At 50.5% G+C, this 136,956-nt stretch overlaps 11 protein-coding genes and 1 non-coding gene across 25 annotated transcripts; 8 read left to right on the forward strand and 4 right to left on the reverse strand.

The window, feature by feature from the left end:
• Positions 1-2,731: 2,731 nt before the first annotated feature.
• myrf (myelin regulatory factor) lies at positions 2,732-18,681 on the forward strand. Of its 6 annotated transcripts, none has more exons than XM_086163768.1 (26): positions 2,732-2,823; positions 8,509-8,599; positions 8,688-8,981; positions 9,259-9,320; positions 9,695-9,917; positions 9,990-10,090; positions 10,261-10,375; positions 11,588-11,783; positions 11,860-11,936; positions 13,121-13,231; positions 13,328-13,418; positions 13,681-13,881; positions 14,036-14,144; positions 14,598-14,868; positions 14,950-15,022; positions 15,091-15,173; positions 15,255-15,323; positions 15,413-15,496; positions 15,644-15,711; positions 15,801-15,875; positions 15,944-16,180; positions 16,258-16,351; positions 16,440-16,502; positions 16,576-16,681; positions 16,762-16,836; positions 16,928-18,681. In XM_086163768.1, the coding sequence occupies exons 1-26, from the start codon at positions 2,778-2,780 to the stop codon at positions 17,006-17,008; spliced, it is 3,096 nt and encodes a 1,031-aa protein (XP_086019894.1). In that variant the 5' UTR covers positions 2,732-2,777; the 3' UTR covers positions 17,009-18,681. The 6 variants fall into 6 exon arrangements, with proteins under 6 accessions (XP_086019894.1, XP_086019893.1, XP_086019895.1 ...); XM_086163767.1 differs by having other exon boundaries at positions 2,734-2,823; positions 13,328-13,433; XM_086163769.1 differs by having other exon boundaries at positions 2,734-2,823; positions 9,990-10,069; positions 13,328-13,433.
• A 751-nt stretch (positions 18,682-19,432) lies between these two features.
• tmem258 (transmembrane protein 258) lies at positions 19,433-21,179 on the forward strand. Of its 2 annotated transcripts, XM_086163532.1 has the most exons (4): positions 19,433-19,536; positions 19,790-19,899; positions 20,794-20,922; positions 21,025-21,179. In XM_086163532.1, the coding sequence occupies exons 1-3, from the start codon at positions 19,534-19,536 to the stop codon at positions 20,918-20,920; spliced, it is 240 nt and encodes a 79-aa protein (XP_086019658.1). In that variant the 5' UTR covers positions 19,433-19,533; the 3' UTR covers positions 20,921-20,922; positions 21,025-21,179. The 2 variants fall into 2 exon arrangements, with proteins under 2 accessions (XP_086019658.1, XP_086019657.1); XM_086163531.1 differs by having other exon boundaries at positions 20,794-21,179.
• Positions 21,180-21,445: 266 nt separating this feature from the next.
• On the reverse strand, positions 21,446-23,271 carry tmem138 (transmembrane protein 138). The gene is made up of 5 exons (XM_086163268.1): positions 23,243-23,271; positions 22,280-22,628; positions 22,031-22,202; positions 21,883-21,958; positions 21,446-21,803 (listed from the first exon to the last, which is right to left on the reverse strand). Exons 2-5 carry the CDS (start codon positions 22,405-22,407, stop codon positions 21,691-21,693), a joined length of 489 nt encoding a protein of 162 aa, XP_086019394.1. The 5' UTR covers positions 22,408-22,628; positions 23,243-23,271; the 3' UTR covers positions 21,446-21,690.
• A 254-nt stretch (positions 23,272-23,525) lies between these two features.
• cracr2b (calcium release activated channel regulator 2B) lies at positions 23,526-31,135 on the forward strand. 2 transcript variants are annotated; one of them, XM_086163266.1, is made up of 11 exons: positions 23,526-23,625; positions 24,487-24,567; positions 27,521-27,777; positions 27,839-27,950; positions 28,025-28,148; positions 29,133-29,279; positions 29,360-29,450; positions 29,527-29,622; positions 30,230-30,417; positions 30,493-30,564; positions 30,637-31,135. In XM_086163266.1, exons 3-11 carry the CDS (start codon positions 27,523-27,525, stop codon positions 30,797-30,799), a joined length of 1,248 nt encoding a protein of 415 aa, XP_086019392.1. In that variant the 5' UTR covers positions 23,526-23,625; positions 24,487-24,567; positions 27,521-27,522; the 3' UTR covers positions 30,800-31,135. The 2 variants fall into 2 exon arrangements, with proteins under 2 accessions (XP_086019392.1, XP_086019393.1); XM_086163267.1 differs by lacking the exons at positions 23,526-23,625; positions 24,487-24,567 and adding an exon at positions 25,481-25,691.
• Positions 31,136-31,583: 448 nt separating this feature from the next.
• Positions 31,584-36,926, forward strand: cd151 (CD151 molecule). Of its 5 annotated transcripts, none has more exons than XM_086163779.1 (9): positions 31,584-31,716; positions 32,256-32,351; positions 32,474-32,665; positions 34,140-34,214; positions 34,360-34,380; positions 34,479-34,583; positions 34,886-35,041; positions 35,106-35,192; positions 36,078-36,926. In XM_086163779.1, exons 2-9 carry the CDS (start codon positions 32,274-32,276, stop codon positions 36,135-36,137), a joined length of 774 nt encoding a protein of 257 aa, XP_086019905.1. In that variant the 5' UTR covers positions 31,584-31,716; positions 32,256-32,273; the 3' UTR covers positions 36,138-36,926. The 5 variants fall into 5 exon arrangements, with proteins under 5 accessions (XP_086019905.1, XP_086019904.1, XP_086019901.1 ...); XM_086163778.1 differs by having other exon boundaries at positions 31,585-31,716; positions 32,273-32,351; XM_086163775.1 differs by having other exon boundaries at positions 31,600-31,716; positions 32,170-32,351; positions 34,886-35,035.
• On the forward strand, positions 36,175-39,570 carry gatd1 (glutamine amidotransferase class 1 domain containing 1). Of its 2 annotated transcripts, none has more exons than XM_086163781.1 (7): positions 36,175-37,133; positions 37,251-37,327; positions 38,167-38,272; positions 38,371-38,478; positions 39,006-39,097; positions 39,181-39,274; positions 39,356-39,570. In XM_086163781.1, exons 1-7 carry the CDS (start codon positions 37,085-37,087, stop codon positions 39,379-39,381), a joined length of 552 nt encoding a protein of 183 aa, XP_086019907.1. In that variant the 5' UTR covers positions 36,175-37,084; the 3' UTR covers positions 39,382-39,570. The 2 variants fall into 2 exon arrangements, with proteins under 2 accessions (XP_086019907.1, XP_086019906.1); XM_086163780.1 differs by having other exon boundaries at positions 36,179-37,133; positions 39,352-39,570.
• On the reverse strand, positions 39,493-45,835 carry chid1 (chitinase domain containing 1). The gene is made up of 11 exons (XM_086163773.1): positions 45,580-45,835; positions 44,612-44,755; positions 44,162-44,294; positions 43,555-43,599; positions 43,370-43,476; positions 43,232-43,293; positions 43,049-43,138; positions 41,503-41,604; positions 41,180-41,410; positions 41,056-41,098; positions 39,493-39,868 (listed from the first exon to the last, which is right to left on the reverse strand). Exons 1-11 carry the CDS (start codon positions 45,682-45,684, stop codon positions 39,770-39,772), a joined length of 1,161 nt encoding a protein of 386 aa, XP_086019899.1. The 5' UTR covers positions 45,685-45,835; the 3' UTR covers positions 39,493-39,769.
• A 1,505-nt stretch (positions 45,836-47,340) lies between these two features.
• On the forward strand, positions 47,341-48,104 carry LOC147224753 (protein FAM180A). Its single transcript, XM_086163640.1, has 3 exons — positions 47,341-47,488; positions 47,572-47,642; positions 47,720-48,104. Exons 1-3 carry the CDS (start codon positions 47,419-47,421, stop codon positions 48,059-48,061), a joined length of 483 nt encoding a protein of 160 aa, XP_086019766.1. The 5' UTR covers positions 47,341-47,418; the 3' UTR covers positions 48,062-48,104.
• A 45-nt stretch (positions 48,105-48,149) lies between these two features.
• Positions 48,150-51,285, reverse strand: ddb2 (damage-specific DNA binding protein 2). Its single transcript, XM_086163512.1, has 11 exons — positions 51,205-51,285; positions 50,977-51,110; positions 50,774-50,883; positions 50,491-50,682; positions 50,235-50,401; positions 50,060-50,159; positions 49,806-49,983; positions 49,358-49,503; positions 48,804-48,959; positions 48,534-48,579; positions 48,150-48,457 (listed from the first exon to the last, which is right to left on the reverse strand). The coding sequence occupies exons 2-11, from the start codon at positions 51,098-51,100 to the stop codon at positions 48,228-48,230; spliced, it is 1,449 nt and encodes a 482-aa protein (XP_086019638.1). The 5' UTR covers positions 51,101-51,110; positions 51,205-51,285; the 3' UTR covers positions 48,150-48,227.
• A 1,058-nt stretch (positions 51,286-52,343) lies between these two features.
• kif23 (kinesin family member 23) lies at positions 52,344-61,452 on the forward strand. Of its 2 annotated transcripts, XM_086163129.1 has the most exons (23): positions 52,344-52,374; positions 52,589-52,652; positions 54,034-54,162; positions 54,545-54,650; positions 54,834-54,970; positions 55,050-55,159; positions 55,226-55,396; positions 55,551-55,595; positions 55,813-55,925; positions 56,136-56,257; positions 56,358-56,460; positions 56,550-56,629; positions 56,708-56,827; positions 56,918-57,074; positions 57,894-58,055; positions 58,286-58,452; positions 58,539-58,712; positions 58,797-59,009; positions 59,539-59,772; positions 59,863-59,951; positions 60,030-60,108; positions 60,536-60,606; positions 60,677-61,452. In XM_086163129.1, the coding sequence occupies exons 1-23, from the start codon at positions 52,361-52,363 to the stop codon at positions 60,690-60,692; spliced, it is 2,676 nt and encodes an 891-aa protein (XP_086019255.1). In that variant the 5' UTR covers positions 52,344-52,360; the 3' UTR covers positions 60,693-61,452. The 2 variants fall into 2 exon arrangements, with proteins under 2 accessions (XP_086019255.1, XP_086019256.1); XM_086163130.1 differs by lacking the exon at positions 55,551-55,595.
• Positions 55,968-56,065, forward strand: LOC147224756 (Z30 small nucleolar RNA). The gene has a single exon (XR_015107425.1). It is a non-coding gene; the product is annotated as a Z30 small nucleolar RNA (small nucleolar RNA).
• A 52,269-nt stretch (positions 61,453-113,721) lies between the features above and the next one.
• Positions 113,722-127,294, reverse strand: tle3a (TLE family member 3, transcriptional corepressor a). Its single transcript, XM_086163032.1, has 21 exons — positions 127,139-127,294; positions 126,707-126,801; positions 126,167-126,267; positions 126,006-126,069; positions 125,127-125,171; positions 121,708-121,770; positions 121,507-121,611; positions 119,199-119,400; positions 119,075-119,082; positions 117,968-118,090; positions 117,834-117,884; positions 117,594-117,746; positions 117,135-117,267; positions 116,881-117,056; positions 116,102-116,175; positions 115,757-116,006; positions 115,395-115,642; positions 115,169-115,316; positions 114,941-115,091; positions 114,769-114,845; positions 113,722-114,682 (listed from the first exon to the last, which is right to left on the reverse strand). Exons 2-21 carry the CDS (start codon positions 126,728-126,730, stop codon positions 114,575-114,577), a joined length of 2,304 nt encoding a protein of 767 aa, XP_086019158.1. The 5' UTR covers positions 126,731-126,801; positions 127,139-127,294; the 3' UTR covers positions 113,722-114,574.
• Between the last annotated feature and the right edge of the window lie 9,662 nt (positions 127,295-136,956).

The following is a 136,956-nucleotide window of genomic DNA, read 5'->3' on the forward strand; positions in this document are numbered from 1 at the left end:
ACACACACACACACACACACACACAAGCACACCTTCCTTCTGTTTGTCTGTCTGTCTATCTATATAATTACCATAGTTTCAGGACTATTGAGCGTACTTGATTATAAGCTGAACCACCTAAATGTAAAAAAATAAATATATGTATACGTACATATATTTTTACTGATTTTTTTTTTTTCATATTTATTTTTGTATTCTAAAGATATATTATTATAATATAATAATATCGCAAAGTAAAGTTTAATTTGTCATACTTCATAATTTATTATACTTTATTAATCTATTTTATATTAAAAATATTATATTATAATAATGATATAGTAAAGTTAAGTGTAATATAATATTATACTTCACTAAACCTAAAATTAAGATGTTTATATTTATTTTTTACTAAATATTTTCTTTTATTATATAGTATAGTATAGTATAGTATAGTATAGTGTAGTGTAGTATAGTATAGTAAAGTGTCACATACTTCTCTAAATTTAAATTTTTAAATTCTATATCTGTTTTATACTAAATATATATGTGTAAACCTCAGATTTCCACGTTGTAACATGAGATGTATACACAGACACATTTTTTTTTTTACCTTATCCTTACACAGAGTGCAATGAAATTTAGAGAAAACAGCTCTCAGGTTCAGTGGAATCAAAAACAGAAAAAAATGAAACTTAAAAAGCAGCAATATAACAATAACAGCATCTCTTGGTGAGAGATAGAAGACAGAAGAAATATAAAAAATATAATATGACAACTAGAAGAATAAATAGATGTGTAGAAAGATAAAAGTAAAAAGTAAAGAAGTAAAAAGCGAAGGGGTTTATTACTTTCCACAGTGAGCATACTTGCTGTAATTGTGTGTGCGTGTGTGTTTGTGTACATGCGCATTGTTGTGTATTATTGTGTGTGTGTCATGCATGACTTTGTGTGTATTTGTATGAGTTTGTGCAGGTTTGTTAATGTGTTTGTGTGTGTTTGTTTATATGAGTTTGTGTGTAAATCATATATTATGTATTATTGTGTGAGCGTGTATGTTTTATCTTGTATTATTGTGTGTGTGTTAATGTGTATGCATATTTGTGTTATTGTGTGTTAATGTGTGTGTGTGTGTCTGTGTGTGTGTGTGTGTCTGTGTATTTATGAGTTTGTGCCTGTTTGTTAATGCAAGGTTATATCTTTTAATGTCTATGTGTGTGTAGATCATGTATCATGTATTATTGTTTTTGTGTGTGTGTGTGTTATCTTGTATTATTTTGTTTGCGTTAATGTGTGTGTATTTGTGTGTTAATGTGTGTGTGTGTATTTGTGTGTGTTTGTTACTGTGTGTGTATCATGTATGACTGTGGCTATTGTGTGTATTATCATGTGTGTGATTTATCGTGTGTGTGTGTGTGTGTGTGTGTGTGTGTGTTTTGATTTTATACCACACTTCCCTCACCACCATCAGCTCCTCTCCTCTCTTATTCCCTCCTTCTCCTCCTCCTCCCTTCTCTTTTTTCCACCTGTCATCTCTTCTTCTCCCCTTCCTGTCCTCCCCTCCTCTTTTCTTATCCTCTCCTCCTCTTCCTCCTCCTTTGTCATCCCGTCTTCCCTCCTTCACTTCCCCGTCTCCTCTTCCTCCTCCTTTCTCATCCCCTCCTTTTCTCATCCCTTCTCCCGCCATTCACTTCCTCACCTTCTACCCCTACCTCTCTTCCCTTCCTCTCTCTGTCTTTCTTCCCTCCTGTCTCTCCTCTTCATCCTCCTTTCTTATCCTCTCCCCCCACCTTCTTTCTCATCCCTTCTTCCCTCCTTCACTCCCTCCTCTCCTCCTCCCCTGTACGCTTCTCTCTCTCCTCCTCCTTCTCCTCCTTTCTTATCCCTTCCCTCTCTTCTTCCCTTCCTCTCCTCCTCCTCCCCTGCACCCTCTCTCTGTCTTCCTTCCCTCCTTTCTTTCCTCTTCCTCCCCCTTTCTTCTTCCCCTCCTCCTCCTCCTCCTCCTCTACACTCCTCTTTTCTTATCCTCTCCTCCTCACCTCTATGCGTCTCTTCCCTTCATCCTCTTTCTCCTCTTCTCCTTTTGCATCCCTTCTTCCCTCCCCTCCTCCCCTGTAACTCTCCTCTTTTCTCTCTCTTCTTCCCCTCCTCCTCTCCACTCCTCTTTTCTTGTCCTCTCCTCCTCACTTCTATGCATCTCTTCCCTTCCTCCTCTTTTTCATCCTTTCTTATCCCTTCCCTCTCTCCTCCCTCTCTTCCTCCTCTTATCATTTTGCATCCCTTCTTCCCTCCTTCACTTCCTCCTCTCCTCCCCTGTAACTCTCCTCTTTTCTCTCCTCCTCCTCCTTTCTTCTCCCCTCCCTCTCTTCTTCCCCTCCTCCTCCTCTTCTCACGCACACTCCCTCCCGGACGGAATCGCAGCGCACGCGAGTCGCGCGTATTTTTTTTTCCCTATTCTTGCGTGACGTTTCGCGCGCGCGTGTGTGTGTGTGTGTGTGTGTGTGTGTGGGGAACCCACGCAAGACTAGATCCGGAGAGAAGCCCCCCCACCCCACCCCCACCCTTCCCCCAAACTCACTCCCCCTCCCCTCCACGCGCACACACACCTCCCACCCACCCACCCCCCCACGCCGGGATTTGATGCGCAGTGAGACGCGGAGCTCCGTGGGCCCCAGGAGCGCCGGGATGCCCGCCTGAGACGCTTCCACGACCCGCAGTGATCCGGTTCGGACGCGGGTGGGTGGGTGGGGGGGCGGGGGGGGAGACGTGGATGGAGTTTCCACGCGGGACCCGCTAGGATGGACGTAGTAGATGAAACGGAAGCTTTACAAAGATTTTTCGAGGGTAAGACGTCCCACTCTGTACTTTTTTTTTTTTTTTAAATATATTTTTTTAATTAAGTTACGTTACTGCGTTACTTCTTATCCCCGGGGGGTTAAAGTACAAGTACTTCATCATTGCGTTTTACTTCTTAAACCATGAAAATGTACTTTAACTGCAGAAGTTTTGTCAGAAATACCATCAGAGAGCGGATATTTGTGATGTGATTGAGTGGCGGGGTCCGTGAACGCACCACTGTGTGTGTGTATGTGTGTGTGTGGATGTGTGGATGTGTGTGTGTTTGTGAGTGTGTGTGTGAGGGGGGGATGTAGAGAGCCAAAGTGCCGGTGATGGGTAACAGATCGAGTTAAACTGTGTGTGTGTGTGTGTGTGTGTGTGTGTGTGTGTGTGTGTGTGTGTGTGTGTTGGGGGGGGAGAAGAATGAAGAGGAGGAGGGGGAGAAAAGTGCAGTAGAAGAAGAAAACGATGCGGAGGAGTGTGGGGATGGAAGGGTGGAGATGGAGGGCTGGAAGGGTGGAGGAATTTCAGTGGAGATAAATGGTGTGTTTTGTAAAAGGTGCTTGGAGGCTAGGAGGATGGGGGGGGGGCTTCAGGTGGTTCCACAAAAGTGTAGATGTGAAATTGGAGTCAGGTTCTCCTGGGTTCTCCAGAGTTCTCCTGGGTTCTGCTGGGTTCTCCTGAGTTTTGATGCTTGGAGCTCCTCAAAACCCCCTAATCCAGGGATTACCCCACCAGTAATCTCGGCCCGCGAACGCTCTGTGAACGTCCGGGCGGTTTTCTGGAGGAGAAGCTCAATGTCAAGTGTTCTCCAGGAGTCAAGTGCACACACACACACACACACACACATACACATAGGTGTAATGAATTATCTGCAGGCAGACCGGTAAACACACACACGTATGAGTGTTAATTCACGTACTCAGACGTCGGCGAAGCGTCGGCGGCCATTTTGACGGGAATTTAGGGTGTTTACATTCTTTCTCCGGGAGGAGGGGAGCAGAAGATGTGCTCATTTCTGCTCCCGACGTTGGGGTCAAAGGTCGCGAGGGGGGGTGTGTGGAGGATCTCCTGCGCTGTTTTGGTTCTGATGTCGTCCCGGGTGTGAGGGTCCCGGGTTCTGCTGTGTGAAACAAATGGCGTAATAGCTTGGATGCAAAAACACACACACACATACACACACGTACATACATACATGCTGGAATGGCGTGCACACACGTGCACACACAGGTCACCGTGATGGATTCCGGCGGCGGGCGCCCGTGTGTGCGAACGGGATTACTGAGATGTGTAAACATCTGCCCTAATGCACAGCCGCTTCGAGCCGGCAACGTGGTTCTTGTGTGTGTGCGTGTGTGTGTATGTGTGTGTGTGTGCGTGTGTGAACCCCTAACACGGAGCAGATGGGGGGGTGAGGTAAAGCAGGCCCCCTCACTGAGAGACCCACCTAAGCCTTTGCCGACCCTGAAAACTTGACCTTCTGGAACGACGATAAACAGCCGCCGTGCCCCCCCAAAACCACCACCGCCACGGTTGCCGTGGTAACGGTGGCGGCGATGACCTATCCCAGGTCAGGCAGGTAGAGCGCAGAACACACGCAAATGGTTAATCTGTCAGATTAAAACCCGTTCATTGCTCTGGACACCAAAGTTCACGTGAACCTCCGAGGTCCAGGGATCTGCGGTTCCCCATGTTCTCCATCGTTCTCCCACGTTCCCTCGACACAGCTGTCCATCACAGGGACTCACAGAGACGTCCACCTCCAGTCTTCAGCAGAGAACCTGCTTCTGGATGGAGGCTGGAGAGAACCCAGGCAGGAGAACCTAGATAGACCACCACCCCTAGCATGACGCTGTGGTCCACCATCTTCTCCCTGTACCTTCTCCCTCTGGTTCTCTCCCCGTCTCCCTGCTCGGCCTCTCCCGTTTTTTTTCTCTCCACGTTCTCCGTCCTCCTCCAGAAACCGGTCAGCGGGTTCGTCGAAGAATGACTTCTGATTGGTTGTGCCCATATGTGACCCCTGTGATTGACAGCCGTGCCTGTCCGGGTTAAGCCCCGCCTCCAGCCTGTGGGCAGAACAAGCTATATATGATTATATTTAATGTATATGTAATATATTTCTATTTATGAAGATTGTTGAACAATGAGGTCAGCGATGACCTCATCCTCACGTTAACCCTTCAAAGAGGCTGCTTTATCACATTCCTCCTCACAACGCTGCCGTAGATTAAGACCCATGACTCACGCCTCCCCACAATCAAATTCCCGGGGACCCCCCCCACACCTGATGAGGCCTTGACTCACGTGTGTGTGTGTGTGTGTGTGTGCAAGTAGAGACCCCCCCCTCCCCCCGAAAAGACGCTGAAGCGTTTGTTGGGCGGCGGTGATTTACGGCGCCCAGACGGAGGTTTGTTTCTGGGCAGTCGGGCGTGAGGGAACCTCCCGCCTCCTCTTTTACCCTTTTTTAAAATATTTGTGCCGTGCACGGATTCGAGCACGGCTGTGAATCCCCAGGCTCGCATTGGCCTTTATTTTGCATTCGAGCGCTCGCTCGTACCTGACCTGACCCCTCCACAAATTGGGGTGTCCTTCGCACCTTGGTCGTCACCTGATATCGAATCGAGCACGTGGCGCGGCATCACGTGCACCCCCATTCCCATATTTGGTCCCAATCACCTCCAGCGACGTTAGTGCTAACCGCTAACACGCCATTAGCGTTCGCCGCTAGCCATCTTCCGCCGTATATTGGTGTTTGTTTCTTTTGTGCCACTCCAGCGCGGCTCTGTGGACCGGCCCCTGGCCTCGGCCCCCGGCCCCCTGGACCCTGTCGCTCAGCTAATCCCCTGAGCCCGGGCCACCGGTGCGACCAGTGAGCGGCAGGGATGTGTGTGTGGTGGCCTGGTACAGCCCTTTCCCATGACCAGGAGGGGGGGAATAATCCTCATTATAACACTCTCCCAGCCGTTCTCACACACACACACACACACGAAGAATATGGTTTTGCACGGCGGCGTGCGGACACACTTACACACACACACACACACATGCACGCACGCTATGCCCTGATCTGCGTCTCCCAGGTCCGCAGAAGAAAGTCCTCCGGTCCGGCGGGGGGAACATGTGAGGGAACCGAGAGGAACCCGTCTTCTCTTTCAGGTGCTCTCGTCTCAAGGACATCAACATGCTTTGGCTCCGCGCAGGTACTTGGAAGACGTGTGTGTGTGTGTGTGTGTGTGTGTGTGTGTGTGTGTGTGTGTGTGTGTGTGTGTGTGTGTTCGCACCGAAGGCACCTGGAAAGTCCTGGGAAACACTGCGAAATTTACTGCTGTGTTACGCAATAAGTTGAAGGAATTGGACGTTTTTTGCTGTAGTGATACTCTGATAGAGTGTGTGTGTTTGTGTGTGTGTGTGTGTGTGTGTGTAACCGTCTCAGCCGTAAAGTGTGTTTGGGTGTGAAGCCAAGTTTTCACCTGAGATGTTTGATGTTCTGAACGGACTTTGTTCCTCCTTAGCGCGGTGCGTCGAAACCCTTCAATCATTAACACACATGTGTGTGCAAGCGTGTGTGTGTGTGTGTGTGAGTGTGTGGGAACGTAGAGATGCTCAACGTTTCGAGAACGCCATCTTTTTTTTTTTTCACGCCGGCCAGCGATCGTCTAAAACTCGAACGCCTCACACACTGGGTTTGTGTTTCGCTTTAGATTATGACTCCGCTGACAGCCCAGGCATTGAAATGGTGACATAGCACACACACACACACACACACACACACGCATGCAAGCAAACAAACACGCACACACACTCCTTATCTCTCAAAAGGCCAGTCTGTATCGAAGTTGCTCTGACAATCATTTCACTGTTCCCTGTCGGACACAGCTGGACGCAGGGGGGCCGTGGAGCCCAAGGGGGGGGGGGGGGGGGGCGTGTTCGGCGGCCATTTAAACTTTTAAACCCGTCGGCTGATTTAACGATAAATAAATAAAAGTCGCCTTCCCGGTGAATCCCGTCCCTCGGCGGGTCATCTGGGTTTGACCTCAGGGGGTAAGGGGGGTGTTGATCCGTCAGCCCCCCCCCCCATCACCCAGGGGCCTCTGATTCTTAGGACTCGGGGGCCTTTTATTATTATCAGTTTTTTAAATTTTATCTTAAACGCTTTTTTTTTTTTTTGACTTGTCCGACGCTGTGTTTGTGACTGGAAATAGCTAGCTTAGCTAGCTTGTTGCATGCTAGATACACCCGGTAATGTGCTCTCCTGGAGTGTGCCATCTACTTCCTGTCTTATTTCCCGCCAGCGCCTCCGCTCTTCGCTCTGATTGGCCGGCCGGAGCTCAGGGTCACCCATATTTGCGGCGGCGAAGATGCGCGGTTTTTCCACGGCGGCCGATTTCGAGCTGTCCGAAAGTCACGGACGGGCTGCCCGTCGCCGTAGGCAACCAGGATAGCTCCGCCCCCTGGATCTCGGGAAAAACAAAGGCGGGCTTGAGTTTCTTGTCCTCTCCTCTGTGTTTCTTAACGCTATCGTTCTGCGCTCGGGCAATAACCCCCTTCCGTTATCAGGACCTGCCACTTTAGATTTACTGCTCATGTGGGTGGGGCGCACATCTGGACTTGATTTGAGGTGGAACCCCCCCCCCCCCCCCCTCCACACCTTGCTGGCATTCAGAGACGTGGAACATCTGGTTCTGTCCGGAGAACCCGCTCGGGGTCCAGGCCGATGAGTCGGAGACGACGATTTGGATGATTTCGTCGCCTGCGTTCGTCGATGATGGTGAAGTCAGGAAGGGTTGATGTTCGCTGAGAGAGACGTTCCAGTCGGCTTTCTGATGAAGAGGCCGAATCCCAAAAAAAAAAAAAAAAAGGCCTTTTTCTCCTGTGTTAACACAGAAATTCCTCACATTCCCTCCTGAGCAGCTCCTTAATCTATCAGAGTGTGAGTCGGGGGGCGGTCGTGTGTGAGTGTGTGTGTGTGTGTTTTTGTGAAAAAAAAAAAAAAAAAAAAAAAAAAAAAGGTTTGGACTGCCTGCCCACCCAATCCACGCTGATTTCCTTATAATCGCTCCCCGTCTTCTCCAGGAATAATAACCCCCCCCTCAACCTGGCGTCGTCAGGGGCGACCGCTCCCCCCCCCCCCCCCCCCCCCACCGCCCCCTAGATTACTTTATATAAACGGCGTTGTAAGCGAGTATTTGTCGTCGGCGTTGGTGTCGGAGATTTAGCCGGGGGGTCATGTGTTTGGGATTTGTGGGGGATTTTGGTCGGGAGAGGGACGGCAGAGTCGAGGGTGGGGGCTTTTAAAAGTTCCCCAAATCATGTTTACAGGTCACACACACACCAACTCTCAAACTGTGTATGTGTGTGTGTGTGTGTCATCGGCGCGATATCGAGTAATCACAGTACTTTTGTTGGATCAGCTCAATCATGTTGGAACTATGACGCATGCTGTGTTGAAAACACATCCACCCTGTGTGTGTGTGTGTGTGTGATCGGCCGCTCCCTTGACCTCCGTTGCTCAGCAAGCGGACCGGCCTGAGTCCGGGATCCTGTCCACGCTGGTTATGCGGCGGGCGTTGAAGAGGACACCGCGTTCTGTGACGTCTCCGCGCGGTTACGAAATGGTTGCCGGTCTCGAGACGATTTCTCCTTCCTAATTCCGAGACGCCGCCCCCTCCCTTCCCTCTATCTTTATCGCAGGTCATGATATTACCAGCTCCCTGGAGCCGGCCAATATCGACACCAGTATCCTGGAAGAGTACATCAGCAAGGAGGACGACAGTGCCGACATGTCAGTAGGGATTCTCGCAACGTCAAAACTATAAGCGTCGCAAAGATTTGTTGTTTTCCAATGAGGCCAACCTCGTTTTCCCTCCCAGCTGTTTCTCGGAGGTCCATAGCGCCCCCGGGCCGAGCTACCCCTCCCCCCAGGCGGGGGTGTCCTCCTCCGGGGGTTTGGTGTGCGGCGTGAGCCCCCCGATCCCGCTCCGCCAAGGCGCCCCGCCGCCCGGGCCCCCCAGCTGTCAGAACGCCTTCCCGCCGGGTCCGCCCTTGGGGCTCCGGCACAGCTACCCCTGCCTGGGCCCGCCGCCGCCGCCGCCGCCACTGCCGCCGCCATCACAGCAACAGCAGGCACACGTCAAACCCGAGCACCGAGGGCACTACAACCCCGGGTGAGAGGCGGGGAGAACCCGTGTGTGTGTGTGTGTGTGTGTGTGTGTGTGTGTGCATGTGTGGCGAAACCAGACCAACACCCTGCTACCGGCCCATTATGCAACCTCAATTACGCTTCATTATACAAATAATGCTCGATAACAGAGCCTGGAGACATTTAAATGTATATATTTCATACCCCGGCCTCCTGGTTGGAAATAAACCACACCTGTGCGTCGTCAAAGCACTTTCGCCTTCCAAAAGACGGATTTTTCACATTTTCCCCACTTTCTGCAGAACCTTGCCCGAGTCCCCGCCGGACTCCAGCTCCGAGCCGTACTCCCCCCAGCAAGTGAATGGTAGGTGCCACATACCGCTTTTCAAAAACACACACACACACACACACACCATGGGGTCGATATCCGCGCGCCTTTTCCGGTACTTTGAATGCATCGTGTGTTTTTTATTTCACCAGCGGTCCAGGAAATAGACGCGTCTGATTCATTCGAATTCCAGTATTGTGAGAGTATTTCAGGGAAAGGACAAGAAGAACGACGGCTGTGCTCAAAGTCAGTGTGTACCTACACCTGAGCTGCACAAAGGTGCGGAGCAGAAGGCTTATCTGATGGGCAGCCGCTTCAGCGTGGAACAATGGAAAATACCTGCTAGGCGGAGGAGGAGGTGGAGGAGCTGCAGTCTTCCCATCTAACTCTGATAAACTTTTCCTTCATAGATCCGCACATGATCAGGACCATGACGCCGGAGAATATGTGTCACATGACCCCGACGCCGCCCCTGCCGCCGCACGGCCACTACCCCGGCATGCACCGGGACATGTACCTGAAGCCGGAGCCCATCATAACGCAGTACCCCATGGGCCCGGCGGGTAGCGGCGGCGGCGACATGCAGCAGACGCAGATGCTCCACCAGCTGCTGCAGCATCCTCAGGGGCAGGAGTGAGTACAGGGGCGGGGGAGACGGGGTCCGAGCGGAGCAATCGGAGGCAGTAATCCTCTTTCCCCTCGCAGCGGGATCCCCGTCCACCAGGCCAAAAAGAGGAAACACTCAGACTCGCCCAACAGCACCCTCAATTCCCAAATCCTCACAGGTATCATCAAACAGGAACCAGGTAGGCAGGCATCTTTCTCCTCCTCCTCCTCATCCTCCTCCTCCTCCCCCTCCCCCCTTTTTACTCTCACACAGATAGACATTTACAAAGGACACTCTAATTTGCACCCCGCTCCCCCACCCGCCCCTTTGCAACCCCCCTCCCCTGATGTTTGCGCCTGTGCACCGCAGGTTTGATGCAGGACGCGGAGAACAGCTACCTGGACCCCAACTACCAGTGCATCAAGTGGCAGCCGCATCAGCAGAGCAAGTGGACGCCGCTGTACGACGCCAACTGCAAGGAACTGTGGGTGGACTTCCTTGGATTGGGAGGGGTGGAGGCGGGGGGGTGGTAGTCGTTGGCAGCCGAGAGAAAAGTTCCAGAGGTTTGAAAATTCCTCTGAGGTGAGACGTGCGGAGGAGTGATGAGGAGCGGGTTTCGGCAAGGAGGGGGCGGAGGTGGGTGTGTGTGTGTGTGGGGGGGGGGGGCGTATTAGCATGCACCTACGTGGGCGGGGGGGAAGCTAGGTGGACAGATAGACGGATAAATCGATAGATGGATCGATTTATCCGTATTGCTTCCCCCTGTTGTGCGCAGGAAACCACACACAACTTGTCGTGCAGCAGTCTCCATAGCAACCACACTAGGAGTACATTATATTACGGTCATTTGCCAGACGCTTTTATCCATAATGTTATGTTTTAATAATTTACACACTCATATATATGTACAGTGGACCCTCACTACTTTCGGGCTTTTGTGCCCTCGCTACTTCGAAAAAATGTTTTGTTATTCAATTCTGCGATTTATAGTGTTTTAGCGTTTTATCTGCAGCATTTGATTTTTTTGTGATGAAATATCCATATTGTAGACTAAGAAGAGAAAAATATGGAGTCAAATTAAACTAAAATTCATCTTATAAAATATGTAAAATACAAGATCTCCTTTGTGAAACAAAGATACCCAGGAACTCTCACTCCTACCGTTGTACCCACGTGAAACCTCATATAAATAACATTGGCTAAGTAGATCCGTGCTTGGCATGATATTGGTTGATCGAGCGTGTCATTCCGTTCCTCGTGTTGGTTGGTTCATGGACAGAAGCCACTGATCTCCTTGCAGGTGGTGCCCAGGATAGAATGTACTGGTCCACTTCGCCGCCGTTCGCATAAGCGTGAATAGTGTAATACAGCGGATGGTGGGTTGATAACAGTTTGCAGGGAGTCGGTAAAGGGTTGAATGAGGTTCGTTGAGGGTTCGTAAATCCATAAATACCATAAAAATGATCACATCTCTACTTTGCGGAAATTCTCTTTTCCCGGGGGGTCTTGGAATGAAACTCCCGCACAAAGTGAGGATCCACTCTCTATATATATTTATGAATAGTGAAGAAGAAGGCCGGTTTCTTCTGTCTCCTAATGTTGCACAATGTCTCACCCTGCTGGTGAAAAGGGGTAAAGCGTATCTTCTCCCCACCTGGAACCCCCCCCTCCCTTTGGTGTCGTTTCTGGCCCGTAGGCCGATGCCGACCTACCGCGTGGACGCCGACAAGGGCTTCAACTTCTCCCTGGCCGACGACGCCTTCGTGTGCCAGAAGAAGAACCACTTCCAGGTCACCGTCTACATCGGCATGCTGGGAGACGCCAAGTACGTGAAGACGGGCGACGGCCTGCAACCCATCGACTGCTTCTATCTCAAGCTCAACGGGGTCAAAGTGAGTGAGGAAGGCGATGGAGGAGGTGGAGGAGGTGAAGCTTCTGTCCTGATGGCGTCTGCCTTCCGGTTGACAGGTGGAAGCAATGAACCAGTCCATCAGCGTGGAGCAGTCGCAGTCCGACCGCAGCAAGAGGCCCTTCAAGCCTGTGCTGTGAGTCCACATCCTCAGCACGCCCACATTCACTAACAGTCACCATCGTTCACCAGCATTCACGGTCACTAACATTCAAAGTCACTGTCGTTCACTTACATTCACAAACATTCACTAACATTCACAAACATTCACACTAACATTCACTAATTTTCACAATCACTAACATTCATAGTCACTATCGTTCACATACATTCACAAACATTCACTAACAGTCACAAACATTCACTATCGTTCACTTACATTCACTAACATTCATCAATATTGGCTAACATTCGTTAATATTCACAAACAGTCTCAAACATTCTCTTCACTATTGTTCACTTAAATTCACAAACATTCACGAGCAGTCGCAGTCACTATCATTCACTTACATTAACTTCACTAGCATTCACAATCATTCACTTACATCCACAAACATTCATTAGCATTCACAGTCACAAACATTCACTAACGGTCACTAATGGTTACTAACATTTACATACATTCACTAACATTCACTAATTTTCACAATCACTAACATTCACAGTCACTATCGTTCACTTACATTCACAAACATCCACTAACATTCACTATCATTCACTTACATCCACTAACATACATTAACATTCACAAATAGCCACAAACATTCACTTCACCAACGTTCACTATCGTTCACTTACATTCACAAGCATTCATTGACATTCACAAACAGTCAAACATTCACTAACAGTCATGAATAGTCACCAACATTTACATACATTAACTAATATTCGGTAACATTCACAGTCACCATCATTCACTTACATTCACTTCACTAACATTCATAATCATTCACTTACATTCACAAACAGTCACAAACATTCACTAACAGTCATTTATAGTCACCAGCATTTACATACATTTACTAGCATTCACTAATATTCACTAACATTCACAGTCACTATCATTCATTTACATTCACAATATTCACTATTGTTCACTAACCTTAACTAACATTCACTTATATTCACAAACATTTGGGCGCATGAATGGATGGATGGGTGGAAGAAGGGAAGGATGGAGAGATGTGCAGTTGGATAGATAGATAGATAGATAGATAGATAGATAGATAGATAGATAGATAGATAGATAGATAGATAGATAGATGTGCAGGCGGATGAATTGATGGATACATGGACAGACGGCCTCCCCTCCCCCCCCAGGGTCACGCTGCCCCCGGAGCAGGTCACCAAGGTAACGGTGGGTCGTCTCCACTTCAGCGAAACCACCGCCAACAACATGAGGAAGAAGGGGAAGCCCAACCCCGACCAGAGGTGAACCCCGCCTCACCCCCGCCCCTTCGCCGGCATCTCCCCGTCCCCCCCCGCCCCGCTGTCTGACGGTCACCATGGCGATCTGCCTTCCTGCAGGTACTTCATGCTGGTGGTGGCGCTCCACGCCCAGTCCCACAGTCAGAGCTACACTGTGGCTGCGCACGTGTCTGAGAGGATCATCGTCAGGGTAACGACGGGCCATGTCTGTCCGCCTCCTACACCGATCATATCCCCCCCCCCCAGAACGTGACCCCCTTTTTTGCCCCTCACCTGTAACCCCCACGTGGGCCCCCCAAATAACCTCCCCCTACCCCTGAGAGCGATTTTCACCGCCGCATGTAATTCCCCCATGCCGTTTCCCATCAAGCTCTGAACGACAGTCGTCCTGCACCCCCCCTCGTGTGTGTGTGTGTGTGTGTGTGTGTGTGTGTGTATGTGTGTGTGTGCAGGCGTCCAACCCAGGGCAGTTTGAGAGTGACAACGAGGTGCTGTGGCAGCGGGGGCAGCTGCCCGACTCGGTCTACCACCACGGGAGGGTCGGCGTTAATACGGACCGGCCGGATGAGGCCCTCGTCGTCCATGGCAACGTGAAGGTGATGGGGTCCTTGGTGCACCCGTCAGACATCAGGGCCAAGGAGAACGTCCAGGAGGTCAGTGTGTGTGCGTGTGTGTGTGTGTGTGTGAGGGTGGGTGACTTGGTCCGTCTTTAAATCTCCTACATTTGCATTTGTGTGTTTGTCTGTCTGTCTTTGAATCTTCTCTATTTGCATGTGTGTGTGTATGTGTGTGTGTGTGTTTTTGCAGGTGGACACTACGGACAATTTGAAGCGGATCTCCCAGATGAGGCTGGTCCACTACCAGTACAAGCCGGAGTTCGCTGCTACCGTGGGCATCGAGAACACCGCCGAGACAGGTAACCACACACAAAAACACACACTCAAACACACACATGCACACGCACACACACACACACACACATACTGTGACGAGATTTCTATATCGGCCAAAAAAAAACTAATTAGCATTGTCTTTCCTATGGTCTTTAATTGAGCAGATCACACATATCACACGCTTAACACATTAAAAACAAATACAAAAATATATAAGAAATAAAAATGATGTTGATTTATTGCATAGACTTGTTTGGTATTATTAATTATTATAATATGAATCTGTCATTGCTCAACACTTGAGCTTTTCAATTTCAATAGTTAATAATAAGAGTACTCTTAATATAATAAGATTGAAGGTATTTTTTGGGGGTTTTTCATTATCATTCGCCCGAATCGCCCCAATGGGCCACCCCTCTTCTTCACACGGAATGGTTTGGTCCAAAACCCTCTCGCGTCTCGTCCCCCCTCTGCAGGAGTCATTGCCCAGGAGGTGCAGCAGATCCTTCCAGAGGCGGTGAAGGAGGGCGGAGACGTGGTGTGCGCCAACGGAGAAACCATCCCCAACCTGCTGGTCGTCAACAAGGAGCGCATCTTCATGGAGAACGTCGGGGCGGTGAAGGAGCTCTGCAAGCTGACCGACAACCTGGAGACGCGCATCGACGAGCTGGAGCGCTGGAGCCGCAAGCTGGCCAAGCTGCGGCGCCTGGACAGCATGAAGAGCACCGTTAGCGGCGGCACCATCAGGTGAGGAGAAGCCGGAGCTCCGGCCCGGAGGTGGACTTCCACGACCCCTGCGGAGAAAACACCTGCTTCTTCTCTCCGCAGCCAGTCGGGGAGCTACTTTAGCAGGACGGGCAGTGGACCGCTGAAGAAGAAGGCGGTCAAGCCGGGTGGCAAGGTGGTGCAAACACACACATGCACACACACGCACACACTGGTGCACGCTGACACTCGTATCTGCCGCAGAGCCCGAGCCCGGATCAAGGGTGCATCAGCCAGAGGTTCATGCAGGGGACCATCCTGGCGCTCGTCATCGTCATGGCCTTCAGGTGAGGAAGAGGTGGAGGAGAAGAAGGGAGGAGGAGGAGGAGGAGGAGGTGTGGGTGTGATCGGGTGTTTTTTTCTCGCAGCGTTATCTCCATGTCCGTCCTCTACGTGCTGACTCTTCATCACCGAGGCGACGTTGTGGAGAAAGACGGGTAAACCTCCTCCTCTCCTCCTCTCCTCCACTCCTTTTCTCCTCCTTTGCTCCTCTCCTCTTCCTAACCTGTCCTCCGTCTGTCCGTAGCGACTCTTCCCCCTGCGTTCTCTCCGTCTCTTGGACGCCGGTCTTCATCGCCACTGTCACTTTCTGTCCTCCCGTCTGCCCATGGTACGCCTTCTTCTGCCGACCTCCACTTTGCTCTCCCTCTCCCATCCTCTCCTCCTTTCCTTTCCCCTTCTCTCCTCTTCTCCCTGCTCACCGTTGTGAGCGCCCCCTGCTGTCAGATCTTATAAGATGGCGTCCGTCCCTGCTCAGGTCCCGTGCGGCTCTGGGTTCGTCCCGTAGGAGTCCATACGCCCCGACGTCCACGCTGCCGACGCCAGGTGACCCCGCTCGTCTCCGTCCCGCCGTCAGATTCCCGCCTCGGCCGCTCGCCGACCTCTGACCTCACTCTCTCCCCGCTCCCCTCCAGCTTGCTGTTCCACCACCGCCGCCGGCAACCAGTCCGCCGTGCCTCCGACGCTGAGCGGCAACCAATCCGCGGCGGGTAAGAGAGTGGCGTGGGGGCTGGGCGCGTGGGTTTGGCTCCGTCTCTCACCAAAACCTCCTCCGTAGACCTGGACAGCCTGGCCCTCACGCCGGGGACCATCAACAAGAAGGCCAAGTCCAGGGTGGTGGAGAAGGATGGCCGTGGCAGACACCGCCCGGGCCATACCTCCGCCCCGCTCTACTTCGCCAAATCCAAGCGCCCCCCGTCCGCCGACCTGGACGAGACGGGCGCCACCAACCGCCTCCCCGAGGGAGGGGGCCAGCCGGCGCCGCGCAGACAGCGCAGCCTCCATACCTCAACAGGTAAACACACACACACACAAACGCCATGGCTGTGGGTGGGGTCAGTAACCCAAGCTCCGCCCCCTTCACCATTGCAGGACAGAAGCCGGCACCGGCTCTCAGCCGCCTGCACATTGTGGAGACCAACCAGGACATCACGGCGCGGCGTTGCGAGACGCCGCACAGCTGCAGGTACGTGCTCGCACCCGATTGGCTGATTGGCGTTCACCGCGGCCTGCTCAGGCTCCGTCTCTCCCTCCCCCTCCCTGTCGCTCTGCAGTTACACCATCTCCCTCCAGGGGGCGCTGAACTCCTCGGCGTCTCAGATCACTCTGCTCATGACGTAAGTATCCGTCGCCCATGTCCAGGAGGAACAGGAAAAAGATTTTCACGATTATTCCCTTGCACGCTTTCAGGTCCAGGAGCAGCGTGTGGGTGCGACAGTGCGAGGCCACAAGGGGGCGCCTTTGTCCCGACCACCACGACACTGAGCTCTACGCCTGGCAAAGATCTCCCACAAAGGCAGGTCACCTTCCTTCCTTCCTTCCTTCCTTCCCTTCTCTCCTCCCCGTCTGACCTTTCCTCCGATCGTCACGCCCCAGGGGACCCACCACCTGCTCTCGGTGCCCTTGCTGACCTTCCAGGACGTCACCTATCACTTCCGCGTCTCCTTGTCTGTGAGTTGAAACGCTGTGGCTCTCTGCATCCACCCCGACGCCCCCACGGGCCAAAATAACTTTCATTTTCTTCTCCTCTCCACATTGACAGGACAAAGTCAGCTGTGCCGCCAAGGGAGAGACGTCGCCGTACTCGGATTACCATTTTCTCATTCAAAGCAGGTGTGTGTGAGGTGTGTGTATGTGTGTAACAAACACACCTCACCCTTCCTCGCTGTTGCAACTGGATAGGATGTTGTGTCTCATCACTGTACATTATTTTTTCAAGAGAATCGGTATGGAGGTGTGTACATGCGCAGGTGTGTGTGTGTGTGTGTGTGTGTGTGTGTGTGAGTGCATGCCGCGTGGCCTTTGCGCTATCTGGCGCCCCCTAGTGGCAGTTTGGTGAATGAGGTTTTAAGAAAACTTCTTTTGCCAGTGGAAAATGTTCATCTCTGAATAATCGATAACAGTTGTGTTACTATTAACCAACCTCCCTACGTGCCTTTACTGACGCCCCCCCTCCCCCCCCCTGCCCCGGGCCTCCTCGGACCTGGCTAGCTCTCTAATGTAACTACTGCCGACTAAAAAACAAAGATAGTGGGACTCTCCTGCAGGCGTCTGCAAGTGGTCGCAGCTCGCATCAAGAATATACCTCAGTAGTTGCTGGGTGGGGGTCGGGCCGGGGGTTGGAGCTCACTGGACCGGGACCGGACTGGACACCCCCAAACGAATCCACTGGAAATGACAATAAAAGTAGAAACACTGGTACAGGTGACGTGTCCGACACTGGCAGCACTACCCAGACACTGGAATAGCTTACAAAGGTGTGTGTGTGTGGGGGGGGGGGGCAGCTTGACCTCGGAGCCCCCCCACAAACCCTCCGTCCCTGTCCTCCCGTGATGGAGGACGAGCGTGCATCCGAGCCCGGGGGGCGGACGCTCCCATCGGTGATCCGTTCAGACGGGGTGAGATGCACTGGTGTTTTTCTGTGCCTTATTTCTGATCAGGAGTCGCTAACAGCTTTATTTTATCCAAAGTATCACCTTCCTCTCCTCTGCTCTCCAGTTAAAAAGCACCCGCCCTTCCCTTACTTTCCCCTAATCAATATTAAAATAGGGAAACAGCCATCAGACGACAACGTATGTATCGTATTATGAGGACACCGTGCAAAGGCTTCGTCACGGTTACGACTCCAGCGTAGTATGTTAGCGTATTTATAATACACCGGTTAGCATAATGACACCACTGTAGCACTTTTTTTTGTTTTCTTTTGTTTTGCACTGTATATACGAACTGCTTCTGCACCACCCGCCGCCACCGCCGCCGCCGACCGGCTTCTGATATCCCCGTTGGAGCCGAGCCTCTTATAACTGTATAGCTAAAAAGTTTGTGCAACACTGATTTTTATCCGATGTGTTTTACTGTGTTGTTTTTAAAGTTGTCTTTTGTCGGGGGAGAGGGGGATTGGCATATCATTAATTCATTAACTTTTAGCTTCCGGAGCTGAGAAATGATTGGTTGGAGTGCCGGCGCCTGAAGTTGTTTTCTAATTCCGCCACAGTTTTGTGACGTAAATATGCCGTAACTCAGCTTTTTTCAATTCTCGCTACTTTTACTTTGTGTGCTGAGCCGGTCGCCACTCCGCCGAAACGATGCTGTAATTCTATAGGAGCACAAATAAACATGTGATTGAGGTTTTCGTAGTGGGGGGGGCTCCGCCGGGATCAGAACCGGAGTTCCACCTGGGTGCCGTACTGGGGCCCCTGCAAGATTTACAAATTAATAAGGAAAATGACTAGAAACGCAATATTTTATCCATTGTTGTCACGAAGATTAAATAATAAAACATGCTTTTAAAAGTGACAGGGAATTGTTCTTTTAATTGTAGTGGAGTGTTTTTCTGGAGAGACTGCAGCTCTCCGTGAGCCCTGGCTACAGGAGAAGCGGTATGATAAATGGATGAATGAATGTTTGGATGGATGAGTGTGTGTTTGTGAAAGCTGAACCCAGCAAGTGAAGAAAGATAATGTGTCCTCAAAACCCCCACAAAGTGGCAGCAGAGGACATGAAGAAACGATACAGAAGGACTTTGTCCTCCAAGCAAAGCTCCGTTACCTGGTCATGTCAAACATGGAGCGACCCGTGTTTGCACCCAGGAAAAAGGTTGTTTTCAGGATACTGGGAAATGATTAACAGCTTTACCAAGAACACTAATTATTTCTAATTTTGTTAAATGCCAATCAGTTGAGAATATTAGTGATTTTTTAAAGCAGCAGGCTTCACCAATTATTTTGATATTATTATTGGATTACACACAAACAATGAAAAGATGTAGATTTAAGTAAACTAATATATAGTGAAAGTAAGCATTAAAATCGTGTATTATATGAAGTGTTAGAGTAGGGGTGTTAAGGAGAGCCATTTTTCTATTTATGTAACCTCTTTTTAATTATGGCATTGCTTTGTTGAGCAGCTAGAAATTACCTTTGCCGCACAGGAATTACAATACGGACATATAGAAACGTTTAATACCGAGCTCAACGATGTCAAAATGAGAGCGAGAGAGAGAAGTCTGCAAGACTAGCAGAGGGCGCCATTGCTCCATTTGCCAACGTCGGCGCGACGTAATGACGTCAGAAGAAAACCCGGAAGCGCTAGTCAGTACGTGGCCTTAGCGACTTGGAGCGCAGAGGAAGGAGCCGCTCTTCAGTAAAAATGGTAATAACTTCTCGTGGGGGTAATATCGAGCACGATAAGCAGCAGAGGTCCTAAACGGACATGGTTTACGGACCTTTTCCGCATTTTGCGGTTGAGTGTCGGTCTTTTTCGGAGGAAGGTGCCGGTCAGAATTAAGCTAGCTGCACATCCCAGGCTAGTCGTTCTGTCTCCCTGTGTTTATGAATTTGGCATCTCTGTCTGTCTGTCTGTCTGTCTATCTTTCTGTCTATCTGTCTATCTGCCTGTTCCGCAGGAACTCGAGGCGATGACCAGATACACCAGCCCGGTGAACCCGGCTGTGTTCCCGCACCTGACGGTGGTCCTGCTGGCCATCGGCATGTTCTTCACCGCCTGGTTCTTCGTGTATCCTCAACCCCCGGCCGGGGAGCGTTAGATCACTGGATGGGGGTATTTCAGGGTGGATCAGAGGTCATAGTGCAACAGGACTAACTGTGCTATCATACAGGGCATTTCAGTAGTTTAGGTTCACATTCAGGATCATGCTCAGGTCCATAATCGGCTGCAGGGTTCTTACATAAAACAGTCCATCCTGCAAGCCTCACTGATCAATCATTCATTCATTCTCTGCACGATTGATCCAGCAGGGGTCAGGCCATTCCAGCAGACCTTTGGCTGAGAAGCTCTGGTAAGCTGGCAATTAGGTGTGTCGGGGGGCTCCCAGCATCCCATCCTCGAGACTTGATTGTAGGGTGGACATATATAGCGGCGTCATTTGTGATGTGTGAATGAGAGGGTGAATGCTTGTCTGTGTTTTTTTAGGAAGTTTAAATGAGGGTGAATGGGTGTATGCGACTGGCAGTCCATGGTGAACCCCGACTCTTGCCCAGAAACAGCTGGGATAGGCTACAGAATCTGCAACCCCGAGGGCAGGATAATCGGTTCAGAGAGTGAATGAATGAATGACTGAATGAATTGACCCCTGCTTTTTGTCAAGGAGGTGTTGGGGTTAGTTCGTCAAAGTTTTACCCCCCAGGGTTATCAGTTACCCTGTGCCATAATGGAACGGGCTTCGGGTGTGGGATCTAAGCGGGTTTCCTGTTTGCGTTTGCCACATCCTGTTTTGTTTCTTAGATCTCTCTCCTCTGTGACCTGGAGTCGGAATCTCTCCTTCACTTCTCCTCCAGAAGAGTCCGCATATTTTCACATGGAGTATTCAGATTTGGGCCTTTATCATACTACCGTACTGTTTGTCGCCTCAAAATTAATCCCCTCAACATGCCCTTAACTTCTCTCCAGCTACGAGGTGACGTCGACCAAGTACACCAGAGACGTCTACAAAGAGCTGCTCATCTCCCTAGTGGCATCACTTTTCATGGGCTTCGGCGTTCTCTTCCTGCTGCTGTGGGTGGGAATCTACGTGTGAAGGTCTGTCCGAAGCCCCGGGTCACCCAGAAGATTCTCGTTAAAGTTAACTGGCCTGGGAACGGGTTTCACAGCTTCACCCGCGCACTCGTGTTGTTGTTCCAGGTGACTCCATTGAGCTCAACTCATTCCAGGGGAACGGCCCGCATCTCTCACAAACACACATACACACACAGGAACCGGGATTTTGATGGGACTGCACTGGGTTCATGTGGATTTTTTTTGTTTTGTTTCTTTTCACAAGTAAAGGGGGCTTTGTAAAAAAAAAAAATCTGGTGTAGTTGAATGTCTACAATGATTATTTAACTGTTACGAATGGGCAGACAATCCTAGCCTTTTCACCTGCCCCCACGCTGGAAGGTTATTTCCGACTCAGACAGCTATTTATGGCGTGTTTCAAAAGCACCACCTTAACCCCCCCACCACAATCCCTGATTAATCTTTGTTAAATATAGAGCAGTCTGTTTCACCTTGGATAATACAGACTCACCCAGAGATGAGGGCTTACGCCGGGATTAGAGAGGGATTATTTAATAAAAAAAAACAAAACAGCACCAACGCCATTCAGATAGCTGTAAACATACTAACCTCAAAGAGAAGGCAGGAAATAAAACCGCGCGAGATTAAGCAGATTTAAGACACTGGAAAGCGAGACAGAAACGCGGAGGGATGAATTCCTGCATCCGAGGGTCACACAGTCCTCACAGATGAACGGATCTGTCGCCATGATGACGATCCCATCGGCGTCCAGGATCTCCCCGATAGAAACCATCACTGTCGGGCTCGGGCGAAGGCGTCACGCAGCCAGGTGGAGTCCTCGTAGAGACGCGGGTCACCCATGTACTCCGCCGTGCGCTTGTAGAGGTAGTAGTACAGCACGGCCACTATCGTAGAGATTGAGAGTGGAGGCGAGGTTACGGGAGAGCGGGGCGGCGTGTTCCCCGCTCGGCGCCGCACACTTACCCGTTCTCTGGAAAACAAAAAGGGTCTGGAGGCCATCCGTCCAGATGAAGCTGTTGGAGGCGAGCCAGCGGAGGTTCTGGAGGAGAAACAATTGGTTTAGACGACATCCAGGAAGGCAAACCACCTCCACGCCTTTTGGAGGACCTACCAGCACCCAGCAGTGGAAGCAGATACTGAGCGTCAAGTAGAGCGCGGAGAACAACAACAGCGTCCGGAATCGCTCCAGCAGCAGGGACACCAGGCCCACCTGGAAGACGTAGGTGTTGAACATCATCAGGAGGATGATGATGACGTTGAACAGGATGGCGATGTCCTGGATTCTTGGGAGAGCAAAACAGAAAAACACAAATAAAAAGGAGGATCGTCTTACATCTCAGGGTTTAAAGTTGAGACCTACATGAAGAGGACGAGCTGGATGACTGGCGCGCCCCTCAGCAGCTCGCTGAAGGAGTTGACGAACAAGTCGTAGGAGAGGAGGAGCAGCTGGATCAGCAGCACCAGCGAGAAGTTGCCTGTTTGTAACATTTTCAGCAGGGGCGGATAGACAGAAAGGTCCCCGCTGCTTCTTCACAGGTGTGTGAAGCAGGTTCTCCCCTCCAGGTGAGGACGCCCTTAGGTGTCCTTCATCCAGGTCGGTGTCTTCCTCGCCTGGGTCATGGTGAAGACTGTGGCCAGACTGAGGTGCAGATCTTTCTCATGTTGACATCCTTCATGGGAGGTTGAGGGGGGGGAGGCTCCTCACCTGCCTGATCAAACCAACAGCAGAAGGGTGGGGGTCAGAGGTCAGCTGGGAAAAGGGTGTTGCATCTCGGAACTTCTAAGTCTGGGACCCTCCATGTAACCGGGGTTTCTGGGGCTGGACCTCGTTAAGAGAGGACACCATCCTCCACTTCCGGGATCACACACAAGATTCGGAGTGGTTTGACCCGACCCCCCCCCCCCGATTCGCTCCTTTTGGTTCGGTCGGAACCGCCACGCTTCCGTTTACGACACGATTAAACTCACACATAGTCGGTCAGTGCCGCGTCCGAAGATAACTCGGCGACGAATAACGAGTGTGTGTGTGTGTGTGTGTGTGTGTGTGTGTGTGTGTGTGTGTGTGTGTGTGTGTGTGTGTGTGTGTGTGTGTGTGTGTGTGTGTGTGTGTGTGTGTGTGTGTATTCTCGTTTCTGCTTCCCTCCAATTTAACGCCGGGACGCCACGACGACCCGCGGTCGTGTTTTCCCTCGAAAATAAACGCGAAACAGGTCGGGGGTGAGAATGGGGGATGTGGGAGCCGGAAACGAGTCACTCGGAACCGGATAAAACCGGTGAACTCGCCAGAATCCGACTTCCCGGGTAACGGATCGATGTTCTTTACCTGCGTGCAGCCGCCTCTCTGCCTTAGCGGCGTAACGCATTTCCGTAAATCCCATGGTAACGGCGCTTCCTACCGTAAGTGCAAACCTAAACGCTCACCAAAATTCTGCAATAACACTAAAACAAGTTTAACCACATATAAAGAGTAAAATCACTAACATTTCTGGGTGAATATATTTAATAATTGGGAAAAAAAAGAGAAATATCACCGGGGGAGCACCGCCAGCATGGGAAAATATTTTTAAAATGCGCGTATATACTAAAGATTGCGGTAATCCTCGTTTGCTCCATCGGTCCTCGCTTCCACCTAGCGGCAGACCGCGGTACTGCATCCCAGCCACAGGTGCGCCGCGGCGGTCAGTCGCGTCTCCGCTCCGCGGACAGGTGAGCGTCTCAACCCTCCGCAACACACCCGCAGACCTTCCTCCAACTTCTTCACGCACATATTTAACCCCACGAGATATATTTGATGCAACGAAAGGACATTTTGAATGTATTTGAGTTACTTTCTAGTTGAGAGATGTGTGTGTATTTGTCTTTGTCCGAATATATTTGCACACACACGTGTATTGTTTGGTTTCGGCAAAATTGCGTGTTTCTGTGCACTTGTTCAAAAAGTCGGACTTTCTGTCCTCTGCTCAAGAAGTTTTTTCCCTCCCGATAAGAAAATGTCCAGTGTTTGTATTTAACCTGCTTTCCAGTCTGATATGAGTCACTCTCCGGGTATGATTGACAGTTACAGCATGTAACCGCGGTAAAACTCGTGATAACGTCAGTCACCCCCCCGCCAGAACACACACACTCCAGAAACGTGGGAAAAACTCCACCCTGTGCCCGCTGTGGGTCCTTCTCGCTGCCCACTCTTGGAGTTTTTAGCCGTGGAATGCAGAGGTCATGAATGAACACACACACACATGACTGGAGGTCAGCTGATTCAAGGGGGGGGTTATCTTTATGCTGGCGTGGATTTTATGTATAAAATGGAGGTCATTCTAGCACACAGGCGGGTACATTTTGTGTGTGTGTGTGTGTGTGTGTGATTCAAACCTTGAATCGAAGGAAGGGATGATACGGAGGTGGAGCCGATCTGGAAAATTCCTCCGCCTTCCCCATAAACAAATGTCTTGGTTCTGTGGATGCAAACTCCTGTGCATGGCGTGTGTGTGCACCTCCACCTCACATGACACCCTGCTGTTTGTTTTCTCCGTTGAATTGAATGCATCCTGTTTTCCCGTCTCCGCCCAGGTTGTGTGTGTGAGGGTCCTGTGACGCACTGAACCGGACCTCCAACCGTCCCCTCCCTCCAGGTCCACCTGGTCACTACAGGTAACCAGGGCTTGTTCTTCATCTGGTGTTTGACAAGGGAGGGCCTGCACACCTGCCCTGGGAGGGGGAGTGAGAGAGAGACTGCCTCTTCTCAAAATATTAGGATATGTAAAGTAGTGACAGAGGGAAATACTTTAGTTGAAGTAGCAACACCTCAATATTTACAGATAGCAGGGGTTGGCAACCCGCAGCTTTTTGACCCCTCTGATGAGTCTTCATGCAGCTTTTGAAAATGCTTATTTAATTACATTTTTTAAATTACTTTTTTTTTTTTAAATTAAAATATTTTAAGATAAGCTAATATATACTTTATTGATCCTCCATAGGGGAAATCTTTTGTCACAGGAGCGCAACATTGACAATATCAATAAATATGAGACAATTAAAAGATAGCAAAAGTCATCCACTTATAAATCGACAGCAGAGTGAACAACCACAAGGATAAGAATAGACAACAGAATGGAGAAAAAAGAAAAAAGAAAAAACAGAACAGCAAGGTTAAGAATAGACAACCAAAACGACAATAGCGAGGATAAGAACAGAAACAGAATGACAAAAATAAACATGATGTGAATGGAGTTACACCAACAAGGAGAAAAAAAAATAGTACAGAGGAGTTAGGACATGACACAGGTGAATGACTGAGTTTTTTTATTTTAGTTTGTTCATTCTTAAAAGGTAATTTTAGATTTGAAGATTATGGCAATCATGTAACATCTAAATCTTCTTCTCCTCCTTTCGGCTTTTTGCTTCAGGTGTCGCCACAGCGAATCGACCCTCTCCATTTAACCCTATTCTCTGTATCCTCCTCTCTCACACCAACTACCTTCATATCCTCTCTCACTACGTCCATAAATCTTCTCCATGGTCTTCCTCGAGACCTCTTGCCTCCAATTCCAGCATCCATCTACCAATATATTCTCTATCCCTCCTCTGTACATGACCCAACCATCTCAGTCTGGCTTCTCTGACCTTCTCTCCAAAACATCTAACATGTGCTGTTCCTCTGATAGACTCATTCCTGATCCTATCCATCCTGGTCACTCCCAAAGAGAAGCTCAACATCTTCATCTCTGCGACCTCTAGTTCAGCCTGCTGTCTTTTCGTCATTGTGACAGTTTCTAGTACGTACAGCATCGCTGGTCTCACCACTGTCTTGTACACCTTTCCTTTCATTCTGGCTGATAGTCTTCTATCACATAGTACCCCTGACGCTTTTCTCCACCCATTCCAACCTGCTTGGACCCGTCTCTTCAGCTCTTTTCCACACTCTCCGTTGCTCTTGACCATTGACCCCAAGTACCTGATACACCAAGTACTCTCCTACCTGTCTCCCTGATAACATTAGCTGTAGTTGTCCAATCATCTAGAAGCTCTCCCTGACCACCCGTTTCTCTTCCTGTCAGTACCATGATAGTACAACTTAAAACCCGCTCCTAAGCTTCTAGCCTGACTACCTTTCCACCTGGTCTCCTGGACGCAGTTTATCCACTTCTCTGCATCATGTTGACCAACTCTCTACCTTTTCCTGTCATTGTCCCGATATTCAAAGTCTTGCAAATTCTTGCCTTTCCTCTTCTCTCTCTGCTTCCGAACACGCCTTCAACCTCTCCTTCTTCGACCTACCATAGCCCAGTTTCCATTGGTTCCCTCTCGGTCATCGGTACCGATGGCAGTCGTTGTTAACCTGGGCCTCGACCGATCCGGTTTGATCCGGTTATTAGGTTTGATTCGCATGTTTGGTTATTGCAAAAGTGTTTGCCGGATGTCCCTCCTGACGCAACCCTTTGCATTTATCTGGACTTGGGACCAGCTCAGGGAGACACCGGCCCATGCCGCCCTGGGCCTGCATTGTTATATTCTGTGTTAATTCATTTTACATTTCGAAAGGGTTGTGTGGCTCCCGGCATTTACTTTACTGTGGGGAAATGGCCAAAATGGCTCTTTGAGTGCTAAAGGTTGCCGACCCCCGTCTTAAAGTCTATGGACTGCGTGCAGGTACACAGTCTCATATAAATACAGGGATACCTTGACTTATAATTTATTATGATTATAATTTGTCCCATGACTGAGCTCGTCATTTGCTCGTGTATGTATTTATTCAATTTCTCCATTGCAATGAACTGAAACGCTGTTAATCTGTTCCAGATCCCTGTTTTTTTAACATGTTTTTAAATTCAGAAATATCCTTTTTAGAGAACAATTAATGCATAAAAAATATAATACATAATAAAAGAGAATGTCAAGATATTAAGTGTATCCCTTTGATGGAGGGGGTCGGGGGAGTTTCTCATCTGGTGCTGTATCCTCACCTGACAGGCAACACACTTAATGCTACAATGCTAAGCTAAATGTTACTTGTGTTTTTCCATGATTTTCTCTGGGCTAGCTCGCAGCAGCCGTGCGTCCCGCTGTCTTTAAACACCACTTCACAAAGAGCGGGGCCATGTTGGTGTCAAACGCTCTAACTTCTCACTCCCAACTCAGCTCCGAGCTCCGGGCACATTTCCCACAAATCATGACGATTATATTACCCATGAAGTTACCCGCCATTAGATCGCAAGTGTACACACATCAATGGCATTTTCGACAAGTGGAATTGAGAAATACAAATGATCCATTACATTACATTTCATTCGGCAGACGCTTTTATCCAAAGCGACTTACAATAGAGGACATAGGGACTGCAAATACACTTGCAAATACACGATGCACAGGAGATATACAGAACAGATCCCTAAATGTCCAGGAAGAGAAAAGTCGATGCAGATGGAAGGCTGTTTCAAGAAAGATTGGAATGCATTAGTAACATTTTGGATTAGTTGTTTTTTACGTTATATTAATACTGTTTCCGTTACATGTGGCCCTTTGAGGGCAACCGTGATGCTGATGTGGCCCTCGGTGAAAAACTAGTTTGTTTGTTTTTTCCATATGATTGTCCCCTCCTGCACAGCGATGTCTGGCTGGCTGGGAGACGGCGAGGTGCTGGTGGGCCGAGGCAGCGGCGAGGCGGTCCCGGTGAGCCCCGGGCCGCGGGGGGTGCGGGGAGGGAGCCCCAGGTCGGCCTGCGGCCGCTCACCACTGGCCTCGCCCACCGCCAAGGAGGCGACCCCCGGGGGCCCCCAGGCGGAGACCATGGGCAAAGCCAGGGAGCTGTTTGTGCTGTGCGACAAAGAGGGGAAGGGGTTCATCACCAAGCGGGACATGCAGGTGAGCAGGTGGTGGAGGTCGGATGGGTGGATGTGCGCTGAACGCTGCCCCCTCTGGCCAGAGGCTGCAGGAGGAGCTGCCCCTTTCGCCCGAGCAGCTGGACACCGTGTTCGAGAGTCTGGACCAGGAGAGCAACGGGTTCCTCACCCCGGTGGAGTTCAACAAAGTGCTGGGTGAGCGGACCACACTGCCGATCTGTGCGTGCGCAGCCCGCCCCCGCCCCCCTTGTAACCACGCCTCCTCCCAGGTGACCTGATGGTGCTGGACAGCCCCGGTGAGGACCAGGGTCAGGAGACCTGGTGCCAGGATCCCGCCGCGCTCCGGTTCCTGAACATCCTGATTGACCTGGAGGCCGATAAGTTCTTCAGCAAGTGAGACCCTATACACACTCACTCCAGGAAGGGCCGAGACATCAGTTGCAATGATTTGCTTAGCATTTTGTTTATCTGAAAGGGATCCCCGTTTACCATGACGTTATTGTCCTATTTGATCAAAATTTGTAGTAGCTAAATAAAAGCAGGCATGAAATCTCTCAACAAATCTTGGTTGGTATAAAAAAACGTTTCCCTCGTAGCTCGCCACTGGTGTTTACGTCGCTATTTTGTCCGGGTGGCCAGACAACCAGGTTTGCCTTTGGCTCGGTGCCGTTCGTTTTACCGTATGGTGCAGAAACACTTCATCTGTGCAACCCTTCCCATTCGGACGCGAGGAGGAGGACGCTGAAGAAAGAAGTCGGAACGAGCTTCAAAATGATAAAGATATGAAGAATCAGAAAGTCATTGGCGTGCACGGGGCAACTGTGCTGCTATGCGAGCAGAGTGTCTGCTCGCAGGAGCTCCAGTTTTCGTCATCTTATGGACCACTGTGCCGCCCGACTGTCAGCGTCCTCCCCGATCCTGCTTGTGCCTGGTCATTCTCATCAGATGCTGTTTCTGCAATCGGTGGTTGTTGATGTCCAGCATCTCCTGCCTGTGGTGTTTCCTCTGGCGGGCTTCGCTTGTTTCCCAAGGACCTCTTGTCTGCTTGTGGTAAAAGAAACCAACTGCTGGCATGGCGTTTGCCTTGCTTAGCTTGAGTAAATGCATCCCAAGAGAAGCGGCGAGAACCCGGATCCTCAGGAAGTTGTGTTCGTCCACAAGCAGTTTCCCACTCTTTCCTTCTCTTATTGCCGCGTAGCCTAGCATCAGTCTCTTGCTGCCCTCACACTGGAAACTACACCCAACGCAGCACAATGTAGCATTATTAGCATATATACTGCACCGAGCCAAAGCTAATGCTAGCGGAAAGACAACGTTTACCTCGAATGAACTACCGTGCCAATATTTTAGTACCTGGTGTTGTGCGCTCTGTCGCAGCCAGCAAGAGCTCTCCTACCTGTGGTGCGAGCTCCAGAGGGACCGTCCAGAGCTGCTGGCGCTCCTGGAGGGCCTCCTGCTCCACGCCGTCTCCTGCCTGCACGACTCCCTCCGAGAGAGGGACAGTCTGGAGCGGGCGCTCTGCAGGTCTCTGAGCGCACGCGGGCGGATCTCCACCCCGCCGGGCCGTCAGGGTGGGCTTTCACCGCTTCTTCTCTCCGTCTCAGGAGGGAAAGCGAGCATGAGCGGGCGGTCCGCTCCATCTACGAAGACGTGGAGAACCAGCTCCGGGAAGAGCGGGAGCGCTATCTTGCCCAGGTAGGGAGGTCTAGCTCTTCGCCCTCTCCGGGGGGGGGCCGCACCTCATCCACATCTGCCGTGTCTCCAACCGAAGGACAGCGTGAAGCAGAGGCTGCGAGGAGAGCAGCTGGAGAAGGAGCTGACCATGCGTGAGCAGGAGCTGGAGAACATCCTGACCACGCAGAAAGAGGTGGGCGAGGCCGGTGTTTCCCAACCTTTTATTTAAACCGTGGCACATATTTTACATAAGATAAATCAAATGGCACACTACTAAATTAATATGTCAAAAACATTTTTAATGAAATAGAATCAAACTGGGATATTCTTGGGATATTTCTTTAACGCCGCCTGGGCCAAGCTTTTCTTCGACGATGATTTTGCAGGCAGGTCGTATAGTCTCTGCCACGGCGTGTGGGTGTTTGGATTTAGCCATGGGTTCAGCAACTTTGTAGCTAGTTTTCAGAGTTTCTCACTCACCTTGATGGTTTTCTTCAACAACGCTGCCTGCTTTGTTGTCTCTTTACGCGGATGAACAAAATAGTCGGTGTTCTTATCTTGGAGTAAAGGGTGTTTAGTTTGGAGGTGGTGTTTAAGTTTGCTTGGAACCACGGCACCGTTAAAAAGCTTTTCCCCGACTCAGCTCGGTTGGTTGCCCAGTAAATGTGAATCCAAATGTTATCTGCAAAGTGGGCATTTTTCCACGGCACGATAATGTGGATTGGAAACACTGGGCTAGACAGCAGTGGCTTTGGAAGCGGCGGCGGCATCTGACCCCTCCGTCTGTTCTCATCCCCAAGCTGGAGGTGAGGATCCGGCAGCTGAGCTGCGAGCGCACCAACGTGAAGGAGCAGAACCAGCAACTGAGGAGCTTCAACGCACAGCTGCAGGAGCAGCTGGAGGCCAGCAGGGACCAGCTGCAGGAGGCCCTGGCCCAGCTGAGCCTGCTGCAGCTCAACGCCGCCCGGGAGCAGGTGGCCAGGCAACGGTGGGTCCCGGCCGGCTCTGAATCGACTCCAAACCGGAGCTCCCGTTCCACCTCCTCCGCTCTGCTCCTCCGCAGGAATGTGATGAAGGTGTCCACGGACATGCAGAAGGAGAAGGCCAGCCTCCTGAGGCAGCTGGAGCTGCTGAGGTAGGTTCTCCTGTGCTAGCCGTCCGGACCTCGGCCCGTGCAAACCCCTTCTCCCGCCCTTCGCTCCTCCAGGGACATGAACCAACGGCTGCGGGACGAGAAGGACGCGCAGACGCCCCCGAGGAGACCCCACCGTGATCGGCGTGCCCCCCCGCCGCCGCCATTGACCTTCTTCCTAAGTGAGGACCTCTGCTCCCCGTGGACACAGCAGATCCACCCCCCCGAGGCCAGCTAACCCCCCCCCACACACACACACACCTCGACTGGTTACTGTTTGAACTCAACCATCTTGAATGTGTGTGTGTGTGCGTGTGTGTGTGTGTGTGTGCGGGCAAAAGTAGCGTTAGCATCTGTTGTTACACTATAATACCTTGATTATCATGCAGGTTCTCATAGCGTTCCACCTTTCTGCTCCTCAAAATGTTCAGAAACCCTTTGTGGCGTTAGCACCCATGTGCTAGCCGGGGCATGTTAGCTGCCGTGTTAGCAACCGCCACACTACGTCCTCTGAGATGTGAACCAAAGATGTTTTTTTTTAAATGCATGTGAGAAAATAAACTTGTCAACAGCTGGCTCTTCACTTTCTGTTAACACTCTCAGAGGTCAGAGGTCAGAGGTCGCCAGGGCCGTCAGCTGCAGGAGGGTTTGGGTCGGGGTCACTTAAACGCCCTTTCGTTCTTCAAGTCCTCGTCCAAATGGTCGACGACCGGCTATTTCATTTTTGCATTCACTGTCTTCTCGCACTGACCAATCCCAGCAGACGTGGCGGGCAAGAGGCGGGGTCTAAACCTGTCAATCACAGGGTCACACATAGCGGGAAAGAGGAGTTGAGCGTGTCTCGGTTCGTACCCTGAACACATCTCTGTAAGCCGAGGGCAGGGCGGAAATGTTTTCGGGGATATTTGGGTGGACATCCTTGTGGGAAACCAGCCGGGGGCGGACGTGCACTTCCTTAAAGCTCCCAGAGTGGGGGCAGGGGGGGGGGGGGGGGGGGGGGGCAGAGGGGGGGCGGAGGTGGGGCCGGAGACTCCGCTCTGCCAAGAAGAGATATGATCGGAGGCTCAGTCGGGTGCGTTAACAAGAACTCCAGAGAGCCGCCGCCGAAGCCACGTCGGATTCACCGGACACACTCCACGAACACGACCGCATCAGGTGGGACTATTTTCACTCCCGGACCCCAGAATGGGAGGGGGGTTTTCCATGACACCATTTTTTAAAAGAACAACCCCCGAGCGGCAGAGGAGACTCTCCTCTGGTTTGAAGGTGAAACGGCCTCGTTCTGAGCGCCATACTGATATTTTCTCGGTGATGCTCCTGGGGTAGAGCTTTTCGGAAAGTTTGTGTTTAAAAACAGGCGACTGTCGGAGATAGGAGCGCTGTTGTCATTTGAAGCAAATTTACATGCCCACACTGGCAGATTTAATTCCAGTAATCCACTGTTTTTGTTTTGTTATGAGGAATTCTTCATAAATACACAACTCTGTCAGATTTGGGTAACGCGAGGAACCGGTTTTAGCTTGTTCCTGAGACCACCGGGGCTTCGTCAGATCATTTATTTCTCACAACTTAAATCTTTTCACCTATATTACCGTTCTGCCCTTGAAGAGATCAGCGATAAAGTGAGACGCTCAGCTCGCTGGCGAGAAGATGTGTCTAGAGCGAGCCTAGCTTACCTGCGTGGTACATTTCAGCAATCCTCATCTTCCAGGATGGAAACTCACAATGAGAACACCTGCAGGATCATCTGCCTGAAGTACCTCCTCTTCCTTTTCAATGTTCTCTTCTGGGTAAGCGCTGAATTACCGCAGATTACTCTCCACTTTGGATTAGGCCTTTCACCGGGTCCAGATCGACCTGTTCGTTCATTCGTTCATGCAAAAGATGAGCTGACGAAGGTCCTCCCTTCCAGCTGGCGGGCGGCGCCGTGCTGGCGGTCGGGGTTTGGACGCTGGTGGAGAAGAGCGACTACATCAGCCTGCTGAGCTCCAACCTCTATGCCGCCGCCGCCTACGTCCTGATTGCTGCAGGGGCGGTGGTGGTGGTGACCGGGGTCGTCGGCTGCTGCGCGACCCTGAGGGAGATGAGGAGCCTCCTGATCGCGGTGAGGAGCATTCTCGCTACGTTCTCCGTCGAAAACCAGCAGGTTCGCCGAGCGCTGACAATAAGAGGGTGACTCTTCCCATGTCTGTGATTGACACCTGACCCCATGATTGACAGGTGGCATGTCCACATGCCCCCTTAGCCCCTGAGATAAAGGCTAGAAAATCAGGGATGTCAAACTCATTTTGGTCTGGGAGCCACATACGGCCTAATTTGATGTCAAGGGGGCCAGATTAGTAAAATCATAGTGTAATTACCTAGAAGTAACACTAAGTCCTGATTTTTCCTTTGTTGTAGTGTAAAGGAAAACAGTTAATCTTTCTATGTAATCAAAATGTTCCTTTAAAAAAAATATATAAAAAGCAATCTGAGATTCGTGGAGAAAAGTAAGTGCAATTTCAACAACACTATGCCTCAGTTCTGTCTTCTCAGTTCTCTGTGCATTTTGTTGTATATCTCGCCATGGTGAGTCTCATAGTGGCACCGAAACTTGCTGCATCCACACCAATCATACAGGTTTCTTATTAACCTCAACGAACAAATAAGAAGTGGTCAAATTTTCTCGGAAAAGCCTTCACTCCATGTCCACTTTTCTCTTTTTTGATAACGACATCTTGCTGATGAGGGTGTCGGGGCCGACGGAGAAGAAGGGAAATTTCTAACAATAAAGTAAAAATGCTATTTAAAGACCTCGAGGGCCACATTGCTGTCATCTGCTTTAAGTTCTGAATCACATGTGCCATGTCAACACCGACTGAAACAGTGCGCCCCTAGCAGACGATATAGGAACTGCATTTTTATTTAAGAAAAGTAGTTCATGGTTTTTATGTATTTTTTCAAATTGTAGATTTATTCCACAGGTCAGATTGGACCCCCTGGTAGGCCGATACCACTCCCATCATGGGCTGTATGTTTGACACCCCTGCTATAAATAAGGAATTCGGAATCATCGTCGCACATTTTCAGCCTTGCATGTTGATTGACATGTAACTCCACCCACCACAACCGGAGGTCGAATGTCAGCCATCCATCAGGCCAGGCGGGGATCAGGTGGAGGCACCGTGTCGTCCGGCTCCGTGGCCGGGGAGCCGTCACCGTGCGACGGCGGTAGTTAAATGCTTTTTTAGAGTGGAGTGTAGAGTTTCACCCGTGACTTCCCCTCCCTTCTTCGCCCCCAACCTCTACCTCCATGTCATGATAAAACTGTGTTTACATACACACACACACCAGCAAAGGGATTTAATCTCCGCTAAACCCCCGCCGTCACCCTACAGTGTCAGGATGGGTCATGACCTAAGGACATGAGTCACGTGCTCCTGCTGAGGGTTTAGATTTAGAAAAGGCGCCCGGGGAATGACGGGCATGGAGACGACCCGGCGGCAGGGAAACGACACCGACGTCACCCCCCCCCCGCACTTTATTTAGCTAGCGTTCTGTTTACCCTCGCCGACTCTGACTTCCTGTCCCGCCTGCAGTATCTGGTCCTGCTGCTGTGCGTGTTCGTGCTCGAGGTGGTCGCCGGCGTCCTGGCCTACGTCAACTACCAAGAGGTAAATACCTACTTTCAAACTCAGGTGGTCATCTTCAGAATATCTCCTTTTTTTTTTTTCCCCTGGTCTCATATCATGCACCTCCTGCATGTTCTTCACCTCTCTTCTTGTTCTCTCCTCCCTGCTTTTCCTTCCTGCACCGCAGTGTTTTCCTTTCTGCAACCAGGTAAAAATCCATCCTGCCATTTTTCTTCTTTTCCCACTTTGCCCACGTTTTGTTGGGAGGGGATCTTCACGGGTCGCTTCTGTTTTTCCCCGTTCCAGCTGGATGAGGAGCTGCGGCAGAACCTGGTGCTGACCATGCAGCAGAAGTATGGACAGCCGGGGGAGGAGGGGGTGACGCTGGCGGTGGACAAGCTCCATCAGGAGGTGCGCCCCGGACGTGCTTTGTAAATCATCCGGCGATTTCTTTGCGACTGTGAGAAACAACAAGATGGATGCATGGATTTTAGATTCCAGATTAGTGTCTTCCATCATTTTTGTCATTCCCTTTCCAGGTTTAAGCTCATTTCTTGCTAATGTCTCCCTTTCCCCCAAATGTTTAGCTAACCCATAGTCTGATTACGACGACAACAAAGAGGAAACGCTGCCAAAAAGCAATTAGCATGCGGCTAGCTTACTGGAAGCTGTCATATTTATAGATGTCCTGTTGTTTTGTTCTTTCCTCGTAGTTTCAGTGTTGTGGCAGCAACGGCTCTTCCGACTGGAGGGAAAGCGTCTGGATCCGGGAGCCCTTCAACCGGCAGCTGGTTCCCAGCAGCTGCTGCAAGACTCCCAGCGAGCTGTGCGGCCTGCGGGACCACCCGTCCAATATCTACAAGGTGGAGGTGGGTCACAGGTGGTTCCGGGGACTCCAGCCGGTGGTGATATTGACCCTCTTTGTGTCCTCAGGGGGGCTGCATCGGCAAACTGGAGGACTTCATCCTCAGTCAGTTGTATATTCTGGGTGCTCTGGGTATCGGGATTGCCTTTTTACAGGTAACGTACCCACCATTTCCACTGCAGATTAAAATACGGTGTACCCTCACTTTTCCCGGGAGTTACGTTCCAAGACTCCTCACGAAAAGTGAATTTCCGCAAAGTTGAGACATGATAATGGTATTTACAGATATATTAACCCTCAACAAACCCGACTCAACCCTTTATGAACCTCCCTGTGCAGGCGTACGCTTTAACTGCCATTTTTTTCTTCAGAAACATCATTATAGGCAGTTGCTGCCTCTGCTTTTTTCTGGTTGAAAATGGTCTTATGGTCCCCTTGATCAAGTTACAAAAGTGGACTGACCGAACTCTATCGGCGTCCCAATCTCGAGACATATTTTGCAGGGCTTTTGCGGCGTGTGTCTTAGCTGCAAGTCGTTAGAGCATGAGACCAGTCTCTTTGATTTCTTCCTCTTTTTGTTGCTTCTCTTCCTCTTCTTCGCTGGCAGACTTTATCATCATGTTGAGGTCCTCGTCGGTCATCGTATCTGAATGGTGGTCTATTAAGCCGTTGATGTCATCAGGAGTCATGTTGGAGATGTCATCTCCTCCAAGAATGCAAAGGAGATCTCGTACTTTATTTATTTCATAAAATTAATTTTACTTTAATTTTACCATACTTTTTGCAGTGTTTTTCTTCTTCGGCTAGAAATAGACTATTTCGGCCCCCCCCTCCAAAAAAAAAAAAAAAAAAAAAAAAAACAATAAAGAACAATATGTCGCGAGAAACAAATGATAAAAAAATCTGCAAAGTAGCGAGGGCACGAAAGCCGAACCCCAAAGTCACGAGGGTCTGCTGTATTTCAATCTTCATTAAGGGTGATGTTGAGGCCCAAAGAGTGGAACTAACGTTCTTTTCTTTCGCTCTATTTCTCTTTCCAGCTTGTCGGGATGATGCTTACCTGGTGCCTTTATCAAAATTTGAAAGAGGAACCCTACTGAATTGGGACTTTATCACACGCCTTGTCGTGCGTGCATGAGTGTGTTATTGGAAAACCCGCTGCCCGGATGTAACACACTGCAGAAATACTGTTGCGCTGCTGGACAGCGCTTTTTCTGCAAAGTCTGCGGAGGTTCTCAGCCATCCAGGTCATGTTGAATTCTTGTCACAATCTTCTTGTCTTGGCAACCGGACTTGAATTTCTTCACTTGAAGACGGTTCACCCTTAATCGGAGAGGCTTCAAGTGAAGAAATTCAAGTACAGTTGCCACAACAAGAAGATTTCGACAAGATTTTTCTGCAAAGCTCTTTCATTATGATATGCTAATGTGCGAGATAATGAAAAAGATGGGTGAATGAAAGTGCACAAAAATCTGACATGTGTTTGCAATCAGTAGTGATCTTAACCCTCGTGCGATCTTAACATTGTGTTTACTCCCCTTGTCCTACGGGTCAAAAATGACCCATAAGACAAACTTTGTACCCTAGTGGTGTATAGCCCACATGAAAACATAAACAAAAAAGAAGAATCACTTTTTCTAATTATGGGGTCTCTTCAGGAAAAGTCATAAAATTTCAAGTCGGAAATTAATAGATTAAGGTGTATTTTCTACAGCTAAACATGATAGTGGGTCACTTTTGACCCGCAAGACAACACAAGGGTTAAGCAATTTCAGTTTTATATTCTTAAAAAAAATCGTAGTTTTTCAAAATTAATCATGAATTATGTTATTAATAATAAACTACCGAGTGTTTTCGTGCCAATAAAAACACACACTTATTAAAAACCACGCGTTTCGCAGGAACTTGCCTGCCGTGCTTTTATTGTGAAATCCCGCGCAGCGGATGTTGTTGTCAGGTGACCCTACTTCCGGTCCGCCACGGTTTCCGCCCTCGCGCTAGCCTTCACGTGCAGCTGCCGTCCTATCCGACGCCGGATATCGGAGAGATGTCCGCGAGGCCCACGTGTCTGGTCGTCGCGAGCGCCTTTCCTCACGGTGAGTTTAAGGACGGCTCGGAGTTCCGACGGTCGCCGGGCGGAAACGCGCTTTAGCCGCTTCCTCACGTCCACCGCGTCCGTTTGTTCACCTGTTCCGCTTCTCTCCCCGCCCCAGGGGTGTCGGCGAAGCCTTTCCGCGATTCCTTCGGCCTCTGCGGCTCCGTGTTCAGCCTCCAGACCGCCACACCGGGGGTAAGGTCAAAAAAAAAAAAAACACAGTGTGACGTAGCGTTGCCAGGGGCAACCGGTGGGCGGTTATCCCGCCTCCCCTTTCGAGCTAATTTAGCTAATTTATTGTTTTAAGAATGAGAATAAGAACAACTTTATTTATCTCGAAGGAAATTGTCGTGCCAGAGTTTCAAGTAAAACATAGCAATAATAAATAATAGTATAAACAGTATAAAAAAGGGGGGAGAATAAGAAATACAAATAAAACTATAAAGTGTCAAGGTAACGTCAAGGCTACAAAGTGTTTTAAGGTCTTCAGTACAAAGATTTCGAGATTCCCTGTGGGTGAAGGGAGAGGAATTAAAAAGTCTGATAGCCTCGGGTGGGAAAGACCTCCTGTGGCGTTTAGTGAAAGTTTATAAAGTTTAAGATATTACAGTCTGTTTCCCTCTCCTTAAAATAAGGGTATCCTATCAGTCTTATTGTGTCCAATACTAAAATGTACCAGCATAAGTAGTGTTTTCCTTCAATGAACTGTTATTTTTTCACAAATATATCAAATAATCAATCAGCAATTACAGCAATTGCTTCTTGGTTATGCACATTTTAAGCTCATGTGATCGTTTCTGGAAATTTAACAAAAAAAAGGAGACTAATGAATTGTAATGCAGAGGGTCAATATTGAGCACACAGCATGTCATGCTGACCCCAGAGCGAAAACACACAGCCCCAAACACACACACATGGGAGTCAAGCTTCCAAACACTCCCCAACTGCAGAAACACAGGTGTGTGAGCCAGGCCCCCGTGTTGTCCCGCCCCCTCGGGCTGCACCTTAGTCAAGATCCATCTGCACATCTCTAGGGGAAGCCCATCGACTTTGCTGGCGTGGACGAGAGCACGGCCCGCTGGGTGCAGGACTTCAGCCAGAAGCCCCAAACCACCCCCGCCAAACTGGAATCCATAGATGGTATGCAAAAGCACACCTGGTTTATTTACTCATTTCCTGTGTGTGTGTGTGTGTGTGTTTGACATCTGACCCGCTGTGTCACCGTGACATCTCCGCAGGTGCCCGATACCAGGCGCTGCTGATCCCTGACTGTCCCGGCGCCGCCAGCGACCTGGTGCACAGCGGCTCGCTGCACCGCATCCTCACACACTTCATCTCCAAGCAGAGTCAGTGAGCCTTCTAGACATACTGTATCTATACTATCTACACATGTAGAAATAATATACACAGAACGGTAATATTCTGTAAATCTCGTGCTTTTTACTGCTTATTACCTCCCTGGAAATGATCAAAGCCACGGTGGGTGGTTTCATCTCCTGGAGATGAAAGGCTTGGGGCAGATCTAACGGTTGAACATCAAAGGAAAAGTACCGTTAAAGAGTAGCAGATGAAGGGGATGCCATACCTTTTGATAAGGTGGGGGGTTATTTATGATGTTTATGACCCCCCTAAGTTTATAAAAGCCCCTACAATGTTCACTCGCCTTTGTACTTTTCAACATCTTTTATCTGTTCAAGCCTTTGAATCTCACTTCTATTGATTGTATTGAATTGTTCTTGATTATGTTGTTGAGATTTCAATTTATTCCAATTAGTTTCGCTTTGAAGAGTAGCGCGCGCACACACACACACACACACACACACCTTCATGTAAGGTGTCAAACAATTAAGGCCGCCCCCCCTTTTCTCCTTAGAACCCGTTTGTGCCATTGGCGAGGGTGTGTCGGCGCTCTGCGGCGCCACCGAAGGGCAGAGCTGGATATTCGGCGGCTACAGCTTGACAGGGGTGAGTGTCACTGTTCTGAGCGTGACCGTGGAGGAATCAGGCGCCGGCACCCGCTCAGTAACGGCCTCCCGCCGCTTTCGCAGCCGTCGGTGCTGGAGCTGGTCCGCAGGCCGGACTTCGCCAACCTGCCCCTGATCGTGGAGGACTTTGTAAAGGACAGCGGCGGCTCGTACACAGGTGAGCTCACGGCACGAAAACCTGGCTAGCATCACACCGACGCTAAGGCCATCTCGTGTCTTGTCTCCGGTCCGCAGCCAGCCAGGAGGACGCCGTGCATGTGGTGATCGACAGGCACCTGATAACTGGACAGAACACGCAGTCCACGGCGCTCGCCGTGAACAATCTGATCTGGCTCAGCGGCGCCAAGTGAAAGCGGAGAAACAGGACACTGGTCACATTTATAATCATGTAATTACACAAATATGACAGATGGTCGACGCCGCGCATCCAATAAACGCCGTTTACAATCCAAATTGTCTCGATTCGGAGCTTGAAAGAAGAAAGAAAAAGTCGCGATCCGAAGGTTTCTGAAGGCCCCTGATTTCAAACGAAGAAAAAAACGTGCATCAAAACCACGTCAGATACGGATGAGATAATCCGGCGCTTCGGATTAGGAGTCAGAATTTGAACCATTTGTCGTCCCCTGGAAACAAACGGGGGGGCGCTCGGCCCTCACAGGAGGTCGTAAAAGTAGTCGAGGCCCTGGCCCAGCTCCCACAGCGACAGGCCGGTCCCCAGTTCCTTGGCCAGGGAGATCCTCAGCTGCAGCGACTGCAAAGCGGACGGGAGAAATTAAAATCAACTTTGTAGATGTCGTACGTTCACATAGAGAGCTTTAAAATAGCGTTACTTTGCGGCACAAAAGTAGAAATTATAATTTGTCACAGAAAACGACGATGAGTCGTGCTGAGCTAGTTGTGGTTAAAGTGCAATTTTCTTTTATAATAATAATTCATACTTTATTAATCCCTCGTGGGGAAATTCGTTCTCTGCATTTAACCAATCAGGAGCGGTTGGCTGCCGTCCATTTTGATTTGCTTTTAACGCCAGAGACACTGTTTAGGCAGATCATTAAAAAAAAAATCTGGATCACATTCTCTTTTTGATAAAACTATAGATTTATATGCTATTTGTTTTCCCCTTTTTGAAAAGCTCAAAATCAGCTTTATTGTCAATTCTTCACCAGGAACTGGACATAAAGAGGAATCCGAATCAAAAAAAACTTTATTTAAGGCAATGAGATGGTTGGGTCATGTACAGAGGAGGGATAGTGAATATATTGGTAGACGGATGCTAAAATTTGAGGTCTAGAGGAAGACCAAAGAAGATTTATGGACGTAGTCCAGTGTGCGTGTGTACGTTTGTGTATGTCTTTGTCAAAAAAACCCTCACTAACCCAAGCTTACTGTTCTGTATATTTCCTGTACATCGCGTATTTGCAAGTGTATTTGCAGTCCCTATGTCCTCAATTGTAAGTCGCTTTGGATAAAAGCGTCTGCCAAATGCAATGTAATGTAATGTAGTGAGAGTATGAAGGTAGTTGGTGTGAGAGAGGATCTAGAGAATAGGGTTAAATGGAGAAGTTTGATTCACTGTGGCGGCCCCTGAAGGGAAAAGCCAAAATAAGAAGAAGTGAAAATTACTCTTATTGAGTAAGACACCGAACCCCTAACTGCTCCGCTGGCGCCTAATGCTCATGGTTCATCCATGATGGGTTAATAATTAATACAGTAGATATTATCATACTTCTTATAGAGTGCACGCAGATACAGGGTGATATTTGACGGAATGAAAGAGTAGCGGCAGACGACTTGAGAAGCAATAATACGACAAAACCCGTTACTACGTTATCAACCGATGCACCAGTGGATCGCTAAAAAAGATGTTCCCGTCCGTGACCTCGTTCAGGTTGTGACCCTGTGAAGCAAAAACCAGCGCTAACCGGATCTTAGCCTTACCTTCAGCGAAGGGTAGTACACCATGTGTTTGGCCGCGCTGCTCCTGGAACGAGAGAGGATTCGGACGTTAAACCGCCGGCGTTTGGTCGGTTCGCGGGCGGCGCCACTGCTCTCCCCCGGTCACCTCTTGTAGTTGAAGTAGTGCTCTCCGGAGTACTCATCCCAGAGGAGCTTGGGCCGGTGCTCTCGCAGCATCTCCACGTAGCGGCCCCCCAGCACCGGCTCCGTCTCCTGGTTGGCGAAGTCCAGGCCGTACAGGTTGAGCCCCAGCAGGATCTTCTGCCGCCACTCCTTGGCGGGGGCCAGCGACAGGACGCAGTCTCTCACCCAGGGGAGGGGCGAGCTCGGCCCGGGTCTGGAGGGAAAAGCGGCAGTTACCCAGAATCCTCCATTGCTTCGCCATCGACCCCCCCCCTCCGGCCCCTAGATGATCCCCTCCGCCGTCACCTGGCCCCGCTGGAGTAGTCGTACGTCATGAGGCTGAAACCGTCGACAGTGGGGGCCAACTGCTCAAACTCCTCCCGGCCGAACATCCCCGGCTGGCCGGAGCTGAGGAAGAAGGCGGGTGAGAGTCGACAATAATCTCTTTTTAAGGCGCTATATCGCTTCTGGTACCCCCTAGTGGTCGGAGGTATTTACTCACACAAGTCTTTGGGCAGGGGTCGGCAACCTTTCGCACTCGAACAGACATTTGGAGCCGTTTCCCCACAGAAAAAGTCAACACCGAGAGCCACACAACCCTTCTCAAATTTAAAATGAATTAACATGGCATATAACTTTTTTTTTTTTTTTTGCCTGTATGCTATGTATAAACAAATATGCGTTGCATTTTTTTTTTTTTTAACCCTCTCAGGCTCAAATTAAGTTGTAGTTGCAGGAAAAATCTGATATTTGGCTGTCGCAAATCTGCAACATCTGCCTGGAGAAGGTTAAATCAATGAACTGCAGAGAAAACAAAATGACATTTCGGCATGCAATAAAACATTTTGAACTCCGAAAAAAAAAAAAAAAAAAGACAACCCAACTCTATGTCTATTTGAGTATTTCTTGTATTTATGAAAATTATTCAAAAATGTCGTGCCCTCCTCTGTGTGCCTTTTACCGGCGCAAAAATATTTTACCACATTTCCTCTAGATATTACAAGATTGTCATGATCTTCAAATTTAAAATGACATTTTATGTATGAACGCACTAAAACAAAATACATTTTATTTAAAAATCCACAAAGAGCCACGGGTTGCCGAGCCCTTGACCAGGGGAATCATCCGTCCATTCACTCATTCTTTATCTGCTTCTCCCAACTCGGTGTCGAGAATCTATCCGGGCTGCCATTGGGCGAGATTCATTAATGCTGAATTCTTTCACAACTGCTCTATTTTCATCATCTACTGCCTGACTAATAGCCTTGAGTTTGAATTCCACTTTGTGAGCATGTCTCTTAACAGGTACCGTTTGTGGGGGTCCTCGGTAATATTATGTTGAAGCACAGTACGGTAAGCGTACTTCATTCTGTTCTCTGTTTGGTTAATCATTGCCGGCGATAGCGAGCGTGAGGTTGGAACAACGTTATATTCCAGCACTATATAATTATTAATCTAACGCCTCACCTCGCAACCCGTATTCAATCAAGGACCAACTCCGACAATCAATCGAGTGGAGCGGCTTCGACACACTAAAACATTTGGACAGATTTTGGAGCGCATAAAATTGGTTGGAGGTCTGTGAACGCAACAAGAATACATACATAAGATTGATTTTTGAGAAAATGTAAGGATTTTAAGTGGCGCCTTATAGTGCGGTGTGACAGCTTAGGAATCCCTGACCTGTTTTCTTGTCGTAACCCAAAGATTTTCAGCCCTCATCTGAAGCCTCCGGGGTGAAACAAGTGAAAAACTTGACGAGTCCGGTTGCCGCGACAAGAAGATTTCGACAAGAATTCACCAGGACCTGGAGGACCTCCGCAGACAACACCGAACCACAGACGGCGCTCACCTGGTGACGGCGGGGGGGATGACCAGGATGCAGTCCAAGCGTTTGGCCTTCAGGGTCTCACACACGTGCTTGACCAGGTGGACCAGCTCCCTGCGGGAAACACCAGCGTTGCTTTACCTGGAAAACCCCCGACGGTGGTGGCGAGTTTAAAGAAACGCGGTTGCGACGGTCGGACGGACTGACTTCCTCTTATTTCCGCCGAGCTGACTCCACATCTCCAGGGTGAAGCCGTCGAAACCCTCCGTCTGCAGGAGGTGGGGTTCAGATTAGAGGACGGGTGGAGGCGTCTCCCTGGGAGACGCCACGGTCGGGCGGCGTTACCTTGGCGACGTCCAGTAGCTCACCCCCCAGCTCCTCGATCTCGTCCTCGCTGCCCAGCACGCTCATGTAGTCCTGGTAGGACCAGCCGTCGAACAGCAGCCGTGGCACTGAGTGTGTGTGAGACACAAAACCGTGGTCAGTCCGGTCCGAAACGTCTTCCTGCCGATCCATCCACGTCCACTCACCGAGTTTGACTTTTCTGTTGGCCTTGCGAACGGCCTTGACCCAACCTGGAAACGGAGACTGGTTAAAACAGGGGTGACAAAGTCATTTTCTATTGTAAGTCGCTTTGGATAAAAGCGTCTTCCAAATGCAATGTAATGTAATGTAATGTAATTTTCACCAAGGGCAACAGCAAGTTTTTTTATTCTTGGACAATTCCTTGTTTTTCTGGCATTCTTAGCTCGTGTTTGGTGTCAATATACCGACGCTGCCTTATAACGGAAAACACATACTGCTTTTTCTGCTTGGAGCACAAACATGTATTGGCCTTCTCATCTGTCTTGAAATAGCCTTCCATCAACATCAACATTTCTCTTCCCAATTCCATTTATTGGAATCCACATAAATGTGGATACACTGGTGGATGCCGTCACTTCGCAGGTGACCGCCATGAATTGTGGGAAATGTAGTTTATTGCCAACGCAGGTGTTTGACTTATTTATTATAAGACAATTGGACCTTTTAAGACGCTCTTGTGGGCCACATTTGGCCCGCGGGCCTCGAGTTCGACAGGTGGGTTAGAACCTGGGGTGGGGATGCCTAATGACAGTGGCGGGGGAGGTCGTTTACCCGGGTCGTGGTCATGGAGTCCTGTCACGTCGAAGATCTCCGGCCCTCGCCGGCGGAGCTGGAGCCACACGGGGGACACCAAAGTCATTTTGGAGCCGAACAGCTTGGCGACGTCGTAGCCGTGAGAATTCCACTGGCGGCGGGGGCGGGGTAGATTAAATAATTTTAAAATATATACGGAAAGACTCATCACATGGATTCATAGAATTAAAAAATACCACTATGTGATTTCAATAAATTAACCAGATAAGATATGGCTAAAATAGCTATGTAGTTCCAGATGTGAACACTAGGGGTGCAGCGAGCCGCCGCAACCCAAACACCAGGAATCCCCGGCTGTCAATCAAAACCTGTCAAACTGATTGATGTTTGTTTTTGTTGTTTTTTTTGGTAAATGTCCCATCATGTCCCTAGAGGCTGGGTGTGAAGGTCAGGAGGTCAGAAACTCACCGGTGTGACGTACCCCAGCACCTGCCCCGGGAAGGTCTTCCTGACCTGGGTACAGTGTCGCCGCTCCTCCCGGACCACATCCTTCCAGTGGGGGTCCGTCACCACCAGGCCTCGGTCCAGGACCGAGGACTCAGCCGGGGCCGGCTGGCGGAGAACAGGGGCCATTATTAGGGACGGACTACTTCCTGAACAAATTGGTTTTACAGACAAACGTTTGTTGCTAATGACTAGCATCCGTGCTAGTGCTCGTTGGTTCTTGGCCTTCACCTTGGGTTTCTAAAACAGTGATTCACCTCAGGGGTGGAGGAGGAGGTCCATGTCTGGGATCTGGCTCTGCAGGACGACTTCTAACACGGTAAGGACGTGTTTTTTTTTTTTCTATTTCCCCTATGGAGATCAATAAAGCAGTATCTAATCTTTCATTTTAGGACCCCAGTGACGCATTTAACATTGGCTCTTTTGGAAACGTTCATCCTGGTTTGGGTCCCAGAACATCCGGGAAGGATCTAAACCAGGAAGATGACTCTTCTGCACTGGTTTTCATTTACTGTCCAACTGATAAAGTTTATTTTATTATGTTACATTTCCTCTGAAGTTTCTCTGGATATCATTTTTTAACCAAATTCAAAGGAAATGTGTAAGTTAAGTTTGCTCGTCTGCTGCTAATTCTGCTTTCACTGACACTTTTAATTCGCCTCGTTTGTTTTTTTTTTTGTTTTTTTTTAATGAATTAATGAAAGTGTGCTGACAGCTGCTCGGGGGGAGGACCGAGAGATTGGCAAAAAAAAAACTACAAAAAAAAAAAAAAACATGGAGGACGACGAAATCACCACTGAACGATCGATATCGCTCCTGAAATCCGCTGATATGGAGATGTAACGGGCTGAAAGCGTGGGTGCACCGGAGGGCCCCCCGGGGCTCCGGTCGGGGGCCCCCGGGGGTCCAGGGGGGGGTCCGGCCCGGCTCACCTCCGCCTCGGTTCGCGTCGACTTCCTGGCGTCGGTCTTGGAGAGCGTCCCCGCGGCCAGCCAGCAGCACGCAGCGGCGTGCACGACGAGCAGCGTCGCCCTCATGTCCCCGGTTCCGGTTCGGACGGACGCCGGTCACCGGTGCATCGCGCCGGAAGTGATCGGGGTCCGGGTTGCGGGTTGACCGAGCAGGAGGCCGGGCGGCTCGGATCGGATCGGCGTGTCTCCAACGAGCGGCGGCGGACCTCCGGTGACTTCCGCACGGTGGGATTTTCAAAATAAAATCTTCACATTAACCGGCACATCCGGTTATACCCTTCACGTCCGTTTTTTTTTTTTTTTGTCTTCCTCGAAATTCGATTCGGAATCGATTAAATTCCCAAATTTAAATACATTAATAAAATGAAGTCGCTGTAAAAGGCGGTCGTCGAGGGAGTGCAGTGTCCCGGTGTGGCCACTAGGGGGCGCCAGAGACGCGACAATGGATCAGCACAAGAAGAAAAGGTTTGTTAGAAGAAATAGGAATTAGTGGAAACGTTCAAATGCAATGTAATCGATTACTTGTTCTTCTACTTCAGTAGAATGTAGTGTAGCTCTTGTCTGGATTTTAAAAGCAGCGGGACTTTGTGAACACCGAAGAGCAGCACGGTGGTTCCTCCTCACAGCCAGAAGATCCCTGGTTGAATTCACACAGGTGGACTTTCTGTGGCGAGTCTTCATGTCTGCTTGGGGTTCCTCCCAGTGGAGATGTTAATAACCCAGATCTGTGAATGTCCCTATATGACCTCCAGGGAGGAGGTGTCCATAAAACAACCCTCGATCCCTTTGGAGTGGGCTGATGGACACCGGATGGACTCCGTGTCCACGCAAATGGAGCGGCCGTGGCCCCAGAAGATCCCCCAGATCTCGGACATCTGCGGGTTGGCTTGAAGCTCAGCGTGACAACACAGAAGACACCTGAGGTCAGTTTCGTGCACGAGAACCCCGAGCGCACGCTTCCCTTGCACGCCCAACGGATCTCCTCTGAGTTGGGAGGAGGTCGACGACCTCAGCTGTGTTACCCAGAAGTCCTCAGATTGAAGCATGGAATGGAGTCCTTCTGGCAAAACACTGCACGTGTGTGTGTGTGCGCGTGTGTGTGTGTGTGTGTGTGTGTGTGTGTGTGTGTGTGTGTGTCTCAGTTCTCAGGTTTCTCAGAAGGATGTCAGCAGCAGATATGCTGAGGTCAGAGGTCAGCACGGAGTGTGAGGGGAAGTCAAGGGGGGAGCCAATCAGCCAATCACAGGGGATGTAGGGGTTAGAGGCAGGGTTTAACTTGGTCGGGTCACCTGTCAATCATACAGAGACATCAAACCATTCGCCCCGTCTTTCACTCCTGTGGACAATTGAGTCTTCAGTGGACATGGACGGAGGAGTATGAAGGAGAACAGGGAGATAAAACATGGAAAGACTAACACAGGAGAAAATTGACAGAACACAGAGAGAGAACGAAGGTAGGAGAATCCAGACTGGAACAGGGAGAACATGAAGACTCCACATAGAGAACCAACACATGAAGAGGGGAGAGCCCACACTGAAGGAACCAAGAAGGACCCTCTGGTGTTGAGGGTCCCAGCAGATCCTGGTGCAGAAGTGACATATCAGTCCTGAAACCTCCCGCTGGCCCGCAAAATTCTGAACCCAAAGACGGCCGTAACTCAGGAATCGAACGTCCCTGCCGCCAGCTGGCCACGGGGCGCTTTTTCCGAGCGGTGAGGAATCCGAGGCATTCGGGTGGCGTGTGTTTTTGGGATTCTCAGGGAGGAGCGAGGGGCGGGAGGACACCGAGGCTGCGGGAGAATGAAGGCGCTGGACGTCAGGACGTGGCTGCGGCTGATCTTCTGGCTGTGGGTGCAGCAGGTGCTGCGAGGTGAGTCCGGACGGACGGCGGGTCAGAACGCGCATGGGAAGTTTTCCACCGCAGGCTCCTCAGTAGACTTTATATTCTTCCAGATGCAGCTGCGAGCGAGGACCAGCCCGAGAAAACCAACTCGGCCGTCCATGATGCAAACCTGATGTTCGAGGTATTCCGCCCGTTTGGTCTCCCGCCTAACTGGAGAGAAGGAAAAAAAAAACAAAACAACGCTTCTTGTCTGTGCAGTTCCTCCTGGCAGGTGTGGAGATGGACCAGGACAACAACATGGTGCTGCTGGATCTGGAGATGGCCTCTATGAGAGCGGGGAGGTCCTTCCTGGCCCGGGTCAACGACGACATCCCCCGGAGCCCCGGCTCGGTGGCACAGATGGTGGATGAGCTGGACGTCTGGCAGCGCCGGCCGCTGGGCCGGGAGCAGTTCGAGGTCCTGGTCCTGAGCATGGTGTACGCGGCGCAGCGGGCCGGGCGACCCGGGCGGGAACGCGAGGCCTGGGGCGGAGCGCTCCTCCAGCTGGCCAACGTCACCGTCCGCCAACTGCGCGGGAACTATCTCTACAGCTACGCCTGAGACCGATCGGCATCTTGTACCCGATTAAAGAGCGAGCAGCAAATCAGGGAGAAACGTGTCCTTCTTGGGATCCATGTCTTGTTTCTAAAACTTTTTATTATGATACAGTAGAAAAAAAAAAAAGGAAGATAGGAAGCAATTTTTAACCAGCCCGCAAGTCCAGAAGCTACTCTCGCTTCCTTCTCTTTTTCTCACAGTGCGCCTTGGTTTTGGTCGCGGGTTCTTCCAAAGACGCCAGCTTCTTCTTGAGCTTCAAGTCGGAGAGCCGGCCTCGCCGCTCCCTGCCGGGCCTCGACCGCCCCGCCAATGGGGAGGCTCCAGTGGGGGTCGTCTCCGGCGCCCCCTGGCGATCCACGACCCATGACTTGTTCCTGCCCCACACCAGCGCCGTCACACCTGAAACGCGAAGTCATACAGGTCAGAGCAGCAGGTGGACAGCGGACGCGCCCACCCTGGAGGTTCCGGTACTCACCCATCCCGGTGCCGATCATGTCGCCCGCCGGGTTGAATTTATTGACCTGCAAGAAAAGGCGGTCCGCGGTTAGCCGCGACACTCGGGAGGCAAAAACAGAGCAAGATGCAAAACAGTCGGAAAAACATCTGGTGAAAATCAGGACGGAATTTCCCCCTCAGAGACTGAATCATTTGACGGGTGGAAATAAAAACCAAGTCGGGACAAACAGCTCTGCCGTTATGCGTCATGTAAACAACACAAATCGGTGCGCTGCTTTCCTGCACGCACCGATTTGATCCCCGACGCAGTGGCGTCCTGCAGCTGGAACAGCAGCTCCGCCGTGCCGGAGTCGTAGACGTCGACGGTCCGCCGGTCACCGGGGCAAACCCTGTCGTCCGGGTAGCGGCCCGCCACGACCAGGTCGTAGACGGGGTGCCAGGTGGCCTGCAGGGATGGGAGTCAGTCAGGCAGGAAATGAGAAAACCGATAGCTATTAGCCGAGCGCTAACAGTTTCTTCGCTGCAGTGTGACTATCCAAAATCTTCACCTGCAAGAGAGGAGGTCCCAACACCTGGGAAGTCGATCTGAAATTGCACTACGGAAGGGGGTTTACCGCTGAGCGCATAGCCTTTGGCTAATTACAATTAGCATATATGAATATTGCAATGAGGGCTAATATCAGGATACGACAGTGGCGTTAACGATGCACTTAGTGCCGTTTTGTGACAAAAAGGACTCTTGCACTTTTAGCAACGCCCCCGAGGTGAATCTGTAAACCTAAAAGACTTAAATTTTTAGCTGAAAGGAGGTTTGCAGTCCCCATCCCAGCCCCTGGTGCACACCTTGATGGGAGTGAGGTGCTGAAACTGCCGGTGCGGGTGCCGGATGACGTGCCGGGGTTTGGACCAATCGGACGAGGCGTAGACCCGGATCTGGTCGTACTGATCGGTGGTGAGCAGCTTGGAGGAATCGGAGGGGTTGAAGTAGGCTGAGGAGAGCGAGAGGCATCCGGTGGTCAGACAGGAAACACAACCATCCCCTGCACATTCAGTGATCCGATTTCACGTCTGTTGCAATGCTCGTGAGGACGCATGTGTGTCAGTAAGGTGGATGTCTTACAAGGACGGTCGAATCAGATATTTAATGAATCTTAGCTTCGCTGATGTAATTAACTGCAACTTTCTGCAAAGGTTTGGGCTGCAGTGACAGCTGGAGGCCGCTAAAGAGCGCCCGACACTCACACACACACTCACACACACACTGGGGCAGGATGCTTTTCAGGGAGCTCACCTGAGTTGACGGCTTTCTCGTGGGGCAGGAAGTGCAGGAAGCTGCTCTTGTCCTTCACCTGTCTGAGGTCCCACAGCTTCACCGTGTGGTCGACGGAGGCTGTCGCCAGCAGCCAATCGCAGCGCGTGTTGAACTCGGCGTGGGTCACTTTGGCTTTGTGCAGCTTGCCGTTAAAAACCTGGAGGAGGAAGACGAAAAATGACTTCACTGCAGCCGGTGTGTCTGTGTGTGTGTGTGATTTTATTTGCACGGACCTTCTTCCCATCCAAGCCCAGGAGCAGAAGGTGGCCCAGGTTGTCCCCCGTCACCAGCATCCGCCTGCTCACCGAAACGTCCAGGCAGCAGAACCAGGAGCTAAGAGAAGACCGGGAGAAGCCGCAGTCAGTACCACGCCTGTCCTTCCGTCGGTCTCCTCCACTTTTTTCTCACCAGACATTGTGGTGATCGTGACCGCAGTCAAAAGTTCTGGACAGGATCTGGCGTGTGCCGCCCTCCAGGTCATACATCCCCAGCGTGCCTTCGCCGGACGCCACGTACACTCTGGAGAAGTTGTGGGGGCAGAACTTCATCCCGCCGATGAAGTCTCCAGGGCCGTTCTGCACGCGCAAACACACACACACACGCAGGCGGGATGGCTTAAGGATCTCCCTTCCGGCGTGCCCGCGAAGGTGAACACGCGGCTCACCCCTCGGCTGAAGGTGCTCTTCGCCGACGACTCCACGTCCCACAGATATATGTCCCCGCCCTTGGAGCCCACGGCCAGCGTGGAGGAATGCGTGGGATGCCACTCCAGGCAGGTGATCCTGCGGTCGAAGGGGCTGGCCGAGCCGTGGATGTGGTAGGAGGACAGCGAGCGGACGAAGGGCTGCTGGAGGCACTGGAGAAGGGAGAGGCACCAAAATGAAAACATACCAAGGTTCAGATCTATTTTCCGATATGTCAACGAAAAGCGTCCGACAAGCCTCTACCTGTCTCATCTGAGAGAGCAGCCTTTGGCCAAGGGTATTCCTGTAGAGATAGTGCAGGATGCTGCAGTGTCCATGCTTCTGGACCCCCGCAGGATCGGGTGAAGAACCCCCTGCAACAACACACACACACACACACACACACACACACACACCATGTAGGATTGCTGAACCAAGCAGTGCGGTGTCGCTGCATCGCTGCTCACCTGTTGCAGACGTCTGTCGGTCTTTCTTATCTCGTAGTTTCCTGGAGAGAGTTGTCCCTGGAGGTTTCCTCTTCGCCCTGCCGCTCGGCTCCGGTACGGCGGGCTTGGTTGCTTTCCGTTTCATGCTTCCGCCCCTGAGGAAAAGCAAGCTAGTTTTTGCATGCAAGTGAATGGGATGCGGGTTCAATGAACTCGGCTGCAGCAGTGGAGTGAAGTTTCCCCGCTCACCGGTGATGCCGGAAGTCGCGATCCGATGGCAGGAAGTGGGATCTTTACACAACAACGCGCCACACGTGACTTTTTTTCTCCTGTTTTGTAACTCAGATGTATTACCCTCATTGGACAGCAGGCGTCGCTGTTGCTCTGTCTAACAGTAATGGGGGCTACTACACTGCCCGAAAAAATAAAGGGAACATTAAAATAACACATCCTAGATCTGAATGAATGAAATAATCTTATCAAATACTTTGTTCTTTACATATTTGAATGTGGTGACAATAAAATCACACAAACATTGTCAGTGGAAATTTAATTTAGTAACCCTTCGAGGTCTGGATTGGGAGTCACACTAAATATACAAGTGGAAAAAACACACCACAGGCTGATCCAACTTTGATGGATTGTCCTTTAAACAAGTAAAAAATGAATCAGTGTTGCTTCCCAAGTGGACAGTTTGATTTCACAGAAGTGTGATTAACTCGGAGTTAACATTGTGTTGTTCAAGTGTTCTCTTTATTTTTTGAGCAGTATATATCAGTTAACTAATAAAAGTAACACATTTCCGGTTTACAGAAAGTGGAAGTCGCTGATCTACGAGTACCTGCAAGATCTTGATTAAGTGTATTTAATGCATTGACTTTGATTACGCATATCTTGCATTATCTTTAAAAAATGCAATTGAGGAGGGAATACTTCAGTCTGCGGATTGTCGTGTGATGTCTTCATATTTTATTTAAAAAAATCCTTTAATTGCTCGTATAACTGGGAGACACTCACTCATTAGTTTATTGTTTACATTAACGGAAAATTATGTTTTCATTGGACTACTAAGGAGATCGTTTGTTCAATCAGATTGAAGTAATTTATTAGAGACGTCCCTACAAGTTGGGAAAACAAATTTAACATAAGATACTCTTGTAGGGACGTCTTTTTATTTTAAAAACTTTTAAAAACAAACAGGACTGAAGACAGCGGAACCTGGCACCGGCGGAAATGGCCGCCGCCGGCTGCCGTAAAGCTAACGCGAATGACGAAAGCAATATCACGTGATCTGCCGTCCCGATGTCTGATTGGCTGCGAGTGGCTCGTTTTGAAAAACGGCCCCGGGAGGGAAAGTTCAAATAGCGTAGTAACCGGTGTTAGAGGCGGAGAGGTAAACGCCACGATGATCCGACAGGGGTAAGTTGAAATAACTCACGGATTGTTAAAATTGAAATCCCTTCTCATCTCTTTCTCCACGGCGCTGTGAGATCACGGTTTGCGTGTTTAGACCGACAACAACGGGTCGGGCGTTAGCTTGTCGGGGTCGCCCGTTTCATTAGTCACCAGGGTCCACCGACCGGAGAAGCTAATGGTTAGCCGTGTTTGTGATGTTTTTACCGGTGTCTTTCAGGAAGGGCAAAACCCCCCGCAGGCCTCCGAAAAAGCCCTCCAGCAACCAGAAGGACCCGGTTGCAGTAAGTCTTTACCGAGTGTCTCTAAGCCTTTTGACCTTTTTTTTTCTTAAAAAACAAAAAAAAAAAAAAAAGAATCTATACCGTACCCGGAACTTGACATAAGCTAATTTTTAGCTAGCTTTGTGTCTAGTTAAATCCGTTGACCGTGACTGTCCACCTAACTGGCCTAAACACAATTCAGGAGTATTTAATTCAACCCACAGCTAAAAAAAGAACAGCAGACTAAAGGAGACAAAGGCTTCACTAATTCCTGAAACCAATGTCCCACTATTTATCCTGTGACAGCCCGCATACTTTACATTTGCATGACTGAGGCGGCTGCTGTTTACCTTCCTGTCTGGAGGCTCCAGACAGAAATCCTTCTTTAAATTCCTTTGTCTGTCTGGGATTGTTCATGTAGTGAGACTGGACAAATCATCACATTTATTGGTGAAACCAAGGTTTAGTGTGCAAGTTAACATAAGTCACTGTCTATTATTGTACTCCCTGACTTACTCACCACTTGTAAGTTAACCTTTGGTGTTTCACTGGATGTTAATAGTCAGACAACCAAAATGCACATTTTTGCCTCTATTTATGTAAATGCTCTTTGGGGACAATCTGAGGGCAGCGATTCTTAGCAGTGGTGAGTGACTGGCAAACAATGCAGACAAGTGAAGTGACGTCTTAATCCCTGCCCCCTTGGAGTATTTCACACACTGGTTCACATTCCTTAGAGGTGAAGTAGTCCAAGAAAAATAGTGCAGCTATATTTTCATACCAAGCCCACCCAGAGGTATCACAATAAAACTCTTGATAGCTTTCCATTGTCACAGGAGACTCGGCATATAGATATCGGTGATAGACCAATATCTATTTTCAACTTTTATTTATTTATTTATTTTTAGTTAGCAAAAATGTTCAAATCAAAACAAGCTCGGTACCTTGAAAGTATCAAACAAGTTTAACGTCTCTCCTAAAAGGATCAAACCTTATTTCCCCGCTGAATTGTTTATGATGTAATGTCGGGCCTGACAAAGATGTCGTGAATTAGCGGGTTGTCTTGCTTTAAGTCATCTAAAGGCTGACTCGAGGCCGAGTGTTAAAGAATGGATCGGCAGTAAGTTGGTTTGAACTGAATCAAAAGGTGTCCAACACATAACACACAAAGAACGAATGTGCTTTTGCAATGTACTTGTTTTCGGGATTTACTCTGTGAAATTTCGTTGTTGGGTATTTTTGCTTAGTTTCAAGTGTCCGTTTAAAATGTTTACACCTGCGTCTTACATGGACCAAACACCCGCGATTACCTGTCTGTTTGGCATTGCATCAGGTGTCCTACAACTCGTTCTGAATGTGACATCTACCCATAAGCCAAAGTGAATTTTGGATCTCGCTTCAGGTTTTCTGCCGTGTACGACCACTCGGCACTGAGGATGAGGAGTGCTGCATCGAGGTGATCAGCAGCTCCACCATTCAGCTGCACGCCCCCGAAGGCTTCAAAACAAACCGCAATGGAGAATACAAAGAGGTAACCGGCAGGATCTCTTTAAACCACTGCTGTCCGATGTGTCTTACGGACTTTTGGAAGGCTTAGATTGCCGATACAGCAAAGAAAGGATTTTAACCTTTTAAAATCCATTATCTGTCGTGATAATTCAGGAATGGAATTAGTTTATTGGTCTGAGCTTCCAGGGATCAGGCCAGTGGAAAGTGCTGCAGCGCAGCTGCCTTGTTGTGTTGCAGGACAAGTGATAGCCCGATGTCTCTGATGGAAAACACATTGACCTAAATAGTTGAGGCTTGTTTACAATCCCAGGATAAACCTGTCATGAGGAAGCGAACCGCCGGACTGAGTGACTGCAAGACAAACGTTTGGTTAAAGATATCCCACCATCCCTGTTCCCTCCCAGACCCAGTATTCTTTCAAGAAAGTCTTTGGAGTCTCCGTGTCCCAGACGGACCTGTTTGAGAACGTTGCCCGGCCTCTCGTTGACGACCTCATCCACGGGAAAAACGGTGAGACCACTCGACATCAGATGGAGTCACATTAAAGTTCTCCTCCTGACGCCCTTGTCATGGACTCTTCATCGATAATAATCACTAGAAGCGCCATTTCCTGTTTTCTCAGGGGTGAAGATCGATCATTTGGTACAAAATGAACTCTAAATTGGACTGGGTTCAATGTTCTGTTTGTTGCAGGCTTGCTGTTCACATACGGAGTCACGGGAAGTGGAAAGACCTTCACCATGACGGGCTCCCCAGGACAGGGCGGACTCCTTCCTCGCTCCCTCGACATGATATTTAACAGCATCAGCCCCTACCAGGCCAAAAGATATGTGAGTAAAACCAAATCCCGCCTTTGCCCATCACCTCTGCCTTTGCCGTTCTCTGCCAACACGTGTTTTACTTGTCCAGGTTTTCAAGACGGATGACAAAAACGGCATTGAGATCCAGAGCGAGGTCGACGCATTGCTGGAGCGACAAAGGCGTGAAAACATCCCCACTCCTAAACCGGCGCTGTCCAGGTAAAACCTGCTCCCGGTGGTTGAGAATCCTGCTGCCAGAAATCTAATCCGCCGCACCGGTTTCAGACAAAAGCTGGACCCAGAAATCGCAGACATGATCAAGACCGGGGACGTCTACAGAGCAGACGAGGTGGATGAGGACAGCAGCTACAGCATCTTCGTCTCCTATGTGGAAATCTACAACAACTACATCTATGACCTCCTCGAGGAAATCCAGGAGGATACGATCAAGCCAAAGTGAGCAGAAGATTTTTCGCCTTGTGACCGCGCTATGATTCCAGATGGATGGATTTGTAGCCTACCCTCACTGAGGGGTCCGGGCTGATTCTTTGGTGTGTTTTCTGCTGGCCAAGTAGCCGGAAGACAAATTATTCTGTCCTCTCTCCACTAGGTGGAATGGCGGAGGCACACCTGTGCGCTCGAACACTGAGTTCATGTATGTGACCAGTGGATCCTCCAACCTCAGATTAGTCCCCAATCTCGCCCCCTCCCTCCTTCCGCTTGTAGTTTTGTGTCATGGCCGAGCTCCCCCAGTGTCTCCCCCTGCTCTCCGGTGCTTCATGATCGTAACCGTCCTGTCTTGAATCGCTCTGTCCCCTCCCTGTCGGCCCCCCGGGTCCTCAGTGGCTGACCCCGCTCTCCTCTCACCCCAGACAGCCCCAGTCCAAGACCCTCAGAGAGGATCAGAATCACAACATGTACGTGGCCGGCTGCATGGAGGTGGAGGTGAAGTCCCCCGAGGAGGCCTTTCAGGTGTTTTGGAAAGGTGAGCTGTTGGGGGGGAGGGTAAAACCGTACAAATGGGGCATTGCAGTGATGATTGTAGATGCCGCTGATCTGGTAGTGTTGCCCTCCGGGGCCGACTCTGACCAGGGAATGACTTCAGTTAATCTTCTCTCTGAGCGGGAAGTGGCTGAGAGGGTGTCTTAAAATGCTTGAAAGGTTGCCTCCGTATTGATTTTACTTTTTAATGTAGGTCAGAAGAAGAGGAAGGTCGCCAACACCCGGCTGAACCGGGAGTCCAGCCGCTCCCACAGTGTGTTCATCATAAAACTGGCCCAGGCTCCCCTGGATGCGGACGGAGACACCATTCTCCAGGTGGGATGGGACGTCAGGTTGGCTTCTGCAGACGCAGCTGGTCTTCGTGTCTTGATTTGAGTTCTTTTTTTTTTTTTTTTTTTTTAATCTTTTAAAAAAGGACAAGAACCAGGTGACCGTTAGCCAGCTTTGTCTGGTGGACCTGGCAGGAAGCGAGCGGACGGGCCGCACCCAGGCCGAGGGCAGCCGTATCCGCGAAGCGGGTTTGTATCCCAGCGTGGGGGTCGCTTTTGACATTTTTTTTTTTAAATGCCGAGTGTGTCTGGAAGCTAACCGCTAGCTGACCCGGCAGGTAACATCAACCAGTCTCTGCTGACTCTGAGGACATGTATCGAGATACTCCGCGAGAACCAAGTGTGCGGCACAAACAAGGTGGGCGTGGATCGGCCGCGGCCCAACACTCTGGCGGGGTGCGCCCGACTCGGGTAATTCATACTTGTCTGGTTTCAGATGGTCCCGTACCGAGACTCCAAAATTACTCATCTGTTCAAGAACTACTTTGACGGGGAGGGGAAGGTCAAAATGATCGTCTGCGTCAACCCCAAGGCGGACGACTACGAGGAGACTCTGGTCAGCTCATCCCAACATCCAACCTCTCCAGTCTCACTCCATGTACGGGTTTGACTTCCATCTGACCCGGTGTTTCTCTTCCTCTCCCAGCTTGTGATGCGTTTTGCGGAGATGACCCAGGAGGTGGAAGTGGCCCGGCCCGCAGACCGACCCATCTGTGGCTTCACGCCGGGACGCCGCCACAGAAACCAGGCCTTCAAAGAGGAGCTGTCTCGGAAGTTGGAGGAGCGCGGAGGTCCCAATGGAGGTGGGAACGGGCTTTTTAATATCCCTGTTTAAACGCCGCACATTAATGAGGCTGCGGTTCATATCCTGCCCTGGTCTTGATGGATGGGAGGAAGTGATTCTGGTATCTAATGACTGCCCGTCTGGGCTAAAACTAGGGCGTCACATTTCCAAAGACTATAAAACCATCATCATCACAGGATCAAATCGTGAGAAGATCCGGTGCCTGCCTCTTGCACAACTGACGGCAACCCAAATAATCTGTAAAACTCCCGCTTTGCAATTCGAAAGCACATATTCCATCCCTTATCGGCACCGCACTGCAGAGCAGACTATGTGTCTAGACGCTTTTGATCAAGAGCGCTTTTATAAAAGTCTGGTGACTTAAGTCTGCCGCAGGATGAACAGTTTGGTTTGAATTAAAGTAACCTAACAGTAATAGCCACACACACACACACACCCCCCGAGGGCTCTGTGTGCTGGACGGAGGCCGGTTGTTTCACACAAATCCCCCATTTGAAAATCATTCCGATTATGGATAGAGTCACAGACACACAAAGGAAACCCTACCTCTCCTTCCGTGGAGAGCACGACCGACTATCTCCGAGCGGGCCATTTCTGGCTCTCAGATGTTTCGGTTGAACTTTCCTCCCTTCGTTTTCAAAAGAATCAACATGCAGCTGCAGCCTTTCCTCTGGCCCGTTGCTCCATTCAGTTTTTTTTTTTTTTTTTTTTTAATATCAGCCATGTAGATTTAGTATTTCAAATGTCAGTGAATTCACTGCAAGGGACATTTGGCCTCCAAACCAACCCCAGATGGGCTTTGACCTTGTTTTCTCAGACTTGCCCTCGGCTGTCAACCACCTGCTGCAGAGCCTCCCCCCTCTGCCCTCCTGCGAGCTGACCGACGCCCACGATGACCTCACCCTGCCCCGGCTGATCGAGGCTCTGCAGGAAAGGCACCGGTCCAGGCTGGTCATGATGGAGGAGTACAACAAAACAGGTGACACAGAGGATCATGCTGCTGCTGAAGGCATGAGGTGTGGCAGGTCTCCAATGTGGTAGTAAAAATTAAAGAGCTCCATCTCCTGTAGCTGTTGTCATCCACATCTACAGAACGGTGTTATGTGACGATTAACTAGTTTAAGTGAGCTCCGCCCTCTGCAGTGACCACTGATGAACTGTCCCTCTACTCAACTAACCGATGCCTTTCCTCCTCCTGGGTTTTTACAGCAAACCTGATGAAGTCCATGCTTCAGGAGCTGGACAACAATTTTAATTCTAAAGACGTTTTCATCCACGAGCTGAATGGCAAGTCCATGGAGAAGGACAAAATCATCCAAAGCAACAAGGCAGAGATTGAGCGCCTGGAGAAGAAAGTGAGAACGCAGGAACACAAGGTGAGGAGCCGTGAGATCTTGAACCGTGACCGTGTGCGCCGGAGCATTTGGAAATGACGCGGCCCTCTCAACCCAATCCGTGCCAGATCGACATCCTCCAGAAGACCACCAAGATCTACGAGGATGACAAACGCTGCCTGAAGCAGGAGCTGGACACCAGGGACCAGAGGCTGCAGAGAGAAGTCACCGACAAGAAGCGCATGGAGGAGCGAATGCACGGCGTGGTCTCAGACACGCAGCACAAGTGGGAAAAGGAGTGTGTGAGTGTGTGCGGCCGCTGAGCACGACAGGGCCTCAGCCCAACGGGAGGCCCTCCATCTCTGTCGTCCATCTCTGTCTCGCAGGCGAGACGCGTGAACGCGATGCAGCTGGAGATGCAGAACAAGCTGTGGGTGAAGGACGAGAAGCTGAAGCAGCTCAAAGCCATCGTGGCCGAGAACAAGACCCCCGGCCGCCCCGAGCCGCCGCCGCGCCAGACGCAAGGTGCGCAGCCTCAGCGCTCCTCCAGGGAGGACCGGTACCCCGCCAAGAGATCCGCCTCGCCCTCGCCGATGCCCGTACGTAACCGTTTGAATATTCATCCCTGGATGAAAGCTTTGTTCTAAAAGGCAACTGTGTCATCATCTACGTTCTTCCTCAGGCAGCCCTTTTAAACAAGAGCATTTATTATTTTCACACCACCATTGGGGACACTTACCCAACTAAACACAACAGGGCAGCTAGTGAGGTCGCATACTTCACTTAGAAAACACAACAGAAGCACAAACTCCATGTTTGATTCCACAACAACTGGCTGCCGCCTCCCCCTGCAGACCTCGGCCTCCAGGCTCAGGTCTGTCCTGTCAGGCCCCCGTGAAAACAAGAGCCGTGCAGCGGAGGGAAATGCTTAAAAAAAAAAAAAAAGCCACCTTTTTGAACTTAAAGCGGAAATCCTTGCGCTATACAAGGGGTGTTTCCATGTCAGGGTTGCAGCGCCGCTCCCGTGTGAGCCGGTGCTCCGGGGAGGAGGATCGGCTTCATGTAACCGTAGATAGAAGGTTCGGATTCTTCTCTGTCCTCCCTCACGTCTCCTCTGACGCCATGCAGACATCCACGCCGGTCCGGGCGCGGCACCGCCGCTCCCGCTCCGCCGGCGCGGAGAAGTGGGTGGACCACAAGCCGCCCAGCAACCTGGAACTGGGCACGGTGCTGCAACCCATCATCCCCAACGCCATCCAGGTCTCCGCCCCCAGCGAGAAGGCCCTGTCCAAGTGTGACAGGTACGTGTTGACGCACCAGGAAGTGGCGTCCGACGGCGAGATAAAGACTCAGCTGATCAAGGTGAGACCAGCATCTTTTTTTTTTTTTTTTGTTTGTTTGTTTTTTTTGGATCAGCAAAAGTGGAGTAGCTAATCTATCCCCCCCCCGCAGGGTGATGTACTGAAAACCAGAGGAGGGGGACAGTCGGTGCAATTCACCGACATCGAGACGCTAAAGCAGGAGCTGGCCTCTGCCCCGGGGTAGCCACCCGCCGCCGCCCAGCCTCGTCGGTCGGTACGGCGCCCGGATCCATGTCTGACTTTCTACTTGTCCCGCAGTCGCAAGAGGAAATCCTCAGAGGGCGCCAACGCCGCTGGAGCCCAAGCTGATGGGAACTGGACCGATGTGGAGACCAGGGTAGGGGGACTCTTCTTCTCCGGCGCACTTTGGGACACATTTATTCAATAGATTTTTTTTTTTTTTTTTTTTTTTAAATCAAATTATCAATAAATGAGAACAGTTGGGTAAGAAACGGGCCCACAAGTCCAGCATCCACTTCATAGCAGATAAACAATCAAAGTTAATAAATAACCTTAAAATCCTCTTTAAACTCTTACAACCTCAATACAATCTGGCTGTTATGATTTCTACACCATACATCACTTAGTATGTGTGAAAAGGTTGCAAACTGAAACTTCATCCTTTTACACACACACACACACACGCACGCCTGTATGTAAGGAGGCTGGTGTCCCGGTTCCTGTCTATAGTCCATTGAACGCAGCAGAGAGGAGTTGCTGCTCTTTCAAGGAGTAACTTTCATTTTTATGTCTTGGCCCCTCAGTGCTCGGTCGCTGTGGAGATGAGGGCCGGGTCCACCATGGGTCCTGGTTATGAGCACGTCGGAGTCACTAAGTGAGCCGCCGCCATTTCTTGAGACCTTCTCTGTCCGAGTGCAGGCTGTAATCCTGACCTTCTGTTTCAGACGCAGAAAACCTTGAAAGCTGCTGGTGGCTCCTCCTCATCCCTCCATCTCCTCTCCTGACTGCTGTGCAATAGTCGGTCTTAGTGTTTTTTGTTTTTATATTTATCTTTAGTTCTATTTAACTGTTTTTTTTCCCATGCCTTTTTATATATAAGCTGCAGTCTTCATATAAAGCATCACCAAAGCTGTGCTGTGAAGTATTACGCAAGCGTGCGCAGGGCCAGTTTTGTAGGTCTCTCGTGGTTTCCATGGCTACGGAGAGAGGAGGGTCTGAGATGGGATGCACTTGATCGACCTGCTGCAACGTGAGGGGGGGGGGAACTAGGCTTGATATTCTCTTTCTTTCTCACCCTTAAGTTTCTTTACACTCCCGATGCTAAGCTCTGCCTCCTACACTCCGTAACTCAGGAATAAAATTCCTTTTCCAAGCACCATCCAGACAGAGTTCTATTGTAGACCACCGGCCACCAGGGGGCAGCGCAGGGCAGCAGCAGGTAACCGCGGCCTTCAGCTTGTGCGTGGAGGTCCCATTGCGAGCAAACAGGTGATGCGAGATGTTTCCCTCCAAAGACTCAACTGCTATTCTTAAATAATCCTGAATTTCAAATCACATGTGTGTGTATTACTAAATGACACATCTCTAATAGACACTATTGTAAACGGACACCTTGCAACACAGCAGATGTATTCAAAAAAATGTAAAAAAAAAAAAAAAAGATTCTGTTCAGCACAGATTTATTTTCTGTACAAAAGGAGTCAATAAAAGCTGGCAGAAACGATGCAACTCCACTTCCGCATTGCTTCGCGGAACCCGTCTTCGTCGTTTCCAAACTCACGATGGCGGCCCGCGCGGTGGCTGGCGAGCCGTTTTCCCCCGCCGCCGCCGCCGGCCTGCCCAAGCTTCCACCGCAGCTCAGCGGAGAGCGGCTAACATGGAGCCTCTCGGAAAAGGTCAATAGCCCGGGGCCGACGGCGGCCATTAAATCTGCTGATGAGAGATGGAGTGCTCCGCTGTTTGACCGGCCCACTTGATTTGCTCCGCCGTCGTCCTCCGCCTCCCGCCAAAACCCTCCATGCTGGAAGCAGAGATGTTATCGAGCTCCTGTTAATACCCCCCTAAGAGGCTGTCGAGAAACAAGCGGCCCGTAGCGCTCTAGTAATCCGGCCCACGAAGCGCCTTGTGTCCGACTTTAGTCGGTGTTCCACCTGCTGGAGGGAGTTCAGGCCACCACCTTACTGCTAAATTCAAATTAGACCACAAGTTAAAAATCCCTTACAGTCATGGAAGCAGGGGGGGGTTGTTGCAGGGATCACATCCTCACCTGGAACCAGCGTGGAGCAGCGTCACTCCAAGCTAGCCACTACCGTTCGCAAGAGAAACTTGTTGTTCTACTTGCCAAGAAGTAGACTTGTTATTGATGACATTTGGTTTACTTTCAAGCAATGAAAGAGATGAACTAGGTGTCAAAGTTATTTTAGGCCTGGCCAAGTTCTTCATTCACAAAAACAGAATGCAAAAGTGTTCCCCCCCCCAATTTTATGTTCTTTATAAATGATTTTGAATTATATAAAAAAAATCCTTAAAACATGGAAAAATCCAAAAAACCAAAAAATATACAGTTTGATGTCTGAGATTTTTTGTGAACCACCAAGTTAAATATATGTTATATTCCCCTTCCCCTTTCAAGTTTTTTTTTAATTTTATTTCTCTATTTAATTTTTTTCTTACTTTTTTTGTCTAGCATTAAACATTTCTCACAAACCTTTAAAAAAAAAAAAAAGTAGACTTGTTATTTACCTAACTTGCAAGTGCTGTGTTTTTAGCCACATTGTAGCCATTTAAGTGAAAAGTAGCCAAGCCACGTGTCTACATTTGTGCTCTCCAGATGACAAACCCCGCTGTATTTTCAATGATCTCCTTTCCCTTTCGTGGTTCCATAAAGTCTATTAAGATGGTGAAAGACTCCCAATACTTCAGCCAGAGTGGTTAATTATTGGACAGAAAAATGCTATACAGTTTTACTGTTTCCTTGCCTTGGAGGAAGTTATTTCTTGGTTGTCCTGCTACTCTGGCCTGCCTGCTCGTCGGTGAGTTCCAACCGACCACGCGGTCTAATGAAGAGCTACTAGATCTTGTCTCTACCTGGGTTTGTACCATTAGCAAAAAAGCAAAAGGCTTTTCTGTTTGGACTCTCCATGCAGGAAACCCTAAGTTGCACAGAAATGTGACTGAGAAGGTGAATAGTTGTATGTCTGAACTGTGGAGGTGCTGCAGATCCTACAGCAGACCCCGCTGACTTGCAGGGATGGGGGTTGTTGGGTCGCACATCGTGACCTCCAGGGTCGCGTGAAGGAATATTTGCCCGCGGCGACGGGTCCGCGACCTCGTCCTGCACGCCGCCGGAATCGGGACACACGCTACAACTTTAAATAGAACCGACGGGAACTTCTCCGCTTCGCCGAGAGCCACATCTGTCCTGTCAAACCAGAGCTCGTAACACAACTCCCCGCCTTCTTCCCGTGCCAAAGAAAACAACGTGCGGCCGCGGAAGCTGATTAACGAGAAACACGTGCGGGCGGTTGCTCGGGCAGTCGGCCCGTAGCCTCAGTTTTTGCACGGCGGCACGCGAGGGGGGGTTGTTTTCGGTTCGACACCTAAAACAAGGCGCCGTGTCGGGACGCTCGGCGGACGTCCCGGCCGGTGTGTGTGATTCCCACGTGCTCCTTGAGCAGCTTTGACCTTTGACCCGCACCGTCCGAGACGCCGCTGCCGCCGCCGCCACCTCCCCCTCGCTCGAAATACTGGTCGCCATTGTTGCGCGGGCTCATTATTGCCCAAATTGGGCCAAATGGTGTTTTTTTTCCTCCCCGTCTTTCCTCCTGGCAGCCGGCTAAGTGCTCGCAGCTGTCGCTGGAGTGCGCTCGCCCCGACGTGTGCGGCTTTGGCGGCGCTCTCGGCTGGCTGCGTCCCCGCTGCGGTGACAGCGTGCCACGGCTGATTTCCGTTGACTCACTTTCCCTGCAACCGCGGCGTGTCCCTCGCAGGAAAAAAAAAAAAAGAAAAAAAAAATCCGCCCGCTTTTTCACAAGTGGTTTATCTCATCCCGTTAATGTTGCGGTGCGGCCGGGCTTTGCGTGCGGCCGGATGATTATTTAAGTAGCGCTGCGAGCAGTTTGCCCGTGAACATGAAAGGAGATGCCAAGAGTTATTGCAGCGGCCCGGGTGAAACGCGGGGTGATGTGTGATGACTAAATGGCGTGTTGGATGTGGCGGCGCTCCGCTCACTTCCCATGAATCTTGTTTTCTTTTGTGGGAGGTGGTTTGGGGGAGGGAAGGGTGTAGAAAAAGAATAGCATCAGGGCGCTTGCTAACCCGCTAATCCCAGAGTCTCTCGTCTCTCTCTCTCTCCGCAGAGACAATTCCCTCGCCAAGGAAGCTGCTCATCGGCGAAGGATGTCGAGCGGCGTCTCGCAGGACAACGAAATAGCATCGTGTCATTTTCAGGTCCCTGTGCCAAGACACACACACACACAGAGCATGGGAATCCGGGTTGAAAATCTCACACACAATCACAGATATGGCTCGGCTGCAAAGTTCATATACTGCAACTTTTATCGTTCCAGGCCAGGTGGGAGTGCTAGCTCTGAGATTACGGCGGCGGCGTGCAGAAAGTAGATTAGAACTTCGAGTCGTGCGTTTCCCCCACTTGAATGCAAAGAGCTAGCGGACGTCTGTTGGCACTGTGGGAGTGTGTGTTTTTATTTCACGGTGTGTTTATAAGGCGTGCATTTGACCGTTACCTGAGGATCACATCTGCAGCAGGGCTCATCGGATGCTAATGGTGCTAAACCTAGCGGAGAAGCAGGCTCTGGGACCGCTGGAAAGTCTTTGTTTGTGTTCTCCACGGTGGCGCAGGCGTGACAACGCTCCTGGAAGCGGCTCGCTCTGTCCGGGCGTCGCTCCCCCCCCCCTTCCTTCCACCGGTGGCGAGGAAAATACTCTCCTCCCTGAGAAAGCGGTGACCTTATGCGGGCCGGTTGCGTTTGAAAGCCGGCGGGCTAATATAAGCCGGCGGGCACGGAGGTGGCGGGTCCATCCCTGTTGCATGTGGGCCGGCCGGTCTCACAGGGGACCAGGTGTGAATGTGACGGAGGCCCGAAAGACCACCCAGCCGGCTAATCCGTCCATTTTTGGCAGGAAATGTGTTTTCCAGATTTATTTTACAGCGCAGGGAACTTCTGAGGAACCAGGTGATCTCGTGCCCTCGTGCCTTTCGGGACCCGGACGGCATATCGGCATAACAGGTCCTGGAAGACACCTGATTTGTGTTTACGTAAAAAGAGCAAATGGGACAGACCGCCACCGTGATGTGTTCAATGTCAGGTGTGGATGTGATCGTCGTTCTTCACTTCTTTTTTTTTTTTTCCCCCTCTTATCTGCTTCAAGTATGAAAACCTCCATCACATCCCTTTTTCCTCCTCCTGCTCCTTGCAGGCCGCTGCACGATCAATACCCACATCAAAGTTCCGCGTGGAGATAGCAGGGTTTCTTTGAAGCATGTTTGTGGGAGCTGGATTTGCTGAGCTAACAGGGTGTGCACAAACACACACACACACACACACACAACCCCCTGGAATCGGTGTGTTTGGCTAGCATCCTGTGTTTGCAGAAGAAGTGAGTGGATTCTAATGGAGAACAGACAAGGCCTCCCTCGTCCTCCTCCTCCTCCTCCTCCTCCTCTTCCTTCTCCTCTTTGGAGCAGATAAATGCGCCCGTCGTGCCAGCTCGCCCGACACATGCTTCGCCGCGCGCCAGCTCGAATATCCGTCCTGTGTCAAATTGGCCGTTAACACGCCGCGGAAACGCCAGGAAACATCTCCCCGCACCCAGGACACGCAGGAACTCTGTGTTTTTGTAACACCGTGTCTTCGCAGATCCAAGTGCAAATGTGGTGGGTAATTACTGACTGGAGGGGGAGGTTGGAGGGATTGGCGTGCAGACAGCGCCATTGTTGTCCTGCGGTTACCTTGTTTCTGTCTCACATTTTGAGGGAGGGGGTTGAGAAAACAGCTCATTTGACGTGTAGCTCACTAAACGTGTGTAGAAAACAAAGAAAGGATGGCGTTTAACCGCCAAAGAAAAACAGCAGAGCGGCGTGGGAGGGGGCCGGAGAAGTGCAATTCGAGATTCTTCCGACTTTTCGGATTCTAGTCGTGGATTATTTGAGATTAGTGCCGCCGCCGTTTGGTTCCTGCTGATCGAAGGCCGGACTTTCCAGTCAGCTGAGCCTCATTTGAAAGTGAAATGTGTGTGTGTGTGTGTGTGTGTGTGTGATGGGGGGATAAAACGCTGACATCTCTTTCTGTTCCCTCTCAGCACCGGGGGGCACTGTGAGATTTGCATCCCTTCCTCTCCCTTTCTTATTTACATTATGGATGGTTCATTTAGCTGACATGACTGAGCGAACACATAACCCCGGGGCAATTCAAGCTAACGCTCTGTGTGTGTGTGTGTGTGTGTGTGTGTGTGTGTGTGCATGCAAAATGAACCTGCATGAACGGGAGCGGCGCCACCACCGGGGGGCGGTCCTTTCCTTTGATTGGTGGATATCGGCGCTGCAGGCCAGCGATTACCTGCGACGCCGTAACCGTTAGCTTCAGAGGTAGGGGAGTCATGTGACCTGCAAGTACCACCCACTTTTCTGCATGTGCAATAAATGTGCATAAACACACAATCGAATCCGTCACCAAAGCGACGGCCTTTGCCTTCCATCTTCAAATTCAAACATATAGGAAATCGTTACTAGCATTGATGACGCTAGCTGACCTCTCCAGCTATTAGCCACCGCCCGCCAATCATAGACAAGGATGCTAAACTCCACAATGAAGGGTCATTTCCTGTTTTTTCCTGCAAAAAAAAACCAAAAAAAACAGCCAGCTCTATCCGCGTGGAAGCATGCAACATTTTCAAGCTCCGCCATAACAGGCGCTAATCTAACTCACGTCTAGTTGAACCTTCAGAGGCCGGGATTCTACCACGCCACGTCGGGGTCGAATCATCTTCAGTTATGTTTTTGTTACCATGGGAACAAAGCCGTTAAAGACAAGTAGACATTGTGTTATTGCATGCAGGCTCATTCCTGCTAATGCGTTTTATAGCTGTGTATAAGTTTCACACCGCTCTGTTTTGAATGCAGTGGCCGCAAAAAGGCCGCAGAACCAACACACACGCGATGATTTTTTGCAAGTGGACGTTTCACAAGAGCCCGTTATTGTGCGTCCGCGATTAAAAACCCACCGATTTCCAAGCTCCGCCCCCTCGTGGCCCGGACAGGTCGGACGCTGCTATCTCAATGATGTTCTAATTCTGGTCAAACAGCTCTGTGTTTGACTCAATGGAGGCAGTGTTAGTCAGCAGAGTCAATATTAGCAGAGCACACAAAGCGGCGCTGGTGTGAGGAGAGGCCGAGGTGCGTGTGTGTGTATGTGTGTGTGTGTGTGTGTGTGTGTGACAGGATGCCTTGCTAAATGTGCTCCGTCAGTGAACCCTGACCGCCCCCGCTCAATAACAACAACAAAGATCTCCGGAAAAAAAAAAACGTCAAGAGGGCAAATTCATGTTTGTTCTCACATCCTGACCCCGTCTTAGAGCCACCTGTGGATGACGATGTTGTTGTTGTTATTCCGGCGTCGCCCGTGCACGTGCTCACCGCAGCGGCACGTTCCCGCCGCCCGCCTTTGGCGCCGCGCCATCAAGCCCCGACTCGCTCACGGTGACGGCGCCCCCCCCCCCCGAGGGGCTTCATCTGCAGGACGTTACTGCTGTGAGCGCCAGGTATCAACACGTGTCAGGAGTTACATGTCGGAGAATAACAGCGTTGTCTGCGGCGAACTCTTGTCGAAATCTTCGCGGAGGGGTTTCCTGCTAGGGTTGGCAGGTTCACCATCAGATCCTCCACCAGAACCGGTCTCGTAACGTCCACGTGATCCGACACTTCCTTTGTTTCACATTTTGAGAAGTTTGTTTTTGTGAGGAAATCCAGTTTCCACCACAGGTAGATTTCAGCAAGGATTGTAGCATCGCCGTAGCGCTAGCCGGGTGACGGCGGTTTGGAAAACAATTAGCGTCCGGTGACGTCCGGGCCCGCTAAGCTCTTCCGTCAGCGTCCGGGCGGTTTCTGTCTGGGCCGGCGTAGCGAGCTCCTTCCCGGCTCCGATCCGCTGATGCATGGGAGGGGGGGGGGCCGACATTAGCTAATGCGCCGCTTAAAGAGCGTAATCAGTCTTTGCCCGGCTGTTAATGAATGCTAATTAGAAGTCTGGAGCGGTTTGTGGGGTGGAGGTGGAGGCGGGGGTTTGGCTGCTCCCGTAATGTGCCGTATTGTCCCCTTCCTCGCTCCGGCTCGCCGCCGCTGCCATGCCAGCTATTAAAAGTCAGATAAGCGATCCATCTCTGGCGCCGCCAGTCGCTAATAGCTTAGCCACAAAATCGCTCATTTCCACGGTTTCCCTGTTTCCTCTCGCCGCTGCCCGACACATCATCCGCGCGTGTGTGTGCGCGCGGTAGTGTGTGTGTGTGCGCGTACTTTACGACGAAATGCGCTAACAGCGTTTGTCGGCCGTTTGTCGGATATGTCCGAGCTCATGGGAGCGTTTTGGGATGTTTCAACCAAAGAGCCAGTTTGGTGCCAAAACACACACACACATTACAGAGCCCAGGACACACAGACTTGTGTATAATTGATAATAATATAATCAAAACAGGAAAACAAATCAATCCGTGAGGGTTCTCTTATGATTCTCCTTCCAGAGAGAACCCTTGCAGGAGAACATAGAGAACCCAGACGGGAGAACATGAGAAGAGAATTGAGGCATGGAGATAAGATTGGTTGGAGATTGTGGTGGAGAGAGCATCGGTAGGAGAATATAGAGAGAACCCAGGCAGGAGAAAATTGACATAACATGGAGAGAATATTTTTTGGGAAAAATTGGTAGGAGAAAATGAAAAGAACACCTGGCCAGAAAAAAAAACATGGAGAATTCATTCTGCACAAACAAAATAAAATCGGGTTTGTGAGCTGTGGCGCTCCGTCACCTCTGTTCTCAAAGGGGTAGAAAAACGTCCTGCTGGAGGATCTCCGGGTTCTGGAGGCCGAGAGGAGGCATCAACTAACAAGCTTCAGGCGAGACGGTTGCTGTTAGTTGGTGAAAAACATCAAGCTAGCAGGCTTAGGAATGCAGCTTGACCCTGAACCAGGAGTGTGAACGGTCCTGGAGAACCCTGGGGGGGGGTTGAGGGGTCTCAGGTAACAGCTGCTATTATTGTTATTATTATTTATGACCCCCTCCCCAGCTCCAAAAAAACAAAAAACCAAAACCCCCCCTTGTAATCTCGCCGCTGATCCGTAGCGTGAGGCGCTGCAGGTGTTTGCGCGAGTTCTTCCAATAGCAATGAGCCCCTGAAGGTGAGCCCCCCCCCCCCCCCCCCCCCCCCACGCCGATCGAGAGGCTCCGCCTCCACGGGGGATGATTTAATCGCTACCTGCCACCGCCATGGCGGCCCGGTCGTGCCAGTTGATTTACGCCGCAGATGTTTATCCGCCATGCTTTTTTACAGCTAGTCAATCAGGGGAAAAGGGGCGGAGTCAGAAGGGGAAGGGGGGGTCACATGACCAGAAATGGGGGGGGGGGGTCTAAAAAATCATAAAACAGTGGCGGCTCTTAAAATGAGAGGTCCCAGGGGTTGTTTGATATCTGAGAGACTTTGACCCGCGGTGGAAGCGGGAAGGGGGGGGTGGAACCTTCATTTCACACCAGCTCTCAAACGGCGAGGAGAATTTGCGAGGCTGTTCGTGGACGGTCGTTAATAACGACCCGGGCCGGGCTGACAGCTGCTGATTGGAGGGGAGAGCGGCGCTGCGGTACCGTCGCCACAAATTTCCACGTCAGTAGGATCTCCATTACCGGGCGTCAGCTTCCTGTTTCCAGTCAGAAAACTTCTCAGGGCCGAACCTGACTTCCTGTCTGCCGTGTTTATCTTTATAAGTGACTATAAAATAAAGCTGAGTGCAATATCTGAACTCATATATCTAAATAATATTAATATCCCAGTAAGATAGAATCTGTTTTTCTCTGCATATCTTTGCTAACTGGCTGATTGTTTCGCTTATGCGCTGCCGATGTTTTTTTTTTTTTTTTTTTAATGAAAAAAAAATCCTATTTAACGCGTAACAAAAGCGGTTATTGATAACCAGAAATATGGGAACTCAAAAATTCAGACAAGCAATCAACATTATGAGATTCAACCAAAAAAATGGCTTCAAAATTCTGCAGAATTAAAGCCTCTGATTGTTGAATTATTTAAAGGTCAAATCTTCTAAGGTTCCCCTTCTGGAATGAAACCTTTTTTTTATCAATCCTGCATTTTCCAGGCGGCCTGGAAAATAAAGAGGTGGATGACAGGATGTACGCTCGCTGGCAACCGATGCCTCCCTTCCCCCGGGTTTGTTTTTCAAAATGATCGAGCTGTAGATCCCGGGGTCGGGAGGCCATGAAGGAGGCGGAGCTCCGGCCTGGTTACCTTGCAGTGTCCAGTCACGCCGAACACGGGCAAGGGGATGCGAGATAAAGTTTCCCTGAGGCAGCCGGGATCCAATCCTGCAGGAGTCTGACGGCGGTGAAACAATAGACGCCGACCTTTTCTGTAGGGGGCGGAGCCAAAGTGAGAGCGCGGCCTTGGATATTTTGATCCCTGTAATGACAGCAGGGCTTTAGCCCAGGTCAATCTGTCAGCACCGCGCATCCGCTGATCCTCCCTGGTGTGCGCACACACACACACGTACACACACACACACACACACACACACACACACACACACACACACACGCACTGAGTTCAGAAACATCTCTGTGGGTGTGTTTCTCTGTCTGCCAGTGATCCAGAAACACAGGGCTGATTGGGAAATGACAACAAAACAAACAGTGGCATTGCGAGTTTGTGTGTGTGTGTGTGTGTGATGGAATCGGAGATTTGTAATGACATGTTTTGGAAAAACTATTGTGGGTCGGATCGCTTTCATCCAAAACACTAAATAGAGATCCTGCAAACCTTGTGTGTATATTTGTGTGTGTGTGTGTGTGAGAGACGTAACTATCTGCTGGTCTTGCAGTGAAAACACCAGCAACAATCCACAGATGTGTGTTAATTCACTCCGTCTGCCAAACTCCCATGAAAGTATCTGCGGGCCAAACTCTCCGCCCGCAAACGCACCCGTCTTTCTTCCTCTAGGTGAGATCCGAAATGCTTTGTTTACTCCTGACTGTGTGCGCCGCCCCCTTAGCTTCCCCAGGTTAGCAGAGTGTTCAAAGTGTGTGTGTGTGTTTCATCCGGTCATTCAGCCGTATCATTATTATTGGAATTATTATTAATGTTATTGTTCCTCATCCTTTATGGAATTTGGTTGTTTTTTTAATTGCAACAAGCACATTTCAGTGTTTGTATCCACCCAGACGAGCAGGTAACACTCCCTGGAAGGCGACCGTCTTTGTTTTGTTTTCTTTAAGTGATAAATGTGCGATCGTGGCTAAAAACTCTAAAAGCAGAGCCAGAATTCTCCTTTTCGTTTTGATATCGTGTTTTCGGATGTGGATAAGTGTTTTGTTGCCCCCACACACACACACACACAAAAATCCACCAATTCATTTTAGCAACTCGTCTCTCCCTCTCACATCAGCCGATCAAACAAACCCACAGTGCACATCAATATCCCTGCACCCCTATGTATAAATGGCGTGGGGGGCTTAACGGCAGGAAGGGGGGGGGTTGTTTTATCGCCGCTTCTTGCCCGTCAGCTTTCCTCCCAGCGGTGATAAAACACTCCATAATAAAAACTCACAATGCAGCTGCAGGTAATCCACCCTGCTCACAGGACCTGCACGCCGTTTGCATTTCCTGTCCCTGGATTTCATTTTGAAGGATTTTCGGGAGAAGGGGTAAGGGGGCGATGTGGGGGGGGGGATCAGCCGCAACCACAGCCGTACAGCTAAGCCCTGCCTCACTCGCTAACGTGCTAAAGCTAACAGATGAGATTTAATTTAATATCCGGATAAAAGCTAAATAAGGGAAGTAAATTGGTTTTTGGCGCTGTTTTCATGAATAGAATTTTCTTCCCATTGAGAAAAGCCCGCGTCCACATTGGTCAAGGCGACATGGAAACGCAGCAGGAACCCGGTAAGCTAATGCGCTATCCCCCGACACCGGAACTCCCATCTGGAGTCGTTTTTCCCGGCGTAACCAATGGGCCGCCGCCCTAAACCCGGCCCGCCGCCGCCCTCGCCGCCCTGGGACATCTGTTCTCGTCCTCGGCGTGTAATCCAATCCAGCCGCCGCGCAGCAGAAACCATTTGTCTGCAGAAGTGTTGAGATGACGCTCGGGGCCGCAGCTGCACGTCGTTTAACGCCTGAAACCGTCAATAATCCATCTGTTCCGTCACCGGAGACGGAGGTGAAAACAACTTTGGGTAAAAAAAAGATATTATCGATATGGGTTTTTCGCTGGAATTCAAATAAATAGTCCCGGTGGGCGGCGTCCGGACAACTAAGACGTTGATGCGACATGACCTAGAACAAATAAGGTGGAGGAAGAAGGTCGCTAGTTCAACACATGGGGTTCTCCACTTGTTCTTCCTCCCACAGAACAGAAACCTCACCAAAACTCACCCGTCGGTTGGAATGCGAGGGTGAAAGATGGGATGCCTTGATGTGATTGACAGCCGGACGGTCAGGGTTAAGCCCCGCCCACTCGGCTCAGTGACAGCAGTGATTGGCTCGAGGGGAAACAACGCTTCAATAAAATATCGGCCGTATTGGATCGAATCAAAACAAGACTGGTAAATATGGCGCCAATGTTTAGAGGTTCTACTGTCACTGTTCTGATACTGGAGTACTTTTACACAATAAATAATCGACAAAAATAGAATTTATCTATGTAATTAAACAGTATATGACTAAATAACAGAATTGAATTGATAAATACATCTGCAATGTGCAAATAATGAATTAAATGAGTGAATACCTCAGCAAATGAATACATTTTTAGTTTTAGTGATTTGTGCAGGAGTACAGAAAAGAAATTACAATATGAATCATTTAAAAACAAATATCAGATACATAATAGAATAAATTCCCTTTACAATTCGAAAAGCAATTGAATTAATTCCGATGACTTGATCATGGGTGAAGAACGATTGAATAAAAACATAAATCCAGACATATATAAAAACATTAAATATGAAGATCATGAAAGTAATGAGCAAGCAATGTATACGTGTGTTTATGTATGTATGTATGTATGTGTGTGTGCGTGTAGGTACGTGTGTGTATGTATTGGGTATGTATATATTTATTTATGTATATATTGTAGGAGCCATTATTTTGTTGTTTTATGGTGGTGACACCTGCTGGCAGACTTTGTGACTCACCAGGGGTTAAATGTCCCAGGTGTCTCACTTAGGACATTTCGGCAAGACTTGGTAGAGACAAAGAGCTTGGATCAGATCAGAGTTGGAAATGTTTGGAGATGCCAGCAGGCAAATGTTTTTTCAATTGATTGATCAATCTATATTTTGAAAAGTTCAAGTAACTATGGAGTTTTGATTACTATTTTGTTTTGGAAGAGTTTTGATGAATATTTGAATTAATGCTGAATGTGCCTAGGATATAAAAGACATTTCTTGGAATATTGGAATCTATTGAAACCCCTGAGGCGTCTTGATGAAGTGACTTGTAAGGCACTACATGTGTGTGCGATGAATATATGTACTGTATGTATGTATGGAGGTGTTTGTATGTGTGGGTGTATGTATATGTGTGTGTGTGTGTGTGTGTGTGTGTGTGTTTTATGTATGTATGTATTTGTGTCTGTATGTATGGATGTATAGATTGATGGATGGATGTGTGTGTGTGTGTGTGTGTATGTATGTATGTATGTACAGTATTACATTACATTACATTACATTGCATTTGGCAGACGCTTTTATCCAAAGCGACTTACAATAGAGGACACAGGGACTGCAAATACACTTGCAAATACACGATGCACAGGAAATATACAGAACAGTAAGCTTGGGTTAGCCAGGTGTGATCACCTGACTGAAACTCAAACTGCACTGACAAACAAACAACAACAACAGCTGTACCAACTAAAGTAAAGGATACAGTCAGCCTAACAGTCACACAAGATGCAGAAAATACACAGTAGAACAGTTATAAAGAAGCTAAAACACTTACTAGCCGTAAATCAAATGTGCTCTTGTCTTGTCAGGGTATAAGCAGTGTCCATTACAATGTAATGTATGTAAGAGTGTATGTATGTAAGAGTGAACGTATGTAAGAGTGTGTGTATATGTGTGATTATATGTATGTATGTATGTATGTATGTATGTATGTATGTATGTGTGTGTCTGTGTGTATTTATGGACGCTTATCCGGGTTGGGGTCGCAGGGGCAGCAGCCGGAGCAGTGAGGTTCAGACCTCCCTCTCCCGCCCCCTGGTCCAGCTCCTCTGGGGGAACCCTGAGGCGTTCCCAAACCAGCTTGGAGACATGGTCTCTCCTGCATGTCCTGGGTCTTCCCCGTGGTCTCCTCCCAGATGGACATGCCCGGAATACCTCCCTCTGGAGGCGTCCAGGAGGCATCCTATCCAGATGCCCGAGCTGCCTCATCTGACTCCTCTCTATGCAAAGGAGCAACGACTCTACTGCAAGCTCCTCCTGGATGACTGAACTTCTCACCCTATCTCTAAATGAGAGTCCAGCCGCCCTGCGGAGAAAACTCATTTCTCACTTCTCACTACCCACAGCTCGGGAACGTCGTGGGAACGCAGATCGACCAGTAAATTGAGAGCTTCGCCTTCATGGTCAGCTCCCTCTTCACCACGACGGACCCGTACAGAGTCCATATCGTTGCCATATCGATCGATCAGCCTGTCGATCTCCTACTTCATCCTCCCCTCACTTGTGAACAAGACCACGAGATACTTCCAGATGAGCATCGTAATCTCGGATTTGGAGGTGCCGATCCTCATCCAGTGAGAGCTGGAGATCATGGCCTGATGAAGCCAGCAGAGCCATGTCATCTGCAAAAAGCAGACTCGATGCTGCGACCCCTCACTGCTCTAGCTGCGCCTAGAAATTCTGTATACATATATATACACTGCTCAAAAAAATAAAGGGAGCACTTAAAAAACACATCCTAGATCTAAATGAATGAAATATTCTTATGAAATACTTTGCTCTTTACACAGTTGAATGTGCTGACAACAAAATCACACAAAAATGATCGATGGAAATCAATTGTATCAACCCATGGAGGTCTGGATTAGGAATCACACTCCAAATTAAAGTGTAAAAACAAACTCCAGGCTGATCCAACTTTGATGTAATGTCCTTAAAACAAGTCAAAATGAATCTGTGTTGCTTCCTGAGTGGACACTATGATTTCACACAAGTGTGATTGGCTTGGAGTTACATTGTGTTGTTCAAGTGTTCCCTTTATTTTTTTGAGCAGTATATTAATGAATGTGTGTGTGTATATGTATATGCCCGTCGCACCTCCTCCAGTGCACGTAAGATCAGATGCAGGGTCGTCAGCCGGTGCCACCTTTCGCTGATGTTTCACCCCCTAGCCAGTACATCTCCAGGTGGCAAGTGGCTTCTCAGGGACGTCTCCCTACATCTGGCCCTACCGGGGTGTTTGACCCCATCTGCTATCCTTCCACTGCACCCACAACCAGAAGCTTGCTGTTTCCGCCTCCTCTGCTAGCTCTTTGATAGCTCGCTGCAGCCTTGCCCCTGTTCTTCCTGTAGCGGGGAACAGCTGGATCACTGACCGGCCTACAAAGCCCCTGCACCCAACCTCCACCTGGTGGATGGATGCTGCCCACCAATGTTCCCTCTGATTTTTCATATGTCTGTGCATACAGACAACCTCCCTGAGCACACTGAGGACCACTGTGAGCAACATCGGATGTGCACGCTGTGGCCACACAGCAGTATCACACCTGGGATCACGGCAAGTTTCATGGCATATTAAAAGAATCACAACAGAATAAAAACAGAAAGAATCACAACAGCAATTTGAATTAGTTTACTTTTAATATAACTCAATTGGCCAACTGACAGCATTCATTTTGATGGCAAGTAAAATGCTGTCAATGAGAACTTTAACTTGCTCAGGGTCAGATTGTTTCATATGACTTTTCCGCTGAATGTATCGCTCGAGGTAGTCCAGCTTCCATTTTGTCCTTATTTTTCAATCAGAAAACTTGCTTACTACTTTAGCCTCGCTGCGTGTTTTGCAGAGCAGACCTTTCTCACTCGAAAAAGAAAAAAATCTCATCCAGTTTCACCGCTTGTTCTTCTATTTGCACATACTCTGACAACCATTCCTACTTAAAAGAACCGCATTTCTTTTTGCCTGTGGTTTAATGAGTGGACGTATCACATTCACTGTCATGTTAGCATGTTAGCATGTTAGCATTAGCGTCACTGGACTCCCCCACACTGTTATTATTGTTATACAGCGTGAATGGGCAGAGCACGTACGCAAGTACTGTCATTGGCTGCGTAGTGTAATCGCATCATATCATTTGATTGGCTGGACACCTGTCACTCACTGAGTTACACAGCAACATTTTACAGAAAAAATGTTATATATGTAATCCATTTGCAATGCGCCAACTGTGGTGGATAGGCTTTCTTGTGCGCTTAGAGTGTGCGAGCAGTGCACAAATGTGCAGTTGCGCAGCTTCGAGGGAACACTGCTGCCCACCCTGCCTCCCTGCAGTCCATGGCCAGCCCTGTGTACTTGAGCCGCTTTGGCTTGCGTGCCGCTGGTATGCCCTCTTCCCAGTGCACGGTCAACTCAATGATGAGGACCCACTTGGCGGCGCTGGACCACATGACGATGTCTGGTCTCAGAGTTGTTTAGGCGATCTCACTTGGGAAGACGAGCTGCCTATCCAGGTCGACGCGTATCTCTTAACGCCTTTCCAGGACTCAGCGGTGATCTTGACTGACCCCCTTGTGGCTCCGGATGGTTGTCTCCGGGTTAGCTGTTTGAGGAGTTCATAGCTGCTCTGCTCGTCTCCAGGTGCTCTGCAAGCTTCCTTAGCACTTGATTGTGCCGCCATCTAAGTGCTGCTCTGCATGAAGACAGGATGTGCTGGAGGCCTGCGTTGTCTCTCTCACACGGAAGGCATTGGTTTTCACTCCCAAACCATTTTTGACAGGTTCTGACGGGAAGGGAGGTTGTCATATGCTGGCCTAACCATGAAGCTGAGCCGTCCCTGTGGGGCTTGCCAGATGTCCTGCCAGATAACGGCCCTATGGATGGTGTCCTCCCACCAGATCCATGCCTCCTACTTGCCCTGGGACACAGCTTTGACAAGGTAGTGCTCCTGCTCCTCCCAAGCAACTTCTTCTACAATCATGCCCTTTCTCTCCTCCCTCGAAACTTTTGACCAGAACCTGACCGGTTCCTGCACTCTCCCTGTGACTTCTGCCTGGTCCCGCCACTTGCGCCCTGTTCGGACAGCTTGTGTGTCCTTGGACTCCTTCAGCTCACACACCAGGTGGGCCTTCTCAGGTGGGACCTCAGTGGAAGCTGGAGCGCATTCTTGCCAAAGAGTCCTGTGTTGGAGAAGCAGCGAAGGAGGCCTGACCATTTCCTAAAGTAGGTGTTGGCAATGCTGTCTAACCTGCTGGCTGTAGGAGATGGGATTTCACACACTTTAAGTGGCCATATCACACACTGGAATAGTGTGAACTGGTAGCACCACAGCTCGAGTTTCGCAGGGAGTTGGCTGCTGTCAACTCTTGCCAGGCCGTGCGTGAGCTGTTTCTGCACCAGCCTGCCCATTTGTCTATCAGAGAGGTCGGCGGTGTACTCTCTCCCCAGGCTTCTAATAGGCTGCTCTGATAGCAGGGGGATCTTCTCACCACCTGCCAAGAACCTGTCCTATCGGTCCTTACCTTTTCCGATTGAAAAGCTCCGGGACTTATCCGGCTTGATTTTCATCCTTGCCCATTGAGTGAGCTCATCTAGGCTCTTGAAGAGTCTTGCTCTACATGGGGCTGTCTGTAGAATGCTCATCCCATCGTCCATATAACTTCTCAGAGCGGGAAACCTCACGACCCCAACTCCTTGTCTCGCTCTGCAAAGAATGATCTCGAAGGCAGCCACAGAGTATTGGTGAAATTGCGCAGCCCATTGCAATGGCAATCTCCAGTTGTTGCCATCCTGTTGTAAAGCCTTCAAGGGGCGAAGGACATTTAAAAGTTGCTGAAGTAATTGTCTATGATGGTGCTGACAGAGGTTGGAACATGAAAGAACTCGCTGGATCTGTTTCCAGATCATGGCTGAGTGTTCAATACATCCCGGTAACCCTTGGATACCAGCCCTCTAGCAACTTGTGTCGATGTACCCGTAGTTCTTCAAGAAGTTGGTCACTCTCCTTGCACGGACTGAGAAGAACAACATCCCTTCCTTGTTCAGTAACGCAATGCTTCTGAACTGGTTGTAGGTGGAGTTCAACTCTTGAATACACCGACTGCCTATTGCCACTCGATGGACCCCTTCTTCCATGGACCCCTTCCTGGGGTTGTTGTCTCTCAGTCATTTTCATAGTCAGTGACGATGGACCCCAATTGGGGAGCCAGTGGGTAGGATGACTAACCACCAATTATATATATATATACAAATATATGCGTATATGTGTGTGTCTATATATATGTATGTATGTGTGTATATCTATATCTATATATATAATGTATGTGTTTATATAAATAATATATATATATATAATGTGTGTATGTGTATATATGTGTGTATATGTATGTATGTATATATATATATGTGTGTGTGTGTTTGTATATGTATATATTTGTGTATATATACAAGCTGCTATTTTTTTGTTTTTTTAGCTGGTTACGAATAGATACTCAGGAACCAATTAAACATGGGCTTAAAGTGCAGACTCCAAAGCTATAATTTCAGAGTATTCACATCCAAATTGGAGCAAGGGTTTAGGACTTACAGCTCTTTAATATGTAGCAGCCTCTTTTTCAAGGGACCAAAAGTAATTGGACAATTGACTCAGAAGGCTGCAAAAAATAACAAGGCTGCATGGGCTCTTTACTCCGTAACCTGTCATCAATGAAGCAGTTAAAAGGTCTGGAGTTGATTCCAGGTGTGGCGTTTGCATTTGGAAGCTGTTGCTGTGAACATGCGATCAAAGGAGCTCACGATGGAGGTGAAACAGACCATCCTGAGGCTGAAAAATATAAGAAATCCATCAGAGAGATAGCAGAAATGTTAGGAGTGGCCAAATCAACAGTTTGGTACATTTTGAGAAAAAAAAAGAGTGCACTGGTGAGTTTGGGAACTCAAAAAGGCCTGGACAACCATGGAAGACAAGCAGCCGGATAGATTCTGAAGTGTATAGGGATATACTTTCTGCCCAGCAAATGCAGTAAAGTTGACTGGATGGAGCTTCACAGTAAAGATGGACGATGATCCGAAACATACTGCAAAAGCGAACCAGGAGTGTTTTAAAGCAAAGAAGTCGAATATTCTGAAATGGCTGAGTCAATCACCAGATCTCAGCCCAATTGAGCATGCATTTCCCTTACTCAAGACAAAACTTAAGGCAGAAAGACCCACAAACAAGCAAGAAAAGAATTCAAACAAAGTATTGAAAAGTATACATACACAAGCACACACATACACACACACACATATATATGTATATATATATATATATATGTGTGTATATATGAATGATGTGTCTGGCTTCTCTGACCTTCTCTCCAAAACATCTAGCATGTGCTGTTCCTCTGATAGACTCATTCCTGATCCTATCCATCCTGGTCACTCCTTAAGAGAACCTCAACATCTTCATCTCTGCGACCTCTAGTTCTGCCTCCTGTCTTTTGGTCATTGTAACAGTTTCTAGTCCAAACATCATCGCTGGTCTCACCACTGTCTTGTACACCTTTCCTTTTATTCTGGCTGAAAGTCTTCTATCACATCGTACCCCTGACACTTTTCTCCTCCCATTCCAACCTGCTTGAACCCGTCTCTTCACCTCTTTTCCACACTCTCTGTTGCTCTGGACTGTTGACCCCAAGTACCTGAAATCCTCCAGCTTCTTGATCTCCACTCCCTGTAGCCTCACCGTTCCACCCGAGCTCCTCTCATTCACACACATATACTCTGTCTTACTGCGACTAACTTTCATTCCTCTCCTATCCAGAGCATACCCCCACCTCTCCAGATTTTCCTCAACCTGTTTTCTGCTCTCACTACAGATCACAATGTCATCTGCAAACATGGTCCATGGAGAATCCTGTCTAACCTCATCTGTCAGCCTGTCCATCACCACTGCAAACAAGAAGGGGCTCAGAGCTGATCCCTGATGGAGTCCCACCTCCACCTTGAACTTCTCTGTTACCCCTACAGCACACCGCACCACTGTCTCACAGCTAGCATACATGTCCTGCACCAGTCTAACATACTTCTCTGACACTCCAGATTTCCTCATACATGACCAGAGTTCCTCTCTAGGCCCCCTGTCTAATGCCTTTTCTCGGTTTACAAAAACGCAATGCAGCTCCCTCTGGCCTTGTACCTCTCTGTACCTCTCTATTTGCATTCTCAAAGCAAATACTGCATCTGTAGTACTCTTTCTAGGCATGAAGCCATACCGCTGTTGACAAATGCTGACTTCTGCTCTCAATCTAGTTTCCACTACGCCTTCCCATAACCTCATTCTTTGGCTCATCAACTTTATCCCTGTATAGTTGCTGCAATTCTGCACATCCCTCTATTTCATAAAAACGGGCACCATCACACTTCATCTCCATTCTTCAGGCATCTTCATCAACATAAACCTCAACATTCGTTACTTGCTACAATATACACATACACACACATATTATGTATACATTATATATATACATGTATATATATGTGTTTGTGTATATGTATGTGTTTATATATTTATGTATATGTTTGTATATATATATGTATATATATGTATTTATACATATTTAAATATGCATATATACACGTGTGCATATCCATATATTATATCTATAGATCTATATATATCTATATATATGTGCATGTATGTATGTGTATGTATATTATATATGTGTTTGTATATATATGTAAATATACATGTATGTATACATATCTATATATGTATGTGTGTATATGGATATATATGTGTGTGTGTGTGTATATTTTTGTATTTCTCCATGTATTTGTATATGTTTGTACACATAGATATGTATGTGTGTATATATGTTTATTTACACGCACATAAATGCATATGCACACAGATATATATATATATATATCAGTGTGTGTGTGTATATATAAATTTATGTATATATATATATATGTGTGTGTATATGTGTATATATACTTGTTTGTGTATTTACTTATCTATTTATATATGTGTATATATACATATATATACAAATAAATAGATGGAGAAGATTGATTCACTGTGGCGACCCCTGAAGGGAAAAGCCGAGAGGAGAAGATATACATATAGAAGATATACATCTACATGTACACACACACGCACATATATAAACATATATATACACATACATACACATATGTACTTATACAAATACACATATACACATGTATATATAGCTATACATACATGTGTATATATATATATATATATATATACACATTTCTTTATATATACACACACATACACATGTATACTCACATAAGTACACACACACACACACACACACACACACACACACATATATATACACACACAATGCGAGTCTCTGCAGCACGGGCCGGTGTCTTCCTGAGCCGGTCCCAAGGCCGAACAAATGCAGTGGGTTGCATCAGGAAGGGCACCGGCGTCAAACCAAACATGCAAATCAAACCTAACAACCAGATCATATCGACTAGTTGAGGTCCGGTTTAACAACAACCGCCATTGGCACCGACTACCTACAGGGAACCAATGGAAACTGGGCTACTGTAGGTCACAGAAGGAGAGGCGGAAGGCATGTTTGGAAGCAGAGAGAGAAGAGGAAAAGCAGGAGTCTGAGACTGAGAGTAGGGACTTTGAAAATGTTGTTAGTGGTTATGCCCCGCAGGTGGTATGTGAGTTTGAGGAAAAGGGGACGTTCTGGAATGAGCTCTGGGTGGTCAGGGAGAGCTTTCAGATGATTGGACAACAGCTAGTGTTGTCAGGGAGACAGGTAGGAGAGTACTTGGTGTGTCATCTGGAAGGAAAGTAGATAAGGAGACTTGGTGATGGAACAAGGAAGTGCAGGAGTATATACATAGAAAGCGGTTAGCAAAGAAGAAGTGGGACACTGAGAGGACTGAAGAGAACAGACATGACTATGGGGAGATACAACGTAAGGTAAAGACAGAGGTAGCACAGGCAAAACAAAGGGCGTACCATGACTTGTATGCTTGTTGGACAGTAAGGAGGGAGCGAATGATCTATACAGGTTGGCAAAACAGAGAGATAAAGATGCAAAGGATGTTCAACAGGTCCAGGTGATCAAGGATAGAGAAGGAAATGTATAGACAGATGTTAGAAGAGTGACGGGAAGATGGAAAGAGTATTTTGAAGAGCTGATGAATGTGGAAAATGAAAGAGAGGAAAGGGTAGAGGAGGTGACTATTGTAGACCACAAAGTAGCAGAGATTAGTAAAAGTGAAGGGAGAAAGGCATTGAAGAGGATGAAGAGTGGAGAGGTACTTGGTCCTGATGATATACCTGTGGAGGTGTGGAAGTGTCTAGGAGAGGCAGCCATAAATTTTCTGACTCGATTATTCAACAGGATCTTAGAGAGTGAGAAGATGGCTGAAGAATGGAGACAAAATGTGATGGTGCCCATTTTTAAGAATGAGGGGGATGTTCAGAATTGCAGCAACTATAGAGGTAAAAAGTTGATGAGCCATACAATTACATTATGAGAGAGAGTGGTGGAAACAAAACTGAGAGCAGAAGTCAGCATTTGTGAACAGCAGTATGGCTTCATGCCTAGGAAGAGTACTACAGATGCAGTATTTGCTTTGAGAATGCAAATAGAGAAGTACAGAGAAGGTCAGAAGGAGCTACATTGTGTTATGACAGGGTGCCAAGAGAGGAACTCTGGTAAAGTATGAGGAAATCTGGAATGGCAAAGAAGTATGTTAGACTGGTGCAGGACATGTATGCTAGCTGTGAGACAGCGGTGTGGTGTGGTGTGCTGTAGGGGTAACGGAGAAGTTCGAGCTCAGGAATCAGCTCAGGAATCAGCTCTGAGCCCCTTCTTGTTTGCTACGCATTTTTACAAAAAAAAAGAAATTCCTACATATAGTCATACATTTGGAAAAAACAGATACATTATTTTACAAGAATATGAACTTAGTTGGTGTGAGAGAAGAGGATACAGAGAATAGGGTTAGATGGAGACGATGGATTTGGTGTGGCGACCTCTGAAGGGAAAAGCAGAAAGGAGAAGACACAATATTTTACAAACTATCCTTCTCGATATAAAGGTTTTCATCAAAAAATACATAGAAATAAAAATAAAGATACATAGATATGAACAATACTCTTTTATAAAACGTCCATCCATTAATTTTTTTATAAACATATGGATTGTTCCAAAAACAGTCCTCCATGAAGTGCTAGACCTATAAGTACACTATTTTTTTCACAAAAACATGTATAACTTTTTAACATAATTTTTTACAAAACATGAATAAATACATATATATATATATATATATATATATATATATATATATATATACATACACACACACACACACATACGCATATATATACATGATCAAAAAAAAATTACATACAGTCATATATTTAGAAGAAACAGATACATGTTTTCACGGAACGATTTGCCTTTATGGACATATCTTCTCTTATCAAAAAAAGCATGCAAAGAAATGAAAATAAAACACAAGATCAAAATAAGTCAAAACAAACATACGTATGAACAATATATACATACTTTTTAACAAAACATACATACATACATACATATTTTTTATAAACAAACCCTCTTACAGAAATAGTTCATTTAGTCAAGGACATATACACAAGGCAGTTTTTTTAACAAAAATATATGTATAATATTTTACAAAAACACTCATACATACATAAAAACACACTGTTCTTTACAAAACATACATAAATATATGCATATATGTACATTTTTTTTTCAGAAATATATAAAGAGGTTTTTACTAGAAAAAAGATCTATTCAAACATAATTTTCAAACAAAAAACATCTGTTTTGACCAAAAAGATCCATCCATACACACAGTTGTACAAAAAACAGACATACCCATTGTTTATAGTCACTTATATAAAAACTATGACATACTTAGCTTCATACATACATTAATCCATGTATTTTTTTTCACAAAAAAATTCATATACATTCTTACAAAAAAGTCCCACATGCAACCATATGATTTTTTTTCTAAAATACAAAGATGTCTGTACGAAAAAGATCCACCCATACATACATTATTCTACAAAACCGTGATACATCTTCCCAAAAACATCAGATACATTATTCACAAAAACGTTCCCCCATACAGTCATATTTTTCTTTGAAAAAGATCCATATGATTTACAGTAAAAAGAAAAATCTAACATTTATACAAAAAAATACGTGGATATTTTTACAAATAACTCATACTCATGTACACACATACATATGTACAGACATACATAAATACAATTACACACACACATATATATATATATATATATATATATATATATATGTTTGTATGTTTTGTAAAAAAAATTGAAAAAATTACATATTTATGTAAAATATATATATATATTTTACATAAACATGTATTTTTTTCCAAAAACGTAGATACATTTGAAAAAATCCTACATACGGTCAGATATTTAAAAACAGTTATTTTTTTCCAAAAAGATCTACCTTTGTCAATTTTTGTCATCAAACATAGTGTAATATATTATTGTTAATAATAATATATCGTTAATGATAAAAGTTCTATCAACTATAAAAGTTCATATTGAATTTATAAATATGTAAATAAATATATAAATTACAGTTACAATTATCAAATTTTTAAGGTAATTATCTGAGAAATAGTCATAAGAAATAAAATATAATATATTCACAATATATAAATATACACATCCAAATTTTTATAAGTTTATTTGAGCTTTCAAAATTCATCCATTCAAAATACTCATAATTAGATTAATGAATTCACAATGCATAGATAGAAAAACAAATTCACAACAAATAGATACATTTCATAATGAATGAATAAACTCACAATAAAATATGTAAATAAATAAATAGATTAAAAAAAATCACCCCATGTTATTTAAAAAAAAAAAATCAGTAAAATTCAGTGTAAATAAACATATCCAAAGGAAAATTAAAACCTCTGGGTTATCGCGTTGTTGTCATGGTAACACAGTTCACATGTCCAGCAGTTCAGTAAAGACCTGGGACATCTGTAGACTCCACCACCAACCTCGACACCATCCGACATCTCACAGTATCGGCCACAAATAGGGAAGCCAATTTAGAAACACACACACACACACACACACACACACACGTTGCGATACCACCGACAATATTTGCACCTTTGGCACTTGCCAGCCGCTTAAACTAGATCAGTCAATCATCCACGAGTCTGTCTGACAAGTGTTGCCAGGGTCGCCACCCTCTCGAGACACACACACACACACACACACACTGAAGTGTGTGTTTCTTTCTGCGGTGCTGCAGGTGGGCGTCCTGTCAGCCCCCTCCAGGTGCAGGTAGAGCGCCAGGAGCGAGACATGGTTCCCGTCTCGGCCTCCTCTGGTGTCATGAAAGCCCTCAGCTGTTCCTCCTCCTCCTGCTGCCCCCATCGCTCCAATCAAGCTTTGATTTACGGTATTTACGGCGCCCTCCCGTCCTTGGCGTGGCCACAGGGCCGCCTAGCGCTTCCTGCGGCTGGCGGCCTGCCCTGCGGTGGCTCAGACAGCGGCAGCGTGTTAACGACACGTGACCCCCTTCCTCCCCCCCGCGGTAATTGAGGTTACATCGCAGGCAACACCTTGATGAATAATTAAAAGGTCAGAAACAGAACTCTGAGTGACTTAGCCGGCGCCCTGGGGTCTAATAACCTGCTCGGACTCTATTAGGTAATCTATCCACTGATGCCGGTTATTATCACACACACACACACACACACACACAAAGACCAAAGTGGCCCAAGTGTATTATTTATTACCTGGACTCTTCTTCTGACTCTGCAGGAACAAGAAGAAGAAGAGGAATTAATTTTGGGGCGGCAGATTTCAAAAGCTTGCCAAACAAAACAAGGGTGATTGTAAACAGTGTGTGTGTGTGTGTGTGAGTGGCACCGTCAGGAGCTTCTGATCAGATCAGCAACGAAATGCAAACTCAGCTGCTGGACCTCAAGGGCTTGTTTTGAAGAGCACAAGAAGACGCTTGAAGTGGTCGCTATTACGTTGTGTGCTCGGTGTGTGTGTTCGTGTGTGTGTGTGTGTGTGTAACGGGAACTACTTTGTGACCTTGACCGCGCTGAAACCCAAGCGCGGAAACTCAAGACCTGTTTAAAAGTTGTCATTAAGCCCCTGGAGGTGATAAAGACGTACCTCCATAGCGGGACAAGCCGCTAGAGCCGCCGGCGTCATTTACAAGCTAGCAGGGGTCGTTCACACTATGCTAAAATATGACTTGTTTTATGGACTGCGACCCCAGGGGGGCAGAAGGGGGGGATTAGAAAGTGCGCGGCGAAGTAGGGGAGGAAGGGGGTCGTGGGGGACTCAAATTTTCATATCGAACCTCTGAGGTAAATACGACGACGCCGGCGATGATCCGAGGTGGAGTCGCCCGCCGTTCTGCGCGGCGTCCTCCCCTCCCCTCCTGTCCGACCCCGCCGACCCCTCCTGACAGGGTGTCTCAGCACCAGCGGTAAGCTGGAGGCGGGGGTGGGGGCGGGGAGCTGCCAGTGCAGAATAATTAAGACCTCTATCGAAATGACAGGGTCAGCAGGAGGTATGCAGCAAGGCGAGGCTCCTCTCCTCAGCTGCTGTCACGGCGGCGGTGTATTTATAGCGGCGGTGCGGCGTGCTGAGCCCTCCCCCACCCACCCACCCAGACAGATGTCACCTTCAACCCCGCCGTCCCCGGGACAAAATAATGCTTTCAGCATCTCGACATCGCCGGCACGACAGGAGTCCGAGGGAGGTTGTCGGTGCCGGCGCCGCCTCCTTCGCACTGAATGATGGGCGGCGAAGGCCTCCCATTGGACGGGGCGTCTGGCCTCTCGTTGGACGGGGCGCCCTCGCAGAGCAACCTGAGCAACAGTGACAGGACCTGCTTTTTGTTTTTCGTTTTTGATTGGCACTCAAGCATTTTAAAAAAGCGGCAAGGACGCCCATGATGCGGCCCGCAAAATCGATTATTACGACTCTTTTTGTTGAAGAAGGAGGTAAAAGTGTGATGAGAATTGAATTGCAGGCTCTGGAAGACGGATTCATACATTTATGTGATCATCAGGGTCGCGTTGGAGGGGGCGGAGCCTCTCTGAGCCGTCATCGGGTGAAAAGGTCACCCGAACCTGAACCTCCGGCACAATTTAGGACTATGGGTGAAACACGGAGAACCTTGATGAACCCCATGCAGACATGGGGGAGAACATGAAGGCTCCACACAGGAAGGCCTCCAGTGGGAATCCAACCAGGGACTGTCTGGCTGTGAGGCGGGAGCAGAAACCGCCGCGCCGCCATGCCGCCCCTGTTGGATTTTAAAAATAAATGTTTGGCAAACTATCAGCTGAAGACGAGAGCGAAGGCAGTAATGAGTTACTAGAGAGAGGACCATGAAATACTAGATTACTCTGAAGTATTTTTGACTCTTGCGGACCGCCGGTTGGTCTAGCGGCGTCGGGAGAACACTCCTTCATTCACGGCAACGCTACTTCCTGCGTACCCTCAAACGATGAGTATGTTCATTTTGGGGTTTCTCATGGAGAGTTTCTAAGCGACCGATATTCCGAGGGATCGATCGCGGGTGTCGGCGAGCCGGCTTCTCGGTTTGGGGCTCAGCGGCGGGGGTATTTGTTTTTAACAGCAATTCCCCTTTGCGGTGAAGCAAAGCGGCGAAGGTGCCGGGGATATAAGGTAACCTGACGCTAATAACAACACGGGTGGGTTGGGGGGGGACGGTGACAGCAGGTGCGGTGGCGGCCGAACACACTCCGAGCCATGTAAGGCAACCGCCGTTTTCCTCCAGTGCTGCGGCGTTAGCATGTTTGCAGGCCAGATGGCGGCGGGTGGGGGGGGCGGCCATATTTGTTTGACATTTTTGCCCGGTGCATTGACGCTCCGACGGCGTAAAAAACCCCACCGCTACGGGCTGGTGGTGAAATCGGCACTGGCGGCCTGCGTCCGCACCTAAGATGTCGTACCCCATGTGTTGACACGGGTTTAATTCAGCCTGATAGCGGACACCGGTAGCCTGTCTGAGCCTCTGAGCGCTGGCGTGGCGGGGTGTTAACCTCGGCGAGATTCTCAAAATACACAAACACCCCGCGCGTCTCTGCCGGGGGGGATTAAAATAACTTTTACGAGGGGCCGTGTTCGTAGGCTCTCCGGTCGGCAACATTAGCCGTTAAACGCGGCGGGGGCGCGGTTTTAATGACGGCCGAGGCATTTTAATGTCGTCAGAATCCCGATTCCGCCATCCTAAACATCTCCGCTGCGATCGGCTACGAGGCCGTGAGGTTCAACGGCGGCGCGGACACGTGTTAGCGTCCTGAAGGTACGATTTACGACGGCGGCCGTGACCCGATCCTTTAACCTTAAACGGATCGTTAATGTGTCGGAGCACCGGGCCGCCGGCGTGTTCTGGAACCCGTGGTAACGGAGCCGCGAGCCTCCGGATGAAGTGTTGGTTACTCCACACTGGCGTGTCTCGCAGGTCACAGGCTTGTCGCTGCCAGAGCCGGGATTCTTTTACCGCCACGGTGGCGATAATCAGCTGATGCTGGCTGTCAATCAGCGCGGCGGCTGGACAGGCTAGAGGACAGACTCGGAGGACACGCGATCGCCCTGCTGACAAGCGTCCCTAACCCCCAGCTGCTCGGAGGGCTCCTCTGTCACCGACCGGCGGGGTTCAGGAGGGAGGTGGCAACAGGGCCCCACTGGGAAGAAGGGGTGCCGGAGAGCGAGAATTCCAGCACCCCGGGATCGCCGCTTCCCCTCTGTGGCGCTCGGCCACGGCCCCCCGAGAGGGTCGGACGGCGAGCCTCGGTAACTGCACCCCTTACCCCGACCCCCCGACGGATAATCCAACAATCAGGTGCCACATTGTTGGAGAGCGTTAGCCTAGATTAGCCCTGCATCGTGAAATGTAACTGTATATGCACTCTCCCCTGCTATATAAACATATAAAAATATACGTGTATGAGCATGTAATACACACCTTAGAGGATACTGGAGCCAGTGCTGTGCATTGTTAGCCACTTTGAAAGACTCGCTGCAAAAATACTTGTACTTGTGCAAACCTATTCAAATGCAAAAACAGGTTAGCGAACGAGAACTACCGAGCAGCTAGCGCTAACCGTCACCTGCTAACTTCTATTTCTTAGGTGTTAAAGTTTCAGGTTCTGGCTAGAACTTGCACAATATTCTGCTCCCCCCACCCAAATTTGTTCAAGGTTTTGCTGGATTCAACAGAAAGCCGCATAATTTGCTTCAACTTAACCGTGGCCTCTTCTGGACATGGCTTGCTGCTGTACTTCCTGCTAAAACAGGAAATATGGCTATTCCGCCCTTTGATTGACGGGTGAACCCGTCCCCTGTAAAGCCCCACAGCAAAATAACAAAAACGCCAATGAGCTTTGGGATACGTTCTTCCTACCCGGGATCCAATTTGCATGGTCTGCACGGGCCGCACGCCGTCGCGGCGGCCATGACAGTTGTCCCACACAGGTGGTTTGAACGACTCCTCACATCTGAAAACGTTCCTTTAACCCTAATCTATCACCGTGGTTACCCGCCGTGATAAATCGAGGGGCTTTAAATAGCCTTGTCGGGTGTGATTAATTGAAGGGGGGGTTGGATGTTGAGTCCTGGCCCCGGCGGCGGATGTTGCAGAGCCAGCAAACACCTTGTTTCTCCTCCATCTGTCTCCCCACATGCCGCCGCCGCCGCCGCCGCCATCATCACCGCCGCCGCTCTTCCCTCAACAGTCAGATGGCGGATGATTTTAAAAACCCGGTCCCTCGGATCGAGCGGTTTGCAGACCGGTGGGCTCCCTCGCCTCATCGGCGGGGCCAGAGGAGCCCAATATTGGTGGACGCAAGGAGGGGCGGGGCTGAACGTGGAAGGGCCGCCTGTCAATCAAAGGGCCGTCCAACCATATTATTCATTCCTGAAGAAAGTTTGGATTCTTCAATGAACCTGCTGACAGGTTTTGGACTCTAACCAGGTAGGAGGACAAGGAGAACCTGGAGAGGAGACACATGAAGAACACAACAAGATTGTATCAGGTGTTCTCTATGAAGGTGTACATGTGTTTGTGTGCGTGTGTGTGTCTGTGTGTGTGTGTGTGTGTTGCGGGGGCTCCGATGATGTAACTGCACTCCTGCTAAAAAGCCCCTTCTATGCTACAAGCTAACGTTGTAGCACCACAGCCTCCAAGAAACAAGCTTCAGTTCAGGTGAGAGTCTGCGTCTGTGTGTGTGTGTGTGTGTGTGTGTGTGTGTTGAAACTGTGCACAAATGTATATTTCTCAGCGAGCGTGCAAATAAACAGTTAGCATGATCCACGTAGATCCGGATCCAGCAGAACGTTCCTCTGTTCTCAACTCTGCCCTCCAGAGACCTGATACTCTGTGTACTCTGTGTTCTGTGTATTCTGTGTACTTTGTCCAGAAGTACAGCAGATACTGTGTACTGTGTGTACCGAAGGATCCATGTCAGAACTCTTGGAATATGGAACAGATCTTGCTTGATGTCGCGTGTTGAAGGACGCACCATCTTTAACTCCTCTTGACCGTCGGTTCTCCTCTGGGTTCCCTCCATGTTCTCCATCCTCCCCCTGCAGTCCAAAAACAGCCGGTTTGTTCACCAAAGACCAAATGAGCAGTATCCATAGTTGTGATCGACAGCTTCCCCGTGCTGGTGAAGCCCCGCCCCCTCTCCGCCCTGATTGGCCCCATCACTTCGCAGCACATAAACAGCGCAGATCATAACTCTGCATTTATCAAAAGCTGTTCTAGGAGCATTGCTAATGAGAGGTTAGCATCACAGCTAGCCTGATGTAATGGGGTTTACCTCCAAACAACTTCTAATTAATCTCCGACTTGACAACAATGGCTAATTAGAGCTACGGAGGAATTAGCGCGGTGGTTATTACACAGTGGTGTGTACATCAGTGGGAACTATTTTCGTAGGCTGCGCACACACACACACACACACACACATGCGCTCATATCAAAATCAGGGGCGGGGCTTAACCTGGACGGCCTCAGCTGTCAATCAAAGCTGCAGCTAATGAGCTAGTATGGAGTTATTACGGCTATTATGAGGAGGAAGCTGAGGGGCCCAGCAGAGCTCCGCTGGTCAAACGCTGGACTTCCCGCCGCATGGAAGGGTGGGGGGGGCGGGGCGAAGGGATTTCGCTAATTGGACATGAAGCGGGGCTAACAATAAGCTGCGTCTGGCGAGACTCGCCTCAAAGACGGAGGAAGAGGAGTTATAATTGGCGTGGAGATGAGGAGTCGGGGCCCCGCTTGCACGCGCTCAGACGACAACCGCGGACCCCCCCCCCGCCGCCACCGCCACCGCCACCGCCACCGCCACGGCGAAAATGAGCTCAAGATCCGGAGCCTCGGGAGACATAATGCATGTCACAGCCTCACAATGACAGTTAATTTGAAATCTTGTCGCACAGCTTCTCTCTCCTGAAATAACCCATTCATCCTTAAAAATAAAGAAAAAAAAAAAGGCTTTCATTGGTTTCTCATGCCCCCACCCCTGGCCCACCCCCGTGCACCATTAGCCCCGTCCCTCCGTGCACTAACGACCCAGTGCATTTCCTCGATCTCCTCGGCAGCAGCGCTCATTATCCCGGAGCTAATGTTTAAAAATTCAATTGCAGCGAATCCATATCCAGGCCAATTTGCTGTCTCCGCTGTCAGAGGCGGCCTTTTCCCCGCTAACGCCGACTTCGGGAAGCGTCTGCCGAGCTAAGATAAAAGCAGCGCGCACACACACACACACACACCGTAACAAAAAAAAAAAACAGCGAGGTTTGTTGGTAATGTATTCGCTCCTCCGCCTCCTCCTCACCGTTTACGGTGCAGTAAAGCAAATGGGCTACAAAAAGGCTGTGCGTTGCGAACGCCCCAACCAGCGCGCCTACCTACGTGCTTGCCTCTGCACGCGGTCACATGACTCCCCCGCCACCTCCACCCCCACCAGCTGCAGGAGAACCACAGCAGTCGGCTATTAATGTTTCACGACATCCTGTATCTACGTGTCTTTTTTCAAGGGCACGCCGCCGGAGGGTGGAAAGCGTGGGAGGGGGTTTTCGTCGGAGGGTCGGACACAGTCTCCGACCCCCCCCCGCCATTTTTCGTGCCCGCGTGCCTCGCCGCTTGCCAGACTCGATCACATGTGCGCTGCGCCGTCATGAATTAATAACGGGCACTTTGGCGGCCCTGGCGGGAACGCGGCGACCACATGCTGATGGAAGTTTAATGAGCGGCGCGGGGACGGCGCTGTCGCGGCCCCGCCGGGCCGTGGCGCCCTCCCCGTGGAACCGCCATGTTTTGGCTCTCATTACCCAGATAAATATATCTGCCCTCCGGATGGGCCCACGGGTTGGGGGCGGCGGAGGAAGCGGTGGCGCTATCACAGCCCGTCATTACTCCGCCCTGCCCTCGGGGGGCGGCGGCGGCGGCCAGGATGGCAGAAAGGCAGAGGGGTTGGATGCAGCGTGAACCGCAGAGCCTCCACCTGCCAACCGGGTCGCATTTGGATTCAGGCGGAGGCACGGAGTAATTACAGAAGTCAGTAGCTAAGAGCCCCCTCCCCTCCACCCACCTCCTAGCCTTCTACCCGAATCTCCTCCTTCTTCTTTTCCAGCCGACACTCTGGGGACGGTCGAGGCTGATGAGCGCCTGAAATGCAGCGCGGCCATCGATTTAAGACCCACCGCACGCCGAGAATTGAATCGGCTGATTTACCCCCCCCCCCTCTCGCCCCCCCGGCCCCTAATGACTGGATCAAATGCATCGCACCTCCTCAAAGCGGCCAGTCGGGCCCCGTCATCGAACGCGGTCCTGCTCGCCGTAGGGTTTGCCGATGGGGGATTGGACAGCGTCCGCCATGTTGGCGTCAAACGCTCGTCCTTCTGGCTCCTAACTCAGATCCGGGCTTCGATCACAAAGCAAAACATCCACTCGGCAACGGCTCGGACCTCGGAAAACTCCTAAATCGATGCACTCGAAAGTCAAGGTTTGGCTGTACCGTCATCGCTAAATTCAGGTATCCTCCTGAGGAGTCTTCAAACTATCACAATGATGAGATGGCCATGCGATAAGACCTCGTGATTAAACAGGTAGTGCGTATATATTAAAATATATCCAGGCGACATCACTTTTGTTTTGTTTTTGCCAAAGTAGAGCTAGCTAGCTAGCAAGCGCTAGCCACTTTGCTTTGCTTCCTTGCAGGATATCTTGGCGCAAAACATCAATCAAAAGTTCAAAAACAGCATCCCGCACGAAGCCCACTCGCCACGACGGATTTATTTCCCTCCCTCGTGCGAATGCGTGGCGGGCCGGCCGGGCCGATGAGGGAGTTCCAGACGCCTTAAATCTGTTTCCTGTTAAACGTGTGAGAGATGCGGATTCGCCGTGAAACTAGAAAACGCTGCCGCGTGAGATTTATGAGATTTCATCTCCAGATTTAGGACCAAATGAGAACCTCCGTGCAAACGAAAACCTTCTCGCTTGCAGATGGAGGCGGGAATCAGACGAGATATGATCCCATAAAAAAAAAAAAAAAAACAACTGGTATTTCCTCCACCGGTGCACCTCCGCCCGCCACTAGGGGGCGCTCCATCAAATCGATGCGGCTTAATTTTTCCGCCGCTTTTTCTTTTAATATCAACGACGCAAATATTTGCAAATCTCAATCCATTTTTTTAATCGAAATGATAATTTTTTTCCAAGATGGCGTCCCGGGAAAGGCTGTTTTCCACTAGCGGCACAGATTGATCTTTCTTCGCGTGAGTCATATTCTAACTGATGGTTCGGCAGCCAGATGTAATCTGCACTTGTGATGAAATGGGATCCCCCCCCCCCCCCGTCCGTCCGCCTTGAATCCCCCGGCGTGGAGAGGTCTTCGTTTTCTTTTTTTTTTTTTTCGCACCCCCTCGCCCTCATGTTTATATAACAGTACAGTCTCAATCATTCTCTCCAGCTGGTTGAAGGTTACCGGGGGCAAGAGGGGTAACAAATGGGCTCCGCGCGCCATCTGAGAGCTAGCGGGCTGAAGGCTGGATAATGGCCTGTCATAATGGACAATATAGGCAGAACCCTCCTGAGACCAGGAAACCAAAGAACAAGTAGGCTGAATTATTCATGGTTACCATGGCGGCCCGCACAGCTGCATTACATTAGGCTCTTCATTAGCCGTGCCGTATTCTACAAAAAGCTTCAAACTAAAATATGACCAATACTTCCCATTGAGGGAACACATTATCATAAGCTCTCAAGGGGGTTTATTCTTGCTCAAATGTGCCTGAGTGCTGACCTTCCTCGCCGCGGTAATAATGTGGCGGGGATTAAAATGTGATTCCATCCACGACAAGAGCTTCTGGTGCTTATTCTAAAGATGGCTGCGCAGTGGTGGCGGCGGCGGCGGCGGCGGCGGCCCGGGCTCGTCTGACGCCGCAGTCGTTTCCCCCGCTAATAAGACACTTAACACGGGGGCCGTCTCGCTCCTCTCGTCTCTCCCGGCGCTGCTGCTGCCGCCGGGCGGAAACAAGTAGGGAGGAAAATTGCACTCAGGGCTAAATTTGCTTTTCACCTATGTGCAAATCCACCTGCCTGCCGGATTACATTTATAAGATAATGTGGCCAGCGGTGGCGGCGGCGGCGGCGGCGAGGGGCAGCTTCCTTCCTAAACGCTTTTCCTGCGGCTTCTACTTCCGAATGGATCCGTTCCGACGATCATTTTAAGCTAATTCAAGCTAATTCAAGCTAAACGTGCGTCGTTGTTCGCTATCACAACCTGCCTTGAAACAAATGCTAGTGTAGCGTGCATGCTTTGCTAACTACGCTAGCGTTGACAAACATACCTATTAGCATTTTAGCTGACATGTTTCACTTCACCCCATGCCGGCAGCGGCTCTCCGCGTCGGCACACCTGTCAGACGCCTAAACAAGGCACGTTAGCTCGAGCGCCGCGCACATGCAGCCCATCATTTATTCATAAGCTGCAGTCTGTCAGAACAACACTCGCGCTCGGTCGCTCTGCCTCCAAACCTGCAGCTTCAGCACCATCAAAAAGCCAGATGGGGGTTCTGAAATGTAAGACTTCCCGTGGCTCCAAATCATAAAAAAAAACAAAAAAAAAAAAACAAGCGTCTTATTTTGCAGCAGCAGACAAAAAAAAATGTTTATGGGATTTTTAATAGCAAATACAGGGACCGCCAGTTATCTCCTGGTTGATGACTTCACACACACACACACAAACACACATACACATACGTGCTCACGGCACAACCTTCAATGAACCTTCTGACAGTGGAAGATGGAGAACATGTGGGGATCGAACCAGGAAGCGCTAAGTGAACTGAAGAGAGGGTGACCTGTCGGACGCTTCTATGTTTGGCCCCGTGATACAAAATTAGCATCCAAATGAAATGCGATTTTCGCGACACATTTTAAATTTAAAATCAAATTCCTGAGCTCCACGTCTGGGCTCCGTCCTCCTACCAAAGCATGAAGTTCTGGCTCCTGCGAAACCGCTGTTCTCGCCCCTGGCGGCGTGCTGATGAACGGCATGCTGGGAGTTGTGGATGGCTTAATTAGCGCTGAGAGCTCATCTCATTAGACAGTGAGTGGCAGCGGCGCTGAGTCTACAAGATGCTGTCGGAGCCCGTTCCTCCTCCCGGGCCTGGCTTCCACCCCCCACCCCCCCCACACACACACACATCATATATAAACAAATCATCATCAGTCAGTCAATGATGCTAATATGGGTTTAGATTGTTAGCGGCTAGTTAGCACGGATGGACATTCATCGGTTCTGCAGAAGATCTCTGACCGCCCACTGAGGAACGCTACGTACCTGCAGGCTTCCAGTTGAGGAGAACGTGGGACCTTCATCACCCGAGGGTTCCATGGTCACATGATTAGCCGGTGGCTAGCGTTAGCCTGATAACAGGATAGCAAGCGGCGAGCATCAATGGCAGGTTTTACCATGAGAACTAGAAAACGAGAACTAGGATGAGAAGATTAGATGACACAAAGAAGAAACACTTATCCTTCGTAAATACTGCAATACCAGAAGTGTTTTATATATACTGCTCAAAAAAATAAAGGGAACACTTGAACAACACAATGTAACTCCAAGCCAATCACACTTGTGTGAAATCATAGTGTCCACTCAGGAAGCAACACAGATTCATTTGGACTTGTTTTAAGGACATTACATCAAAGTTGGATCAGCCTGGAGTTTGTTTTTACACTTTAATTTTGAGTGTGATTCCTAATCCAGACCTCCATGGGTTGATACAATTGATTTCCATTGATCATTTTTGTGTGATTTTGTTGTCAGCACATTCAACTGTGTAAAGAGCAAAGTATTTCATAAGAATATTTCATTCATTTAGCTCTAGGATGTGTTTTTTAAGTGTTCCCTTTTTTTTTTTGAGCAGTTTAGTTTCCCGCACAAGTGGTTCATGCAGGTGACGTCACCATGCAGACCAGCTGATGGTTGCATGGCGTAGAGCAGTGGTCCCAAACTTTTTTTGCGCCACAGACCAGTTTAGTGTCAGACGATATTGTCATGGACCGGCCTTTAAGGTGTGGCGGAAAATACATATTAATATTAATATAGAAATATTCCCGTTTTTTTCTTTTAAAATACTCCAAAGTCTTGTTTTTGAATGCATGGAGCTTGGTCACCGAGGAGCGAAGCAGTTTTGCAGGCTTTCAGTGCTGCATATTATGCAGAGCGTGGGAATCACCTGTCGCCGTAAATCCATGTTTTAAGTAGGTCTCTTGGTATTGTTTTCTTTTTCTTCTGTCCCCTCACTGGGCCTTTTCCCCTTTGCAAAGAAACTTTCCAAACACATCTGTTTTTTTACTCATTTTGCTAGCTTGTGGGTCTAATATCAGCATTAATGTATCTCATGACCGAGACAAGCATCACCTTGCACCAGGATTGAGTCATAAACGTATGTAACGGAGAGAATTCAGTTATTTTTCTTGGATGATAAATAAAATGGAAATAATGTAGCTTATGTATTCTTTCTGTGCGGCCCTGAGGGGGGGGAAGGCCGCCGATGCGCCGCCACTTTCGCCGCCTGCTAGCCATGGTGCTATCACATGACAGGTGAAGCTAGCTGCTACCATAGCCGCCGCTCCCTCCTTCACGGATCCGTGGGCGGGTCGAGGCGCTATATTTACCTGAGCAGAGGGTTGGGGGGGTCGCTCACACCGCACCTGAGCTGGGAGGGGAAGGGTTAAAGGTCAGGGTGCGCCGTGCCTTTGCACAGATGGAGGAAGTAAACTGTGTTTGTGATTTGGGAGGTCACTGGAGGCGAGGAGGAGGGTGGCGGCGGTTGCGTGCATGTGTGTATGTGTGTGTGTGTGTTGGGGGGAAGGGGGGGGTTATATAAATACACCCTGACTTCACTTGACACCACGGGAGCTTCCTGCACACAGATCACTTGACAAATCAGGCTAATGTCCTGTGCACATTCCCATTCCAATCAAAGCGGCTCAGCAGGCCGACCCCCTCCACACACACACACACACACACACACACACACACACACACACTCCACACCCATGAATCATTCATGCTGTTTAGCTCGCAGTTGTTTGGGTGCATCTGGCCCGGGGAGGCGCCGGCTCGGCCAAATGGCGAAGCCACATGGCCGTTCCAGATGTTTTGCTCTGGTATCTCCACGCGGCAAGCGAGGAGCAGCGAGCGCCGCCACCCCAGAGTCCCTGCCATCTGCGCTCGAGGAGGTGGGGGGGGTGGGGTGGGGTGGGGGGGCGGCAGACAGCAGCTTCACACATTCCCCTGCGAAGACGAGAAACGAGTTAATATAAACGCCGGTATCTGATGGCGGCAGAACTGGAAGATCTCACGCCCCAGAGGTCGCGGTCTGCAAGAGGCGAGGCGCCGATCGGAGGGGCTCAGGTGTTTTGAGACGGATCTCCAGTTTTCTCACCGCCTCAGGACCGAAGTTAAGTTAGCAAAGTTATTTCTCGTTCTGAAAGAGCGTCTGTCAGCTTCCATTACTCCCGCCGCCGCGTTCTCTGTTCTCGGCAGGATTTTTTTTGTGTCCCGGCCACCTTGCGCGCGGCGGTTGCGACGGCGGGCCCGTCCCCAGATTCCAACCCCCCCGCTCTCGGTAAAATCATTATTTAGTCCTTTTGTAAGCAAGCAGCGTCCCAGATCGCAAATTAATCTTTCATATGTTTCCAAGATCTAGCCCTCTGTAATCCCATCTGTACGAGACACAACAAAGCGCAGCGAGGGAGCGCCCATGAATTATTCATCCGCTTCTCATGAAAGCCTTTGGTTATGTCTGTCATGTTTCACTCTTTGCGAGGAAAATCCATTGATCCTCGCCTTTCCGGCGACGATGAGAACAAACAAGTGACATCACCAGGCTGAGCCCCCACGCGCCCCCGTCCCTCCACGCGCTGACGAATAGATCAGAGGAGGCGGCGCGGTGATGCATAATACGCATGAGTGCATAATCTGTGCAAATGCTTCACTCGCGCATATTGTGTGCCCACCACATTAAACGCGTCTCCATGCTCTTAACTAATAGCTGTGAGCGCAACCTCGGGGAAGACGTTTGAACTGGAGCAGGCGGCGGTGGATTAAGTTGCGTGCGTGTCGCCAGAAATTGTTTATCTGCGGCGGCGTGGCGGCGATCGGACCGGCGCGTCCCCCCCCACCCCCTAACCCCGAACCCGTCCGCCCACCACCCACGCCTGACAGGTCGACTAAATGATCCCTGCACGAGATTAGCGATGGTAAACCGGGTTCATTTTACGGACTCGGATTGATTTGAGTCGCTCGCCAAAGTGATCCGGTTCGCTTGAGTCGCTTGAATGAAGGATTAAATATTTGAAATGGCCGTATAACCAAAAGCAACCCAAAAAATGCTAACGATGCAAAAGTTATAGATGTTGAAGATATAAGAAGGTTCTGTGTTTATGGTGAGTCAGTGAACTTACCGACCATCTGATTCAATAGTGTTTCTGGCGAATCGGCCGATCTGAAACAAATCAGTCAAATCGTCCGATTCAGTTTGCAGACTCGAATCAGTAAACCGGTTTTCCAGAATCACCTGATTCAGTAGTGTTTCCAGTGCATCTGTACCGGTTTACCACGATCACCTGCAAAAGTCGTGTTTCTGGTGAGTCCGTTGGTTCGTCCGTGAGTCATTTGAAACAAATCATCTGAATCCACGACTAGCATCCAACTCATAGCATCCGGGTCAACGACCACCTCTGATTCGTGATTCGGTACGGCGATTCAAATTCGGGTGATTCAGGAACCGCCCGGCTCTAGCGCGAACAGAACGGAGAGAGAAAATAAACAGTGTTTGTTAACAAGAGAGGGCTTAGAGTCAGAAGCGCGGGTGGGGGAGGGGCGGGGGGGGTAAATTCCCTGTGAAATATTCATGTGGTAAGTGTGTTTGTGTGCGTGTTGGCGGCGGTTGGGGGGGACAAAGGGCATAGTGTTGTACACCATTGCTCCGCAGGGCCGGGCTCTGCTTACTCCAGCTACGGCACACTGCAGGGACCCAGGAGGGGGCGTGGGCGGGCGGGGGGGGGGGTCTATCTATAATGTATAGGCCTGCTGCAGCGAGAGGTGTCGGATCTGGTTTTCCGCTACTCACCTCCGTGCACTTACTTACTTTAAAAGCTTTCCTCACGTGCCTTGTTTGGAAAACCTGAGGGAGAAAGATCTGATCGTTTTACACCGACGCACCCTTAGAGTCTCACCGAAAGGGGAATCGAGATTTTGAGTCATTCGAGTCACTGAATCAGTCACACGGTGTCTGTGTAGCTTCATTTTGCAAATGGGAAAAGGCGATCGTGTGCTCCTGACTGATTTGCTCATCGAGTTACCGAGTGAATCATTCATTTTGTAACTGCGAAGGGCTACTCTGAGCTAAGCAGTGATTCGTTTAGGTTACCGGGTGAGTCGCTCGTTCTGTGAATGGGAAGGGTCACTGCGAGCGAAGAATGGATTTGTTTATTGAGTAAGTGAGTGATTCATTTGTTTTGTGAGTGGGGAGGGCTAAAATGAGAATTTTCCCAGCTCACAGCAGGGAGTCGGGGGGAGTTGATAAAAGAAACCAGAGTTGTTGTTTTTCCCACAGGGCTATTATGACAATTAACTTGCCTTATTTGCACAAATGCACCAGAATACAAGTCGTGCGATAGTGACATATTGCCTTGTCTCTTATTTTGCAGCTAGCTAGCTAGCTATGGCATGTTGCCTTGTCTCTTATTTTGCAGCTAGCTAGCTAGCACGACTTGCATTCTGGTGCATTTGTGCTAGCTAGCTCGCTGCAAAATAAGAGACAAGGCAATATGCCACTATAGCACGACTTGTATTCTGGTGCATTTGTGCTAGTTAGCTAGCTAGCTGCAAAATAAGAGACAAGGCAATATGCTAGCTAGCCGAAGCGTCTGAGTTCGCAGCGACGAGACACAATCACCCACGAGTTTGTGAAATTTCTGAACGACTCATTCACGACCCGCACCGCAACTGCAACGCTAACCTCCATTCACACCCGGACGTCAACTTGTTGCTCTCCTCCCATCCTCGCGCTCTGAAATGACGGGTGCTTTCGCCGCCAAGATTACCCAGCAGCCTCCAGGAGCCGGAGCGAGCTGCCGTCGGCGCCCGCCCTCCGCCGTCCGTCCCCCCCCTCGCCTGTCAGCGCCAAGCGGAGATGAGCTCGCGGCCCGTTCTGTGTGCCGCTAATCCCGCCTGTTCTGCTTTGTCAGAGCTGCTGTTTGAACAATGGAGCTGTCTTCTCCTCTGCTAATTTAGGAACAAACATTTTCCCCGCGTTGCAAACAAGCTCTCCCAGGAAGTGCTATTAATAGGATAATTAAGCAGGCAGTAATGAGCGGGATTACCGCTAATTATGACAAGATTTGTTTTGGCATGTGCCTGAGAGGCAGCCGAGTGTTAAAAGTCTGCACGGGAGTTGATCAGCGCGCCGGGCCGGCACCTGAGTAAACAGGCCGCGACACAATGGGGTGTGCTAACGCTACGTGCACATGTGCATGTGTGTGTAAACACACCGGGGAGGGTCGGTGGGGGTGTTAGCGTAAAGCACAAGCACAACGCAAGGTTGAACCGACTCGTCGTCGTATCCGTAACCGGAGCGCGCCGTCTGGTTGCCATGGCGACGTGCGGCACGAGACCCCTCGCGGTTCGTTTCGAGAGGCTTTGGCTCGTTCGCGCGATGCCGTCCTTTCGAAATAAAACGGGAAACTTTGAACGGGGGAACAGGAGATGTGCGAAACAAATTTTGATTAAAAAAACAACATTTAAAGATTTGATTTAAAGGCGCTTGCGGGATATTTTCAGATCCTCCCACCGGTCTCGCCGTGCTCAAAATCGACTAAAATTCATTTTATAGGACTTATCCTGCAAAGGTGACCAGCAGGGGTTGGAGCCAATCGCAGCTGAGGCGGGAGGCAGCGTTTACCCCAGAAGACGCCTGTCAATCATTCAGATGCGTCTGGCGGGGTCGATGAAAATCCTCTGCTTCCTGTTTCCTGTCATTTCATATCACTGACCTGCTTTGCAGAATAAAAGTCTCATTGCTATTTTACACATGACTTATTTATGACAGAATATGAGTAATTAAATAGTAGTTACACGTGTGATACATGTGTAAGTACTGTGTAACATCCAGGTTCACAGCACTGAAGTAACAAAAGGAGGAGAGGGTGCGTCTCGTATCACGCTCAATGTTTTGTTTTTAGCATCCCTGGAAAAATTGTCATTAGGTCACATGACCAGAGATCAGAATTAGACTACTCTGGCCCTGTCAAGACGGCAGCGAGGGGAAAATAAACCCAGATTAAGCCTTAATTCCTGGGATTCAATCAGAGAGAGAGAAAGGAAGTGACAGCAAACAAGCCCGGCGGAGGTGAAGGGGAATCTTAATGCGATTGTAGCCGAAAGCTCAGACGGCGAGCCGCCTCCATTAAAGCTCGCCGCGCGGCCCAGATAAGGCCGCTGAGTCTGGGATTTACAGCTCGGGCTTATCGTCATCTTCACACCACCGTCTCACCAGGAGCAGAGAACGCGGCCTACAAATCCCTCCCCCGCCGCCGCCGCCGCCGCCGCCACTTCCCTTACCTGGGCCGCACCCGCGGCCCGAGTTCGCCTCCGCGGCGGCCCTGATCCGGGAGTCCTGGGCGCCAGCTGCGGTTTGACGTCGGAGGCCGGGACGAGATTACGCGGTGGGGGGAAGAACCGTTTCAGAAATAAAATTGCTTTTTATTCCGCCCAACATGTGTTCGCCGAGATTAAGGCGTAATCTTACAGCGTTTAATAAGAGCCGGTTTGGCGGCCCTTCCAGCTGAGGCGGGAAAAAGTGGAGCGCGCCTGTTCTACTTTAAATCCTGTTTATTGAATTATAAAGAACCTTAAAGGATCAGGGAGTGCGACGACGCCACGCATTTGAATATTTCGCGGCGAAATTCGCCGCCGGGTCGATCGCGCCATCTCTGACGGTCACTTTTTTTTTTGGATTCGGAGCGGCGTCGATAATCTTATTAACGGTGTAATACATCTGTAACGACTGTGTTATTAACGGTGACAAAAAAAAAAAAAATGACGACTGCCCTCTGAAACATAAGGCCGCGGCGGAAAATCCCTAACCTCAATTTATGAAAGCCCTCGCGTGAACCCCGGGCTCGAGCCGTGGCTTTCAAGAGGTATTTGGAAGTTAAAAGTCTCAGATCAGATTTGGGCAGATTAGAATTAAGAGTTGGGAGTCTGGGAGGGGTGGATAGGAGGATTTGTGCTGCTCCGCGAGACGGCCCTGTCAGCGATAAGTTACACTGAGCCCCCCGGGGTAAGAGGATTGCCCCGGACTTAATCCGAATCAAAAGACATACCATGTGAATTACATCCCGAAACAGGTTCGCTTACAGAGATTAGGAGCGCGCATGTAAATCCTGTCATACTCTACTTGGCGCCGCAAGATGAGCCTGAGAATGCAAACACAAACACGGGGCTTTGCCGCCGCCGCCAGCCAGGTTGGCAACCTCACACCGGCCTATTCCTTGATTGCAGCTTTTCTTTTCCGCTCCTCGCTATTCTTTACAAGATAAGCAATCCGCCGAGGCCACCTGATTATCCGCGCTGCACCGGAGGAGAATAATGTTCATCCGTCGTCGAGCTTAAGCTCCGGTTCGACGGAGCGTTCGTTTCCCTTCCTGTTTGACACGGGCGACGCCGCCGAGGCATCTCGCAGTGGCGAATACCAGGCTCTCCGTTGAAGGAACGTCAAAGAACGTTACACCCGCTGTGAAAGAGGGAAGAAAAATAGCTTTTTTTTTTTTTTTTTTTTTTTTTCTTCTTCCGTCTCTCTCTCGCTCGCTCGCTCGCTCTGCAGAAGGACGGCACAAACAAGGCCTGCATCCCTGGCCCAGAAACGCTTCAAAGAGCGCTTGTCTGCCGGGACCGGCTGTGAAATGTGGAGCAGCGGCGGCTGCTTAGCTTTGCGTTTCAGCCGGGGTAAGCTCATAAGAGCGCGGCAGATATCTGGGCGGATGGCGGGGGAGGGGGAGCTGTCTCACTGCAGGGCCGGAAAACGAGGCCCTTTTCTATCCTAGCTCGTACCGCTAACGTCTTTTCGTAGCGGTGATGTGCGAGAACGAATCGTTCGAAACTCCCGAGTCATTGCGCCGACCCGTGAGTCGTGACTCGTTCGCTAACTTACCTTTTTTTTTACAGTTGTTTCTATCTGCCTGTGGTCCAACCCTGACTTTCTGGAAACACAAGCGCTGGAAAAAAGTGATATTTGTAAGTCGTTCAAACGAATCATTCAACACTCAAGACATTTTACTGAATTATGAGTCTCTATTAACTTATCCGTAGGTAGCTAGCTAGCTTACTGCAAAATAAGAGACTAGGCAAAATGCTACTAGTGTACAAATGCTATTCTTGCTACTTTTATATAAAACTATCAAGTGAATCGTTGAATTATCCCCGCGGGGAGAGCAACTGCTCCGGTTTAAGCTATGAGCTGTGAATCCGTGGCCCTCTACACTCACAAAGCGAACAATTCACTTGCCTGGAGAATCGTTCGAAGGCACACAGAAGCTCCGCTCCCTCACTGAACAAACGATTCAATCGGTAACTCAATGAACGAATCACTCGGTCGCTCACAGTAGCTCGTCTGACTCATCGACACAAACCACTCAAAATCCCGATTCTCCTCGGTCAGTGACTCATGTCCGATTGAGTCGGTAAAAAGAATCCAGTTTCCCATCACTATTTCGTAAAAAGCAATGCGAGTTCACGCCAAAAAAAAAAAAAAAAAAAAGATGTATAATAAAGATGACGACCCTCTTGTGCTCAAAGCAGAAACACGACAGCGATCGCCCCACTGATTCGCCACAGCGGCTATTCTGCTGTAGATTGAACGGGTGTAAATGTTTAAGGGCGCCGCGTAAATGGAAAGCGGCGAGACGAGAGCGGCGGGAAGAGAAAAAAAAAAAAAAAAGGGAAAGTCAGGCAGTTGTGTGAAAAAGTGTGGTGGTGGTGTTGGGCGGGGGGGGCACGGAGCGCCACGGAGCGTGCCCAATAGAGGCCTCCCGCCGCAGTATAACGGCTCATGAAGCCGCAAATGGTATTTCCACTTCATTCAGCTCTCGGGCTCCGGTTTCCAAGCAGCTCCTCCGCGATGGAATTGAACCCATTAGCAATCGATTAAAGAACCAGCAGGCGGTCACCAGTGTCGTCAGCCAGAAGAAGCCTCGGGGGATTTCAGGCTCAAGTCTTTGTTGATGCAGAAAGAGCTGCAGAGCAACCTTTGGATCCAAACCTCTTTTGATTGACACGTCGTATTACCGACCCCCCTGAGATAAGACCCCCTGAACCCCTCCTGGGGCACCTGATGCTCCGCCGAGGACGCCGGAGCATGGTGATACCCCCAACCCTACGCTCGGGCGATGTTTGCACAAAACGGCGAGACGTGAATGGCGAGCAAGTCGACCTTTGGAGGTGGAATTTCAATCGGGTGATTGGTAGGAGAACGGAGAACCCCCCCAAAACACCCCTTCCTCCTTGACTCCAGTTATAATCCTTAGGCAAATAGCTTGAGCACACATGCTAGCAAGTAAAAGAATCGGTGTATTCAGATCGTTAGCCCCGCTAGCTCCTTACACCGCCGCCGCCGCCGCCTGTCAGCTTCCATCCCCGCCGCCGCCGCCGCCGCCGCCTCATAACTGACATTTTCAATTACACTGCAAACAACTTATCAATATGCATGGATTTCCCATCCAATATTACAGCAAACAGAGTCGTTTGGAGAGCCGGCCCTGTCGGGGAGGGGGGATGCGGACGTGTCAAGGTCAGGATTTTGTTAATGAGGGACGGGCCGCTGAATAATTGAATGGGCCGAGCGCGATCGACTGTTGAAGCAGGAGCGTTTAAAGCGCCGGCGATCGTTAAGGAAAATCCTCCCGGCGCTTTATGTTCCGTGGCAGTAATTTATGCGCAGGCATCCGGGCGGCTGCCCCCGCCGGTCTGCGGCGCCCGAGGCGCAAAGAAGCAACGAGTGGATTAGCCGAGCGCGCTTTAGGAGCGGCAGCGGAGCGTGCGAGGCGCTCCGGCGGACGAGGAGATGGCTCCGCCGGCGCAATTATTCAGCCGTGCATTTTAAACAGAGGAGACAAATGGCGGGCGGGTGGGCGGCGGTGGCGGGGGGGGGGGACTGCACCGCGAGAGGTGCAGGAAAGCGAGTTGAACGAGAACAGAATGCCAAAAGCGGACGGATACCGGATTCTTTGTACTGAGTCGGTCGACTGTTTTCTGAGCTACCATGTGAGTCGTTTGTTTTGTGAGCGGAAAGGGATACTGTGTAATACTGAGTGATTCGTTCGTTTTAGGAGTGGAGAGGGATGCTTCCAGCTGCTGAGTGATTCGTTCATTGAGTTCTAGCGTGAGTCGTTCGTTTTGTGAGTCGAGAGGGATACTACGAGCAACTTAGTGATTCATTCATTGAGTTCCGGTGTGAGTCGTTCGTTTTGTGATTGGGTCGGGCTACTCAGAGCGGCCGAACGATTCGTTCATTCCACTACGTGCGGAGGCCTACTGTGAGCACCTTGGAATTCTTTGTTCCCATCTTGGGAACGTTTATATTTAAACAATAGCAGTCTCAGATTAGTGGCATGTTGTATTTTCTCTTATTTTGGCGTAAGTTAGCTAGCTTTGGTGAACGAGTTGATAGAGCCGAATTAGCGTTTTGAACAATTCGTTAATCATTGCACGTCGCTAATCTGGTGCAATCTGGCAGCGGGGATCGCCGACAGACCTGTCCAACTGGTGTACCCCCCCCCCCCCCCCCACACACACACACACACACACCAAGTGGACCACAGGCAGATGTAAACAAGCTAAGTGGCGCCTCTTTAGCTAAACGTCCCTTTTGTTGCAGACCCTTTTTTTTTTTTTAATCTGTATCCAGGACTGCTCAAGCTGTCGTCGACGCGGTGCAACCCGGCGGCGCCCGGGCCTCAACTTCCCCCCCACCTCCAACGTCAACGCTCCCAACCTGCAGTGAGGGGGCAGCAGGGGGGTTGGGAGGGGGGGGGTTTAATCCCTCTATGTAATTACTGCTCCCTGCAATGGCCAGACCTTCTCTGCGTAAATCAGATTAGCTGACCTAAATCGCTCTCGTTTCTCTCTCTAGCCCATCAAACAATTCCTTATCTGCGCCCGGAGAGCTAAACAACACGCAGACGCCACTCCTGCAACCTCCAACCCCCCACCTCAACACCACACTAAACACACACACACACACACACACACCCCAGAAGACATGGCCTGTTTATTTGATCAAGAGCAGGAAAGCAAATAGTTTCTCTGCAGCAACACAAACAGGCGAGGGGGCCGGGCTAAAGCAATCGGGGGGGGGGGGGGGGGGGGGGGGGGGGGCTCACCGGGTGGCCGGAAAGGAAGGAGAGGGGCGGAGGGGGTTGCGGATCGCAGTCACGTCCACCGAGCAGGCGAACCGCGGTGTTACTGAACGCACCATAAATAAAGGTCACGCCGCCTGATAGAGATGTATTGCTCCTCTGGCGCCCGCCTCAAACCCCCCACCCACCCCCCCACCCTCACCCCTCCACCTCCACCTCCACCCTTCCCCAACATCCCATCCCATCCAATTTATTCCTGGGGTCATACATTTACAACTTAGAGAGGAGGAGGAGGAGGGGGATGAGAGGAAATGCAGCTCTTCAGTGGGAATAGAGACAGGCTAAAGTAAAGAGGGGGAACAAATGAGGTCTGTGATCCTGCCCCCCCTCCTCCACCCCAACCTCCATCCTACCCCCCTGCACCCCCCAAACCCCCCCGAGCCCCAATCAGGCCCAACCAGCGCTCTTGGCGTGACAGTCAGGCCTTTGTTGCTATCTGAATGGAGGTTAAATATCCCTGGAAATCGGAGCTCTTTGGCTTTCTGGACCCGCCGTCGGAGAACCGGGGAACCTTTCACATGCTAATAGCCTCCTCCTCCTCCCCCTCCTCTTCCTCCTCCTCCTCCTCTCCTTTTGTCGATGCGGATAGACGGCGGCGTCGCGCAAAAAACGACGAATAAAGCGAGAGAGATTGTTTTCTCCACCTGCCCCCCACGCCATCCTCCCATTCCCTCTTTTATCACCATCTCTTCAAGCCGGCCTTACATTCCACCCCCTCCGCCCCCCCGTCCTGGGCCGGGAGGGGGGGGGGGGTTAAAAAAGCACAGATGGTCCCTCCTGACCTGCTATTCATCATTGTGTCAAAAGCTTTGTCAGAATAATGCTCCCTTACAACAAGTTGGAGGATTTTATTTGTTTCTATTGACGTGTGAGTGTGTGTGTGTGTGTGTGTGTGTGTGTGTGTGTGTGTCTGGGGGGGTGCCGTTAATTTCACAGACGTCTCATTAGGCTTAAACCACCAATTAATTTCTTTTGTTCTCATTAAACGGCTAATTCCAAACATGAACGGCGTTGACAATGAAGCGGCGCTGCAGCCAGCGCAGAGCTAGCGGAGCGTGAAGAAGGCAGGTAGGGCGTGTGGGGGGGGTGGGGGGGGGTGGCGGTGATGACCTGGCGGGTGGGTGGGGATTGCAAGAGCCAAGTGGGAACTCTGACAAAAGCCGACTCTTAATTTACGGACACCCTTAACACCCAGCATTGATTTCTACTCATTAACTGCTCATGAAAAATATTGCCCCCAAAAAGGTTTTTTTTTGGGGGGGGGGGGGGGGGGGGGGGGGGGGGAGGGGGTACCAACTTCCATGCAGAACGTACAGACTGAGAATTCGACGCAAATACTAAAAACTTTTTTTTTTTTTAAATACTTCAAATGAGTACTAAAGAGAAACATGCTAACAGATGTATTGAAGTACCAAGCACTGGGCGCAAAGAGGGGGGCTTACCATGGCAGGCTTTCTTATCTCCTCTGTTAGCAGATAGCATTAGCAATAGCGTGTTTCCGTGGATGGATGCAATCAAAGAAAGTGGCTACAACAAGACACGCGTTTTTATCAATCACCATTAGGAAATAGCATTAGCATTAGTTTGTTTCTTTGGCTAGATGCACTTGAAGGAAATAGCTATGAGGAGGCAAGTGTTTTATCAAACACCATTAGCATTAGCTTGTTTCCTTGGGTAGATGCACTTGATGGGAATGGCTACGACAAGACAAGCTTTTTAATCAGCCACCATTAGCATTGGCATCTTTCCTTGGATAGCGGCACTCGAAGGAAACGGCTACAAGACATGTTTTTTATCAACCACCATTATCAAATAGCATTAGCATTAACTTGTTTCCTTGGGAAGGTGTAATGGAAGGAAACGGCTACAACAAGACACCATCATGAGGAAATAGCATTAGCATCAGCTTGTTTCTGTCATGAAGTTCTGGAGGGAAACGGCTACAAGATGAGACTTTTTCTTTAATCGACCACCATTAGCCAATGGCATTAGCATTAGTTTGTGTCCTCGTGTGGATGCACGTGAAGGAAACAGCAACCACAAGATGTTCCTTTTTTATCAACTTCCATGAGCAAATAGCCTTAGCATTAGCTTGTCTCTTTGGGTAGATGCGATCAAAGAAAACAACTACAACAGGGCAAGCTTTTTTTTATATCAACCACCATTAGCAAATAGCCTTAGCATTAACTTTTTCCTTGGATAGATGGAGTGGGAGGTAACAGCTACAAGACAAGCTTTATCTACCACCATGAGCAAATAACATTAGCATTAGCTTGTTTCTATTAAGACGCTCTGGAAGGAAACGGCTATGACAAGATGAGCCTTTTTTATCAACCGCCATTAGCCAATAGCGTTAGCATTAGTTTGTTTCCTTGTCCGGATGCACTTGAAGGAAACGGCAACCACAAGATGCGCCATTTTTATCAACCACCATTAGCAAATAGCCTGAGCATTAGCTTCTCTCCTTGGGTAGATGTATTCAAAGCGCTACAACAACACCTTTAACCCTCAGGTCAAAGGTAATCATCTGGTTGCTGGCAACCCCTGGGGTCTTGGTGCGAAATAAAAAAAAACAGAAAGAGAGGAGATCAGGACACGAACGCAAACGCGCTGAGAGAAAAGAGTGGCCGAGAACTCACAGCGGCAGCGATGCGCCTGCACTCCATTACAGGCTGTCATCGCCACCACGGATCCACAGAAGCCTCATGATATCCAGTGATTGGCGGTTCGCTAGACAGCACCGTGCAATTTGCAGCGGCCTTGGAGGACCCTTGAGCCACCCCCCTTGACAATTCAGCACGAGGGGTGGCGGCGGCCCTTGGGTGGCTCACTGCCCGAGCGTCGCTTTTTGTCTGCCGGAGACACCGGGGCAATTATTGCCCCCCTCCTTCTGTAATATTTTCCCCTGTTTTAATCTCCTGGTGGGTCGGGTTCCAGCCCAGACAGCCTCCGGGTTCTATTAACACACAACCGCCGTGTTCCTGCGTGGGGGGGTGGGGTGGGGTGGGGGTGACAGGCAGCCCCCCCCCCCCCCCCTCCCCGGGGCTTTTAAAAGGAGAAAACATGATTATGTCGTAATATATTTTGGAAAAAGAGATCCATTTGAAGGATTGCTCCTCCTGTCTTTTCAATCTGACATGGCTCTGCAGTCAGGGGGGTAGAAGAAGGGGGCGGGTGGGCGGGGGGGGGGGGGGGGGGGTCGACAGATGCTTCGATGAACTGGAAAAAAAAATGGATTTAAAGTGTTTCACCTGGAAAAAATAGAAAAGGAATAGCCTGAGAGGGAATACGCCCCCCTGTGATTTGAGGCTATAAATCCCTCACTGTCAAACGCGTGAAAAACTACAAATATGAAGGACAGGAAGCGTCTGATGGAGATGGAGGGGGCGGAGCCAAGGCCAAGACGTGGCTTAACCTTGAGCTGTCAATCAGATGGTCCGCCAGGAGAATAGAGATGCACCAAAGCGTTCGTCCTGGAGAACCCTAAAGGGAGAACATGCAGAACCCAAACGGAGAACCCACAACTGAACTCCCGCTTGGCCCGCATGCACGCAGCCCACGCGCACGCCGCTCATGTGCACACATTCCTGTTTAGTTTCATTTAAACACAGCGTCGATTTTTTTTCTTTTGGAAACCGAAGGTGAATCTGAGGTCACCGGGTGTCACCCGGGGCACATCGCCTAGGAAACGGCACATTCCATTGAAACAACAGTTACAACCTACGCCACTTCCTGCCCCGGCGTGCGGGAATTATGACACATCAAAAAAAAAACACTGATGTTGCTCATGTGAAAACACATGGATATCTCAAGCACGTTAATGAAATGGCGTTCTGGTAAAACATCGATTGACTCAGTGGTTGTACTCGGCGAGCGAGTCGCTCGGCGCCCGCGAACAGCACTTGAAATCGCCGTCCAGCCGTTCGACTCCCCCTGTGAGCCGGGAGACGGACAAAGGTCGACAAGCTTTTCAAAGTGTCTTTCCGTTTGGAGTGCTCGCCTCTTCAGTGTTACAACGGCAGAATAACAGCGGCGGCGGCGTGGGGGGTGGAACAAGCGGCATTTTGCGGTCCAAACGACACGGACACTAAAGCTCTTATCGTATCGTGTCAGCTATTAGCATGTAGCTGTTAGCGTCTTTGCTTTCCACGTCAGCTGTTTGAGGTAGAAGGCCGCCCACGGTATCAACAATTTGCAAAGAAAAAAAAGCAAACAAATCCACATGGGTGTTTCTCTAGCGCCCCCTGGTGCTCAGGAGGACACACTGCAGGAGCACGGTCTATTAGCTTGGGCGCTAGGTTACTTAAGCTAGAACATCCACTGATGTTGTCACGTCACTCAATTCCAGCTCGACGTCTCGAAACGCTTTTAACGCGATTAGCCACCGGTTGCAGCATCAAAGCGTCGCACACACATCAACACACACACACACACGCCGGATCTGTGTTTACCCCGCCGCCGCCGCACAATGACCGCTTTGTGCGGCGTCACGATGCCTCTGTGATTAACACAACACTTCCTGTTGACCGGCCTGGAAGATCCCGCGGAGACAGAGCGGCCGCTTGGAACAGGAAGCCGATGCTAATCGGTTTCCGACGAGCTAATGCGCGGTGTCGGCACTCAAAGCGAACGCCGTCATCTCCGGATGTCACGGCTAAGTGGGGGTCGCTAATTGACTCCGCCCACGTCTGGCATTTCAAGCTAACTTTGTTTAGAGCCGGTCGGATCTTTTCAAAATAAAATTAGCCACGCGAGCGGAGGGGAGCGCGATCCTCTCGTGGGAGCCGGATGACGCCTCTTGAATGCAAGGAATGCGATTGGGTGGTGACCAGGGAGAAGCTTCAACAACAAGAACAACAACAAACATGGCCGAAGGGCGAGCTCCTACCGCAGAGACTCAAAACCTCCTCTCTTTTGCAATCGGTCATGTAGCTCATTCGCCCCCAGGGACAACGGTAAGCGTCCTTTGCAGGTTAGCACGCCGCTGCCGATAAAGAGACGTTTGCGCGACTCGATCGTCGACAGGGGGCGGTAGGTGTGGGTTTCAAATGTGCAGGGAAGTCTCCGTGGGCAACACGGAGAGAACGTCCCGCCACCCACGGTCATGCGTAATGTCGACTTCTGGTGTAAAAAAAAATAAATTCCTGTGCCGGCGGCATCAATCCGGCCCTAATCCAAATGAATCCGGGTCTCCCCGGTTCGTTCATCCTGGTTGGAGGGTGATGACTCGGGCGGGGGGGAGAACGGGAGCGAGGGCTTATCTGCCTCCAGAGGGTGGCGCTGCAGGGAGGGGGGGGGGGGTCCTCTTATCGGGGGCTCAGGGCTTGTAGGGCCCGCGGAAAGTAAACACTGAACCCTGTCCTTTGCTTATCTATCCGAAGAGGAGGAGCGAGCGGGAGAAGAAGCTAGTTTCCATGGCAACCTCCTCCTTTCACCCCCCCCCCCCACACACACACTGCTTGCCCCTCCCGTCCGGCAGGAGAAACCCCGGTGGTCTTTGTGTAATGCGATTCTACGAGGAGGTGCGGATTACAGAAGACCCCCCCGTTATTACCCCGATCAAATGGCGTAATCGCTCCGGGGGGGAGGAGGGGGGACATCCATCGCAGATAAAAACCCTGGACTGGCAACGCTCAGGTGATTAAGGGATTATTATTCTGCATTTCAGCACAGATTTCACACACACACTGCTGATGAGAGGACCTGCATCTCTGCTGGGAAAATAAAAAAAAAAAAAAAATCTAAAAAAAAAAAAATAATAATAATCTGGCGGCTACGATCGGGCTTCACTTTTCCCAGCTGGCGAGGACACTCCCACCCCATCATCTCCTCCAGCTTCTTCTTCATGAAGACAAGCCCCCCCCCCCCCTCCCCTCCTATTCCCACGGAAGAATTCCACGGATGCGCAGGGGAAGTGCTCGCTCTTCAGCGACGTGGGAAAAGAAAAGAGCCTTGGAACAAACCAGCCCCATGAGAGCAGCGGCGGCGGCGGCGGCTGAGAGCCCCACCACCCCACCACCTCCACGCTTTCATCATCTCAGCGACAACATCTCTGAAGAGGCCGGTGCTCTGAAGAGCTCGTTGCTCCGAGTTGTAGGAGAGCTGGAGTGGAAGGACCCCCCTCAACCCCCCCCCCCCCCCCCCCCGCTCGCCATTCAACTCCGTCCCACTCGAAAGGTACTCACCCCCCAACCACCCACCCCGCCGCCGTGAGGGCCGTGCCACCTGCGTCTCGCCGCGTCAAGAAGAACGTCGCCATTTCGCGGCGGTGTGGAAAACGACTCGATGGTGGTGGTGGTGGGGGGGGCAAAAGCCAGATTGGCGTGAAAAACGCTGGTCTTAAAGCTCCCAGTGGAACATCTTCCCTCCCTGTCTCCCTCCCTCCCCCCGCTACCATCGTGGTAACCATGACAACCCCAATAGCGCATCAGGAAATCAATTTTTTTGTTTTTTTAGAAAAAAAAAAGAACAGTTTATTGATGAATCAACAACTGTCAACTGTACAGTCCTCGGGGATGACGACACTGAGCTACAGTCTACAGGTGTGTGTGTGTGTGTGTTTGTGTGTCACCCCCCACCCCCACCCCTGTTAGCAGGTCATAGCAGACAAAATATCGATGAGCGCGAAGGGAGCGTCAAACGCGACGTCGATGAAGAGTCTGGCCAGCAGGTGGCGCCGCAGTCGCCTCCACCGCTAATCCATTCTTCTCGGACGCCGAAATCCATTGTTTTGTTTTGTTTTTTTTTCGTCCTGGTCATAATCCGCTGCTAATAATCCCGTGGTCTGTTCCGCAGCAAGTGACAGAAAGAAGGAAGAGGGGGTCCAAATTAGATTTCCGAAAAAGGTCAATCCTGGACAGCGAAAATGAAAAAAAAAAAAAAAAAGAGGAAAAGAGAAGAAAAATGGAAATAGGATATCCTCCACGAAGAAAAAAAAAAAAAAGTCCTAATCTAGTTTTCACTCCCAGGAGAGGCGGGGGGGGGGGGAAGCGTCCGCCGCCCCACCGGACGCCAAAATATAAATCTATAAAAAGGCCTCTTATTGCTCCATTATGTACACTTTTCACAGGGCCGGGGAGGAAGAGGAGCAGCGCTTCTTCCACGCCCAAAAGGACCGATCCGAGAAAAAAAAAAAAAAAAAAAAATCCGAAAAACGGAGAAGGGAAAAAAAAAAAAAAAAAAATCAGCAAGATATTACTTTCTTGGAGGGAAGGGGGGGGGGGGGGGGCTGTACAAGCGGGAAGCTTCCCGGCACCGTCCGTCCGTCACGTGAAGCTGGAGGACCTCCCACCTCTTCTTCTAGTAGATGACCTCGTACACGGTGGCCTTCTTGTCCCCGGAGCCGGTCACGATGTACTTGTCGTCCGTCGAGATGTCGCAGCTGAGGACGGAGGACGACTCCTTCGACTGCGGGGGGGGGGGGGGGGGGGGGCGGGGTTAGGACGACCTGCATGAGCATGTGCACACGTTTGCGGCGGCGGCGGCTAGCTTACCTGGAATATGCTAGCGCCGTAGGGAGTCCTCCAGGCGTTCAGCAAGTTGTCCTTCCCGGTGCTTACGAACCATTTACCTGCAGGGGGGGGGGCGGGGACACGGCGGTGCGTTCACGACTGTGTGGGAAATTCCCCTATCGGCGCAAATGTGTGTGTGAGTGTGTGTGTGTACCACAGTAGGCGAACTTGAGCGAGAGGACGCAGCTCTCATGCAGGTGGAGCTGATACTTGTCGGGCTTGGAGTGGTGCAGCACCTCCACGTTGCTGCTCTCCATTCCAACCGCCAGCCACTCGCCGGTGGGACAGTAGCCCAGGGAGAAGATCTGAAGTCGAAGGGGGGCGTGTTTTTTAATAGTTGGGCCGGTTGCGCGTGGCCCGCCGCCATTTTGTCTGGCTGTACCTGCGAGGTGAAGTCGTGCTGCTGCAGCTGCCGCCCCTCGCGGAGGTCCCAGGAGCGGACCGTGTTGTCCAGGCCGCCCGTCCACAGCTTGGTGCCGTCGTGGGAGATGTCGATGCAGCTGGCGCCGTCCGTGTGGCCCTGGAACTGCCTGCGCTCGCAACCACACAACCCCCGGGTGAACGGCGTCCTCGCGGATTGGCGGCGGCGGTTTCCCCGCTCGGCTCACCTGACAAGCGTCTGGTTGTGGAGGTCCCACACGGCGATGTTCCCGTCGCTGCAGCAGGAGAAGCAGACCTTGGCGTCCGGGCTGATGGCGAGGGCGTAGCACGCCGGCGCCGAGGACGTGAGCTCCGCCTTGATGCGCGGCGTCTGCGAGGCCAGGTCCCAGATGGTCAGCGTGCTAGCCTCGCCGCCGACGATCAACGTGCGGCCGTCGGGCAGCAGCTTGCAGGAGCGGATGTAGTTATCCCTGTTCTGCAGCCACGGAGGACCGGGACAATCAATACACGGAGAAGATCGGCGGGCGGCGTCGCAACGGCGGCGGCGGCGGCGGCGGCGGCGGCGGCGGCGGCGGCGGCGGCGGCTCACCAGGCAGTCCAGCTGGGACACGGGGCTCTTGCTGCCCGGCTGGCTGATGTCCCAGATCTTCACGCAGCCCTTGCCGCCGGTGTAGACGTGCCGGGTGGGGTTGCTGATGGTGACGGCGCACACCACCTCGCCGTGGCTCAGCGTGTTGATCTGGCGGGCGTGGCGGGGGATGCCGGGGCCGATCAGGGCGTCGGGCGGGAACGGCACCGGCTGCATCTGTCCGTCGGCGCTGACGTGGAATGAGTAGGCCCTGAGGAGAGCGCCGGCGCCGGGTGTTAGCATCGGCCATTTTTTTTTTGGGGGGGTTAAAAAATGGAGGGGGGTGAGCATGGCCGCGGTTCTTACGGTTTGCCGCCGGAGATGGAGGTGAGGCTCGCCGGGAGGCCGGGCGCTCTCATGTGGGTGTGAGGGTCAAACCCCTGGAAGACCAACAGGAGCAAACACTGACATAACCTATGTTATGCGAGACAGTGAACAGCTCGCGTAAAAGAAAATCCGTGAAGTAGCGGCCTGCAGCGGCGAGGCTTCTCCCGGGTGTTAGCCTCCTCTGCGGCTTAGCCACGGAGCCGCATAACTCAGCGCGCAGAACCTTCAGGCGTCACAGTAGGAGTTGAAATAAATGAAAAACTTTCACGGATAAATCACACAAACACAGAGTAACGCTGCGGGTCGTGACGGCACGATGTGAAACGGACGAAGCGAGAAGCCGATCGCGGAGAATGACGCTAAAGCTGGCTGAGCCAAACTGAGCCCGGGATACAGGACGCCGCTATAAAAAAAATTGAATTAATAAAAATATCGTCGCGAATCTACGGTAATGTTTAGAGCGATGTATCGGAGTTCTGTGATTTCCAACTGTCCGTGAATGTGTTTGGACGAGAGAGCGTGTGTGTGTGTGTGTGCAGAGGTTAATTTGAGCTTTTTTTTGCCACTACTGTTTCAATAAAAGAAAGTTTTGTTCGCCCGTCACTCATCACATCCATCATGATTTAAAAATCCATTTATACTGCAAAAAAAAAAAAAAAAAATGCGATATGAATTTTGGTATTTTAGGTCGTTTAGGATTTTAGGTCATATGCTGGAACGTCGGGGAGGGACGACGGCGCTGTGGGAGTGGGGGTTACCATGGGGGAGCGTCCGTAGGCGGCGGCGGCGGCGGCGCTCATCTGCGGGGAGATGTGCAGCCCGGCGTAAACCCCGGGGCTGGTCAGGCCGCCGTTCATCTCGTGGTGGCCCATCATGGCGAAGGGGGTCGGGTAGGAGCCGGCGATGGACAGCGGCGTCCGCAGGGCAGGGGCGGCTGCGGACAGACAGGAAGCGACATCAGCGCGGAGGAGGGAGTTGATTGGGCGAGGACGAAACCTGAGCGGCGACTGACCGAGGGCCTCCATGCCGGGCGGCTTTCCTAGGATGGGTCTGAGGCCGGGCGTGGAGCTGGTGCCCGGCGTGGGAGCGTCGCTGCGCGGCGTCGGGGTGTTGGACTTCAGCCCCGGCGTGGAGGATTTGTCGTTCTGTTGAAGGGCAGGAGTTCTGTCACCATCCGCGGGAGGCGGAGGAGGAACCCGCGGGGACGTAATCCCGTCTAATTCTGACTAACGTAAACTGCTATTTATTCCAAACCCTATTACGACCACAATGGAGACGGGCGCCGTTTCATCCCCTCGCCGCGAGAGATTATTCAGCGGGGGTGCTTAAATACTCCGGGCTGTTAGCTGACGTTTAGCCGTGCACTCAGAGCCTGACAGCGGTTCTAATCCCGGAACGTCCTGAATTCATCCCCGAACGGCGGGACGTTCGGGCTCAAGCCCCGCCCCCTCCGCCTCCCCGGCGCTCTTACGTGACCGAGCTCCTTGGCCTTGGAGGACGGCGTGCTCCCCGACGACGCCACCGATGCCGGGCTGTTGGGCGTGTCCTTTTTCGGGGGGCGGGGCTTGTCCAGGCCGTTCTCCGGCGGCGTGTGGGCGGGGCTTGCACGTGGCGTGGCGGGATCCTGTGAGGGCAGCAGCTGAGTTATAAATAGAGCACACACACACACACACACACACACACACACACATGCGAGGGCGCCATCGCTCACCTCATTAGACACGTCCACCACCAGGTCATCGCTCTTCTCCCCGTCGCTGTCCTGCACGGACGAGCAGCAAAATGGCGTCATGCCGACACGCCGCTCACCTGGCCGGCGGCCATGTTGGCGGCGGTCTGACTCACGTATCGGCTCATGCTGTCCTTCTCCTCCACTTTGCGTTTCTTGGAGTCCAGGCTGTAGTCGGACGAGCTGCGGTGCTTCTCGCTGGCGGCCCGCAGGCTCTCCGACGGGGAGATGGAGTTGTTCTGGAAGAAAAGAGGATCGTTTGTGTCCGACACACACATTCACGCATCGTCTCAGGACGCGCACACACACACACACACACACACACATATCCAACCATTCACGCCGCAATTGCACAACAACCCGCCTTCTCACAAACATTCACCCTCTCATCAACACGTCTGGACCACGTCGGGTCTCCATGGAACCTTCTGCACGTGTGAGAACATGAAGACTCCAACCGGGGTCCACCATATTTCTAAGCTTGACTCTTTCGTCCTCGTATCTGGACAACAAGTAGCCTCGCGGTGGCCGGAGCGGCCCAAACAGAGGGTTCCTTTCTCCGGGCAGAGCGTGAGAGCGCGTGGGGTTGGATGGGTGGGGGAGGGGGAGGGGTCAATGGCAGCGGCGGCGTGCGTGGGGCGTCGTGTCAGCGGAGGAAAGGGACGGGACGGATGACCTTTTACCAAGAGATGCTCGGCGTGACTCATTAGCCAAAGTCACCACTCTGCTATCAGATGACCCGGGACCGGAGCGCTGGCGTGGACCGCTAATCGGCGCGGGGAAGGGTGGGAGGGGGTGATGGAGGAAGCAGAAGAGGAGGAGGAGGAGGAGGAGGAGGAGGGGTTCAATTCCTTCAGACATGACTGCACCCATTCAGCCGACACACAATCTCGCCAGCCATCGGAGATCACGGACGCTCAAATAAAACGCTTTAGCGGGTCCGAGAAAGGGGGGGGGTTGGCCGGCGTGCCCCCTCCCTCCCTCCCTCCCACGCTCTCCTCCACCTTCTCCACCCGGAGAGCATAAATATTCATCGCATGCTCAGGAGGAGCCGTAAAAAAGGGAGACAGTGGTGTGAGGATGGGATGAATGCTTTAAGATAGGGGAGGAGGGGGGCTGAGGGTAATTGTGATGAAATTACAAGGACTTCTAATTGCTTCTGCATGACATCGAGAACACACACACACACACACACACATAGAAGAGAAGTGTTGGGGACTCACCGTGCTCTCTGTGGCGCAGGAGGGTGAAATCAGCAGATGCGGAAGAGAAAAGAAAAGTCAGTCAACACGTCGTATCTGGCCGGACGTGCAAATCGTGCGCCGGAAGCCCCGCCCCCTCCCTCACCTCTGTGCTCCAGGTCGTGGTGGTTCTTCTCGTCCTTCACCGGCAGGTGGGCCTGGCCGCCGAGGGCGCCCAGCGCCAGCAGGCCCGACCCGGAGCCGGCCCCCGGCGGGAGGCCGGGCGGCTGCAGGCCCGACGGGTGGGGGGGCAGCTGCACCGGGGGGCCGTGGGCGGCGTGGGAGAGGTGCTGCGCCTGCAGCTGCTGCTGCTACACACACACACACACACACACATGCACATACCGAGTGGGTCGGAGGGAAAAGAAACCACACACTGACACACACGTACACACACCCCGCGCCCCTGGCTCATCAGTTAAACCCAGAGCCACATTAGCACATTCTCACATCTATTACAGTCAGGCTGAGGCTCCGCCCCCTGCCGCTGCTCCCCCCCCCCCCCCCCCCCCCCGTTGATATTTGTACGTTTTCCACGCCGTGAGCCCGCCATCGCCCGCCATCGCCCCGCCGTCAACTGCTCGTCACTTCTAATACGAGGGCACGGCGGGGGGGGGCAATAACAAAAATATTCATCAGGCTCGTGACAGGCGCTGGGGAGGGGAGATGAGGGAAGGGGGCGGAGCTTCATTGGACGCAGGAGGAGGGGGCGGAGTCTATCCAGCAGGCACAACAACTACTTTCTCGCGAGAACCACACCGGCGTCTGCTCACTTCCTCCCCCGGATTAAGACGGCATGAATCACTCGCAGGGTAAACAGTGCCTCTGTGTGTGTGTGTGTGTGTGTGTGTGTGTGTGTGTGTGTGTGTGTGTGTGCTGGAAGGGCTGCTGCAGCCAAAGGGGGTCCAGGCATTGGCACTCAGTCAACCCTCCCATATTCGGCATCAATATTTGAACGGCGTGGGAGGGGCGCCCAGTGTGTGTGTGTGTGTGTGTGTGTGGGTGAATGGATGGGAGTTAAAAGGCACTCAGCATGGAAGTAAGCAGTTTAAAGCAAGGTTAAATAATACTTAAAGCCGAGACACCAATAAAAACATCAGCGATTTATTACCCATCCGCGGGCCAGCTGAATTATTCAGCCGCTTGCTCCCTTTACAAGACCGACTCCAATCTGCGGCCATTTTTGGAATATTACACTGCCTAACGACGAGGTTCGGGAAGGGGGGGGGGGCCGGAACGGCCCAAGCAGATTCTGAATAAAGAGAATTTGTTTTCCGGACACATACGATTACCAGGAGCCTGCAACTGTTTTCGGGATGAAGCGGGCTTCCGGTCAACTGGACCAGGAAGGCATGTGTGTGTGTGTGTATTGGGGGGGGGTTAACTTGCAACCTTTGCTCGGGAGGGCAACATGTCAATCTAATTTCAAAGAGGGAAGAGGAGGAGGCATGGGGGGGGGGTAGAAGAAGAGTGAGGTTATTATAGTGAGTCCATGAGGGAAATGAAAGAGAAGTTCAGTTCAGTGTGTGTGTGTGTGTGTGTGTGTGGAGGGGGGGGGGGCTCCCACTTTGTGTTTAATGAGGCACTGATGGCTAATATGCATGGCTGATCAGGCAGAGCCCTCATTAGGGGCAGAAATGAAGAGAATCATAAATAAAGAAAGTCTGATAAAGAGTTTCCTCGCCCTTGTCGCCCTTTCCTGGTCATTTTTTTTAATATATTTTTATTATTTTGGGACGGGTCGTCGTCAACCTACAGCTAACCACCCCCGAATATAGCAATTCACCCGCTGCTTTGACTGACAGGATGGACTCCTGACCCGACTTCCTGTTCAGACAGGAAACTTGACTTACGCGCTATGAATGGCCTCCATCAATAAGGCATGAGGCAGGATCTGGGATGCTGCAAACCCCCGTCCCGCGTTACAATATGCATGAGATCTTTGCATGGAAGCCCTAATAAAAGCTAATGGAAGGTGCGGCTAAAGCTAACACCTGCGGCCGGCGGGGGACCCTTCTCCTTCAGGGCCCCTGAGGAAAATGGAGACAGCCTGGGGGGGGCGGGGCTGAGCCTGGATTAAGCTCAGTGGGATTAAGATTAGAGATCCCTTCCAGCGAGTGCACGTTTGATTTCCCGGGATTCTCCGACGGCGGCGGTTAGCGCCTCGGCTAGCTCGGCGCCGCTAACTCCTGAGGCTCCTCATTAAGACCTTACCCAATTAAAGAGCTCTGGGTCGTCTCCCGAGCCTCCGGATCTCGTTTAGTAAAAAACACACGACGGGATGGCGAGCTCGTCTATTTCCTGCGCACTACGGTCTATTTCCTGGACTGTTACGAGGCGGTGACATGGGCCTCGTACTCGCCCTCGGCGAGGGAGGGGGAAAAAAAAAGGAATAAAAAGGGGGTAATACACACGGTGAGAGGCAGATTGGGAAGTCCACGTACCCCGATGATGGCATTCAGCTCGGTCATAGTCACCTGCTTAGCCCGCTCCACCGCCTGAGCCACCTGCTGCTGGTGCTGCACACACACACACACACACACACACACACACACAGGTCAGTCGATGGTCGTGCGTTTTCCTTCCCGTCGTACAACACGACCGCAGATGCTCACCTCTTGCGACAGGAAGGGCATGATCTGGGCCAGGATGGCGTTGAGCCTCTTGGCGATCTCCGTCTAGAGGGCAAAGACAAAAGAGGAGGTGCAGGGGTGAAAAGTCGCGGGGGTGGATGGGGGGGCATTTAACCCCCCACCCCTCCTTCCCAGCGCTTTTTAATGCACGCTGCGATTAAGTCGATTAGCGTGGCAATCTGAGCCGCTCGACTCCGTATCCTCTAAACGGCGTGATATTGACATTTGAGATATTTAAACCGTTAGGAGAGCTGGTGCTGAGAGTGCACTCCACGCTAAGCAGATATGAGGAGAGTGCTGCTAATGCTAACGCCGCCGCGGCGATGGGATCCTCTCCGCTTCCCCCGCCGCTGCCGACCAGCCTGCGATGTTTGCTTACACGTGTTGTTAAACGGCGGCAACAAAAAAAAAAAAACGCCCCGACCTCGGGAGGGGATCCCGCCACCCCAACCCGAGCGCCATGGCGACGGGGCCGGCTATGCAAATGGCGCCGCTCCTTGACCCCGACAGGCTTTTAAATCATATTAGGCGCTCGCAGGCGGGTCATTAAATTGAATTTTCGGCCTGTCGATCACACGAGTGAGGCGAATGAATGGCGAGTGAAAGGAGCAGCGGGAGGAGGTGTGCAGAGGGCGTGTGATCCTCCGCCCCCCTCCTCTTGTGAAAACACAACGCCGGCCCGTCCCGGACGCTTCTTTTCTCCCCGAGAGCGAGGACGAGGCTCCCGGGTTGGGGTTGCGGAACCGGAGCTGCATCGCCCGCAGAATTTATGAGCTGCGGTTCAAGCCGGGGCCACTGCGGAGAGCGCAAACACATCGCCGGGATTTTCTCCCATTATTCATCCGGTGCGCACACACACACACACACACACACACACACAGTGTGCTCTGCAGACCAGTGGCTTATTTATTACACACAGCAGAAATGCCAGGCCGCCTTGGCAGCCTGACGTATCACCCCCTGAGCCGGGCAGGGGAGATTGGGGTGTGGGCGGAGAACGGGTGGAGGTGGCGGCGGTGTCCGACGGATCGGGACCCGCTGACCCGAGAGCCACTTAGCGGTAGCCGGCTAGCAAGACGAACGGCCGGTCCGGGATGAAATATCACACGGTGCGGGGCGCCTCGGATCAGGGGCAATAACATGAAACAAATATATGGCGGCATGAAATTCATACAGGGGGGGGGGGGGGGGGGGGGGAGGAAGAGGAGGAGTGCAACAGTCCAGAAGATAAAGAGTGCAGATTATCTTCCCCTGACAAGAGGGACGCTGAACTCCAGACTCATTTGCCAGACAATAAATATGACCTACAACCGGCAGAGCGGCGAGGAAGGGGGCGGCGGCGGCGGCGTGGAGGGGGGAGGGGTCGGGGGGGGTTAGATAAAGGTTTTTTACGAGCGCCAGTATTAACGCGGCGGTGTAAGTGCACTAGAGAGCAGCGGGGAAGGCCCTCGGAAACGGTTGAAAAGCGACACGGCCAGCATTAATCCCTGTTTGCCGAGATAAGCCATGTCAATAGCGGCCCCGCATTCGACAGGATTTGCGGAAAAAGGCCTTGAGCGCCCGGGGAGGGGCGTGGGGGCGGCGAGGGGGAGGGGGGGGGGGTCTTCTGTGGCTTAGTGTCGCGGTGACAGCTGGCCGAGGAAGGGGTCAGAAGGGGGGTTGGATGGGGGAGGGGGGGTCGGGCAAGCCACGGCGCCCTGAACAACTGGACGGACTCTAGCTGCGGAGGCAAAAAAAAAAAAAAAAAAACATGGCGGCGTTGCCGAGCTGTCAGGGATCCAGAGCGGGCCGCGGGCGATTTCCCCCCTGGCGGCGGCGGCGGAGGGGGGAGGGGGGTGTTGTCACGTTGAGTAGATGACAGCCCGGCCCTTGAGAGGCCAGCTCTCCGCCGCCGCCATGCAATTACGGGTACTCGGACTTGTGTAGCACCACTTTAGCGGCCGCTCTCAGGATGGCTTGTCAACGACGCGCCGAGAGGCGTTCGCGGGCGGAAAAACAGCGTGGAGATGGCGATGAGTATTAAATATGGAAAGGGGGAAGTAGGGAAAGGTGGTGAGGGAGGGATTAGCTGCCTGATCCATCGATAAACAACACTTGACCGGGCAGATTGAGAGGAACGCCGGTTCTCCGGAGAGGAGGCGGCGCCCGTTTCCGCCGTCACGGATTTAGAGCTTCGGCGTCCAAATGAAGGAAGGAAGCGCCTCGCTTTCAAAATAAGAGCGGGAGCGAAGAGATCCGTCACTTTAGGACGGGATACACACCTTCCAAAAGAGGAAAAATGGCCGCCGGGGGGCCCATCGTGTTCTCCCGGGAGCTAAAAACAACCTGTTCGCACAAAAGGACCTTCCAGGCGTTCCCGACGCAAGAGAGGGAGCGTGCACGCACACCCCCGTCGCCCTGACGCTCCAAACCCAGTTTGCTTTGGCCCCGGGGCTCGACAGATAGTTAGCCACTTAGCAAAAAATGGCCCCCGTGGTCCGGCGGGCGGGGGGTCCGAGTCCCTGCCAAAACACGGCCTCCCAGAAAAACCAGCTCCAGATGACGGCAATCAGAGGCTGACGTCACGCATACTGTCACGTCGTGTGTGTGTGTGCGCGAAGGGCGTATCGAATAACCCGGCCTTCTCGGCCCGTCCGAGCCGCCGCTGTTTGCATTCTGAAATCTAAATCACATCCCGGTGCCGCCGCCACGACAACCGGATCGGCGGGGATGGATTTCCTCGCCGTGGAATAAATCTCCCGGCGGGGAAATAATACGCCTGTGTGCATCCAATAATCCATCCCAGGCTTGCCTGTTACCCACCGCCATCCCCCGCCCGTGAGCGCAGGGGGGGGGGGTGGAAGGGGCCTGTTTGCTGACAAACATGCCGTTCAGCAGGTTAGGGCCCCGCCGATGAATAATTCAGCCGCCTCCATCAGCTCTGTTGAGGTTCCTGATAAAAGTCAGCCTCTAAAATGGATCAGTCGATTAACCTGTTTACACAACGCCCCCCCGCACCCCTTCCGGAGCTCCGCCCCCGACGCTCGGACGAAAAGTGCCCGGAGCTCTCAGACCCGCGACTCCATGTTGAGGAATCACCCTGGAGAGACGGGGTGGGATTACCCGCTCCTCCTCATCGCTGAGGATCGGCGTGACGGATCTATGAGGAGGTCCTCAAACACTCAGCTGGGCTTTCTGTTTTGATAAGCCGGCACAGTGAGACGCCGAGGACTTTCGACCCCCCCACCTGGGCCCGTCAATAACTAGTCGCCGCCGGCTTCCTGTCCGCGGATTCCTCTAATCACCGAGTCCGAAGGCCGGCCGGCCCGCCAAAGTCCCGCCGTTAATCTAATCAATGTACCCAGGATGGCGCTCTGCGCCGCTAAACCCCGACCCTCCCGGGGGGAAACGGCGGCGCCTACCTGTTTGTGCATCTCGATGTTGAGCCCGTAGGACATCTCGTAGTACTGCAAGGAAAGCAGAGGCTGCGGTCAGGTCGGCCCGTTTGAGGTCGGCGAACACACACGATCGATATTCGGTAGTTCGGGCGAGGGAAGCCGTCCGGTCCTCCGTCGTCCGGTCTACGATCGCCATGCATTATTAAAGTCCGTTAGCCGCTGCGTCTGGGCTCCACGGCGGCGGCGCAACCCGACTTCCCGACGTGTTGACCTCACCACCAACACACACACACACTCCGCTTTAAAAGAAGTTTAACTTTAAACCAGTTCCGATTATTTTGAGTCACGCTCGGTGTGTTTACCTGGGAAAGCGGCGTGGCACGCCGCCACCGCAGCACCTGCTTGCCTCATGTCTGAGTCAAGGTCGTGCGTCACAGACACACCTAGGTTTTTCCGGGAGGCGTCCAAAATAGACACGCCACAAAAATAACGAAAAATTTTTTTCAAAAAAAAAAAAAATCTGTTTTTTGCAGAAGCGAGGTTGCGGGATAAACCGCGGCGTCCTCCATTTTGTTTCACTTTCCCACACCCGCTGGCTAATTTATGGCCGTGCATAGGTCTGAGTGTGGGGTCTCCTAGGAGAATAATCAGATCAGCACACACCGAGGGCAGCGCCGCTGACCCTCCTGGATCAGGGAGGAGGGCGGGTGGATGTGCGGTAACCACCGGCAACATCAACCACCCCCGCCCGAGGGGTGGGGTCGAGGGTTTGCAGGCCCGTACCTGCAGCTCAATGCGCCCTGACAACCCGCAGGTAATCCCGAAAGCCTCGCCTCAACACACACACACCCACTCACACACACACACGCATAAAAATCGGCGCCTATTGTAAGGCAATCTCACCATGACATAGTGGCGTTGCATCTCCGTCTTCTCATTGGCCAGCTTGTCGTACTCCACCTTAAGACTAAAATAGAAGACGAGGTGTCGGTTTCAGGAGCGTCTCAATCGCGGATGACACACACGTGTGCACACACACACACACAATGTGCCCGCCCACCCACCTGTGGTACTGGGCCTGCAGGAACTGGAACTCATCTTTGATCCGGTCACACGATTCGGCGACGGTGAACTTGAAGCCGGGCTGGCCGGGCTGGTGAGGAGCCTGCAGGACAGCAGGGTTTGAAGCACCATCAGAAATCCACATGTTTTTTTAACACACACACACACACACACCACGGACTTCACTCTCAGGGGCGACACCTGATGATGCACCTATCCCACAACTTCACACGGGACACAACTAGTAATAATAATAGAAATATCACCTAAAAAAACCCTCTGGAGGGGGGCACTGGTAAATAAATACCCCCCTCCGGGTCTGCAGGCCATCTGCCTCCATTTACCACCCTGGTGTGTGTGTGTGTGAGTGTGTGCGTGTGTGTCAAGACTGCATTGCAACTATAGAGATGTGATGACCAGCGTGGGAGGGGGTGGAAAACGCTTGGCAGGGCAGTTTCAAGGAGTACGGGTGGGGGGGGCATGTCAACATCGGCAATAAACATGTCAGGTTGGCTGTGTGTGTGTGTGTGTGTGTGTGTTACCGGGTGTCGGCCCTGTGGATACATCTCGACACGTAGCCTTTGTTTATCTCCCGCGGCGTGGACGTCCTCGGTGGGAGGGGGTCGTGAAAATAATCCTGAGTTGGAAACATAACAAACAAAAATGGTTTTAAAATGCAATCAAATGCAAAATAAACACTTCCGTGGGAAGGTGGTGGGAGGGGGAGGGGGAGGGGGGGGGGGGGTCAGAGGTAAACGATACACACACACACACGGACGAACACTGAAACACACACACGCAGTCGTGTTGTTTGCGCGTTTGAACCGGTGCGCAGTCGTGAACGAACCGGCCGGTTCCTCCGCGGATCCCGACCGGACAGACGTGTGTGTGTGTGGGGGGGGGGGGGGGGTGTAGAAGAATACAAACAACAACAACAAGAGGGGGGGATACACACTTCCGGTTTGGGTACGTACCCGTCCGCGGGTCCGGGGATCATACGCTCGAATCCCGGGGAAGGTGAGCGCCGCGGACGCGGATCTCGACGAGCATCCTGCCTCCCCGGAAGGAGGGGGGCAGGGCAGGAGGAGGAGGGGGGGAAGATGGTCGCGATCAAACTACTTTCCTCTCCACCGCGAACCTCAGAGGAATGTTACCGTCCGTCTGCGGCCGTTAATCCGCCGCTACCTCCTCCGCCTCCTCCTCCTCCTCCTCCTCCTCCGCTGCCGCGTCCACGCACACGCATACGCGCACGATCCCCTTCTGCAAAAATAAAATAGGTGCAAAAAAATTCAAGAAGATATATATATCCCGGGATTCGGTGTTCCTCCTCGAACGGGTTGTTCTCCGGAGCGGAGCGCGGCGCTACATTTCCCCCCTCGGTTGTCCGGTTTCCCCCGGCTGGCTGCCACACACAGCCCGGCGCGGAGGGGAGGGAGGGGGCGGGGCCGGGCCGCGACACCGGCCAATCGGATCTGCGCGGACAGGGAAAGTTCGCGGCGTGTTAACCAATAGGAAGGCGGAAGACCCCACGTGGGGAGGAGAAGGGGGGGCCCTGCCGCGACGCATGACATCATCCGGTCGGATCCGTCCGTTCGCGGAGGGACACATCCGCGCCCAATTACCGCGAGATTTTGTTTTTTTAATTTTATTCAAAATACTAAAATGAAGAAGTTTTTTTTTTTTTTTTGGATGGTGGGACGTCGGGGGGTGAATTGAAATGTCCTTATAACGAAAAAAAGGGGGGGAGGAAAAAAAAAAATTAAAAGTAGTCCCCTCCACACACACACACACCAGCAGACACGCTTATCGCTGCTACACACCGATCGATAGATATCAAATATACCCCCCACCCAAAACGCTTCTCACGGGGGCACTCTAGAACCGGGATTCGGGGTGCCGGTAGCACCGCGGAAGGATTTACCGTGTGTGTGTGGGAGTGCTTTGTCCGATATTCCCCTCAGCCATGTCTGATGTTTTGGAGCCTCGACCCTGCCCCCACGTGGGGGGGGGAGGGGGGATGACGGGGAGGCGGGGTTTGCGACGGCTCTCTGCGACTTTAAGCCGCTCCTGACCAATCGCGGCGCGGCGCACTTACCCGCGGTCGCGCCATTGGTCGAAGTGCGGCGGGCCTGTCATTCACGCAGCCGCGGCTGTCAATCAACACCACGCGGGGTCAAAGCGCTGACAAATGCCTGCCTGTCCTCCTCCACCTCCTCCACCTCCTCCTCCTCTTCCTCCTCTTCTTCCTCCTCCTCCTCTTCCTCCGTGAACGGAGGCGGGAATGGCGGCTTAATTAGCTCCGAATGGTTTTTCTCTCCAGTTCAAACAATCTGTTAGCACCACGTGGTAATGAGAGCCTACATCAAACAAAGGAAGAAAGGAAGCATGCAAACAGTTGTAACCTGTAGTGTGTGTGTGTGTGTGTGTGTGTGTGTGTGTGTGTGTGTGTGTGTGTGTGTTTGTGACTGTAACACACTCACACACTCAGATTTTGTTTACCTTTATCACGCAAGTCAATCACGACGTTGTATAACACATGCTTTATTACTACAACACGCTTATTACACGTTTATAAACATTGATTCTTGAATTAGGAAAGATAATGGGATTATAATCTGTGCGGCGTAATCCCAGAAGGACTCCGCGATGCTCCCGCAGAAGTTTCCTGCACGACGCCAAAGGTCACGGCGTGGCGTTTGGGATGCGAGGCAGCCCGGCCTGGCCATCGACTACTTGTCATTCCCGTCAGCCGCCTTGAGGATGTGTGTGTGTGTGTGTGTGTGTGTGTGAGAGAGAGTGTGTGTAACCCCTTGAAAAAAAACAAAAAAAAAAAAAAAGAGTACGGAGGCAGTCTGTGAGAAACCCGAGCACAAACAAGAGCTGTTGGGCTAATCTCGGCCCGGCACCCCCTCACGCTTTTCAGTTGAGAGTGCTTGGATTAAAAGCAACAAAAGGCCCAGCCGAACCCCCGGGGAGGGAGGAGGAAAGGGGGAGGAAAAGGGGGAGGAAAAGGGGGGAGCGCGGGGGCTCTAGCCGAGACCCCTGCTTTGTTTAGTTACATGGAAACCCCAGCCGGGCCTGTTAGCAGGGGCGGCTCCGAGTGGTGACTGGGCCTGGGGGGGCCAGTGTTCGGGGGCCCCTAAAACCTTGGTACGTTTCCCTCCTCAAGTATCACGCCGCCGCCGCTGCTGCTAAAAGGGCTAAAAGATGGCTTCGGAGAAAAAAAATGACGCAAAATGGTCTCGCTAAGCCAAATCGTTGCGCTAAGCCAAGCCAAAGGGGGTGGGGTGGGGGGGATCAAAACAAAAACAAAAAATATTATGAATAATATATAGTGCATTTAATATACAGTATACCCTTGTTTTTCGCGGGGGTTACGTTCCAAAAAAAACCCCGTGATAGGCAAAATCCGCGAAGTAGAAACCTTTATTTTTTTTTTACAATTATTATACAATTGGATACTCTACTATACATTGCTGCTGTCGTTCTTATGTTTTTTTCTTCCTTCTTTATGGAACGAACGGAAGATTCATTAATTACGTAACGCCGACCTCCAGCCGCATAGCTTTTACCTTCCCTTAGCATGTCCAGAAGTTTAACTTTATCTGCGATAGATAGCATCCTCCGCTGCCTTTTGGGCCCTTTTGTCGGTCCAGAGCGTTTGGTCAACATTATGGATTTTAGAGAAACTCGAAATTGCGAGAGAATTTGCATGTACGAAATGTAAATATGGCAAGCTGTTTTACGTACGTGTACATATTAAACTGCAACGTTATTGACGCACAGGTAGAGAAGAAGCGGAGTGACTTTTTAGCCAATCAGAATGCAGAACACAATGCACGATGCAAATCCGTGAAGTAGCGAAACCGTGAAAAGTAAACCGCGTTATAGCGAGGGATCACTGTAATTTAGATATATATGTATATTCATGTGGGTCATGTGACCGTGACCGGGTGTCCAATCACAGCTGGAGGCTAAGGAGGTAAGGGGGCGGGGCTTCACCCGGACGGGTCAGCCGTCGATCACAGGGCCAAATGTGGAGAGATCCAAGTTTTCCCTGAGATGGAGATCTTGAGATCCCATGAAAACATGGATAGAACCCAGGAGAACATGGAGAACCCTGTCACCGTGCTTCTCGTCCATAAAATAGCGGATTATTTTCGCAGTCGCAGGCAGTCCGGGGGTGATCCTCCATCCGAGGAGAACCTTCTCCTGGACTCTTTCCACCATTCTGAACACACGTCCTGCAACAAGAACCAGCAGGGATGTGATCACCAGCCGACCCTGGAGATCCCCGGGCCGCCGACCCTCCACTCCCTTCTTCTGATCCGGTCTGCTAAATGGTTAATGAGATTAAACAGATTCCGCTGGCCCTAAATTCACTTTGGGCCCATGGAGACTAACACATGGTCCAGGAGGACCTTCACATGACCGACTCGCAGAAGGAAAGGAATGGAGAAAATGTCCCCAAGGTTGGGGGAACGACGCCGTCATCATCTCAGAAACTTCTTCAGGGGCTCTCCTGTGTGTTATAAACGTGTAATAAATGTGAAATAGACATGTAATAGCCGGTGCACATATGGGTTTCTCCCATTCGGGCCGGCCGAGGGGCATTTTGAGTAGGAAGTGAGGAATAATCGAGCTGAGGAAGTTATCAGGGGGTGGATGGAGGGGTGGAGGTCTTGACAGGAGATCAGAGAGCTCCTCCGGCTGGAACCTCTGCACATGATGAAGACCGTTGCCGCTTTTTTTCTCTTTGAAAGACAACCAGATAGAAACATCTCATGCTTCTATCTGCGGCTAATGGCTCACGGGTTAGCAGAGACGCTACCAAGTAGGGCGTTTCTCCTGCTTCTCCTCTGTGATTGGTCCAGACGAGAATCCCGCCACTCAGCATACGACGGATTCTGGAGTTAGCGCCACGGTGCCGTTAGCCTTTAGCAGCACAGTTTGCACCCAAATTTTTCAACATTTCTCCCGTGACCTGATTGGTCAGAAGTTTTGCTATTCAAAGATCATCAAATGACGGGAATAGCGTCGTTGAAGAGACGTTGCTTTTTATTCGGCCGTCTCACTGACATACGTAAGAAGATCAGAATAAAAACATTGCTCTAGAGCACCTTAAAGTAGTCATGAAAGAAGAGCTATTACCTTTCTGGCAGTATCAATAAAAATAAAGTGATGTAATGCGTAAAAGAATCATTAATGATGTGTTTGTGTAAGAATGAATGGGCGGTCAATGCAGAAACAGTGCTAATGCTAACGCTAGCAGTTTACGATGATAAACTGTAGTGTTAATCATGGCAAGTGGAGGCGGGGCTTCACCCGGACAGCCAATCACCAACTGGCCCGTCTGTGCTAAGCCCCGCCCCCTCCCCTGCGTGCAAAGGAAGAATTTCTCCCCAAGCTGCATCTGAAAGGCGGGAAACTGAAGCTAAGTTTGCTCCATGACCAGCGACATTTCTTAATGCGATCATTTCTACGGCGATTTCATCTTTTCTCCCCGGTAGCCCTCCTTGCGCTGTCCTCGGATGAAAAGGAGGCCAGAAACCGAACCGACAGTTTTAATTTTACGGGCTTTTCCCCTTTTTAAATTTTTTTTTTAATTCGATTAAACTGAGTGCCGAGGTGTGTCTGATCCCCCGGACTCGACCCCGGCGATGCTCTGGTTTCCCAGTGTTCGGTCCGATTTGATAATTCCGTGAAATTAAAATGAAGTGGACGGGCCATCAAAGTGGCGGCCGGGGGTCCCGGCTGCCTGCGCCAGCCCAGGAAACTGTTTCCATCCCATAATGAGCACCCAGGACAGTTCGGTGCACCGATGTCTGGAAATAACAGCCCACAATATTGAATCAGTTGAATTGTGTCCGTTGAAAGAGAAATAATGACAAGAATATACAAAAATACGATATGTATCTTTTAATTTTTCTATATGATTTTCTAATATGATTTAATTCAAGTTCATGTAATCATTTTAATCACTTTAATTTTAATTTTGTTAGGATATGTGAGAGAGGAGGATACAGAGAAAAGGGTTAGGCTGTGGTGACCCCAAAGAGAAAGGTGAAGAAAAAGAAGAATTTTAATTTTGTTTTTGGAGTTACTTTGCTCTATATTTCACTCATTTTCACTCTATTTTTTATCTTTTTTATTTTTATCTCCAATTCACCCTATCTCTACATATTTATTTTTATTTTTGTATATTTATAGATGTTAGATCTGCTCTAGGTTGCTATGCTACACCTTGTGTCCTCCGATTGCCACTCGGGGACAAAAATTTTCTGATTCTGGTTTCTGAATTTTTATTTTCATTTGATTGAATTATTTCATTTGATTTGAATGATATGAGACGAGATCACATTTTATAAAATTAAAATTGATCACATTTCATTTTATTTCAACTTTATTTTATTCAATTCAATACTATTTTAACTTTATTATGTTCAATTCAATACTATTTTAACTAGATTTTATTCAACTTGAACTTTATTTTATTTTTTTCCAGTTCAATACTATTTTAACTTTATTTTACCTTATTTAACTTTATTTTATGTTCTTTTATTTTACCTTTTAATTTTCTTTTTTTTTTTTTTTTTTCAAACCAATTTTATTTTATCGTTTTTTTTTTTTATTGAGGAGGGAGAGTCCATCGGAGGGAGAGCACGTTCGATATTCAGGATATAAAGTCAGACCAGGATGGTTTGGACATGGAAGGACAAGAGACAAAAAGAAGGACAGTAGCCTGGAGTAGCACCCTTTTTCTTGACGAATAAAGATAGACTCGCTGTCACGTCACAGCATTTTCTGGGCCTCCGCAAAGCAATTGGTCGATTCCCAACCGGCCGCTCTCCAGGTCGTGTCTGCAGGGACGGAACAATTCTTCCGTGGTTACACTCAAGGTTTCCATCTGGAAGGCGGAGATGTTGGACATCCTCGGCCCGCCTTAATTTCACCATCCGGTTTGACTGTGCAGGTTTGTGCGAACAGGGAGCTAACGGCTCGTTTGCTATTCCAAAAGAACAGCGGCGGGAGAGTGAATCCAAACCGAACCTACAAACGCCTGCTTGTCCCGTGAGAGGCTAAGCCTCTTATTTTTTTTTTTTTTTTATATTTCAGAACGAGGATAGGAATTGACTTCCTTATTAAATCTAATTATTAGCCGCTGCCCTCCAACATCTTCGGAGGGAGCGCCGTGAGCGACGGGGGCCATTAGCATAAACACCACCGCCGGCGAGCTTAAAACAAATGGTATATTTAGCCGCCGTTAATGGGATTAAAGCGCGGCGGATTCAGGAGCGGCTCCGCTAACAGCCCGCCGCCACGTCTTCATTATACCCACGCTCCCGCTTACGCCCTCTTTGTTGGCCCCCCCATCCACCCGCTCCCCTCGCTTATTCAACAGATTGCGTTCAATCTCCATCCAAAAAAAAAATCCCAGACAATCATAAATAATAAAGGATTACACCAATCTCTGACAAGCTGGTGGCTCGCCGCCAGCGGTGGCGGGCAATGCGGAGGAGTTATTGCTGGCCATCTGTGCGCCACATTGGTAAGAGAAAGGGTAAACAAAGAGCACAGTGTACCTGCTAACGCCCCCCCCTCCATCGCCACGGCGCCCGCCCCCGCCGCGAAACAACAAAAGGCTTTGGCGGCGCTCCCGCAGGATCCTGCCAAGTGATCCGGCTGAGATCCAACGGGGTCGACGGTAACCGGGTTACCGGGGCGACGGCGGCTCCACCGATCAGAAGGGTCGGCGGTTCGATTCCCGTCAGTCTCAGTCGGTGTGTGTGTGTGTGTGTGTGTGCTTGAATATGGTCACCTATTTCCTCGTCAGCGGCGGTCGATGATAATAATGATTGCCTGGAGATTTGCAGGTCAGAAGGTCAATCAATATCAGATGGGTTTCACCTGGATTCCACAGCCCGGAGATAATCTGCAAGCAACTTCGGATTATTATTATTTTTTTTCCGCTCTGGTTGCGATCAGATGGGGGGGGGGGGGGGGGGGGGGGCGCTATTAGATTGTAATAACAACGTTACAAAGGCCTGCTTTTTGTTTTCGCTGGAAAATATGGCGTGTGTTTGTGAGAGTATGTTGGTGGATTAAAGATAATGTTGACATGCAGCGTCATTGACAGGAGGCTAATGAAGCTACAGTTAGCATTGGGTCTGCTGGTGCTAATTAAAGTCAATAGCGGCGTCGGAGGGTGGACGAGACTAGCGTAGCATTTTCATATCCTGACATGAGAATTAAGGAGGACATCTGGGACCGCGTGGGCGATTGCTGGGCCGGACATCACAGTGTGTAAGTGGGGCCCCGCTGCGCGCCGTCTCCACCGCAGCTTCGCCGCGGCCTGTAATCCGGCTCACCGCCACCACAGCCGGCCCGCGCTGTTTGTTTCCGCGGCATGCGCCCCCGCCAGGCCTGTCAGGAGCAGAAAGACACTTCTGGTGTTCACCGACCCTCCGAGGGGCCCCGGGAGCCGCGTGACCTCGCCGGCCCATCGGCCGAAGCGGGTCCGGTATTTTTGAACGCGCACGTAATTACATCCTGGTCACCTCTGCTGGCGTTCCAGACGTGCTTGTGAACAACACAAGGGTTGGAAGTAGCGGCGGCAGCGGCGGCGGCGGCGGACATGGAAATGTGCTGTGTAGTTAACTGGCGACAGCCATCAATTAGGTTTACAATTCGGGCGCCTCGGGGGCCCCGCTGTCGCCAGGCCTCAGTCTCCCGCTGATGTCATTACACAAATCTGCCTCGGCATGGGACGATGGACAGAGGTTTCGGGGGGGCGTGAGGAGGCAGAGGAGGTTCTCCTCTTCCGACGGCAGGAGATAAGCCGGCCTTGGGGGCCTCTTATCTCATCTGTGGATCCTGCCATAATGCATGCTCTAGTCTGGCAAATTACATCAGCGGGGTCCACGGGGGACGAGTGTGTATGTGTGTATGTGTGTGTGTGGATGATGACTCCCTTCATGCGACCATGTGACCCCCCCCCCCCCCCTCCAGGACCAGGGGTGTTGCTCTCTCTCCCCTTCAGCCACTAAAAACCGAGTCTCTGAAGGAACCGGAATTAAAACTGTCAACTTCCATTTAGAGGGAAGAAACGCTGCCGCCGCCATCGTCCGCGTCGCCTTCCTCGTCCTGGCGGCGTTTGTTTCGCGCGTCGCCGCGCGGTGACAGGGATATTAGCGGACAGCCTGCCTCTCTTCGGATAAATGTCTCCGATGGCGCAGGGTGTAGGTGTGCGTCCTGACGGAGCGGAGGCCGCCGAGGAGTTGGGTTCATCTCGGGACGTGTAAACACACATCTCCCCATGTTTCCTAATCTGTCTGAGTTTGTGTGTGTGAGTGTGTGTGTGTGTGTGTGTGTGGACCGTGCACGCAGACGGAAAGGCCACATCTGCTGCAGGGCCTTCCCCCTTTCCCTGCTGTCCCACCCAGGGAGGGGAAGTGGTGAGGTCGGAGTGGTTGGCCAGACGAGGCCAGCTGTGTGACCACAGACCTCTGAGTGTATATGTGTGTGTGTGTGTGTGTGTTTGTGTGTGTGTGTGGGAGAGAGGGCGGGATCCAAAAGCCCTAACACAGACTGGGCCTCACAGGCTGCTGCTTCCCTGCCTGCAGCTGCCGCCGCTGCCGTGCAGCGCTCCCGTAACACTCCGGGATTTGTACCGTGACGACATGTGCGTGTGAGAGCGCAAGCATTTGCGTCGCCATTACTCATCAGCGTGCGGCGTGGATCATCCAACGCGTCCGACGCAGGCCACGCTTCACAGCTGGTGCATTTGCAACCCTGGAAAAGAGTAAAAACTCCCCTGCAGGTGTTTACCCCCACCTCCCAACCCGTCAGCTGATTAGAAGGGGGATGGCGTGCACGCCGGGATGGCGCCGGCGTGCTGCAACGTCACCCGGATCCCCTGCTGCTGGAGGTGGCGGGTTTCAGAGCAACGCCATCACGGTTTTGTCCCCGGGGGGCCCGGATTGATGAGCTAATGTGGTTCCGTCTTTCCGGATCTCCCCAAGGGGGCCAACGGGACGGCTGGACGGAACCAGCAGTCGGCGACGGACATCTTCTCAGCTCAGGGGGGAGTGTGTGTGTGTGTGTGTGTGTGTGTGTGTGTGCTGTCTAGTACACACACGTACTCCTTGCAAAGAGGAATAAATGAAGTACTGCATATATAACCTTGGCTCTTTGCAATTTGTCATGCAGCCCAGGGAGGATAATTGAGGCGACCCCCACACACACACACACACACACACACACACACACACACACACACGCACACACCACCATCCCACCCCGACCCAACCCCCCGCGCTACACAGCCAGAATGATAATCAGCCGCCAAACACACACACACACACACACACACTCGCACACGAGCTGGAGGAAGTAAAAAAAAAAAAAAAGCTATGTTGTTAGCAATTGCTAATAGAGGACACATATTGACCCATTTTCTTGGGAGGCAATTTGTCCCTCCAAAATAAAACTAATAGGTGGCAAAATGAATGGATTAGAGCTGGCTGGACCGGGTGCGCGCCGCCACCAGGCACTAAATCACCAGATTATTAGTTTTATGAGCTGAGGGCCCGCGAGAGAATAATTGCTAATGTTCCTGGAGTAACCATGGGAAATAAAGGTAATGGAGCAATTTATAAATCCTGATTGGTGTACATGGAGAACTTCCAGACCGTCTCCTTTGTTATTCCGCCGCTCTCGATAAAACACGCCCCGGGCCCCCGCAAACACCGGGGGCCGGCTATCACAATCAATACCATCAGGGCGCTGTGGT

Source organism: Fistularia commersonii, chromosome 17 (assembly GCF_037954325.1).
Source record: "Fistularia commersonii isolate RoL2024-O1a breed Wild chromosome 17, RoL_Fcom_v1.0, whole genome shotgun sequence".
Taxonomy (NCBI): Eukaryota; Metazoa; Chordata; class Actinopteri; order Syngnathiformes; family Fistulariidae; genus Fistularia; species Fistularia commersonii.

Coding starts and splice junctions, on each gene's coding strand:
- LOC147224753 (XM_086163640.1), top strand. CDS start 47,419: ATGAAGGCGCTGGACGTCAGGACGTGGCTGCGGCTGATCTTCTGGCTG. Junction 47,489..47,571: donor GGTGCAGCAGGTGCTGCGAG/GTGAGTCCGGAC, acceptor ATATTCTTCCAG/ATGCAGCTGCGAGCGAGGAC. Junction 47,643..47,719: donor ATGCAAACCTGATGTTCGAG/GTATTCCGCCCG, acceptor TTGTCTGTGCAG/TTCCTCCTGGCAGGTGTGGA.
- gatd1 (XM_086163780.1), top strand. CDS start 37,085: ATGTCCGCGAGGCCCACGTGTCTGGTCGTCGCGAGCGCCTTTCCTCAC. Junction 37,328..38,166: donor TCCAGACCGCCACACCGGGG/GTAAGGTCAAAA, acceptor GCACATCTCTAG/GGGAAGCCCATCGACTTTGC. Junction 38,479..39,005: donor ACACTTCATCTCCAAGCAGA/GTCAGTGAGCCT, acceptor TTTTCTCCTTAG/AACCCGTTTGTGCCATTGGC.
- tmem138 (XM_086163268.1), bottom strand. CDS start 22,407: ATGTTACAAACAGGCAACTTCTCGCTGGTGCTGCTGATCCAGCTGCTC. Junction 22,203..22,279: donor ATCCAGCTCGTCCTCTTCAT/GTAGGTCTCAAC, acceptor TGCTCTCCCAAG/AATCCAGGACATCGCCATCC. Junction 21,959..22,030: donor GCTTCCACTGCTGGGTGCTG/GTAGGTCCTCCA, acceptor TTTCTCCTCCAG/AACCTCCGCTGGCTCGCCTC.
- kif23 (XM_086163129.1), top strand. Junction 54,971..55,049: donor CCTACCAGGCCAAAAGATAT/GTGAGTAAAACC, acceptor TTACTTGTCCAG/GTTTTCAAGACGGATGACAA. Junction 59,010..59,538: donor CCTCGCCCTCGCCGATGCCC/GTACGTAACCGT, acceptor GACGCCATGCAG/ACATCCACGCCGGTCCGGGC.
- chid1 (XM_086163773.1), bottom strand. CDS start 45,684: ATGAGGGCGACGCTGCTCGTCGTGCACGCCGCTGCGTGCTGCTGGCTG. Junction 43,294..43,369: donor AGCTACTGGACGTCGCCAAG/GTAACGCCGCCC, acceptor CACCTCCTGCAG/ACGGAGGGTTTCGACGGCTT. Junction 41,411..41,502: donor GACTACTCCAGCGGGGCCAG/GTGACGGCGGAG, acceptor TTTTCCCTCCAG/ACCCGGGCCGAGCTCGCCCC.
- tle3a (XM_086163032.1), bottom strand. CDS start 126,730: ATGTATCCACAGGGCCGACACCCG. Junction 126,070..126,166: donor CTGCAGGCCCAGTACCACAG/GTGGGTGGGCGG, acceptor CTTCTATTTTAG/TCTTAAGGTGGAGTACGACA. Junction 115,092..115,168: donor AGCACGACTTCACCTCGCAG/GTACAGCCAGAC, acceptor CTTCGACTTCAG/ATCTTCTCCCTGGGCTACTG.
- ddb2 (XM_086163512.1), bottom strand. CDS start 51,100: ATGAAACGGAAAGCAACCAAGCCCGCCGTACCGGAGCCGAGCGGCAGG. Junction 50,402..50,490: donor AGAGCACCTTCAGCCGAGGG/GTGAGCCGCGTG, acceptor TTGCGCGTGCAG/AACGGCCCTGGAGACTTCAT. Junction 49,984..50,059: donor TGGGCTTGGATGGGAAGAAG/GTCCGTGCAAAT, acceptor TTCCTCCTCCAG/GTTTTTAACGGCAAGCTGCA.
- myrf (XM_086163767.1), top strand. CDS start 2,778: ATGGACGTAGTAGATGAAACGGAAGCTTTACAAAGATTTTTCGAGG. Junction 9,918..9,989: donor CAGCATCCTCAGGGGCAGGA/GTGAGTACAGGG, acceptor TTCCCCTCGCAG/CGGGATCCCCGTCCACCAGG. Junction 14,145..14,597: donor CGAGAACACCGCCGAGACAG/GTAACCACACAC, acceptor CCCCCTCTGCAG/GAGTCATTGCCCAGGAGGTG.
- tmem258 (XM_086163531.1), top strand. Junction 19,900..20,793: donor TTCACCGCCTGGTTCTTCGT/GTATCCTCAACC, acceptor ACTTCTCTCCAG/CTACGAGGTGACGTCGACCA.
- cracr2b (XM_086163266.1), top strand. CDS start 27,523: ATGTCTGGCTGGCTGGGAGACGGCGAGGTGCTGGTGGGCCGAGGCAGC. Junction 27,778..27,838: donor TCACCAAGCGGGACATGCAG/GTGAGCAGGTGG, acceptor CCCTCTGGCCAG/AGGCTGCAGGAGGAGCTGCC. Junction 29,623..30,229: donor TCCTGACCACGCAGAAAGAG/GTGGGCGAGGCC, acceptor CTCATCCCCAAG/CTGGAGGTGAGGATCCGGCA.
- cd151 (XM_086163774.1), top strand. CDS start 31,614: ATGATCGGAGGCTCAGTCGGGTGCGTTAACAAGAACTCCAGAGAGCCG. Junction 35,042..35,105: donor CCAATATCTACAAGGTGGAG/GTGGGTCACAGG, acceptor TTGTGTCCTCAG/GGGGGCTGCATCGGCAAACT. Junction 35,193..36,077: donor TCGGGATTGCCTTTTTACAG/GTAACGTACCCA, acceptor TTCTCTTTCCAG/CTTGTCGGGATGATGCTTAC.